Genomic DNA, 144,179 nt, shown 5'->3' on the forward strand with positions numbered 1-144,179 from the left:
GTTGTCTGCGATGGATTTTCTGAAGCTGCTGAACTTAATCCCTCATCTGGCTCGGGATTTGGATTATTGTCACCGTTGCCGATTAAGTCAGCACCCAGGTCTGACTCCATTCGGAACTCTAGCCTGCACCCTTCCAATGGGGGCAGGTCGTCCGCATCGTTGCTGCCGCCGGTTGCAGCTGCCAAGGTGGCTGCTGCTCCAGCCGTGAAGGCTCCCGATCCTGCAATCGAAAGGTGCGCCTACGCGCAATTTCGGAAAGATGTTTCCTTCCACTCTCGCCACTCTGTTGACGCTTGGCTCGAGCGCTCTCTGGATCTGGATGGAAACGGCAGCCTGCAACTGAGAATTATGGACCTTGAGATCATCAGCAATATTATGTGATGAAGCTGCCCCATGCCCCTAAGGATTTTTTGTTGAAAGATGGAATTCAACGGGGGGAGGATGTTGGGACTTGTGCCAGCATCAAAAATCATAATTATTTCTATTTCTATTCTCTCAGTGTAACTAGCCGCAGCGGTCCACTAATTGCCCGTTATCAGCTGCTCCATATTCTTTGTTTCTCGCAGATTCGCATGCGCTTTGTTGTTCTTTTGTAGCGCATGCAGTTTGGGAGCTTTGGTGGAGCTTCTGCGCAAGCTCTTAGGTTTTATAACTTGTAATTCGGCATTGTTTTGGACCGGCCGCGGAATTTGTTTTGGGGTTAAATTGACCCATAATAAATTGATTTGTAAAATTGAACCTGGTCTATTAATTCGGCCGCTATCAAAACGCTGATAGCTCAACATTGGTGACCCCGACGTGATAGCGCTCTAATTGATTTGTGATCATTAAAGTGCTTAAAGGAAACCTTGCAAAGGAAAACTTGTTGCTGTTGTTTCCATTGCATTGCACCTTGCACAAAAATAAATTGCATAATGGAGTTTGGAGATGTAGCTAGTGCCTCGGTTCCTGCAAGCAGGGAAAGGCTTTTGCGGCGAAGAGCAGAGGTGACCTACCAGGAGATGGAAGCCCTGCATAACAAGGTCAAGGCTGCAGTTCAGAAGGAAGATTTGACCATCATGGTACTGGAGCCGTTGGAAATTGCGTTGCGCAAGAAATTTACCACACTCCAGGATGAGTTAGAGCGATTGAGCTCTGTTGAAGTTGGGAGTGAATTATGCTGGAAGTTCTCCCAGCTTGCCGCTGATGTGCGCTTTGACATTCAGGTGGGAATGGCAAAGCACTCCATGAGGGTACCTGCACACTCCACTTGTCTCGACGGCCCCAATGGTCCCACTGCTTCGTCAATGGCAGAACCAACCATAGCGGTGGTGAAGGTGCAGGATGGTCTGTTGGAAAAGCGTCGCTCATGCAGTCAGGATTACCCGCTGGACTGCGACATCCAATCGGGTTCTCAGGTTTTTAAATTGGAGCGAAACCTGAACAAGGATCACGATATCCAGGACGTGTCCAATTGCGTCTCATCAGTGCCGCTGCTATCCACCGCTCCCCCCGTGGTCGCTATTTCAACGTCGCATCTGGCAGTTGTCTGCGATGGATTTTCTGAAGCTGCTGAACTTAATCCCTCATCTGGCTCGGGATTTGGATTATTGTCACCGTTGCCGATTAAGTCAGCACCCAGGTCTGACTCCATTCGGAACTCTAGCCTGCACCCTTCCAATGGGGGCAGGTCGTCCGCATCGTTGCTGCCGCCGGTTGCAGCTGCCAAGGTGGCTGCTGCTCCAGCCGTGAAGGCTCCCGATCCTGCAATCGAAAGGTGCGCCTACGCGCAATTTCGGAAAGATGTTTCCTTCCACTCTCGCCACTCTGTTGACGCTTGGCTCGAGCGCTCTCTGGATCTGGATGGAAACGGCAGCCTGCAACTGAGAATTATGGACCTTGAGATCATCAGCAATATTATGTGATGAAGCTGCCCCATGCCCCTAAGGATTTTTTGTTGAAAGATGGAATTCAACGGGGGGAGGATGTTGGGACTTGTGCCAGCATCAAAAATCATAATTATTTCTATTTCTATTCTCTCAGTGTAACTAGCCGCAGCGGTCCACTAATTGCCCGTTATCAGCTGCTCCATATTCTTTGTTTCTCGCAGATTCGCATGCGCTTTGTTGTTCTTTTGTAGCGCATGCAGTTTGGGAGCTTTGGTGGAGCTTCTGCGCAAGCTCTTAGGTTTTATAACTTGTAATTCGGCATTGTTTTGGACCGGCCGCGGAATTTGTTTTGGGGTTAAATTGACCCATAATAAATTGATTTGTAAAATTGAACCTGGTCTATTAATTCGGCCGCTATCAAAACGCTGATAGCTCAACAGTTGGTTTTTAAAGTTTTTAAAAGAAATTAAGTTTTTATAAGAAGTAAAGTTTTTTAAAGAAATGTTGCGGCACAAATGTATTGGCTCGACCGACCAATAAGTATTGACAAATTCTTTAGTAATTCGACTTTATTATATTTTATTAAGTACAAGTTGAAAAAAAATTTTAAAAAACTTTGTCGGTCGATAGTACCGCAATGCAAGGATAGATCAGTTGTGTGGCCATTTACCCATATAAGTCGAAACCCTTTTGCGTACTTCTATAAGTTTGGCAGACGGGTCCGTCATAAAGGAATTACCATTTATAATCTCAAGGCGGGGACTCGCATGCTTTTGGGGGCTGTTCAGCGCGCATATGGATGATTTCTGGACATTTCAGGTTGCCTCCTCCAGATCGCTGGATTCGTAATCCCCCTTTTTGGATTGCTTTGAGTAGACGGACGGCATAAAAACTCATTCTTGGATTACGATGGTCGTTATCTTCCGCCGCCCTCCTGCTCCATCTTGCAGAGAGGGGAGCTGACGTGGCCCTCATCCAAGAACCCTGGATCTACGGAGACAGGATTCTCGGTTTGGGGGCGTCGGACTTCAGGCTGTACACAGCCGATGTAACAGGTAAAAAGCGAGCTTGCATACTCGCAAAGAAAAGCCTTAATACCTTCTTGCTACCAAATTTCAGCAATAAAGATCACGTAGCCGCATCGATAGAGGGCCCAGACGGCCATCTAAGAATATGCTCGGCATATATGGATCACGACTACCTAGGACCTCCACCCCATTCGCTACTCAGGCGGCTTGTGGAATACAGCGAAAGGAAGGACATCGACCTAGTAATAGGATGCGATGCCAACGCTCATCACAGTCAGTGGGGAAGCACTGACACAAACGAGAGGGGTGAGTCAATCTTCGATTTTATCCTCAGCTCTAAGCTTTTAGTGGGTAACAGAGGTTCAGAACCCACTTTCGTAGTCAAGAACAGAAGGGAGGTTCTTGATGTCACATTATTCTCGCACTCCCTGGCTGATGCAATCTCCAGCTGGAGAGCCCTTGACAAACACTCATTTTCAGACCATCGCTATATTGAGATAGTAGTAAATTTTGAAAACTTCACCAAGCAAGCAGTTCGAAATCCTAGAAAGGCAAACTGGGAGCTCTATAAAAAGATACTAGATAGATCCTTAGGCGAACCGCCTTCAGAGACCATCGATACCTATGAGGGGATCAACGCCATGGTAGATACGCTTACTGCGACTAGCGCAAAAGCTTACCACAAGGCCTGCCCCAAGAAAAGAATAGGTAGCAACAGATCGAAGAAGCCTTCGTGGTGGACCTCGTCGTTAGCCCCCTACAAAAAAAATGCACGTAGGGCCTTCAACCACTCGCATGCTTTTGGGGGCTGTTCAGCGCGCATATGGATGATTTCTGGACATTTCAGGTTGCCTCCTCCAGATCGCTGGATTCGTAATCCCCCTTTTTGGATTGCTTTGAGTAGACGGACGGCATAAAAACTCATTCTTGGATTACGATGGTCGTTATCTCTTTTCGCGTCGCCCGCGGTGTCTCGGTCGCCCCGCAACACCGCGTTTACTTTACTTCTTCGGTCGGTCTTTAACCCGTCAAACTTTGAACAAATTTGTATCAACAAACAAAATCAACCAAATCCTCAACCAATCCAAAAAAAATTACGCTAATAAATACAAATCAAACCAAATAAATGTAAATTAAACCAGAAAACGCTCGGTAACTTAGCAATGTGTTTTCACTGAGAACATTTTTTTTTAGGAATTTGAAAACTACAATTTGTATTGATAAAAATGAGGGGGTCCGGCTGGTCCACGTATTGCCACTTGGGCGGTTGCTAACAGAACGGTGGGCTTATCTGTAAGCAGGGTTGTGGCTGAACGCACCGCTTGCTCCGGTCAGTCGGTCATTCGTGCCGCTGATATTACTGATTTCTGTTTCTGACGGCGTCTATTAGAGCAGGGTTATTAGCAGGGAGCAGGGTTACAGAACAGGAATATATCAAAAGCTTATTTTCAAAATACAAATTTTCATTGATTAATAATCAATGATTATGGATTTTGGGGATATTGGGAGTAGTGTTTTTTCCAGTGTAACTTTTTGGAATGACTTAGATGTTTTAACAAACATTTTCTTAATATTTAAAAAAAAAAATACGAAAAAGTTCCTCTACTTTAGAAAATTGGCAGTCAAATTTTCTCTTCACAGCTTACATCCCAAAATCGGTGAACTCACAACATTCATTCTATTTTATTCTCAGCCGCTGCAGATTGGCTTATTAACGCCTTTTGTCTTGATTACAAAGTCATGCTGTACAACTCCGTACTTAAACCATTCGGCTATGGCTTTCAGCTTTGGGAGAGTGCCAGAAACAGCGAAGTTGTCATAGTCCAAAGAACCCAGTCAAAAATACTGACAAAAATCAAAGTGGTACCGTAGTACGATCGAAACGAAAGCTGTAGTTCACATTACCCCATTCTAAGATATATACCGAGAGGAAACGCACAGTGGTCAATTTGAGGAAAAAATTCAAAAAATAATAATGTTGAAAGTTTTTTAAAGACGTTTGTCACGTAAAATAAGTAATCTGTGCTGTCCAATATGTAATATTACATTATTTTAATGATACATGCATATTTAATATAAGAGCTAAAAGACTTCAAAGTGTTTTGTAGTGTAATTTAATATTTCCAGATGCATATTATAATGTGCATATCATTTGTAACTAATTCTTTGTATATTGTCCATATTCTTTTATATACTAAGGCCATAATTCACCAAAAATATCCAAATTCGGTTCAGAGGCTATTGGAATATATTGCAATATACTAATCAAATGCTTAACCACTTTTTGTACTAGAACTTGTAGAGCTATAAAACTACCTAGAAGTACTTCCAAGGTATGGTATGTTTTTTTGGTTTATTATACTATTTTTAAAAAGATTCAGTATATTTGCAATTTCAGATTTTATGATTTTTTTATGTCAGTCTGATGACTTTGTAAAATTTTTAAATTTTTTTTTTTCATATATATGGAAATAACTCCATATTCAAGTATTTAATTTACATAAATTTGGTACCAAATGAAAATCAAATCAAAATAATCAGCGATCCCAAAAGCGCCCATGTATTAAATTTCAAGTAAATCCGATCACTTTTTCAAAAAATTGTCCGCCATATTGGACCCGCCATTTCGAATTGAAATCCGACTTCAGATTCGAGATCAGCGACCCCAAGAACCCCCGAGTGACAAGTTTTGTGTAAACCACTGTAAACCACTGTGGGCCTACATAATAGAACCTACGGAGACACTGGGATAGTAAAATTCTTAGACTACATCCGGACCACAGCACGGCTTGGAGAGGACCCTAGGGTCGAAGACAAAGGCTAGACCTTTCAGCTTGAAGGAAGAGGAAACCGCATTAAATACTATTTCAAGCCCGTGACGGTACGTATCTACAAGTCGGATGCCAAGAGCGTGATGAAAAGCAGGACATTCTGGAGTGATACATGTCAGAAGAGAGCGAATTGGCAAGGGCTCTGAGAGGGGTGGGTATAGAGAAAGACGGAGCATACGTTTCTGAGCTCCAAAGCGAAGGCGGCGGTTACAGTGATGGAGAATCTAAAGTATGATTCTGATATTTTTCAGATCAACCAGCACGCATATAGGAGAGGCCTCAATGACAAGGAATACGTGCTCACCGGTTTTCCCTACATCGAACATGGGAGATTTAGGTTAACAGGACTGTTCTGGTGATATAAGTAGAAGCGTTCGTTTAGAGATTCGTCAGTTGGCGCACTCCGCAAGGAGGTGTACTCTCTTTCCTTCTATGGAACAAGGTTGCTGAGTTTTGCGATTGCCATCACCGGGAAATTTCCACAAACACTATGCGACCGCATGACCGACAAGTAAGGATTGCTTCCAGCTTGGGCAAATAGAATTGGTTTGCGAGATGACCCATCTATGATTGAACTTTTCGTTTTTCCGGACAGTAGTTGGACATTTCGGTGCTGGCACCGTTAATTGTTCGCTCGACCTCCAGTCCTTTTTAAAGAAATTGCTTTAAAAAAATTGTACATACAAAAACTTTATGTCGCTTTTGGGACAATTTTTAATTTTATAATCCATCAAAATAAAACCTCTTGACGAGGTAAAATAATGATATCAATTTAAGGATGGAAAAAATGCTATATATGTTTACAAAATTACTCATAAATTTCTAATATTATTACCCGGCATGAGCTTATACGAGGGTGGTCCGATAAGTACTTGGCCTCCAAAAGAAAAACGAAAATTTTTGGAAAGTAACTATTATGGTATGAACAGTTTTAAATAGCAGTCGAATAAATAGACGCGTTTCAATTCAGATTTTCAATATTTTAGTTGGGTTCAATTTAACCCTAATCTATGCTGCTCCAATCAATGCGAAATTAAAACAAACGCATAACTAAGAGCTTGCGCAGGAGCTTTACCAATGTTCCCAAAAGCGCATACGCTACAAATAACAATAAAATGCATGCGAAACTGGGAGACGACAGACAAGAATACATGCTGATAAGAACAGATGCAGCTAAGCATATTATGATTATTTTATATGCATTTGTGTGTGGCTGCTTGTCCCAACATCCTCCCTCCATAGAAGGGTGGGCCTTCAATAACAATTTTGGAAGGGACAACAGTCACATCATTGCAGTGGTTATTCTGTGAGTTGTCCTCCCTAGGACAGAGCGCCGACACTTCCCGTGATAGTTCACCGCGTCCAGAAAACACCCAGCCAAATCGACCCCGTGACCTAACCGCCACAGAATATGTGACAAGGCGGGACTTCACGCACACATTAACAGATACTCCATCCGTTTCAAACCCAGCGCCGCCGCAACCGGCCACCATTGTAGCACATTTGGAGCAGCAAAGCTGAAGCAGCCGCGACGAGATGAGATGCACTTGTGAACCGGAATCCAATAAGACTCGGCAAGGCTGGAAGGCTCTAGATCGACCACGGACGAGTACATTGGCTGTTGGCAGGAGCACAAGCTCAGCATTGCGGTAGATCGGTTATTGGATGATCTACCTCGGCCCACTTGGATAGCTAGCGAATACGCCAAAAAAAAAGTCAACGCTTTCGAGAGTCCGGCACCTTTTCTTTAAGAATTGTGCTATGGACTCCCAAGATGGAAGGCTGTCGTAGTATGCAGCGAGTATGTCTTCCCACTTGGCCTTTGTGGCAGGATCCAAGTTATGGAGAATAATCTGGATAAGCAAGCATCCTTGGATCTCGGCAGCTGATCTGGAACCCGCAAAGTAGCCACAGACACTGGCTCGACCACACGAAGCTGCAGGATCTCATTGTTGTGAGACCGAAATATTAAACGCCGATTACTAAAACGATTGCGCAATGGGTCAAGGGTGACATCGTAGTTCGCGTAGTTCTAGAGCTCTCATGGGCTTCAACGCTGACTCACGCAAGCACGAAATGAGCCATAGGAGCTTTTCCATTTTCGTTAGGTAAGGAAGGGTGTCAATCGTGGTCTTAAAAAGGGCGCAGAAATCCGGCCACTCGGCCCGCCGCTGAAAGTTGGCATTGGCGATACACTGGTACCTTCGAGAAGTGTGGAGTGGGCAGCGATTTTCATGGAGCGCTTGTCAACCTCCACCTGGATGTCCACTTGCAAATCAGTCACCAGCTACGAGAATCTCCAATACACTCCCGATCTCGCTATAATGAAGCTCCTCCAACTCTTCTTGAAGCGCGGTGAGCCGCTCACGCAAACGCTTCTCCACTAATTCCAGCGCCATAATCGTGCAATTCTCATTCCGCGCCGTAGCTTTCATTTTATGATACAGCGCCTCCAACTCCTAACAGGTCACCTCTGCTCTTCTCCGCAGCATCCTTTCCGGGTTGCGGCACCAGCTCCAATAGTCTAAGCTCCACACTCCTTTATGCAATAGTGTAAGGTCCACACCTTATTATGCAATTAAAACGCAACTTTGTAACAACAACAACAACGACGTTTTCTTGGCACTTTTAATGGTCATCACAATAATCGACCGGGATGGTATCACGTCGGGGTCACCAAATGTTATGCCATTTATAGTTTTTAATAGAAGCCGAATAAATAGACGCGCTTCAATTTAGATTTTCAATATTTTATTTGGGTTCAATTTACCCCTAATCTATGCTGCTTCAATCAATGCCAAATCACAACAAACGCATAACCAAGTGTGTTGGCATCTAGTGCCAAGACCTACTACCCAGCATGTTGCAATTTACAAACCCACTAACCTATTAGCAATAAGCACAAAACAATATCCAACCTAATAACCCAGCACTAGTAAGCGGCGCCAGAAGCAGAAATCAGCATTATCAGCGGGAAAAATGACCGAATGACCAAAGCAAGCAAAAACCAGCTAGCTAAGCCAAAATGCATGTAAAAGCAGTACATGAACAAACAATCTGAGTCAGCGGACTCAGAGGTGGGTGACCCTGGCACTAACATTAGTTTCAGCATGTCCATAATATTGACCTTCCTCAGTGTCTGAACTACGGCACTTAAAATCAACCTACTTCGAGTGATCCTGTGTAAAACGGTTCACAAGTAGGACTCTCTGAAAGCTATCTGGCTCCAGTATAAACGGACCACCAGTAGAACTTTCATCATCGAACCTACTTCGAGTGGCTCTTGTGTAAACGGACCACAAGTAGAACCCGCGTTTCCCAACCTACTTCGAGTGTTGCTCCCTTGAAACGGACCACAAGTAGACCCCGCGTTGCCCAACCTACTTCGAGTGTTGCTCCCGTAAAACGGACCATAAGGAGAACCCGCGACATACCAGTCTACTTCGAGTGTTGGTCCCGTGAAACGGACCACAAATAGACCCCGCGTTACCCAACTTACTTCGAGTGTTGCTTCCGTGAAACGGACCACAAGTAGGACCGGCCGATAAGGAATCAGCCGAATCACCATACCATCTGTACTTGAGGAAAACCAGCCTTGAGGAACTTGAGGAAAACCGAAACCAGGACTTCAAGTACCCCACATCCACTCCAGCCTGATCACAGCAAGCACCTGGTCAACCCGATCAGTCCCTTGCAGAATCCAGGTAAATAAGTCAAATTTCATACATTCCTTGACTACGACTCCGGGGTCAACGGTTTCCCCGCGAGTTCGAATTCGACTTAGTGGCCGCATAACGCTCTACGCACGAACAAAGAGCTTGCGCAGAAGCTCTACCAAAGATCCCCTAAGCGCATGCGCTACAAATAACAATAAGGCGCATGCGAAAGTAGGTGACAAAACAGACAAGAATACATGCTGATAACAACAGCTTCAGCTGAACATATTATGATTATTTTACATGCATTTGTGTGTGGCTGCTTGTCCCAACATCCTCCCTCTATAGAAGGGTGGACTTTCAATAACAATTTGGGAAGGGGCAATAGTCACATAATTGCAGTGGTTATTCTGTGAGTTGTCTCCCTAGGACAGAGCGCCGACCTTCCCGTGATAGTCCACCGCGTCCCAATCGAGATAGCCAAATCGAGTATTCTGGGCCCATGACCTAACTGGATTTGGCCAGCCGACAACGGGTCTAAGAATAAGCTGACTCCAATCATCATGCCCACTCGCTGCGTTTTGTGGAAGTTGGGGTCTTACAGCCCAAAGCATATATTTGAAGGCTCAATTTCCACAGAATACGTGACAAGGCGAAACTTCACACGAGTACATTGGCTGTTGGCGGAAGCACTAGCATTGCGATCCTGGGTCACAAAAGTGTTGATTGAGCGGCATGGGTTCGCAACAGAAACTGCACCGATGGGACGTGAGACTCGTACGGGTGAAACCTGCCCGCGAAGGTGCAACAGGAAATGATAACGGTGATTGCACGTCGAGCAGAGGGAAGCTGAGCATCCAATGACCATATTAAACGCCGATAACTAAAACAATTGCGCAATAGGTCAAGGGCCACATCGTAGTTCGCTTCAGTAATTTCCAGAGCTCTCATGATTTCCAAGGCTGACTCACGCAAGCTACTCGGCATAGCCGCCGCTAAATGTTGGCATCGGCAACGGTGGCAAGGAGGCGGCTGGCTTGTATGGCATTGGCGATACTCTGGCACCGTCGAAAAGTGTGGAGTGGGCAGCGATTCTCATGGAGCGCTTAGCTACCTCAAAAGATCGGTTGACTATATCCTATAGCTGCCGTATAACTGATTGATCATAAATGCCATAACTTTGTTGTCAGAGTTAGAGGGTTTAAGTTAGAGGGTTAAAACTTTCCAAACGTTATATTTGGTCTAAATATATTATCTACAAAATTTCATAAGGATCGGCCGACTATATCCTATAGCTGTCATAGAACGATCGGAATTGGCATACCTTTGGTGTTTTTTAATTTAGAAAGATGGGATTTAGTACAGATACAGGATTTGGTATAGGCAAAATAATCCGATTTGGCAAATTTCATAAGGATCGGCCGACTATATCCTATAGCTGATCGATCGGAATTGGCATAACTTTGGTGTCGTTTAAGCTAAAATGATGGGACGCGTGAAGGGCAATTTCTGTGGATTGCCTTTTTTTGATGGTTATAAGTTTGATATTTGGGTTAAGATTGAATGATAGACTGATTGGTCTGAAGTATTTTGGGGTCTTGCCAGCTTTGGGTATGAACACAATCCGTGATCTGAGACACGTCGTTAATAAGTCAATGAAGGCTTTTAGTTTTTGCTATTTTCTCTTGACCTCGAAATGCCTGCGATAGTGAGTCTTCTATAAAAATCGACTTACAAGTTCTTTATTACGTTTGCTTGCAGGACCGTTGCGTTATTTAGTGATGACAATTCTGCGTAACGGTGAACGTGGCGTGCGCGCATTTCTGTTTGTTTACTTTTATTCGTCAATGGGATATTTATTTTTCTACCTTGGCAAGATGAAGGGCTATTTGAAGGGCATCTGGTGCGGCTGAGAAAGGCCGATAATAGCTGTGAGTTCCCTGTTTTGTGGGATGTTAGCTGTAAAGTGCGCATATGTGTGGTTGCCTTATTTTTATAGTTTAGAGGAATTGATTTATCCGGGTCAGGAAGCATTTATCGAAAAGTTGTAGGTATTGATTGGTATGCTGGAAGACTTCAAGAGCTATAAAACGAGAGAGTTGTTAGGTCATTGCCTGGTTGTGGTTCGGATTCGTCGTTTTTTTCTATGTCTCTGGAAAGTATCGAGGTTTAGAGAGTATCGAATGGAGTTAAAGAGCAGGTTGATGGCACAGTATGGAAGATCGGCAATAATTTTTGGTGTTATTTGGTCACATTCAGAGATTACTTGCATGGCTTAACAATACTTAACAAAGTTTCAACACTTTTCGGTTTAGTGCGAAGGCATTTTGTTGTTGGATTGGAAATAAAAAAAAACTATCGCACATATGTATTTGTGATTTTGTGCATCGATATTGGATTTTTCTCTGTCATAAGCAGTGCTTAACATAAAAACGAAACCTTAAACACACACTTGATACGCTTGACTTCTTTGCTTAATCAGTCAAAACACAAATTGCTTATTGAAATAGTGTTGTTTATTATGTTGCAATGTGCAATTTTTTAATCTTACGAAAACAATTATAGATTATAAATTGTAATATTCACATTTTTTTAAAGATTGGGGATCCCGACGGGCGATCGAATGCAAGATGCATTAAGTGTCGCATTAAGTGGCATTAATCTCCCTGTGATTGTTCTAAGTATATTTGACAGCGGTCTGTGGGCTAAGTCATTATTGGTGTTGCTGCCATTTCCCTACAGCTGGGAAACATAAGCCCAAATAGGAGTTGTACATCAGGAATTTGTATTTAAGACAATGGGCGTTCATAAGCCAATATGCTTTGAGTTTTGGCTGTGTTCGCATGGGTTTGATATAACTGCAGTATGAGAGTATTCTATCAAGATCTACTGAGGTATGTTTCTTAATAGATTTGAGCTTACACGTGTGTGCTCTTTGAGTTCGGCTTTTCAATGATTTATTTAATATTTAATTATGTTTAGCCTATTTATGCATAAGCTAAGGCCAAGTAGCCACGCTGCCGGTGCGCGGAGCGGCTGCATACATGTATACATCTGTCACATAAATATATCAGAGCAGAAATGTCATATGCGCACATATGTTTATGCTGCTAGCGGTCACCGTGGGAACGGTTTGGATTTTTTGAAAAATAACGCAACCGTGTGATGTTATTTTCTTTTATATAATTTCCTCCACCCAGCATGGTTTTGTCAAGCATCCTTCTACAACAACCAATCTGCTAGAATTCACTTCGATCGTCCACAAGGGTTATTTAAAACGAATGCAAACCGATGTAGTTTACACCGATTTTAGCAAATCTTTCGATTCTGTTAATCATCGTCTCCTTCTCCGGAAACTTTATCTTATGGGTTTTCCTTCTAATATCATACAGTAAATGATTTTATATCTATCGAATAGTACGCAGCGGGTTTTGTTCATCTCGTACTCACTTTGGAATTACTTTCTAGATCGTGTTTCCTTAATGAATGATCTTGGAGTTATTTTCGACCACAAGCTGTCGTTTAATGAACATATTTCTGTAACAGTTAATAAAGCCAGAGGAGTACTTGCTTTTATCAAGCGATTGATAATCCCTTCACCACTAAAACGTTGTATATCTCTTTTTTTCGACCGATCCTGGAATACTGTTCATGCGTCGTACTTGTGATGGGGTCATGCTCCTTCATAAAATCATTCTCGGTCAAGTAGACTCGAAACTCTTACAGGAAAAGATACTTTTTTTTTGTTCCGAACAGGTCAACCAGGTCCTTCCGGCCCCTTTCGTTACCAATTTGCAGATCTAATTTTACGGATCATGATCCTTTTCGCGTTATCTGTAAAAATTATAACCTATTTGATGTAATAAAATCTAAATTAATTGTTTTTCTATTCGAATTTTTAATTTAGCCTAACTCTTAATTATCTCTGAATTTATTAATTTTAAAAATTACAGTTCATTTTTAATTTTTAAATAATTGTTAAATAACAGTTAATTGTTAATTAACTAATTGTAATGTAACCTATTGTCACATATATTTTCGCCAGAATTATCCCTAGATGTAATAAAATCTAAATTGATTGTTTTTCTATTAGAATAATTTGCCTAATTCTTAATTATAATTAATTTTAATAATAATTGTTATAACAATAATAACAGTTAATTGTTATATTCAATAAATAAATAATTGTTACTTTCAATAAATATTGAAGAATTCCAGATTTTAAAATATGTATATATATTTATATATTATCATTATCTTTGTTTAATTACATTTTGAATGCATATTTTCTTAGAACATTTTTTAGGATACATAATTTTTTTTTGGTTTTTTTTTAATAGTTTAATTGTTATTATTTACTAGTCGAATTAGTGTCCCTTGAGTTGACTAAGGACAGCGCTAAGAAGAATAATTAAACAAATTTGTTATTTTAGCTGCTTTATTGATTGATTTATGATTCCATGGTTTGCATTGGATGAGAGAGGAATCACTCTTAATGCATATGCAAGGTTCTTATGAAAGTGTCAAATTAGCAACTTATATATTATACACAGGTGTATATGTTAGTTCTTGTGAAAGTATTCAGGTACAAGATGAAAGGTCCATGTCTTAATCGTTTGGGCGTTCTTTATTGAATAATTATAATATTTCCATATCTATAGGGATTTAATTATATATCTATCTGAGACGTCGCCGGCTACGCCAACGTCATCGTATATTTTACATGTAAAGGGCTAGTATATAAAAGTGCATTAATGTGTATGAGAGTTGACAGGTGTCATGCATACATATCGCTGTCGCGCATGCTAGATATGCCGACTAAGCATATCGTGATTTACACTGAAAATCTTGTGTTAAAATTGCTGCACATTTTATGACCTATTTATGTATACATATACATATGTATATGTAAGTGACATATCTGCAAATACCCTAGATAACGAAACCCCTATACAACCAGTATACCATGCTATACCTTTGAAATCATATATAAGGCAGGTTTAGAATTAACTATTCTAAATCAGTCAGATATATAAAATTGCTATTGCTTTAACTTTGAAAGTCCGAGCAGAGCTTTGGGAGCAAAATGACAGCAGCTCAAATGAAATTTCTCATGTGCTACTGCTTCTGTGTTTTTGTTGTTCTGTTTTAAGTTTCCTTATTCTGGTATTATACCAGGGTCTTGCAAAAATACGTTTTTGCCCTTTGCACCTTTGACATTTGTCACTTTTAACAATATATTCATAGTGTAAACCTGGCACCAACCAAGAAAACGTTCAATATCTAAAAATACTTTGTAGAGACGGATAACGACCACGTTAAATGTAAAAAAAAAAGATCGTGTTTTCAATATAAGGAAGCATTTCACATTGCATGAAACCCAAATCGAAGAGCAAAAAAATGGTTTTGGTTGCCTGCAGAAAAAGAAAAACGGCAACTAATCAAACCCTATTGACCTTATATGTTAAGGGTTTAAGGACAAAAATGGAAAAAACTTTACATTAAATGGAAATAAGTGCAAATCAGAATTAAAACATGTCGCAGCAAATGTAAGACTTTAAATAAAACAAGAGTGTAGTAATCGACTGGTCTCCTTGGAAATAGATAGCGTGGCTTGTTTTCAACATATTCGGCGTCAGTGCTAAATTTGTCAAGTCAAATGAAATTAAATTACGAATTCTGGGAATGACGTAACTCCAAGGGCCTGGGTCAAGTAAAGCGAAAAGTTTCGCAAGGAAATTATTTCTGGTTTAGAGAAATAGCACCTTAACCTAAGCCAAATTGTATCATTCACATCGTATTTATGGCAGCTGAAGGCCATAGCCTTTCGATCCCGGCCGGTGCGACATACATACTGTGTGTAAAAGAAAGAACAATGTATTGTTATTGTAATACCAAAATTATAATACCCTATGCAAGGGTATTAATATAAGCTGGAGCCGGCCGAAGCCGGCTTGGAGGGAGCCGAAGTCTATATACCTGTGGTGCCAGGATTGAGGCGAACGGTAGGTAAAAAAAAGGATTTGAGGATGATTTCAAAGACACTCGGGTTAGGTTTAATTCACTTTCCTTTCTTTATTATAAAAACGAATTTTAGCGGCAAGAGATAACTCCAAAAACTTAAGCTCATTCCAGAGATGGTAAAATTCTCAAGTGATGGCACAGTCGGTGGTTATCGATATACATATGTATGATATGTTAGTATATACTATGAATATGTACATATGTGATTATATATTGTGAATTATGAATTCAGCATGAACATCCCGGCCCCCTTGCAACGCAGTTGCAAATTTGGGCCTTTTGTCAATGGCCGCACGGGCCCGACAAAATCCATCCAAAGGCGGAATTTTGGGCGACAGGGGATCCTCGTTGACCAGCAATGAATCCCGAACGGATGATGTGAGGATACTTCGGCCCCTAATACCAAGAATATGGTACTCGGCCTAAACCAGCGTTCATCCGCCAGGGCGAGGTTTGCGAAGGCTTCGTATGCCGTCGGATCGATTTCCCGTGCAGGCGATCTCTGCTGTAGCTGGGAATCAACGTGGAAGATGACTTCCTCGTCCAACGGCCCCCTGATCGACTGGAGCCTCGCTGTGCACACACCATCGGTCCCGACTCTTGTGACGGAGAGGCCCAAGGACCTTGCCAAGGATGCACTGATCCGACTGGTAGGACAGCAAGGGTCGATCAAGGCCTTCAATTCGAACTTCTTGACTCCGGTGTTGATAACCACCTCAGCCGTAGGCAAGACACTCGTGGCCTTATGTTGCAGGAGGGTAGACAGCGTGGTGTAATAGGCGCCACGCTGATCCTCCTGAAGCGCAGCAGGAGAACTAGGCCTGGCGGAGCTCAACGGCTCAACCCCTAGGTCTGAATCCGACCGCCCCAGCGGACGGCGGTGAGGGGATCTGGATGGTGACCGCCTACGGGAGGAGCGGGAACGTTGAAGTGAGCGTCTTCGACGGCCCCCTTCATTGTGCAGATGCAGAAGCGTGTGGTGGTCCCTTTGGCAAAGTCGACACTTTCCCGCACTGCGGCAAGAGCGCCCGGAATGCTCATGGGCTAAGCAATTGCTGCAGTACTTATTGATAAGTACTGCTCGCAGGCGTTTCTCGGCCGTCAGCTTGAGGAATTGCTGGCACTTCCGCAGTGCATGAACTCCTCTGCACACTCGGCACCGATAGGAAGCGGTTCCTTGCGGCGGATAGTTTGGCTTCTGGGCCTTCGGACGCGGTGCCATTTTCTCTGTATGATAAGGAAAGAGAAGTAGAATTAGTGGTATCCAAAAACATATGACTAGACGTGAACATGGACAAACGAACATTGACGAAGCATAGCGTAGGGGTTACTTTAGGAGTGGAAGAAGTATTAATTTCGCGATCGGCCGACGTATTACGCCTCTTGACGTAAGAACATTCACCACTCGGACCTTGTCGTCTGCACCTGGGCAAACCTTCTGAATTCGGCCGAGGCGCCATTCGTTCGTGGGCAGGTTGTCTTCTTTTATGACAACCATGTCATCGACCTGGAGATTCGTAGTTGGTGACTGCCACTTATTCCGTTTGTGGAGCTCCTTTAGGTATTCTTCCTTCCATCGGACACAAAATTGTTGATGAAGGCCCTTTAAACGTTGCCAACGGTTGATGATGGATACTGCGTTAGCTTTAATTTCTGGTTCGGCCAGAGCTAGCAGTGGGCCACCGATCAAAAAATGCCCGGGAGTCAAGGCTAATAAGTCAGTAGGATCCTCTGACATTGGAGAAATGGGCCGTGAATTGAGACACGCATCGATTTTTATTAATAATGTCGAAAGTTCTTCAAACGTATATTTGACTGAGGAAGCAGACTTGTAGAAATGCGCCTTAAAGCTCTTCACTCCTGCTTCCCACAGTCCTCCCATATGTGGCGCACTTGGCGGATTGAAGTACCAGGATAGGTTTTGGTGGCTGTAGTGTGCAATGACCATCTCTCTCGTTGCTTGTAGGAAATCCCGCGTGATAATGGCTGAGGCACCCACAAATGTCTTACCGTTGTCTGAATATAATTTCTGTGGGCAGCCTCTTCTACCAGCCAAGCGCGCAAAAGCCGCCAGGAATTTCTCACTCGTCAAGTCTGACGTAGCTTCAAGGTGGATTGCCTTTGTGCTGAAGCAGACAAATACACACACGTAGCCCTTTGTGATAAGGCACGCACGGCCCGTATAATTTTTAATTTCAAAGGGACCGGCAAAATCTACGCCAGTGTGTGTAAACGGACATGAGAAAGTGGCCCGTTCCGCGGGCAGCTCCCCCATGAGTTGGGTCTGCAACCGCTTTCGGTAGATCAAGCACACCTTGCATGCACTAATAGTAGCTTTTAGCAAAGTTTTAAGCTTTGGAATCCAATACTTGGATCGAATGAGTCGCATTAGGAGCTGACTCTCACCATGCAAGGATATGCGGTGAGTAAATCGAACCAGTAGACGGGCCCATGGACTGAAATATGGTATTATAATCGGATGTCTCTCATCGTAGGAAAGCGTGTCAGACGCAACAAGCCTGCCCGATGCTCGCAGTACCCCTCTATGGTCTAAGAAGGGATTCAGGTTCTTGAGAGGGCTGGATGATGGGATCTGTTGCTTTTTTAACAAGCAACTGTATTCTTTTGGATACCCTTGCCGTTGGGTCAGAACATGAAGACACTCCTGTGCCTCTCGGATTTCGGCGGTACTGATTTCAGTTGGCAAGACCGTAGATGGTACCTTGCAACGCCTTAGGAACCGCAGGACATAAACGGTCACCCGGAGGGCACGACTTAGGTCTGAAAAACGATCTATGTAATCCTCCGATGGTGGCAACTTAGCCAAGTTGCATTTGATAGGACGCTGCTCAAGTTCTGTCTCTGGTACGGATTCTATTGGAGTAGGCCATTGCTCCTTAGGAAGCTGTAGCCATTGTGGGCCATTCCACCACAAGTTACTTGAGACGAGATCCTGTGGAGCCGCGCCTCTACTAGCCAAGTCAGCTGGATTGAATTCAGACCGCACGTGAGACCACTTCCCAGCATCTACGGACTGTGTAATCTTGGCAATTCTGTTTGCCACAAAACATGTCCAGGTACATGGCGGTTTGCTTAACCATGCTAGCACTATCGTGGAGTCCGTCCAGTAGAATGTGTCGAAGTCATCAGGAGGAAGTTGTGGAACAACCGATTGGAATAACTCAGCCAGAAGAACTGCACCGCATAATTCAAGGCGTGGTATGGACATGGTCTTTACTGGAGCCACGCGAGTTTTAGCGGTCAAAAGAGAAATAGAAACCTCCTGAGCGTGTTCAATTCGGACATAGATCGCGGCTCCATATGCTTGCTGCGATGCATCGCAGAAGCCGTGATATTGAACTTTGGATTGTGGACCAAATTTCACCCATCTTGGAATTCGGATTTGGTTTATAGTAGGATAGCTCATAAGAAATTCGTTCCATTTTCCCATGAGCTCAGCAGGGAGTGGATCGTCCCAACCCAGCTGTTGGAGCCAAATCTCCTGCATAAAGATTTTTGCTCGGATCACGAAAGGTGCCAGCCATCCTGCCGGGTCAAAAAGTCTTGCAATTTGTGACAGTACCTCCCGTTTACTGAGGACTGCCTTTGGAGTAATATCGGATGGGGCGAAGAAAAATTCATCTTTATTTGCCTGCCAACGAATCCCGAGAGTTTTGGCAGTGCTCTGATCATCTAGCTCTAAGAAACCCTCTCTTAGCAAGTGATCTTTAGGAATGTCCTTGAGAATGCACTTGGAGTTGGACGTCCACTTGCGCAACGGAAATCCTGCGCTCCTGAGCGCCGCACGTAGCTGTTCAATAGCTACACCAGCAGATTGCTTTGTGTGCGCCCCAGCCAGTACGTCATCTACGTACATAGAAGTAGAAATAATTTCACTTGCCAATGGAAAAGTCGTTCTCACATCTTTCGCCAACTGCTGCAATACTCTTATTGCAAGGAACGGAGCACAATTTACTCCAAATGTGACTGTTTTGAGTTCATAGTCACAGATTTGGTCATTTGCATCACAAAACAGGATTCTTTGGAATGGAGTGTGCTCTGGAGCAACGAGAATTTGCCGGTACATTTTCGTAATGTCGGCATTGAAAACGAAGCGAAAGAACCGCCAGCGTAAGACCTGCAAAGTCAAATCGGACTGTAACACAGGCCCTGGATGAAGGATATCATTCAGGCTCTTTCCATTGGAAGTAGGGCAGGAAGCATTGAATACTACACGAACCTTGGTAGTAGTGCTATCTGGCTTAAAAACGGCGTGATGAGGCAAGTAGAAATTCTTCCCACTGGAGTCTGGAACGATTGGAGACATATGCCGCTGGTCTAAGTAATCCCTGATTACTGCTTCATATTCTTCTTTAAGAGTTGGATTTTTTCTCAAACGGCTTTCGTTCTTTAGGAATTGAGCCAGTGCTATGGATCTTGAATGCCCTAGATCAATCCGATCACAACTTCGGAATGGTAGGGTGACGACATATCTCCCAGTGTCATCTCTCCTTGTTGTTTGCACAAAGTTCTTCTCACAGAAAGAATCGGACTCTTTTACCGGCTTCCCTGGAAGATCCTCCACCTCCCAAAACTTGGTGAGAAGTTTCTCGAGTTTAGCTTCAGAGCTTATCGAGACCTTTGTGGAAAAGTTCGAAATAGATTTTGGCACGGCCTTGGAGACTGGCCCACTCAGGATCCAGCCAAATACTGTTTCCTGACCTAACAGAGTGCCACAAATCTTTGTCCTCGAGCCACTCAGAAGAATAGACGGAAGAATATCCGCCCCAATCAGCAAATCAATTTGTGAGCTCTCGAAAAACGAAGGATCAGCCCATGTAAAACTGGGAAGGTCCTTTAACTGCTCCTTTGGTATGGAGTTTGAAGGCAACTTTCCGGATAGAAGTGGCACGACAAATGCTTCTGCCTCGATGTGTAGTCTAGGTTTTATTGGCGACCCAATTTGAAAATGGCACATCTTAGTTGATTGGGCAGCTACTGCTTGATTTCTCTCTACTCTAGCTTGTAAGGAAACTCTAGCTTGTACGGATTGGTACGGAAGCTTCAAAATCCTAAAGAGACGCTCCGAGATAAAAGTAGCCTCAGACCCGGAGTCAAGTAAGGCCCTTGCAGTATAAGTCACTCCTAAGTGACAGACATTTATCATTGCCGTACTTAACAGCACACCTTGTATGGCTGCCGCTAGATAACTTTGCACATTGGTAGGCGTAGTGGACTGTATAGTTGAAGTAGTAGGATTATTATTGGATTGAATTGTAGTCAACTGAGGAAGGTCAGCTCCGTGCAGGAGCGTATTGTGGCGCCCTTTACACGTGAAACAATTGTGCTTACTGGTACACTCTTTAAGTTGGTGTCCCCCAGCGAAACAGTTTAAGCACAATTTCTTTCTCCTTATATATGCGGATCGTTCACTGACGGGCATTTGGAGAAACCGAGGACATACCCGCACTGAGCGTGTTCAATTCGGACATAGATCGCGGCTCCATATGCTTGCTGCGATGCATCGCAGAAGCCGTGATATTGAACTTTGGATTTTGGACCAAATTTCACCCATCTTGGAATTCGGATTTGGTTTATAGTAGGATAGCTCATAAGAAATTCGTTCCATTTTCCCATGAGCTCAGCAGGGAGTGGATCGTCCCAACCCAGCTGTTGGAGCCAAATCTCCTGCATAAAGATTTTTGCTCGGATCACGAAAGGTGCCAGCCATCCTGCCGGGTCAAAAAGTCTTGCAATTTGTGACAGTACCTCCCGTTTACTGAGGACTGCCTTTGGAGTAATATCGGATGGGGCGAAGAAAAATTCATCTTTATTTGCCTGCCAACGAATCCCGAGAGTTTTGGCAGTGCTCTGATCATCTAGCTCTAAGAAACCCTCTCTTAGCAAGTGATCTTTAGGAATGTCCTTGAGAATGCACTTGGAGTTGGACGTCCACTTGCGCAACGGAAATCCTGCGCTCCTGAGCGCCGCACGTAGCTGTTCAATAGCTACACCAGCAGATTGCTTTGTGTGCGCCCCAGCCAGTACGTCATCTACGTACATAGAAGTAGAAATAATTTCACTTGCCAATGGAAAAGTCGTTCTCACATCTTTCGCCAACTGCTGCAATACTCTTATTGCAAGGAACGGAGCACAATTTACTCCAAATGTGACTGTTTTGAGTTCATAGTCACAGATTTGGTCATTTGCATCACAAAACAGGATTCTTTGGAATGGAGTGTGCTCTGGAGCAACGAGAATTTGCCGGTACATTTTCGTAATGTCGGCATTGAAAACGAAGCGAAAGAACCGCCAGCGTAAGACCTGCAAAGTCAAATCGGACTGTAACACAGGCCCTGGATGAAGGATATCATTCAGGCTCTTTCCATTGGAAGTAGGGCAGGAAGCATTGAATACTACACGAACCTTGGTAGTAGTGCTATCTGGCTTAAAAACGGCGTGATGAGGCAAGTAGAAATTCTTCCCACTGGAGTCTGGAACGATTGGAGACATATGCCGCTGGTCTAAGTAATCCCTGATTACTGCTTCATATTCTTCTTTAAGAGTTGGATTTTTTCTCAAACGGCTTTCGTTCTTTAGGAATTGAGCCAGTGCTATGGATCTTGAATGCCCTAGATCAATCCGATCACAACTTCGGAATGGTAGGGTGACGACATATCTCCCAGTGTCATCTCTCCTTGTTGTTTGCACAAAGTTCTTCTCACAGAAAGAATCGGACTCTTTTACCGGCTTCCCTGGAAGATCCTCCACCTCCCAAAACTTGGTGAGAAGTTTCTCGAGTTTAGCTTCAGAGCTTATCGAGACCTTTGTGGAAAAGTTCGAAATAGATTTTGGCACGGCCTTGGAGACTGGCCCACTCAGGATCCAGCCAAATACTGTTTCCTGACCTAACAGAGTGCCACAAATCTTTGTCCTCGAGCCACTCAGAAGAATAGACGGAAGAATATCCGCCCCAATCAGCAAATCAATTTGTGAGCTCTCGAAAAACGAAGGATCAGCCCATGTAAAACTGGGAAGGTCCTTTAACTGCTCCTTTGGTATGGAGTTTGAAGGCAACTTTCCGGATAGAAGTGGCACGACAAATGCTTCTGCCTCGATGTGTAGTCTAGGTTTTATTGGCGACCCAATTTGAAAATGGCACATCTTAGTTGATTGGGCAGCTACTGCTTGATTTCTCTCTACTCTAGCTTGTAAGGAAACTCTAGCTTGTACGGATTGGTACGGAAGCTTCAAAATCCTAAAGAGACGCTCCGAGATAAAAGTAGCCTCAGACCCGGAGTCAAGTAAGGCCCTTGCAGTATAAGTCACTCCTAAGTGACAGACATTTATCATTGCCGTACTTAACAGCACACCTTGTATGGCTGCCGCTAGATAACTTTGCACATTGGTAGGCGTAGTGGACTGTATAGTTGAAGTAGTAGGATTATTATTGGATTGAATTGTAGTCAACTGAGGAAGGTCAGCTCCGTGCAGGAGCGTATTGTGGCGCCCTTTACACGTGAAACAATTGTGCTTACTGGTACACTCTTTAAGTTGGTGTCCCCCAGCGAAACAGTTTAAGCACAATTTCTTTCTCCTTATATATGCGGATCGTTCACTGACGGGCATTTGGAGAAACCGAGGACATACCCGCACTGGGTGATTCTCTTTTGCGCAAAGGTCACAGTTTTTGGGTCCTTGCATCACGTTGGTCTCAAAGGAGTTGATCCTTTTTGAGCCTGTGTTTTTTGAAGGCGGTTGGGAGTTAACCATCTTAATGCTGGAGCTGGGTCCTCTGGCTGGGTAACATCCTCTATGGCTTCCAGGGTGCGATATCGTTCGCTGAGAAACGAGTTCATTTCATGCCATGCGGGTATCTCGCACTTATTGGACAAGGATTGTTCCCACAAAGAAAGGGTCAATTTCGGAAGCTTGGAGGAGCAGAGAAATACGAGAAGACAATCCCAATTATCGATTGAAATTTTGGAGTGTTCTAACGCCGTGAGACAGCCTTGGATGGTACTTTGCAGCTCCTTTAAAGCTGCACCGGACTCAACAACCACTACGGGAAGATTGAACAGGATTTTTAATTGGCTGTTGACAAGAAGACGCTTGTTTTCATAACGGTCACAAAGCGCGGTCCAAGCCGATTCAAAACCGTCATGCGTGAGTGGAGATTTTGCTACTATAGCCTTCGCTTCTCCCTCTGTTTTGGCATTTAAATGGAATAACTTTTCCACCGGCGTCAACCTCGGATTGTTGACATAGATAGCAGTGAAAAGGTCGCGGAACGTTGGCCACCGTAAGTAATCCCCCCTGAAAACTTCAGTGTCACAGGGCGGAAGTCGGCATCCGCTAGACATGGACAGTTGGGCAGTACTTGATGCCCTTGTAAGAGTTGGAACGGACATTCTTTCGATAACCTCTGTTAGCTGGGCTACACAGTGTTCATAAACGGAATAGCAGTAGTCATACTTCTATTGCCTGCCACTCACCACTGCTGGAGGCTTCCTGCTGGAGAACTTGGGAACATTTGTCGTACTCGCTCTCAATCGTCTCTCAAAGTTTCTTTACGTGGTCACGGCGGACCTCAAGGGCGTATTGAGTGGACTCAGAAGTCGATGGTTCATTGATCTTGGCCTCGAAATGGCTTAGTTTATCGCACACGGAAATGAACGTCGCAAGAGCCATCGTGGTTGCAGAAACTGTCTTCCGAGTGACGGATCGGGTTCCTATTGGGGTTCGTGAGATGCTCTGCGGATTTGGTAGCGTTGGCGTCAGGGACTCGCTCTTGGATCTGGTATTCGCAGATCTTGCTAACGGATGCGAAGGAGGAACTGGAGATGAGGATGTACTCCTTCTTATAATTTTGACGGGTGCAAAACCTTTTGGTTTTGTCTCTCGTCCAGAGGATATAATATGGGAGCCTTGGATAAGTTCAGAGGATACGAACCCCCCTGCAAACGCGATAGGAATTAATGGAATTTAATAGGAATTTTAACCAAATAATTTAATTTATTATTTTTTTTTTTTTTTTTATTTTCTTTCTCTTAACGCGTTAAATGGAGTAGTAATATATAGGATATATAGGAATAATATATAGGAATAATAGGAATAATATATAGGAGAACTTTTCTAGCAGCCCTCGGCAACAATTTGTATATATGCAGAAGATGAGGTGATAGAAGATGATGATATTTTTATATATATTTTTTGAAGATGATAGTAGGAATGAATAAATGTGGGTAAATATGTTTCGGTTGTTATATGTCTCAACCAAAAATAATTTAGCCACCTGAATAGTGAACTTGCCGTTTTGTGTCGGTGATATCCGGCTCGAAGGACCAATGTGGTGCCAGGATTGAGGCGAACGGTAGGTAAAAAAAAGGATTTGAGGATGATTTCAAAGACACTCGGGTTAGGTTTAATTCACTTTCCTTTCTTTATTATAAAAACGAATTTTAGCGGCAAGAGATAACTCCAAAAACTTAAGCTCATTCCAGAGATGGTAAAATTCTCAAGTGATGGCACAGTCGGTGGTTATCGATATACATATGTATGATATGTTAGTATATACTATGAATATGTACATATGTGATTATATATTGTGAATTATGAATTCAGCATGAACAATACCCTTGCAGTTAAGGTTGTGCCATTTCCGATCGTTCAGTTATATGGCGGCTATCGCCCACTTATATACGGCCTGCACTTATATACGGCCGCAAGGATGTGTGCAAAGTTTCAACTCAATAGCTCTAAAACTGAGACACTAGTTTGCGTAGAAACAGACAGACGGACCGACGGACATGCTCATATCGACTCAGGAGGTCAGGATCACCATCAAGAATATATATTCTTTATAGGGTCGGAGATGTCTCCTTCACTGCTTCATGCCTCCTTCCCTCACTTTGACTACAGCTATTGCTACAGTTTTTTCTCCGCGAAAACTCGGAGCAGAGCAGAGCACAAAATTGTTCATGAATCTGCTTCAGCTCTGGCCCGACTGTCAAAAAAGTGAGATCAATAGAAATTGAAAAATAAAATACTACGGGAGTAGCATAGCTTTTCAAACCCATATATTTTTTAATTTTTTTTATTTTTAAACGTTGCTTTTATTTCTTGAATCTTTTCTTTGCGAGACTAACAAGAGGTGTATCAAATCTTATATTTTTAACTTAAGAAACAGTCTGATTCAGTGTTAGAAGACCCTAAAAATCGATTGCTGGGTTGGAAGGTCGTTGCGTCCCAGGTGGAACCTGCTAGAAACCCGAGTCAATCCCCGAGCGAGGAGATTTGGGTGCGAAGACAGTTTTTCTTTATAGGACTCTTTTCGGATCCCGGTGGATGTTTTCGTTGCGAACATACCAGTGATAGTTCTCAAGATTTTTGATTGTACGCGCTGTATGATGTCTATGTTGCTGCTGCTCGCGTTCCCCCACAGCTGGGAGCCATACGTCCAGATTGGCTTTAGGACTGAATTGTAGAGTAGCTTGTATTCCAGGCACAGTGGCGATCGTGAGTTTATGATCCAGTGGAGGCTTCTGGCTTTCAGTTTTAGGTGCACCTTCTGGCATTCGATGTGCTTACGCCAGGTTAGTCGTCTATCAAGGTGAATGCCAAGGTACGTTACTTCGTTAGCTTGAGGGATCTTCATACCGTTTAGTGAAAGCGGAGGGCATGTTTGTCTATTAAAAGTAAACGTTACATATTTACACTTTTGTTCATTTATTTTAATGTGCCAATCGGACAGCCACCATTCCACTACTATGAGATGATTAACCAGTTGGTTTATTGCTTGCGTTGGGCATCTGGAGCGACTAAGGATAGCCGTATCTTTCGCAATATCCGCAGTCTACAAAACATATAGACACGGGTCTAGTGCGCTTCCTTGTGGAACTCCAGCTTCGATGATGTAGTCGCCCGAAGTAGCTGCGTTGCATCTCACTGATAATATCCTATTATAGAGGTATGATTCCAGTATCTTGGCAAATAATTTTTAATTTTGTTCATGAGTCCATTAAGTCAAAGTCGGTCGAAAGCTTGAGATACGTCGAGAAAAATAGCGCTACAGTATTTTCGCTGTTCGAAGGCTGAGCGTATTTCGGATGTTAATCTGTTCACTTGCTCGATGGTTCCGTGGTCTCTTCGGAAACCAAATTGGTGTGTCGGGATAATTTTGCAAGATTCCAGATGTGCTATTATGCGAGTTGGTTTTAGCCCTCTTATGACTTATCGCGGTGGTCGTTTCGATTGGGACACTAAGATTTGGGTTGGCCCTCCACAGGGGATACTTTGTGCTTGTTGGTGAAAGATTCTGGATGTACCTCAGTTGTGCATTTTGGTGAAGAGCCTGGTCGAGTGATCGGGTTGCTTCCTTAAGGCATTGCTTTGAAGCTGGTGTTCTACTGTTTTGCCAGTCACGACGCGTGCGCCCCTTTTCTCGCACGAACTGTTCGATTTTCTGATTGGATTTGTAGTATTTGTTTCGGTCTACTTCCCTTGAGAAGTAGCGATTTTAGCTGCCGCAAAGAGTACTTCTTCCAGGGCGCTCGTCGTGTAGTCGTTGTCGTGTGATGTTAAACTCCGGGGGAGTTCTATGTGGGCACTCACGTACTTTGATTTGTCTGATGATAGGTCCGAGACTACTTTGACACTTATTAGATTGCAAGGTATGTTTTTTTTCACCGCAAAATCAATAAGGTCTGGGAGCTTGCGTGGGTCGGTTGGCCAGTATGTGGGACTTCCAGGGGAAACATAGTCCAGTTTATTTCTCACATTTATTATTACTTTGCCTTCCTCTGGGAGTAATTAGACGTGATCCCCAGTGCGTATGTTTGGCGATGTAGTCTGCTGCGGCATTAAAACGATCACCAAGTGAATTGTAGAAGTCCATAAATTTTCTCTCCGAGATTGAGAAACGAGAAGGGCACTAAACGGCAGCGATTGAAAGACTTACGTTTCTTGACTGAATTATTATCGATGTGGCCTGCAAGAAGTTGTGAAAATGGTGTTTTAAGCGTTCTCTGATTACAACTCCAGTTCCGCCGTGGGCTGTCCTATCTGGATGATCTGTGCGATAGATTGTATATTTGAAAAGGCTCTTATTTGAAAGTTGTATTTGCTTGAAGAATTGTGACAACTCTAGTTTATATCGTGAGACACCATTGACGTTCCACATTCATATTCGTAGAGTCTGCATAGATTATTTAGATTAATGTGCTACGAGCAGCTGTATTACCATGTTCTGGTTTTGAAAAAGTGTTTGCATGGTCGTTTTCATGAATGACATAAGCTCCATCATACTTTGTTGGAGGGTAAGCATCATAGTTTCCGTTTTGCTATGTGGCTGTTCTGGGGCCTGTTGAGCGCTTTGTGAGTTAGGCTGAATTGGATTTTCCATTCCAGATCGTAGAGCATCGGCATAGGAGAAGCCGTTGGTGGTGTTTAGGGGACCGAATAAGGACCTCGCAGCTTTGGCGCAGAAGACGTCTGGCGTAGCTTTTGATGCAATATACACATTCTGTGGATTTTGGTTGCGCGTTGCGGTCGCTTGACGCATGCGACTCCTTGTAAACCATACATCGTCTCAAGTTTGCCGTATGGTTGCCTCCACAGTTTCCACATATCTTCACGGTACTGTCCTTGTTTGTAGTGCAGTGTGTGGAGTTGTGGGCATCCCCAAAAACTACACAGACATCCCGAAGTGTGCAGTATGACCTAGTGTGTCAATACTCTTGGCAGTTAGTGCACTGGACCGATGCGTTTATGTGGCTCTTCAACTGTGATTCTCCGATGCAAAAGATATTGAAGCTTTTAGATTGGGTGGACTTCGTTCTTCTTTAGCGACCTGCTTTCTGGCCTGAGCTCGACCTTGAAGAGGGGTTGTGGGTCTTTATCTTTATTTAGAATGTTAATAACGTTCTTGACAGCGAAGCCCTTTTCTTTAAGGGCGGTTTTTATTTCTGCGATGGTAACATCGGGTTCGATTCCCTTTACTACCACTTGTATGCCCTTGCTGCTTTTCAGCTGGTACGTGTAATAGTTTTTCCGAGCATTGTTCAAATATTTGGACACGATTCGGAAGTGATCTTCAGTCTTGGTTTGATATAGATTGGAGGGGGCTTGGGTTTTTTGCGGTGTCTGGAGCTGGTTAGTTTTCGTCAACCTCCGCCATGATTGCAATCTGTTACTACTTAATCTGCCTGGTTCTTCGTCGACCTTCTGGACGCGGTTAATTTTTGTTTTATTGCCTGCCGGACTACTCTGCGGGCTAAACTTGCGCTTAAATTGGATGTAGCGATCCATTTCAGTCTGTGTGGCCGGGACCGCTTTGGCACTTTCCGAAGTAGTTGTTTTTGTATTCGCTGTAATCGTTGATGTCGGGGTATTTTGAGTTGCAGTGGTTGTCGCTGTTGTTGCAGCAATTACAGCACTGCTTGTTGTTGGTGCGAAATTTGGTTCCGAGGGGGGTTTTACTCCATGACGCGGGAGTCGGAGTGAGCAGAGCGGATAAGCATGACCGTGTCCTTTGGCTTTCAGCGATCAGTAGAGCCGGGTTGCTCTTTATCGCCAATTTTTCCATTTCGATATCGCGGGTTGAAAAGTAAGAGTAGAAGCCGTTTCTTTGGTTCACTGAGCATCTACGCTCGTTCTTTTGATCGTTGCTCAATAAGCTCATTGCGTGGCACTTATTTATTTAAAATAATGCACTAGATTTTGTTTTAGCACATCACAACTGTTAGAAATAGCTTGTCTATTGCTTTTCATAAATTGTAGTTAAGCGTCTATTCGCTTATATTGGGTTACACCAGATTTTTTTATTGCAACAAGGTTAGACACAAACCTTTTCCCGTACCATTATCATTGAAATCCAGACAGAAACATAGACATTAACCTTTCACACACCTTTATCGATGACAGTAAATAAACGCCATAGTTATAAGAAATTTGTATTTGTAAAATCAGTTCTTAATTCGTTATCCATCCAAAAGGAAACTGCTGTAACTCATTCTTAATATATAATATAATATTAAAATAAAATTTTAAAATTTAAAATCTTATTTTAGTTTTTTTTTTTCGGGAATTACAACTAGTAATTTATATGTATAATTGTGCAGTACATATTCAATATGAATGAATGCTACATCTACCTTCTTTTGAAAAAAATCGTAATATAATATTATTAAGTTATTTTATTTAATATATGTATATTTATCAGGTTGTCCTCACCAGGCTTCGTACTATCTCTCTGGGATTGCCTTAGAAAAATTAACTCAGGTTAATGATCTTGGTGTCCTTTTAGACATAAAACTTAAATTTTCCGACCATATTTCTTCAATGGTTAATTAGGCTAAAGGTGTTGTCGGTTTTATTAAAAGATGGGCTAAAGAATTTAACGACCCTTATATTACTAAAAGCTTATTTATATCCTTGGTCCGCCCGATACTGGAGTACGGTTCATGTGTCTGGTGTCCCCAATACGGTGTTCATCAAGACCGCATCCGTACAAAAGAATCCGTACAAAAGAACTTTTTATTATTTGCTCTTAGGGGACTTAACTGGGACGCAAATCTTCACCTACCTTCGTATAATAGTAGACTCCTACTAATAAACTTACCCTCCTTAAAAAATCGTAGAACAATGCTGGGTATCGTTTTCCTACACAACCTTATTAATGGTGATGTAGATAGCCAGCACTTACTAACACGCTTACAGTTTACCGTTCCGAATAGAAGGACCAGAAACTTTAGTCCTTTATTCTTAAGCCATTGTAGATCGACATATGCACAGCATGATCCCCTTAGGATTTTATGTTCGAACTATAATGGTCTGCATAATATTATTTCTCTTTCTTCCCTGTCAAATTTAAAAACCTCCATTTTAAATTACCTACAATAGCATACTAATTCTTCCTCGTTTTCTTTATAATCCTTCTATTTAAACTTATATACTATACTCATTATACTAACTCGAATTTATTCCCGCGATTCGAGCCGTACGTTGTGCGGCAGGCACCCCTCGGTCGGTTGGGCGGGAGGTGGGCTGTACGTATGCAGTGGGAACCGCGCGAAAAAAAAAAAAAAAAAAAATGTATATTGTATTAAGATATATATTTTGGATATATAATTTTGTTTGAACTTAAGAAAAAGTGTGCAGCGCAGTGAAGTAGACATCTCCGACCCTATAAAGTATATATATTATTGATCAGGATCACCTCTGAGTCTATATATACGCAAACTAGTCTCTCGGTTTTAAAGCTATCGAGTTTTTTTGCAGGTAGTATATTAGTCGGAAGGGCCGGGATCGGTCGACTATTTCCTATATAACTTATTGATCGGAAATGCCATTACTTTGGAGTTTTTTAAGTTAGAGGTTTTTTTTTACCCTCTGCAAGGGTAAAAAAACTCATAAAATATATGGCATCTCGGTAGCCATTTTGCTGCCAAAGTCAAGAGCGGCTTCACATCAACACAATATGTGACCTATCACACTAGCCACCACAGTGCAGCTCCCGGCCAGACGCTTCTCCATGCGCTGCTCGAAGTGAGGACCGTGTCTGTAATAGTTCTCCTTCTTGCTGAGCTTCTTGCTCCTTCTTGCTCGGAAACACAACTACGATGAGACTCCACCTTCACCGGCTTTGTCTGAGGCTGGACATGCAACTTTTACTGCTCAGCTGCCATGAGGACCTTATAACTGTCAGGGCCGAGCCGATTTTTTTGGATTGTGGGCAAACCTGGAGACAGATGAATTTGCCCCACACAAAGCAGCTCATTAAATAATCCAGCCCCAATTAGCAAATCGACTGGCTTAGGCTGGTGAAAATTAGGATCCGGTAGCTTTACATTGGCGGGAAGTTTCTTCTAATGCTGACGTCTAATGCAAAATTGGGCTGAAGGTCACCAATGTTGGAGGCTACGATCGCAGTTAATCGCGCCGAGTAGTCAGAAAACCCATCCGTAGAGAACCCTGAACACCGGTAGAACTCCGGAGTGGTTCCTTACCAGAATATTGGCTGTGGCTAGCAGCACCACTTCACCAAAACTTCGAGAGAATTGACGGCGGCGGACGCTGAACGGTTCAACGGCCCTCAGATGCATTATCTCATTAACATAAGCTTTAAAAATAAGCCTGCGATTACTAAACATTTTGTTTAGCAGCTCCAATGCGACGTCATAATTTTTGACTGTGAGCTCCAACGATCGAACAGTCTCCAAGGCAGATTCACTAAGGCAGGAATCTGTTTTTTAATGTTTTAATTTATTTTATATTTTAAGTAGCGCAGCTCAAATTTGCAATGGAAAATAACACAGTGCAACAGTGATTCTGAACTTTTGAAGTGACATAGTAGGAATTGTTTATTGGGTCGAGTATATCACAAAACCATGTATGAAATATGTGTAACACCCTCAAAATCTTGATTTATGGTTAAAAACCCGTTTTTCGGGACTTTTTTGTGCTTAAAAATTCCTGAACGCGTTTTTTTCAGCCGATTTCAAAATTTTCGGTGTTTTTCAATATTTAAATGTTGTAGCTTTTGAAAAAAAATATATCTTAGATTTTTTTAAACAGAAAAAAAAATTTTTACTCCTGAAACTGAAATTTTCGCCTTTTATTCGTGTTTTTCGGATTTTGATGCCAGTTTTTCGGTACAACTTACAAAAATTCTGTCATTCATGCCACGTATCAATGTTGTCTCATTAATTCTGAATAAAACGAGACAAATTTCCTAAAAAAATTATGAAAATTGGTGAAGTTATAACGCTTTTCCCAAAAAAAGTCAATTCAACCGAGCGCTCTTTCTTCTGACAAAAATTCGGTCGTTTATGCCACACATCAATATTGTCTCATTAATACTGAATAAATCGGCCGATCCCGGCCGTCCCCACTTATATAATGCCTGAAACAAAAGAAGGATGTGTGCAAAGTTTCAACTCGATAGCTTAAAACTGAGACACTAGTTTGCCTAGAAACGGACGCGAGGTGATCCTGATCAAGAATATATATACTTTATAGGGTCGGAGATGTCTCATTCACTGCGTTGCACACTTTTGACCAAAATTATAATACCCTCTGCAATATATTGAAATCCTGTATTGAATACTGGTTATGAAATTACATTATGTTAGTTATTGAATACAATATTTTAATTACAAGAACCTTTAAAATATTTAAATTTGTAAGTTTCAAAGGGTGGGCATACATTTTTTTGTTAAATTTGTAAGTTTTAAGGTGTGGGCAATGGTGTAAAAAGATTTTTTTGTTAAATTTTTATGTTTTAAGGGCAAAGGATTGGCATCAATTTTTTTTTTTAATATGGCTGGTTTTTTATTTTTAAGACTTGGAGAATCCAGTATCTCGAAAAATAAATTTTATTTTAAAATTCTAAAAGATGGGCATTGGTGAAAAAAGGGCTTGTTTTCGATTTCAAAAAAAAAAAATTCAAAAACAAAAATTTTAATTTTTTGAAAAGTTTTAACTTTAAATAATTACAATACTTGAGGTGGGAATTTGAAAATATTGATAGGAATGGCTTTTGCTCTATTGGAAATCGATTTCAGTAATTTTTTTTGAAATATTTCTTTACCTGTCCAAAAAAAAGTATTGATTCTTGTGTGAGAAGACTTTGTCTATGTGACACATACGATGAACATCTCAGAATACAGGCGAATAATAGAAGAGACTCGGGCTATTTTGGGGCCCGTACCCCCACTAAAATAAACTCTTTTTTGAGAGGCCCGGCCCGGCCGAACACGTAACTTTTTCACCAAGGCCCGAGACCGGTAACCGGACCGCCAGACGCAGGGGACTTGGAAAAAATTAAGCTCTCAGAATCGCAACTCGTTAATTCAAATAATAGACAAATAGACATTAACACTAATGTTCAGAATCAGATAAATAAATTCTATAAATAAACCAAATTGTAAAAGTTTAAAAACAATTCTAAAATTGATACCAGCCACCTGTACGAGATTTTAGGTTAGGTTGGGTTAGACGGCTGTCCTCCTCCTAAGGAAGCGGCAACCATACTTAGACCGCATTCGGTCCCGGATCTGAAATTCCCTTTATTCGCGAAGAAGGACTTGTGGTCTAGCAGTTCCTCCGCTCTGAAGCTTTGGTGAATCTTTCTATCCTATTAGGATCTATTTAGCTCGATCGAATCGATAGCTTTGTTCCATAGCCATGTCTCCATAGGAGAGGGGAGAGGACTCCGCCTTGCGGTGTGCCTCTACTGACGGCCCTTGTTAAGGAAGAAGTGCCAAGTGAGGAGCTGCAGGTTAGCAGCTGGTCAATGAGTCCCACCAGGTGATCTACCCCATCTTCCCCAAGAGCCCTCGGGGTGGGGGTTATGGTGTTCGGGACTACCATGGAGTATTCCTTCTGAGAAAATTTGAAAATGAGCGCATGGAGGGCAGTCTCGGTGGATTAACCCTTTTTGTTAGCATGCTGTGCATCAGAGAATACGGTGGGTTTAAGAGTTAATCTTAGGTATAGGCCTATGACTCTTCCGAGCGTCTTAAGCAGGAAGGATGAGAGACTGATAGGTCTGGAATCTTTTGGCGTCATATGTGATGGTTTGAACGCTTTGGTTATAAAGACGATTCGCGATTTGAGCCACTGTTGTGGGATTCTGCCTAGGGAAAGGGATCTGTTAAAGATATTTAGAAGCCAGTTTGTGGCAATGTTTCCTGCTTGTTGGATTTGTGAAGGTATTATCTCGTCGGGACCTGCCGATTTATAAGGCTTGAATTGTGTATTACCCAGTATAGAGGTTTCTGATCAATATCCAGTTTCAAGTTTGTAGGAGGGGCATTTGTATTTGGCGGCGCATCCGCTTCCGGGGTGCAACCTGGAAAATGAGTTTCATGCGACTTACTTCCTGTGCTTTGAGTGGACGAAGGGATTATCATTTTCAACGATGGGACTTCCCGAGTACAAGGTGGTAATGGGTGAATTATCACTTGTATACACGGTAATCATCTGGTCAACTCTAATGATCGCGTCTTGGTAAACGATACCCCCTTTATAATTTATAATAATTCTCAAATTCCGGGAGTTGCGAATTCGCAATCACTAAACTATTCCTTTAGCCAAGAAATTACTGAAAGTAACCTGGTGACTATTAAACACATCGGAGAGGATATCAGCTTCGGCCGTTTCCTTAGAGTATCGTTGATCGCAATAACGGTATATTGCGCCCTAATTTGTATTGGCCTCACCTATCGACGTCTCACCTGGGCCAGAAGATACACGATTCAACAAAGGGAGGTGATTGCCAGCATTGGGTCGTCCGAGGGCGGCCTTGGCTTTAAGGCAAGGGTAGTGAACTAGAATAATCCTGTCTTGTTGACCGTGGTCTACCACTGGTAAAATTGCTTACACAGCATTTGCCCGGTTGCTCGTGCACAGACGACATACATTTCATATTTGGGTGACCGCTGTAAGTATCATATTCAGTTAGCCTTTAGTCAAAGAATTGTATAAACATTCAGTTCCATTTAAAATTTCCAACGTTTCACACGGTTTGTAGTTGAAAATAAAGAACTACTCGGTTTTTTTTTAAATATTAACAGTAGAGTACATTAAAAATAGTAATTTATATAAAGTTTATATAAAGAGTTTATCCGTAGGTCCGTTTGTCTGTCTTCAAATTTTGTACACAAATTCTGTCTACAAATTTTGTTTCCTTTTCACTCAGTATTTAATTCGGACGGGATAGGTCGACTATATCCTATAGCTGCCGTGTTTTTTAAGTTTAAGTTAAGTTAGATGTCTAGGACTTATTATATATTTATATTCTTGATCAGGATCACCTCCTGTGTCGATATGAGCATGTCCGTCTATCTATCTGTCTGTTTCTACGCAAACTAGTCTTTCAGTTTTAAAGCACATCCTTTTCTCTTTGCATTCACTATATAAATCGGAACTATAACTATGCTATATAACTAATTGTTCGGAAATGCCATAACTTTGTTGTAAGAGTTAGAGGGTTTAAGTAAGAGGGTTGGAACTTTCCACACATGTTACATTTGGCCTAAATATCTTATCAACAAAATTTCATAAGGATTGGGCGACTATATCTGTCATAGCTGTCATAGAACGATCGGAACTGGCATAAATTTGGTGTTTTTTAAGTTAGAAACATGGGATTTGGTACACATTTCATTTTGGGTAAGGTAATCCGATTTTATAATGATCTCTTTCAACATTTACACACAACCTTCTTACTTTTAAATGCAGTATATAAGTGGCAGAAGGTTTGCCAGGTGGCAGAAGATTTATTTAATATTCTATATAAATATATAAATGATATAAAACTATACACATATAATATACATTAATATAATTCTGTCAAAAAGTTACCTGAAAATTGTAAGAAGTTTTTAGAGTTGTTCAGTAACTTTCCTGGTATTTCGGGCAAATATTTTTAGTTCTTTATGTTTGAGAGTATTTTTAATCATAGAAAAATAGTAAGAGCTGGTAATCAAACAAATTTTTGATTTGTTTTTACGCAAATATGGTATCTGTACCTTTTCTGTACCTATTACTTTGTCTCCTTTCTTCCCTTGAATAATATCAATAAAAAGGGTTTTGTTTGTTTTTTGTATATCTTTATTGAATTTTAATTTTATAATATATGCACATTTTTCGCCAATTAGTAAATATATAGGAACTTCATAGTTATGTATTTATGTATATCTTTCATCTTTTTTTTAATATTTTCATTAACTCCAGTAGTACATCGTTTTACTTTACAATTAAGTTTAATTTATTTTTTTTATGAATGAACTGCTTTATATTCATTGGATGAGTACCTATACATACGCATGGAAAAGTATCAATGAAGATTTTAATACCGAAAACATTCACATACGATTAGGAAATGGTTAAGCTTTTTCACCTACAATGGGACAATGTTCTTTATGAGACATATAAACAGTTCATGAAATATTTTGTATACTGTTAAAATAAATAAGTTTAATTACAGACCAAAATATAAGAGTTTTTGTATAATTACCTTATACCGTGATATGTTATATACTCATTCATATGTAATTCTATGAATTGAGCAATGAAAAAAGTCTACCAATTACTTTGCGAGGTCTTGGTTTTTTATGTATAAGATTGCAAGTTATCAATTAATTACTAATATTTTAGTACGCGTAAGCTATTAATTGATAAACCATTCCTTTACATTCAATATAAGAAAAGAAATTGATCATTAATACATGAAAAGCATACATTTATCTCAAAATGAAAAAGAAATTTGGAATTTTCAATGAAAGGGACTGATTCGAAGTGAAGATCTTTACTGGGATATTAATGAAATTATAAATTATGTTAGCAAAAACTCTTCCACAAATTTAAAAAAATTAGCATTGTTCTGAAGAGTGTGAATATTATTTATAGAAACTTCTTATCTAATATATAGGAACATCATAGAAGTTTTTAATGTATCTCAACGCCTTAATTTATTATTATAACTCAGTTTTCTTGTAAACATTTTTTATGGGAAATAAATGTGTTTACACGAAAATTGTGTTATACAAATGTAGTTCAAAAAATCAGTCTAATGCAATATCGTTGAAAATGGTTGTTCCTTTTTACGAACTTTATATTTATTTTTAATAAAGATAACGGTACAATAAAAAGCTTAAAAGTCTCAATCATATAAGCTTTAAAAAATGTTAAAAAATTAGAAGAATGTAAATTTTGTATTAGATCATCCACAGAGCTAATAAATATTTAAGATTACAATTTTTGACATAGATCGTAACAAATTTTTAACGAGAAAACAATATGATAGGTTTAAACAAAACTCTTTGCTTCATTATGAACAAACTCACATTATTGGAATTCAAAATACATGTTAAACTTATTAAGATACAAATTTAATATAGATAAATAAGCTTTTTCATATTTTATGCAAAATAAATTATTGGCACATTTTTCCCATCAATGATGAAAGTTACTTAAAAATGTTCCTTTAATTCATAATTTTTTAAATTTTAACCGAAATTTCTTAAGATATTATGTTTTGGTAATAAGTGCCTTAAGTGTATTTTGTTAAGAGTTTGTTAGGACATTCGGCACGCCGAAACAGATCTTAGTATCTTTATGTATTTATTATACTCTTAAATAGGAAACAAAGGCATAAAGCAATAAAATGCTAGGAACTTAGTTTGCGTTTCATTAAACCTAATCATTCTATTATATAATTTTATCTTCTTTTTTTGACATTGCGACGTGATCAATGTTATTTTATTATTTTTATCAGGAAATATGACTCCAATTGTCTCATATAAAACGTAAACGTAGAAACGCTACATTTAAAATAGATAGGAACACTTCCGTATGTTTAAGAATTTCCTACTAAGTTAAGTTAGGTATTCGTAAGATTTATTTTAGAAATATCTTTATATACGTATGGTATCATGGAATGCCTATGATTTTATAATATATCGATAAAATAGGAACTATCAAGTTTACATAGTAGTATCTGCAGCTATTTATGCTCATCTTTTATACACATATGCATGTATTTCCTTGTTTGATTTGAGAGAGCGTTTTAGAGGCCTGAAAACAGATTCTATTTAGCTCCTTGGAGGTATTGAAAGTATAAAACATACCTGTGTTTTAATAATTATCCATTGTTACAAGGCGAAACTCACAATCCATTTCACTTTCCACCTATAACTAATAAAATAATAGTTACTATCTAATCCAACTGAAAAATACTGATTTTATTTTTTAAGAATATACTCTAGAAAAACAAATCAAGAAAACGCAGAAATAAAAATAATTTATTTTTAATGAAATAAATGTTTATTTTTTGTACAAATTTTCAGCATTTTAATATAAATCAATTGTATTAATTTGTATACATAAATTAAAATTAAGAATTTTTAATAAAATTATTTTTAGCACCAATTAGTCGAATTTATACCGGTAAATATTAAAGCATACTTTTTATGAATTAAGTGGAAGTGGTGCTTAGAATTTGAAAATAAACTCAAAGTACCATACTCGTTAGATATGATTTAACACTAAGTGTTTTTATATATGAATTTACTTTAGTTTGCATATTTGTTTTATATATCCTATCTCCTATGCAAAGTTCTTTACAATGCTTCTATGCTGCAAAATTTTAAAATTTTCCAATTGACGACTTTTTTTTTATAGATTTTAGTCTCGCAATCATCGCCTTTGTACTCAAAATGTGGGTTTCACCTATGATCATCGCACAATTTAAATGGGTCTTTATGAAAATAATATTTTTATACCCATTCATGGTGTGTTATTTTAACTGGATGTTTGTAATTATATAGATTATATATATTTATGATCAGAACGACGAGTTAATTAAAATAAAGCATGTCAGTATGCCCGTCTGTCTGCCTGTTTCAATTCATTTTACTCGGGGAGTATAAAAGCTATAGGGTTGACACAGATTTTACCCTGAATTGCTTGGTGGATCAACTCGCATTTCAAGTGTAACGGATGCTCAACACCTTAGCACAATTGACCACACAATGTTAACAAAGTGCTTAACGTGCATGATATTGCGCTTAACAAGTATTTTTATTAAAATTAACGAAGTTTATTGACTATACCTAAAATTTGTTTTAAACAAATTTTAATAATATTCTCGTATGTTGGTAGCTAGGATTTGAACCCTCTTGTACAGAGTTGGAAGTTACTCATTCAGCCACGCATGCTTCAGTAATCTTTCTAATATTTAAGAAAAACTGAGAGAATTAATAACTTCGGTGAATTTAGCTTAATAACAGTTAGCTTTTTTCTCTTTTAATATTCAATCTTTAAATTTTTGAATAGATATCTTTATGTAGGATACGGACACAACATGTGAATCGAACAGTGGCGTAGATAGCTCTTTGATATGGGGGGGATATGACTCAGAATAATATCCTGTATTTTTGTAAGTTTTATTTTACACTGCGATAATAATCCGCAATCTGCGATAATAATAATAATAATGCTGTACTGCACAGTCATCGCGTAAAAATGTGTTTCTTTTTCAATTTTGAGATTATATCATCATCATTCTCAGACCCAAGGGGGGGGATTGATCCCCCTGATCCCCCCCTATCTACGCTACTGGAATCGAACAAAATAAATATTGTTTTTAATCGTTAGTCAAAATTTTAAGCCCAACCGTTGTTTTTTTTTACATATCTCTAAAAAGGTGAAATAAAATGTCAAAGTGTTATTATTTTTCCATTATTAGTTAAAAATTTTTAAACATTTATAAGAAATATTTTGGGACGATACCGATCAAATAAATTTTTAGGATTTTAGTCATTTGAGAAAACAGTAATACGCCTTCTTAAAACTTACAACTGAAACAGTAAAAAAACCTTCAACCTATCCTATCAATCCTTCAATCCTATTTGAGATGTCGTCAACCATACTTCGTATACATATGCATATATGTACATATATGTATATACATATACATATACATATACATATACATATACATATACATATACATATACATATACATATACATATACATATACATATACATATACATATACATATACATATACATATACATATACATATACATATACATATACATATACATATACATATACATATACATATACATATACATATATATATATGTACATATTCATAACTATTTATTTAAAATTATAATTTTATTAATTATAATATAATTATAATATAATTTATTTAAAATTATAATTTTTTGTGATTAGGAGTTATTAGGAGACTAATATTTATAATAAAAATGCCTGCAATTGGAAAATTAAATTTTCTGTTGTTTTGTATAATTGCGAGGCATTAAATGTATGCGCATTTTATAAAAAGAATGAACGAATTAGTATATTGCGATTTATTTAACAAAAAAATAGGCACATTCATTGTAGAAGTTCTCTGTCTTATAGTGTCAGCGGGAAACTAAATGTTGTCATTTAAAAATACATTAGTTAAACTGAATTATAACAAAAAATAGACGAAAATAAAACTTAGGTATTTTTTTTACTTACACAAAAGTATAAGTTGATAAAAAAAAAGATAGGATCAAAAGTTTTGACCTAAGAAGTCAAATTCGCCGACACTCTTACCGGTAATATGATTTCGATTAAATAGCTGCTGAATAAGATCCTGGTTACCAGCGATGTTTGTTTCATTTTCAGACTCGACCTCGGCTGTAGAGCTCTTATTGCCGGTAGTAGTGTCACAATTTAAAATGATGTTGTCTTCATGCAGCCTGTTAGAATCTTGACCAGAGCCAGATGTATGGGACGAAGCAATGCTTGTTGCATTTGAAACAACATGCTGGAACAGAAAAGCCTTTGATAAATTGTAAAAGCGTTTTTCTCTATCAGAATCATTGTCATCGCTTCCGCTGCCATTGCTATGAGAGTAAAGCTCGGTGGTTTGTTTAAAAAGCTTTTTCATCTTGCAAATATGTTCTACGCTAAAAGCGTGTTTTTGAATGTTGACTTGGGTGACTTGGCACAACTGACAGTCTTGCAAAATTCTATCGGAATCCAGTTCCATAGAAACGTAGTTGCTTTTGAGGTCGTTGGCTACTTCCTTGCCACTTGAACCATCATAACTATTATCGTCTGATATATGTGCGTAATGACGCTGATTACGTGATTTTTTATCTTTGGCTCGAGAGTTTTGAAACCAGACCTAAAGATGAAAAAATCAAAAACATTTCTAACTTTGTAAACAAAGGACATTTGAAAAATTAAAAAATAAGTTACCTTTATAAATATAAACAATTTGAATCTTGAAAAATTGGGAACAAATAAAATCAGTCTGTTTCCAATAAAATTATTGATTGTAATATTTTCCATAACATTACAGTCCGTTATGGCATCTTCACTAAAATAAATTATAAAAGCAATAAAAATTATAAATAATTATTTTTGAACCTTAAAAAATAAAAAAATACGTATAATAATTATGTGCTTATAGATAATGTATATTAGAAAAATAAAGGCGTCAGTTTTGTCAATCGTATTACTTACAAACAGGTAAAAGATCTTTTTTAGCCCAATCAAATCAATGTTCACTTTTTAATAAAATATTATATTTTTAATCTGGAATAGAATCCTCAGCCCTATAAAATGTATATATTCCTGATATGCACAATGAGATAAAAATAAAAAAATTGTAACAATAAAAAAGTAACAAAAACAATAAAAAACAAATACATTTTCGTTTGATAGTTATTATGATTCGAACCCTATGAGAAATGCATATGACGGTCTATACGAACAATTGGGTATACCTATATTATGTTTACTAGTTTAAACTCTAAAGTTATTTATTAAAAAACAAGAAGGGAAACCTAACTTCGGGCGGAGCCCAAGTTGATATACCCCTATAGTTAAGGTTGTTCCATTTCCAATCGTATAGTTTTATGGCGTCTATAGGATATGGTCGGCCGATCCTTATGCAATTTAGCAGATCGGATTATGCCCAAAATAGAATCTGTACCAAGTCCCATCTTTTTAACACAAAACACCAAAGTTATGCTGTAGATAAGATATTTTGGGCAAAATTATGAAAGTTCGAACCATCTAAATTAAGAAACACCAAAGTTATGGCATTGCCGATCAATCAGATATATAGCAGCTATAGGATATAGTCGACCGATGATGACTCCACCACTGCGTTGCACCCTTTTGATCAAAATTATAATACCCTCTGCAAGGGTATAACAAGAAAGAAAAGCTGATTTCGAGTGAAGCCAAAGTTGATATACCCTTGGAATTAGGTAGCAGCTTATATTATTTATATATAGGATCGCATATAGTTGTCCGATCCTAATGAAAGTTTCACCATCTACTTAAACCATCTACTTTTACCATCTTCTGAAACAGCCCCAAGCATTTTTCTAACTTAAAAAACACCAAAGTTATGCCAATTCTCTAACTTAACTCAAAACTCTCCAAAGACCCAACTCTCTAACTTAAAAGCACCAAAATTATGACATTTCCGATCAATCCATTATATGGCAGCTATAGGATATAGTCGCCCGATCCCTCCCGTTCCGATTTATATACTGCCTGCAAACAAAATAAGGATGTGTGCAAAGTTTAAACTCAATAACTTTCTACTTGAGGGACTAGTTTGCGTAGAAACAGACAGACATGCTCATATCGATTCAAGAGGTGATCCTGATCAAGAATATATATATTTAATAGGGTCGGGGTTGTCTCCTTCAATGCGTTGCACACATTTGACCAAAATTATAATTCCTTCTGAAAGGGTATAACAAAATTATTTGTCGTTTGGCGTTACTATATTTAATATAATTTTAAGAATATATATATATGTATATATAAAACTTCCTCTCTTTATCTTAAAGCGGACGGACGTGTTTTTTTGTGCGTACTGCGTTTTTATTCAATTTGTATTAAGTTTTCCATAAACAATCGGTGTTTATTCCTTTACACAAATAAAATAAAATAAATAAAAAAACAAATTTCAGTTTTTCGATCCGTATCGCTTCGCGTGTGCAGTGATATATTTGGAGGTAAAATAATAATTTGATTATTCTTCCAAACAAAGCCCTGCTCTGCATCTTCATCTCTTACCGTGTTGCTTCTTATTCTATTGCTTCTACTCTCGCTCAATAGAGATTCTTATCTGTATTCTTTGCATCTTACTAACACGCACTAACTGCTCTCTTTAATCTCGCCCTTTCGTTTCCCTGGTACAGTGGTTCAAGGTTCCTTAATAATTAGAAAAATAACATTAAAAAATTAATTATTTAATTTTTAATAATCATTAATAAATTAATTATTTAATTTTTAATAATTATGGAATTTAAACTTGTCTGTGCCTTGTATGTAGACTTGTATTGTCTTATAATAAGACAATCTCCCCTTCTCAGCCTATCATCCACTGCTGGCTTTGTGAAAACGTTTTACACGCTAAGTGTGCCGTGTTCACGGCCTCAGTTTCGGATGCAATTTCACGTAGGTCTGGTCTCCACTTTTGCTGTGACGGTTGTCGTGCTGTTCAGGACGAAATGAGATCGTTCATGAGGCAGACAAAAAGCGGATTCAAGGAGTTGATTAGTGGTTTTCGAAAAATCAATGACCAACTCTGTGCGCTCGATACATAGTTAAGTAGTCTTCAACTAATTATTGAGTCTCCAAAGTGTAAGAAATCCTCTTTTAGTAATGTGCGACAACTATGCAGCCGCTTATATCTCTGGCCACCCCAAGGACCTGAGAAAAATTCGGCTTCCGCTTATTTTGGAATTAATGGGCAATTGTCCGATATGTCCTCTGTGGCATCGCTTCAAGTGATCCCAGACCCAATAATTAAATCCCCCTTAACAGTCACCAAACAGGGTAATCAACCGTCCGGACCTCCGGTACGTACGGTACATACTGATTACGGCGACACCAAAAATCTTGGAGGTGATCCCACCATCGAAACACATTTTTGTTTCCCGGCTTGCCCCTGATACTTCGGAGATTAATATCTCGGCTTACATCAAAGCCAAAACAAAAGTCGACATAAAGGTGGTGGATATTACAAAATTCAAATAATTATACACCAGGCACACGTCATCTTTCAAAATACGTGTGCCCTTGCAGATGTTCAAGACGATTTTTTCCCCCAGCTTTTGGCCAGAGAACATTTTCGTCCAAGAACATCAGCCAAGTACGGTGAAAAAAAAGATAATCAAACCTGTGGGTGTAAAACTCCCACATGTTTGGCCACTGATCAACCTTCCACCTCATCTTCCTCAGTTTCAAAAAACTAATGTCTTCATTAACACTAACCTATCAAAATACTAGAGGGTTACGTAGTAAACTATATTCTGATAGTTCTTTCTTTGCATCTTACATTATTGTATTTACAGAAACTTGGTTAAAGCCGGAGATCTTAAGCTCCGAAGTTTTTCCTAGTAGGTACACCACTTTTAGATGTGATAGAACTCTGCGAAGGGGAGGAGGAGTGTTTATTTCTGTAGACTCTAAATTCGCTTCTAAAGAGGTAAAATCACAAGAGTTTGGTGACATTAAATTTGACATTAAATTTAAAATACCACCTTCGTCCGAACCGCCAACATACTGGCAACATTTGTCCGCTATTCGTTTGGTTTTCGATCGTCTGTCTGGTGGTGACCCGCTGATAGCTCTGGGTGACTTTAATATCCCAGAACTTATGTGGTCAAATGTTGATAATTCACCGTTTTTACAGCTTAACTCCCACCACGACTTCCCTGCGGGCATGTTCGACATGTCACTCGGGCAAATTAATCACGTTAGAAATTCTTTAGGTCGGCTGTTGGACTTATGTTTATACCCTTGCAGAGGGTATTCTAATTTTGGTCAAAAGTGTGCAACGCAGTGAAAGAGACATCTCCGACCCTATAAAGTATATATATTCTTGATCAGGATTTCCTCCTGAGTCGATATAAGCATGTTCGACTGTCCGTCTGACCGTCTGTCCGTCTGTCTGTTTCTACGCAAACTAGTCTCTCAGTTTAGAGCTATCGAGTTGTTTGCACACATCCTTCTTTCCTTTGCAGGCAGTATATAAGTCGGAACGGCCGGGATCGATCGACTATATCCTATAGCTGCCCTATATCTGATTGATCGGAAATGCCATAACTTTGGTGTTTTTTAAGTTAGAGGGTTGGGACTTTCCACACATGTTATATTTGACCAAAATATCTTATGTACAAAATTTCGTAAGGATCGGCCGACTATATCCTATAGCTGTCATAGAACGATCGAAATGGGCATAACTTTGGTGTTTTTTAAGTTAGAAAGATGGGATTTGGTACAGATTCTATTTTGGGGAAAAAATCTGGTTTGTCGAATTTCATAAGGATCGGCTTACTATATCCTATAGCTACCATATAACTGATTGATCGGAAATGCTATAACTTCGTTGTTTTTCAAGTTAGACGGATGGGAGTTTTAATGGGGGTTCCTCTTTGGCAAAATAATTCGATATGCCAAATTTCATAAGGATCGGTGAAGTATATACGATCACCTAGCGGACTGCGACTCAAATGCAAGGGTATATAAACTTCGGCTCCGCCCAAAGTAAGCTTTCCTTTCTTGTTTGTCTCTGATCCTGATGGAATTACTCTATCCAGAACTTTTCCCCTTTCTATCCCAGAGGATCCATATCATCCCACTCTTGAGGTTTCAATCGAAATCAATTGTTTAATTGACCTTAAGTCTACAGTTAAATCTCAGAATGATCGTTTCTTTCGTAAGGCTGAGTTTATGAAATTAAATAAGTTAATTTCGGAATTTGATTGGTCTGATTAACTGGCATGCGAAGATATAAACATCGCATTACAAAAATTTTATTACACTTTGAACATATTTTTCGACGCTTGCGTGCCGTGGAAATATGCGTCCGCTTTAATGAATCCGCCTTGGTATACAAGGCACGTTATAAATTTAAGGAATAGTATGAGTAAACTTTTAATTAAACATAGAGTATCTGGCTGTACAGTTAGTTATTCAAGATACTTAGTAGCTCGGTCCAATTTCACCGTGCATAACGCAAAATGTTATAGGAGTTATATTCGCCGCTGCAGGATTCAGTTTTCTCAGGATCCGAAGCAGTTTTATAACTTTGTAAACACTAAGCGTAAACATGTATCTTTTCCTCCTCTGCTTACGTGTGAGAACTCATATGCAAACACTGATCAGGCAATGGCCGATCTCTTTGCACAGCTTTCAAACAACGTATTCACCTAGCAGCAGCTCAGCTCAGCCTTACACTTATAATATCCAATCAGCCAACCTTATATTTTGCCCATCTTTCGATCAAAGTGATGTTTTATCTTAAACTTTCTAATCTTTAAGTTTAAACTTTTTAATCTATCGCTGGAAACTTCGATCTTTCCCCTTATGTGGAAGGAATCTTTCATTATTCCACTGCATAAAAAAGGGAAAAAAGGGAAATCCGACGCTGCAATTATAAAGGCATCTCTAAATTGTCAGCAATTCCTAAGCTTTTTGAAAAACTTATCACTTCACATTTGCAATACCTATGTAGTTCAATAATAACTTCGTGTCAGCCTGGCTTCATGAAGCGCCGCTCCACCACTACCAACTTATTGGAGCTAACATCTTTTATCACGGATGGGTTCCGGAATGGCTTGCAAACAGATGTCATTTACACTGACTTCAGTAAAGCATTTGACTCTGTTAACCATTCGCTTCTTATAAGTAAACTCAGGCTTTTGGGATTCAAAACTGATCTTCCTATCGTTTCTTTTTACCGTTCTAGTCCTCACCAGGCTATGTTCTTTCTCTATGGGAACGCCTTAGAACGATTAACTCAGGTTAACGATCTAGGTGTCCTATTAGATATTTACCGACCATATATCCACCATGGTTAATAAAGCTATGGTTGTGCTTGGTTTTATTAAAAGATGGTCAAAAGAATTTAATGACCCGTACATAACTAAAACGTTATATACATCACTGGTCCGTCCGATTCTTGAGTATGGATCGTGTGTCTGGAGTCCTCAATATGGAGTACACCAAGATCACATTGAATCTGTACAAAAAAACTTCCTTACTTTTGCTCTTAGGGGACTTAATTGGGATGCAATTCTTTACCTCCCCTCTTAACGTAGTAGACTTTTACTAATCAGCTTACCATCATTAACAAACCGTAGAACGATGCTGGGTGTCATGTTTCTATATAATCTTATTTATGAAAATATAGACAGCCAGAATTTACTAACAGGCGTTAATTTTAACGTTTCTAGTAGAAGGACTAGAAACTTTCGTCCTCTACTCCTCTGCCATTGTAGTTCGAAATATGCCCAACATGATCCGTTCAGGGTATTATGTTCAGACAACAATGGTCTCTACCACATCTTGTCACTTTGCTCCACTAACAATCTTAAATCGCTTATATTAAACGCCTTATCTGTGCAACACTCTTCCTCGTGATATCTTTCTCCGACTCCTCGCTTAACTATCTCGGATCTATTCCCGCGATTCAAGCCGTACGTTACATGGTAGCGTCTCTCGGTCGGTTGGACGGGAGGTGGGCTGTAAGTATGCAATGGGAACCGCGCAAAAAAAAAAAAAAAAAGAAAAATATATATATATATAAAACTTCTAGACGCATTTTTCAAACTTAAATGCACTTAAAAACATACTTTAGTTAAAAAATCAAAAAATTTGCCCCATCGAAGATATTATACCCTTGCAGCTTTTTTTTACGTTTTTTTTGGTTAGGTTTTTTGGTTTTGGTAGGCATAACTTTGTTGTTTTTTAAGTTAGAAAGACTTGATGCAGATTCTATTTTGGACAAAATAATCTGAATTGCCGAATTTTATAGGGATCGGCCGACTATATAGCTACCATATAACTGAACGATCGGAATTGGCATAACTTTGGTGTCTTTTTAGCTAGAATGATGGGACTGCGGATTCCATTTTGAGAAATCTTATTTGTTCTGCCAAATTTCATCAGGATCGGCCGACTATATCCTATAGCCGCCATATGACTGAATGATCGGAAATGGCACAACCGTAACTGCAACGGAATATCAACTTCGGCGCCGCCCGAAGTTAGCTTTCCTTTCTTGTTTTTTTTTTTAAATTTTTGCAACAAAAAATGTATATATGTATATTGTTTAGCGCTGTGCTAACACCAATTGAATTTGGTAAGGTGTTAAGAAAGCGTCAACGATCCGGTAAAACTTTTTCAATCAATTTATGCATACTTGTATGTTGAAAAAAAAGTAAGTCCACCAATTCGTTCCTAAAAAATAGGGTTCTTATCAAACTTGATCTGCCTGGGAGCAGTTCAGAACTCTATGCAAAATTCATTACAAACATTTGAACAAAATTAATATACCTAGCAAGGGTATACAAAATTTGTTAAATATAGAAGATAAATAAAATAAATTAAAATATTACTATTATTAATTATCAAATAATCATATAATCAAATATATCAATATTAATATCAATAATATAAAAACACGATAAGTTTACATACTTGTACTACACGTTTCTTAAGGTTTACTTTTTTAGATATCTCCTCAAGCATTTTCCGGCTTGGGTTCGATTCTGATTGATAACATTCGTATAAGAAATTTAATTGTTCTGGAAGAATGGTAGTACGTAGGCGTTTGTTTTGTTTTGATGAAACATTAACAGGTGAACCTGGAGACCGTTTTTCAAGTTCATTAGTTTTCGGTGCTGAAGATATATTCTTTTCCTCCTTTGAACTTCCATTTTCATCATCCAAGAATGTTAAAGTCTGGGAGTTGTTTTCTATCAATGTTGCATCCAAAAACTCTTCAAGATTATTTAAATATTGGGGGTTAGCTTGCCTATTGTTATTACCTTCATTATAGGATTCTTTCGAGGTAACATTTACTGTATTTTCGATTAGTTCGATCTTGTCTTCTTTGATTCCATCAAATCGATCCGATGTAGTTAAAAAAATGGTATTAGTTTCTCCTTTTCCCTTATTCATGGATGTGTCTTTTTCAAACGGTTCCTCCTGAAGCTGTTGGTCCTTTTCAGATTCCTTCTCCAATATAGAGTTACCGATAATGGTTAAAGGCTCATCAACAGTCAATTTAGGTTGACTACCTGCTCCATCAGAAATTGCTCTTGGCGAGGCAACAAAGTGAAAAAACTTTTTTGATTCATTTAGCTTATAATATTGAAGCAAAAACTCAATAGAGGGTTTCTGGCTGGAACTAAAAGAATTTTGCTTCTGTTGAGGCTTGATTTTTGAATTTGATTCTTCCTGTTTTCGGTAGTACTCTAGCAAAAAATCATAATTGCTAACTTTTTTTAATTCCATTTTTTGATAGAAATTAGTAAGAAATTCTAATTGAAAGTCTAGTTCATTTCCTTGTTCTTGTTGCTGTAACTGACTTGGATGTTGAGATTGTTTTAAAAATTGCTGTTTGAGTTCTAAATTTGATTCATGCTGCATAAAATATTTATGAAGAAATTCGAAATTTTTGTTCCGGTTTTCACGATCATTCAAAAAAGAATTATCATCAACATTTGATGAGCTATCAGAGTATTTTCGTCTTTTTGTTGGTGGAGATTCAGGTTGTGTTTGATGTTTTACCGCTGCGTGTTGTAAACTTTGAAGTATACTACCGAATGGACCAAATTGAGATTCAATGCTCGAATTTGTAGATGCGAAAAGTGATACTGGGTTCATAAGATGCATTAATTGATGCTCTCTTAATTGCTCTATGAGGTTAAACTGCGATTCACATTTATCACATTCAAATTTGGCAGATCTGTTTGTGTGATCTAAACTATTGCTACGCTCCCGTTGAGGGGGTGTGGGAGTTGTAGAAGGACTAAAATCAGTAAGTGATGTGGACTTAGGAAATAAATTTTGAGGGGAAGGCGATGCACTAAATGACTGTGTTCCAGTTGTGGAAACACCGGTTGTAGCGGATGGGGCGATTACTGTTGATCCAGACGGAAAAATTCCAACGTGATGAACGTCCAAGGAAGAGTTTGAATCTTCTGAGCTTAAATTTTGAGCAATTTGAGCAGCAGCGATTTGTGCCTTGGCTGATTTTTTATTGTTCTCTTCTTTAAAACAATGGTTCTTCTGGTGACGTATTAGCTCATAATATCGTTGAAATACTAAGCTACACTTTTTGCAAGCATAATTAATATTTTGCTTTTTGGCCTCCTCGTTTTCGAATAATGAATTGTTTGGTTGATTTTCATAAATTTTTCGTTGCTTCTGGCGTGCATTTTGAAACCAAACTACTATAACTCGAGGAGATAACAATAAAAGTTTGCTTAAGTATTCAAGATCACTATCTTTTGGATATGAATTGTTTTCAAAAAATTCTTGCAAAACTTTAATTTGATAATCTGTGAAACGTGTTCGATTCGCTCTTTTACCCCCTGAAGATGATGAAGATGAGCTCGAGCTATTGTCGTACTGTTGGCATGAAGTGGAAGTCAAAACTGGCGGCGAAATTTTTTCAAATGTTTTTCCCGTAATTTGAAGTTTTTTCGGTGGTCCCATATTACTGCCCAAGGTATCTAATTGTTGATTAACTATTTCGCTCATGTTACCATATATATTACCCGCGACCGCACTATTAGGAGTAGGAGGACGTGACATTACATCGGAACTTCCGCTTTCTGACTTTGTTTCAAATGTCTGCTGTAGACTATGGCTGGTATGTGAATCCATTTCTGTACTTGGTATGGGCTTATCTGAATGATCAATTTGAGATTGTTGTTTTAACAAATTTGGTTTTTTCTGTTTATTATGAAATGTGAATTCATTTGAGCTGATACCACAATGTTGGTGTTGTCCTGTTTTTATTTGAATTTCCTCAGGGCATACTAAATCTTGGCATTTAACTCCCTGTTGTCCTAAGGTTAAATTATTGCTTAAATAATCAGATATATTTCCACTGGAGTTTGTAGATCCTGGGCGAGATGATGGGGTTACATTCTCTGTAAGAAGCACGGGCACTGTTACAGGAATGTTACCTAAACTATCTAATGAAGTTTTTTTTTCATTGGTTTTCGTAGTGTTTTGTTCAATGGACGTTGATGAAATCGTAAGTGGCTTTGTAATTAATGTAGGTGTTTCAATATCGCTAAGGTTTGTAACTTTAGCATGACCAGTACGTTCATATTCTTCTAAATTTAGAGTCGTTGACGGCGGATTATTAAAATTATAGGGCGAGTCTTTGTTACGTTGCCGTTCTTTAAATAATGTATTTCGAAACCAGTGTTTGACAACCTGAAAATATACGATTTTTTGTTTTTACTTTTGATTTTTATAAGAAAATAAAGCCTACCTTCATTGGTAGATTGGACTTTTGGGACATTTCCATTATGCTTTCCTCGCTCGGCGAATTGTTTATATCGAAATGTGCTCGTAAAATCTTTAACTGCTCATCTGTTATACGCGTTCGCGCCCGTTTTTGGTTGCTGCCCAGCTGAAAAAAGAGTATATAAGTGGAAAAATTTTAATTATTTGCTTTAAACACACCTAGTTGTTTATTTTTTATAAGTTTTATTATTTTTTAAATAACAATGGCCGACAATTTCCAATTTTTTTTCCTCCACGAAAAATTTCAACTGCTTCATAACCTATAGGGTCCCTTGAACCAAAGTCCAGAACAAAAATTGGCTCCATCACCCACAGTTTCCATGGTACACTTAAGAGTAGACATAAATCAAATTTTCCCATATATTGAATTATTTTAAAATCAATTCTTCTTTTGTGTTTTGACTCAAAAACAAACAATTTTGTCTCAACTTTGAAAGTTGAGATTTCAAATATATTCCCAAATAAAAAAACTTGGAGATAGCCCAGAGGTAATGTTTCCACCTAGGAAATAAAAGGGTAGTGTTTGAATCCAACTAAAATTTTTTTTTATTTTACTAATTGTTTTTTTTTATTGGGTCTATTTTAAAAATATATTTCGAAGTATTCGATATTTATATGACATCATATTGATAAAATAAAAAAGGAATTTAGTTATACTGATTCCTTATATAAAGTTCTCCCGCAAACCCACCAGGTTTAATTAAAAAAAAATCAAATTGATAAATATCCGAATGACTTTTATTTTTCAAACTCAGTCAAAGGGTCAGTAAATAACCTGATCAAATTTAAACAAAACAAGGAAGGAAAGCTATCTTCGGACGGAGCCGAAGTTGATATACCCTATTTCCGATCGTTCACTTATATGGCAGCTATTGGACATAGTTGGCCGATCCCTATTAAATTGTCAAATAAGAATATTTTGCCCAAAATGGAATCTGTACCAAGTCCCATCTTTCTAACTTAAAAAACACCAAAGTTATGCCAATTTCGATCGTTCTATGACAGCTATAGGATATATTCGGCCGATCCTTATAAAAATTTGTACATAAGATATTTTGGTCAAATATGGATTACCAGTCATACGCTCAAGCTGCTGCAGGAGTAAAAGTATCTCAAACACGTCCCTAGAAAGAATAGAACAGCTTCTGGAAGAACAATTTGAACTTACAAATAATTTACTCAATATGATAATGTTACTTGTAAACAAGCTATGCAAATAAACCTAAACTTAGGAATATGGAATGCAAATGAGCTTTCCAACCATGCAAATGAAATATCCTAATTTTTAAAAACGAATGAAATTGACGTCATGCTTATCTCAGAAACTCACTTCACTAGCAAATCTTATTTTAGAATTATTGGATACGACACAGTAAGAGCTGATCATCTGTCAGATGGAGCCCATGGGGGTGCTGCAATTATTGTCAAGCAGGGCCTTAAGTTTCAAATCATGGATAGTACTAGGGAAAACGCTATGCAGGCTGCCACAATTAAGATAAAATGTATGCCCGCGGATGTATCAAAAATATCAATTTACCTCCCTCCCATATTCACAAAAAAAGAGCTTGATTTTCAAATCTTTTTCCAAGGACTGGCCACAAAGTTTATTGTAGGAGGCGACTTCAATGCCAAACATCCATGGTGGGGTTCCAGACTGACTAACCCGAAGGGATCGGAGTTATACAAATGCATACGAAACAATACTTTCAGAAAGTAGAAAATAAAAGAAAACTGCATAACTGGTGGCAAGAAACTCACTACCCTCCTGACAAAAGATTATACAACAAGGCTGCATCTGAGCTTAGTCAACTTCTGTCGAACTTACGCAATGAATCTCTAGTTGCGTATCTGAGAAACTTAGATCCTAATTCCTGCAACAACGAACACAACCTATGGAGGGCGACTAAATACCTAAAGAGACCAGCTAAAAGAAACACAAATATTCGTAATAGCAATGGAAATTGGTGTAGGACTAATACCGAACAAGTGGAAGCATTTGCACAACATCTGCAATCTGTCTTCCAGACCAACGATTCCATAACAGAGACCGAAGTAGAAAAATTTCTTGAGTCACCCTGCCAAATGAGCGTATAGAAAGCATCAAATATGAAGAAGTCGTTACAGAAATCAAAGACTTCAACAATAAAAAAGCACCAGGTCCTGATAAAATAAACGGCATCACCCTGAAAAGCTTACCAACAAAATGCATATTCACCCTTATATTCACCCAAATCTTTATCAATCCAATACTTTATATTTAACGGAATTCTCAGACTAGACCACTTTCCAAGGCAATAGAAATGTGCAGAGATCATAATGATTCTAAAGCCAAACAAAGTGGAAACAGAATTAACATCATATCGTCCCATTAGTCTGCTGACAATATTCTCGAAAATGTTTAAAAAAATTCTCCTGAAGAGAATGTTGCCAATTTTGGACGAACATTCCATCATTCCTGAATACCAATTCGGATTCAGGAGAGGCCACGGGACCCCCGAGTGGTGCCACAGGGTCATTAATGATATAATTACTGCATTTACAACAAGCGTTTGATCGAGTCTGGCACAAAGGTTTATTGTACAAGTTACAAAAATTGCTACCTGCTCCGTATTACTTAATAATCAAATCATATCTTAATAAAAGGTGCTTTTACGTGCAGCAGAAAAACGATTCATCAACGTTACTTCTCATTAATGCAGGCGTCTCGCAAGGAAGCGTATTGGGACCAATCCTCTACACTTTATATACGGCGGATATGCCAGTCACAAACAACTGCACTGTTGCAACATAGGCTGATGATACAGCCGTTTTGGCCACAAGCTCATCTAGAAATGAAGATTCTGAACTTCAGCAGCGTGAGCTAAGCCTGATTGAAGACTGGTTCCTTGGATGGAAAATTAGAATTAGCTCCCTAAAATCTATACAAATAACCTTTTCATTGAGACCAGGTAATTGCCCAAATATTTTACTTAACGGCTCGTCAATTCCACAAAGTACCTCTGCCAAGTATCTGGGCTTGCATCTCGACCGCAGATTAACATGGAAAAATCACATAAAAGCCAAATGTCAGCAACTCAGACTTAAAACATTAAAAATTTCCTGGTTGATAAGTCGAAAATCGGAAAACAACATTCGCCTCTACAAAGCAAAGCCTGTTTGTACTTACGCTACACAGCTTTGGGGAACTGCTAGCAACTCAAATATTGAGATACTACAGCGCTACCAGTCAAAAACTTTGCGACAAATTGTCAATGCTCCTTTTTATGTAACTAATGCAAATATCCACAAGGAGCTCAATATCCCAACCATAAGAGAAGAAATAAATAAAATTGGTAAAAAATATATCGAAAGACTCCATAATCATGAAAATAATTTAGCCTTAAGTCTAGTAGATAACAGCTTAGCATTAAGAAGACTAAAAAGATGCCATATTCTAGATCTCCCCGATGGATAAATTTAATTAAGAGAAACGATGTTGTATATAAAGCGGGGTTCACTGGAAAACTGCTATTCCTGTTATTTAATATTAATTATAAAATTTACTTATTGTTTATAAAAATAGATTGTAAATAAATGAAGAGTTTTAAAAATAAAAATATTTTGGTCAAATATAACATGTGTGGAAAGTACCAACCCTCTAACTTAAAAAACACCAAAGTTATGGCATGTCCGCTCAATCAGTTATATGGCAGCTATAGGATATAGTCAACCGATCCCGGCCGTTCCGACTTATACTACTTACAAGGAAAAGATGGATGTGTGCACAGTTTCAACTCGATAGCTCTAAAACTGAGAGACTAGTTTGCATAGAAACCGACAGACAGATGGACAGACAGACTGACATGCTTATATCGACTCAGGAGGTGGTCCTGGTCATGAATATATATATTTTATAGGGTCGGAGATGGCTCCTTCACTGCATTGCACACTTTTGACCAAAATTATAATACCCTCTGCAAAAGTATAAATATCAGTTTTTCTCTGAGTGAGACCTTTTAAATGAAAAACCGAATCCAAAGGTTTTTTCCTGACATTTTGTTCAAAGGGTTCATAATTGAGACTTTTTTTTAACTGTTTAACTGGTGTTTTTCGAGTTAGAGGGTTGGGACTTTTTACACATGTTATATAAGATTGTCAAAAAAGTCTTGCTGAAGTTTTATTGAATTTTCAATTGTTCATAAAATTGGTTATAATAACGCGATTTAAGTCAACTATGCGCCGTTTTGTTCGATGAGGAGTTCCCAACGAATTGCCAACTTCATAATGCCCTTCTTATGGAAGCTCGCTTCCCTATTGGCAAAAAATTCGAAGAGCCAATTTTCACAGGACTCTCTTATGGCCAACTTCCGACTACCAAGCTCATTCGCCATGGACAAAAATAGGTGGTAATCACTTGGTGCGAGATCCGGACTATACGGTGGATGCAAAAGAACCTCCCATCCGAGCTCCCGGAGATTCTGGCGCTTAACCAAAAATGTGTGTGGCCTGGCGTTGTCCTGGTGGAAGACAATTCGGCCTCTGTTGATCAAAGATGGCCTCTTCTGCATGAGTGCTGCATTTAAGCGGTCCAGTTGTTGGCAGTACAGGTCCGAGTTGAGCGTTTGGCCATAGGGGAGCAGCTCATAGTGGATGATTCCCTACCAATCCCACCAAACCACAGAAGAACCTTCCTGGCCGTCAATCCAGGCTTGGCCACAGTCTGGAAAGTTTCACCGTTTTTCGACCACGACCATTTGCGCTTCACGTTGTCGTAAGTGATCACCTTTTCATTGCCAGTCACCATCCGTTCAGACGAAATGCACATGCATCCATACGGTCAAAAATGTTTTTTGGGTCAAGTCGTGTGGCACCCATACATCGAGCTTTTTTTTAATCCAAGCTTCTTCAAATGGTTTGGTTTGGCCAATATATCTTATCTTTAACATTTCATAGGGATCGGCCGACTATATCCTATAGCTGTCATAGAGAGATCGAAATTGGCATAAATTTGGTGTTTTCTAAGTTAGAAAGATAAGACTTGGTACAGATCCAATTTTGGGCAAAGTATTCCGATTTGAAAAATTTCATAAGGATCGGCCGACTATAGCCTATAGCTAGAATATAACTAAATGGTCAGAATTGGTTTAACTTTTTGGCTTTTGAAGCTAGAATGATAGGACTTTCTACGGATTTCATAACTTAATCCGATCTGCCAAATTTAATAAAGATTGGCCGACTATATCTTATAGCTGCCATATAACTGATCGATCGGAAATGGCACAACCTTGCTATTTTTAAAGATACTTGGTGTTTGTTTTAAACATTTTTATTACAAAATTGATTTGAGGGTGAAATTCTCATAAGGATCTGCCAACTATATAAGATCGGATATATATATTATTATATAAGCTGCTATTTAACTGCAAGGGTATTTCAACTTCGGCTCCACCTGAAGTTGGCTTTCCATTCTTGTTTTATTGTAGTTGGTTGGTACATACACATACATTTCAAAAATGTTATGTACAGAAAATAATGATGGTCGTCTCAATTCCACGGCCTACATAATTCAATATATGATAAAGTATGATTAAATTCGTTTCTTAGGTGTAGCGCTGAAACTGTGGGTGATGGAACCCATGTTTGTTCTGGGCTTTGTTTCAGGGGACCCTAAAGGATATGGAGCACGTGAAATTAAACGTGAAGATTTTTTGCTGTTGGCCTGTGTAGGAAAGGTATCTGGCTGAAACAAAAATTTTAGTAGCACATGTATTTTTAATATATTGGTAAATATTGGTAAAAAAAAGTTCATAGGTTACATTTTATTTAACAAGAAAGGAAATCCCGCGGCTACAGATGCTCACGGTGACAGTGGGTGAAATAAATTGGATGTCAAAACATATGAAGCAGTTCCTTCGGACGGTCGACTGAATCAGCGCTCGATTAAACCATGCGAGAAGATGGCGGGGCTCGAACAATCCGAGACTCAACTTTATCATGCCATAGGGATCCTCCCAGTGGGACATTGCGGATGTGACATAGAGGCTTTTCGATGCCAGTTAGGATACATGCGGCTGACAGAACCATACGCACTCCTAATTCTGGCAAGAAAACGGCAACGAAAGGCTCGACGATTCCATCGTGGAAGCTTAGTAGAAGTGGCGGCAAATCAGAAACGAGGACTTTAAATAAAGCAGAAGCTGCAACAGTAGTGTCAGTCAGCATAGATTGCTTGGATTCCGGACGTCGAATACGTCGATCAGGTGACGAACAATTGCCAGATATAGATCTATAAAAGCCAGAATCTAGGAGTGCTAATATAAGCTTTTCCAGCTCAGTATATTGTGGACGACCTCAAACTCAGTCCAGCAAACTCAAAGGCGGAGCACTCTCCATATGGGCTGCTGCATTCAAAACTTCTTGTAACTCCATTAGTAACAGAAGTTCCACAAAAAATTAATTTTCAAAAATGAAAATTTGAACAGATGTATATTTATCTATATTCTTTTCATGAACCATGTATTACGGACGCCAAACGCATCAGCAGGGTTGTATGAACCAGAGGAAAAAACAACCTCAACATTATTTATTAAGGAAACACGATCTAAGGGTGTTTCCAAAGCAAGTATGATACTATATTAGGCACACTGCGATTAAACGTCATACGTGCGAGACACCAAGTGAATTGATTAAAATCTATTAACAAAACTCGCTACGTGCGATTTGATGATAGGAAGTCATCCACTGTAATATTTTTGGAGCTCAGAAATCCCTCGAAAGTTTTCAGTAACTGCTTTGAAAACTGTCTTATGAAGCGAAATAATGCATTCCACCGCTTGGAAAGTTATGCAAGCATCTAAGTATAAATTCAATAGAATAGATCAGTGCCTAAGAATGCATATACAAGTGAATCTGGGAATCTGTCTAATCTGGGAGAACCAAAAAAAATGGAACTGCGGATAACGGGCAATTAGTGGATCGCTGCGCCTAGTTACACTGAGAGAACTAATTAGTTATAATTACAATATTTGATGCTGGCACAAGTCCCAACATCCTTCCCCGTTGAAAATTCAACTTTCAATAAAAATCCTTAGGGGCATGGGACTGCTTCATCACATAATATTGCTCGCAAGGTCTATAATTCTCGGTTCCAGGCTGCCGTGTCCATCCAGACCCAAAGAGCGCTTGAGCCAGGAGCCAATACAGTGGCGGGAAACGTCTTTACGGGAATGCGCGGAAGCGCTCTTGTCGATTGCTGCAGCAGACTCGTCGACTTCTGAAATATAATTATTGTAGTACGGTTAAGGACGATTACAGGATCGGGAGCCTTCACGGCTGGAACAGCAGCCACCTTGAGAGCTGCAGATGGTGGCAGTAGCGAAGCGGACGACCTCCCCCCATTGGAGGGGTGCAGGTTACAGTCCAGAATGGATTCAGTCCTGGGTGCTGATTTAGTCGCCAGCGGTGACAATAAACAATATCCCGGGTCCCCGGATGAGGGATTAGGAACAGCAGCTTCAGAAAATCCATCGCAGACAACTGCCAGACGCGACGTGGAAATAGCGACCACGGGGGGAGCGGTGGATAGGGGGGGCATTGATGAGATGCGATCGTTATTTAGGTTTCATTCCAGTTTCAAATCACGAGAACCCCATTCGATGTTGCGACGATCCATTTCCATTTTCCATTTCTCAGCTTTAAAACTGAGAGACTAGTTTGCGTAGAAATAGACAGACAGACAGACATGCTTATATCGACTCAGGAGGTAATCCTGATCAAAAATATATGTAGTCTTAGGGTCGGAAATGTCTCCTTTACTGCGTTGCACACTTTTGACCAAAATTATAATACCCTCTGACCGGATTCACATCCACATCCGGTATCTTATTACCAACAGATTTCTGTCACATCACAGATTGCTCAAAAGATCAATAACCATAATTGGCTGGGTAAACGAGCAATATTGGGAGTCGAGGATCTCAATGCGACCATTTAGAATTTTCTTCATGGAAAGTTGGTTTCTTTCAATTCAGTCGACACCCTTATAAACCAGGATGACGTAGAAAACTATAAAATTAATGTTAATCTCAAATTGTGGCAGTACAAAGTCTGCCGGGTCAGCTAGTTATCAATATATTTATGTATAATTTTTGGTTGAAATCATAATATTCAATGCAATGCTTTACATTAAAAAGATATTTAAGCTCTTTGGAAATCATTATTAAATAAGAAAATTTTTTTGCGAACCTGCGAGTTGACGTGTTGAGTTTGATTTTTGATTGGCACTGGGCTTATGTTAACAGAGTCTCCAATTAAAGAGTTGGCACTGATGGGATTTTGCAAGTCTGCCATTCCTACACTAGTTGGTATTATACTGGAAGTAATGTTACTGTTTTGAGCGGCTGTTGCAGTGGTACCGGCTGAGTTTTCCCCAAACACTAGTGGTGGAGCCAAGTTCATAAAATTTAGAGACATCAAATGATGAAATTGCATTAGATTGATCATATCCACTGGGTTAATAGGTAATCCCGAAGCGGTACCTACACCAACTTGGTGTTGCATATGCTGTAAATTGTGTATATTCTGGAATCCCTGAAGTTAAATGATTTTTTTATTCAAAAAATTCTGGTTATATTATATTTAAAACTACCTGCAAATTTTGAGAAAATTCTCCTTCTGCTATAGGTAATGCTTCTGGATGAACGCCAATAGAATCAGAGTCAATACACTGTTGCTGTTTAAGCAAGGATGTCAATGTAGCAAAGTGCTGATGGTGTGACTGTGTCCCAAGAGTACTTGGACTAGATGGTAAAGGGGCCGATTCCTTACTAATTTGTGACTCTAGCTGCGGCGGAGAAATAGAAGGTCCCGCCATATCTGCTGACTTAGATTCTGTAAGTAAAAAAGTACTTACTTTATTCTTATGCGTGCTTTTGTACAATGAATATTTTAATTTCACCTCTTCCCATATTAATGGCTTCTCCTGCAGAAAGTTTGTCTATTTCTTCTGTGTTGGGTGTCAGTGGGCGAGAACTACTATCAATGACATCCGCGGCGTGCGCTTGTTCCATGTGCTTCTGCAACGCCTGCGTACTACGAAAGTTCCTTTGACAAAGTGAACATTTTGTCGCATCTCGCATTGTATGGTATAGCATATGAGTAGTAAGCTTTTCCTGAGTCTTGAAAGCTAGCGAACATTGCTTGCAACGATATTTATAAACGTGCCGTTCTGAGATTACTAAACTTATATGCGAGTCTTGATAATGACTCATCATGGACGAAAGGATTCTAAACCTCATTTGGCAAGGACGGCTAATATGGTTCGCCGCAAGGCAAAAGTACTCTCCATTTTGCAAAGAAAAATGCTGGTTCTGTTGAGCATGCTGAAGCAGCTGTTCCTCATGTTTAAATGTGGCTTCGCAATGCTGGCAGGAAAGACATTTAATTCCTGTAGACTTACTAATGACTTTACTAATCATGGTTTCAGAATTGATTTTTGTATTTTCTACAACGTTGCTGTTATCTGAGGTCGTCAAACAAGTTATGCTTTTTACACCTTCTGACACTGTCTCATTGGACTTTGCCCACGCAGTTTGGTCTACGAAGAGTAAAAGTCGAGAAAGACCATCTTTGGTTACGCTGTGAACATTCGTCAAATGGCTTTCCAAGGAAGCTTTATCAGAAAAACGATTTTCCAAACATAGCGGACATTGAACCGCGATTTGGGTTTCCTGTGGAGGTGACGAATTTTGAACTGTGAAGCTTGTTGTTTGGCGAGTAAAATTATCTAAAGTCTTATCATTCTCTATGTTAGACACTTGATCCTCGTCCTCTTCAAATCGCTCACACTTAATATCTTCAGTACCTTTATTGCTATTATGTTCTTGGTCTGACACTGAAGGCCCTTGGTTAATTGAGTTGCACTGTTGCTGCACGACTGCTATAGCAGCTGCGGCTACAGCATTTTGGAAAGCTTGAAGTGCGGCCGTGTTTGTTGGTATACTTATAAAATCATCGTTATCTGCACTAGGGTGCACAGTTTCAATGTGAGCTGCCATGTCCATTTTTGATTGTACAAAATATTCGCATATATTGCATTTGAAAACTGTTGTCGGTATGCCTGCAGATAAATCTATTTCATAATCATAAGCATTTTGAAACTTAGGTAGACTAAATGATTTATCACCTGAAATAGGGGAGGACGGCCCGAAGAAGCTTCCATCTGCAGCGGTCGTTGGCGTTGTTTCAGATCCTGATGCCATGGAACTCACCTCTATTACTGTGTCGCTGGCTGCGGTTTTAGCAAAGTCTAATCCAACTTCAAAGTTAATATCTATAAGCGTTACAAATGAAAAAATAATAGTTATAAATGTAAATGTATAAATATATGTAGAATGGGTGGATCTCCCACCAATCAGTTTACTAATATAATAAGCCTAACTTTACAAGATCAGCAGTATAATAATATAATTAAAACTTCGTATTTAAAATAAATGAAAACAGCAGCAAAAAGTGTGTGTGGGCTGTAAGAAAAATCTCCAACACTACTAGTGTTACACTACCAATATATATTACACAAAAAAAAATAAAAGTGAATGAACTTTTGAAGTGACATAGATGTTTTGGAATTGTTTATTGGGTCGAGTATATCACAAAACCATGTATGAAATATTTGTAACACCCTTAAAATCTTGATTTATGGTTAAAAAAACCGTTTTTTCGGGACTTTTTGCGCTTAAAAATTCCTGAACGCGTTTTTTTTTAACCGATTTCAAAATTTCCGGTGTTTTTTAATAGTTTAAGGTTGTAGCTTCTGAAAAACAAATATATATTAAATTTTTATAACGAAAAGGACAAAATTTTTACTCCTGAAACTGAAATTTTCGCCTTTTATTCGTGTTTTTCGGATTTTGACGCCAGTTTTTCGGTACAACTTACAAAAACTCTGTCATTCATGCCACATATCAATGTTGTCGCAATAATTTTGAATAAAACGGGACAAATTTCATCCAAAAATTATGAAAATTGTTGAAGTTATAACGCTCTTCCCAAAAGAGGCAATTCAACCTAGCGAGCACTATAAGAATAAGAGCATATTCCATTCTTATATCATACACTGTTAATCCGGAGCGCTCGCTAGGTTGAATTGATTTTTTTTGGGAAAAGCGTTGAAAAAAAGCGTCCAGAAATTTTTAAGCGCAAAGAAGTCCCGAAAAACGGTTTTTTTAACCATAAATCAAGATTTTGAGGGTGTTACAAATATTTCAAACATTTTGAAATATTTTGTGATATACTCGACCCAATAAAAAATTCCTACTATATCACTTCAAAAGTTCATTCACTTTTGTTTTTTTTGTAACACTGTGTTATCAGAAAACAAGAAAGGAAAGCTAACTTCGGGCGGAGCCGAAGTTGATATACCCTTGCAGTTGTGCCATTTTCGATCGTCAAGTTATATGGCAGCTATTGGATATAGTTGGCCGATCCCTATGAAATTTTGGGCAAATCAGATTATTTTGCACAAAATAGAATCTGTGCCAAGTCCCATCTTTCTAACTTAAAAAACACCAAAGTTATGGCATTTCCAGTTCAATCAGTTATATGGCAGCTATAGGATATAGTCGACCGATCCCGGCCGTTCTGACTTATGTACTACCTGCAAGGAAAAGATGTGTGCAAAGTTTCAACTCGATAGCTCTAAAACTGAGAGACTAGTTTGCGTAGAAACAGACAGACGGACAGACGGACATGCTCATATCGACTCAGGAGGTGATCCTAATCAAGAATATATATACTTTATAGGGTCGGAGATGTCTCCTTCACTGCGTTGCACACTTTTGACCAAAATTATAATACCCTCTGCAAGGGTATAAAAAAGGGTTTTCTAGTTAAACAAATTTTGGAATGTATCACTTTATTTTGGGTGTGCGATATAAAATATTAAATATTAGAAAAGTATTGGAGCTTTGCCTAGTTTTTTTTTATAGCTTTTAATACATGATTTGGCCCAAAAACGGTTGTGGCTGTAATTTAAGTAATCGTTTTTTTAATTTTTTGACGTAAGCTTAAGGTATTACAAAAAGTTGTAGAACAATAGTTGCTCATATGATAGTAACAAACATTTTCCAATTTTTTTCAGGATTGTTAAGAAAAAAATAGTGCAAACCGACAAACCGACGCAAACTGGGTTCATTTTGAAGAAGAAGAAAAAATCGAATTTTTCGAATAACTTCTGTCGACGCGTATTTAGCTCTAGAATATATAAAATATATATATATATAAATATTTTGGGTCTGGGCACTAAAATGTGTCCATCAGCCCCACTTTAGTGATTAAAAATTATTTTACTTTCACCTTAATTTCTTCTAAACCAAATAACTTATGGAATATGTTTCGAAAAAAATTATGTAATTGAAACAATACCTTTCGATTGGTATATAATTCATTTACATCGGTTGCCTACAGGAAATTTTTAATTCTTCGGCTATATATAGAGTTTCCTCGCGCACGCCAAGGCATGCAGGTCGTCACCTCGTGGACTTCCGTCCACAGTGATTAAACTATCAATTCAAAAGTTCAGAATCACTGTTGCACTGTGTTATTGATCAGGCTTACCATCTAAGTCAATACAAGCAGGTCCGTCTGGCTATTTTTACGTAAACTAGTTCCTTTTTTTTAGAGATATCAACTTGAAACTGTGCAAATTTACTTCTTTCCTTTGCACACTGTGTATAAATAAACTGAACAGTCGAAAAGGAAATATTTTTAGTGTATTTTTGTTTGTCTACTATTACGACTTAAGTCTACTATTAAGACTTGAAATTGAAATATATATGTTCAGTTACCGAGCGTTTTCGGGAACTTAAATTAATGTTCCAAATCTAGGCTTAATTAAAATCAAGCTCAGTTAATTTCTATGTATGAAGACAATTTATTTTGATGACTTGATTTGCTTTCTGGTAGGGTCTGGGTAGGGTTGAAGACCGTATTTAGAAGTAAGAAACGCGGGAGCGCGGCTCAACGCTTGATGCTGCGGAGCGCCTGAGAGGTACCGCGAGAGAGCGAGAAAACGATAGCGCAAGAAGGCAGGTGCAGGTAACAAAGTTTTTTTAATTTTGCAACGTAAAGTTAAGGTGTATTAAAATTATTTTAGTAACAAACATCTCTAATTTTTTTCAGGATTGCCAAGAAAAAAATATTGCAAACAGACAACCAGAAAAACAGAGGGACAAAGTGCCTTCATTTGGAAAGAGCTGCGAATTTCTTGAATAACTTCTGAAAGAAATGTCGGATCGGTTGAGATACCAATCGACGCGTATTTAGGAGTAGAATGCTTATATATAAAAAAGAAAGACCCCTGATTCTATCTGGGGACTAAATTGTGTCCACCAGCCACACTTTAGTGATTCCCAATTTTTTTACTTTCGTCCTAATTTCTCCTTAACCAAATGACTTTTGGAAAATGTTTAGACAAAACTTATCTAATTAAAACAATACCGTTCGATTGGTGTATAATTCATTCAGATCGGATACCTACAGGAAGTTTTTAATTCTTCGCCTATGTATAGAGTCTCCTCGCGCACACCAAGTAACAAACATTTTCCAATTTTTTTCAGGATTGTTAAGAAAAAAATAGTGCAAACCGACAAACCGACGCAAACTGGGTTCATTTTGAAGAAGAAGAAAAAATCGAATTTTTCGAATAACTTCTGTCGACGCGTATTTAGCTCTAGAATATATAAAATATATATATATATAAATATTTTGGGTCTGGGCACTAAAATGTGTCCATCAGCCCCACTTTAGTGATTAAAAATTATTTTACTTTCACCTTAATTTCTTCTAAACCAAATAACTTATGGAATATGTTTCGAAAAAAATTATGTAATTGAAACAATACCTTTCGATTGGTATATAATTCATTTACATCGGTTGCCTACAGGAAATTTTTAATTCTTCGGCTATATATAGAGTTTCCTCGCGCACGCCAAGGCATGCAGGTCGTCACCTCGTGGACTTCCGTCCACAGTGATTAAACTATCAATTCAAAAGTTCAGAATCACTGTTGCACTGTGTTATTGATCAGGCTTACCATCTAAGTCAATACAAGCAGGTCCGTCTGGCTATTTTTACGTAAACTAGTTCCTTTTTTTTAGAGATATCAACTTGAAACTGTGCAAATTTACTTCTTTCCTTTGCACACTGTGTATAAATAAACTGAACAGTCGAAAAGGAAATATTTTTAGTGTATTTTTGTTTGTCTACTATTACGACTTAAGTCTACTATTAAGACTTGAAATTGAAATATATATGTTCAGTTACCGAGCGTTTTCGGGAACTTAAATTAATGTTCCAAATCTAGGCTTAATTAAAATCAAGCTCAGTTAATTTCTATGTATGAAGACAATTTATTTTGATGACTTGATTTGCTTTCTGGTAGGGTCTGGGTAGGGTTGAAGACCGTATTTAGAAGTAAGAAACGCGGGAGCGCGGCTCAACGCTTGATGCTGCGGAGCGCCTGAGAGGTACCGCGAGAGAGCGAGAAAACGATAGCGCAAGAAGGCAGGTGCAGGTAACAAAGTTTTTTTAATTTTGCAACGTAAAGTTAAGGTGTATTAAAATTATTTTAGTAACAAACATCTCTAATTTTTTTCAGGATTGCCAAGAAAAAAATATTGCAAACAGACAACCAGAAAAACAGAGGGACAAAGTGCCTTCATTTGGAAAGAGCTGTGAATTTCTTGAATAACTTCTGAAAGAAATGTCGGATCGGTTGAGATACCAATCGACGCGTATTTAGGAGTAGAATGCTTATATATAAAAAAGAAAGACCCCTGATTCTATCTGGGGACTAAATTGTGTCCACCAGCCACACTTTAGTGATTCCCAATTTTTTTACTTTCGTCCTAATTTCTCCTTAACCAAATGACTTTTGGAAAATGTTTAGACAAAACTTATCTAATTAAAACAATACCGTTCGATTGGTGTATAATTCATTCAGATCGGATACCTACAGGAAGTTTTTAATTCTTCGCCTATGTATAGAGTCTCCTCGCGCACACCAAGTTGGTCAAAAATTACACTATTTTTATACTTTGGTCGTTTGTTAATTCCAGAGATTTTTTTAGGAACGTTGAAATGTAAGCGTTAAAGTAAATTCTGGCTGACTAAATTTCCATAAATGAGGTTATGTAGGAAAACTATACTTATCATTTCACGATTTGTTAAGATCATTAATAAGTTATACTTTATAGAAATATGGTCGGCTAATTTAAGTTTTAAATTTAAAAGGGTTCCAAGATCGTTAACCATAACTAATTTTTATAGGGCATAGCTTTGCAGACTTGGCCCGCCCAGGACCTAAGTTCCTAATCGTACCATTAATATTCATGCTTACGTGAATACCTTTTAATCAGTCGCAGATAATGCGTTGAAGTGAGCAGGTCGATTTCACGTTGTGCCAAACGAACACTTTGAAAAATTACATTACAAATATTTTTTTACGAATCGCCATGAGAATCTCCTTGACTTATTTTTAAGGTATACAATTTTCTAAGGATTAAATTATATCCCAATAAAATGATTTAGATTCACGCGTGCAATTTTTTTTAGTAAGTTTTTTAGATTTAATTATGTTATAAAAAAATAAAAATGTTATTAAATAATTATATGTATGACCAAAATATTTTCATACGCACAGCACTCTTTGACCCAATCAGTGCATCACATCGATTTACTCACCACTCTCTCACTTCTTTTTTGCGCTCTTTGTGCACACCCCTGTTCTAAGACAATCCCATAGACCAGTGGTTCCCAAAGTGGTCCAGGTGGACCCCTAGGGGTCCACGGGAGACTGGACGGTGGTCTACGTTGGGTGTAACAAAAAATGGGGGTCTACACTTTGTAAGCGGATATGCATGAAAATTAATTTGGTTTCGATAGTGAAGAACTAAGATATTGGCTTGACTTCTCCTATCAATATAGGCAGATAATATTTTGAGAAGCTCAGCGACTGTTACTTGTAAAACCCTGTAAAATTGTAAAAATTTGTTCCATATTCAGTACAACGCGTCGAGACTTGTCGTCGACGCGCCGCTGCCGGCAACCGTCCCGTCCGCAATACTTGTTCAAACGTGTAAATGAATTCATAATCAATTTTAAAGCAGACGTCGCCTATTTGACAGATTTGTTTAAAAAATTTAATGACCTCAACTTACAATTACAAGGGGACAGCCTTAATTTAATAAAAACAAAGAGTGTAATTTCAGCTTTTATTGGTAAATTGAAGTTTATGAAGGGAAATATTGGTCGGCGCGAATTTTCACAGTTTTCAAACTTATCGCAGGTAGAATGCCTTGATGAAGATATTCAGACATACATTCAACATTTGATTGCCCTGCATGGTGATTTTAAAACTAGATTGGAAGACATTCTGTCGATGGAAATACCACCATGGATCATAAATCCATTTGATGAAACAGAAGTGGAGAATGTGATATTACAAGAGGAGCTACTCGAGCTCAGCACTAATGAGGAGCTGAAAGTGACATTTAAAAAAGGGTATCAAAAATTTTGGTTGCAGGCAGAAATACCTAAAAAACATCCTGGACTGTGGGCAATCACGCAAAAGCTTCTCATAGCGTTTCCCTCATCATATCTCGTCGAAAAAAGTTTTAGTGCCGTTAAAAACTTATTGACAAAAAAAAAGGAGCAGATTGAATATCACAGAACGGGGAGATTTGCGGTTATTTCTTACAAAACTCAAGCCAAATATTGATAATTTGCTAACCATACATCAAGCACATCCATCTCATTAAAATTATATATATTTTTCTTAATTACCATTGTAGAAGTTACATTACGTTATAAGTGTCCAATTTTGATAACATTACGACTGTTATAACAATAATAATTATTAGTGTAATAATTTTAATATTTGAATAAATATCTACAACACAAGGATATACCTACTTCTTTTTGAAACTTAGTTTTGACGTTTTTTAATTAAAATTTGTAAAAATTGATTGGTACTTGTGCTATGAGCTACTTTTTCGATTGGCTAACTCTTCTTTTTTGACATGCGTTCGCAGCACAATCAATTAAAATTTAAAATTTGTTCAGTCGACTTTATTATCAAATGATTAAAACCCTATCAAGCAATAAATTTTAACCTTTTTTTCCAAAACTGTTGATTCGTCGTTGATTACAAAAATTGATAGTTATTTAGCTGCAGGGGGTCCACCGGATCCAGCCAAGTTTTGAAAGTGGCCTATGAGAGAAAAGAGTTTGGGAACCACTGCCATGGAGTAACAAGAAAGGAAAGCTAACTTCGGGCGGAGCCGAAGTGGATATACCCTTGCAGTTGGGTCGCAGTCCGCTAGGTGGCGCCACGCATCTTAGATTATTAGATATATAGCGGATCGTATATAGTCGGCCGATACTTATGAAATTTGGCATATTGAATTATTTTGCCCAAAGAGTAATCTGTACCAAGTCCCATCTTTCTAACTTAAAAAACACTCCGATCGATTAATTCCGATCGGTCTATGACATAGGATATAGGATATATAGGACATATAGGATATAGTCAACCGATCCTTATGAAATTTTGTACATAAGAAATTTTCAAATATATACATGTGTGGAAAGTCCCAACCCTCTAACTTAAAAAACACCAAAGTTATGGCATTTCCGATCAATCAGTTATATGGTAGCTATAGGATATAGTCGACCAATCCCGGCTTTTCCGACTTATATACTACCTGCAAGGAAAAAAAGGATGTGTGGAAAGTTTCAACTCCATAGCTCCAAAACTGAGAGACTAGTTTGCGTAGAAACCGACAGACAAACAGACAGACAGACAGACAGACGGACATGCTCATATCGACTCAGGAGGTGATCCTGATTAAGAATATATATACTTTATAGGGAATATATATACTTTATAGCGGAGATGTCTCCCTCACTGCGTTGCTTTTTGACCAAAATTATAATACCCTCTGCAAGGGTATAAAAACGCAGCCTGATTAGGGCTGGAGCACTATTAATTTTTAAGACTTGGAGAATCAAGTACCTCAGAAGTAAATCAGAATATTTAATTTTTTGAAAAATTGCAACTTTAAATAATTTTAAAACGGGAGGGTGGCATTTGAAAATATTGGTGGGCATTGCCTTTTACACTATTGGAAAACGATTTCAGTAGTTTTTACTACTAGTTTGCTCACAAGCTAAAAAAAAAAATGTCCCATCAAATATACGCATCCATGTATGTGTACGTAACACCAAGCTTCACAGGTAGCTGCACAAAATTGGTAGCTGCACATATAGGACTATATCTTAAGTTAACGAATTTTTCCAGATAGTAACAAACATGTCTCATTTTTTTCAGGATTGCCAAGAAAAATATAGTGCAAACAGACAACCAGACAAACTGCCTTCATTTGGAAAAAGCTGTATAAATTTCTTAAATAACTTCTGAAAGAAATCGGATCGGGTATGTTGAGGTACCTATCGACGCGTGTTTAGGACGGTAGAAAGCCAATATAGAAAAATATTTTATGTGGGGACTAAAATGTCTCCACCAGCTCCAATTAAGTGATTCACATTTTTTTTACTTTCACCCTAATTTCTCCCAAACCAAACGACTTTTGTAAAATGTTTGGAAAAAAATTATCTAATTATTGGTGTATAATTCATTCAGATCGGGTGCCTACAGAAATTCGTCACCTCGAAAGGCAGATCGTCACCTCGTTGACTGCCGTTCACAGTGATATGACAGCTATAGGATATAGTCGGCCGATCCTTAGGAAATTTAACAGATCGGATTAAATTGGAATGAAGTCAGAATTGAAATGGAGCCCGGAATTGGAATGGAACCCAAAATGGAGTCGGTAGAAAGTTGCATCTATCTAGCTTAAAAAACAACCAAGTTATGCCAATTCCGATCATTCTATGAAAGCTATAATCCTTATGATTAATTAATTTGTACATAAGATATTTTGGCCAAATACATGTGTGGAACATGTGTGGAAAGTCCCAATCCTCTAACTTAAAAAACACCAAAGTTATGGCATTTCCGATCAATCAGTTATATGGCAGCTAAAAGATATAGTCGACCGATCACGGCCGTTCCGACTTATATACTACCTGCAAGGAAAAAAAGGATGTGTGCACAGTTTCAACTCGATAGCTCTAAAACTGAGAGACTTGTTTGCGTAGAAACCGACAGACAGACAGACAGACTGACATGCTTATATCGACTCAGGAGGTGATCCTGGTCATAAATATATATATTTTATAGGGTCGGAGATGCCTCCTTCACTTCTGACCAAAATTATAATACCCTCTGCAAAAGTATAAATATCAGTTTTTCTCTGAGTGAGACCTTTTAAATGAAAAACCGAATCCAAAGGTTTTTTCCCGACATTTTGTTCAAAGGGTTCATAATTGAGACTTATTTTTTAACTTTGGTGTTTTTTGAGTTAGAGGGTTGGGACTTTTTACACATGTTATATAAGATTGTCAAAAAAGTCTTGCTGAAGTTTTATTGAATTTTCAATTGTTCATAAAATTGGTTATAATAACGCGATTTAAATCAATTATGCGCCGTTTTGTTCGATGAGGAGTTCCCAACGAAATGCCTACTTCATAATGCCCTTCTTATAGAAGCTCGCTTCCCTATTGGCAAAAAACTCGGAGAGCCAATTTTCACAGGACTCTCTTATGGCCAACTTCCGACTACCAAGCTCATTCGCCATGGACAAAAATAGGTGGTAATCACTTGGTGCGAGATCCGGACTATACGGTGGATGCAAAAGAACCTCCCATCCGAGCTCCCGGAGATTCTGGCGCTTAACTAAAAATGTGTGTGGCCTGGCGTTGTCCTGGTGGAAGACAATTCGGCCTCTGTTGATCAAAGATGGCCTCTTCTGCATGAGTGCTGCATTTAAGCGGTCCAGTTGTTGGCAGTACAGGTCCGAATTGAGCGTTTGGCCATAGGGGAGCAGCTCATAGTGGATGATTCCCTACCAATCCCACCAAACCACAGAAGAACCTTCCTGGCCGTCAATCCAGGCTTGGCCACAGTCTGGACAGTTTCACCGTTTTTCGACCACGACCATTTGCGCTTCACGTTGTCGTAAGTGATCACCTTTTATTGCCAGTCACCATCCGTTCAGAAGAAATGCACATGCATCCATACGGTCAAAAATTTTTCAAAAAGTTTTTTTTTAATCAAAGCTTCTTCAAATGGTTTGGTTTGGCCAAGATATCTTATCTTTAACATTTCATAGGGATCGGCCGACTATATCCTATAGCTGTCATAGAGAGATTGAAATTGGTATAAATTTGGTGTTTTCTAAGTTAGAAAGATAAGACTTGGTACAGATCCAATTTTGGGCAAAGTATTCCGATTTGAATAATTTCATAAGGATCGGCCGACTATAGCCTATAGCTAGAATATAACTAAATGGTCAGAATTGGTTTAACTTTTTGGCTTTTGAAGCTAGAATGATAGGACTTTCTACGGATTTCATAACTTAATCCGATCTGCCAAATTTAATAAAGATTGGCCGACTATATATTATAGCTGCCATGTAACTGATCGATCGGAAATGGCACAACCTTGCTATTTTTAAAGATGCTTGGGATTGTTTTAAACATTTTTATTACGAAATTGATTTGAGGGTGAAATTCTCATAAGGATCTGCCAACTATATACGATCGGATATATATATTATTATATAAGCTGCTATATAACTGCAAGGGTATTTCAACTTCGGCTCCACCTGAAGTTGGCTTTCCATTCCATTCTTAACTCCCTAAAATCTGTCCAAATAACTTTTTCATTGAGACCAGGTAATTGCCCAAATGTGTCACTTAACGGCTCGCCAATGCCACAAAGTACCTGTGTCAAGTATCTGGGCTTGCATCTCGACCGCAGATTAACATGGAAAAATCACATTAAAGCCAAATGTTAGCAACTTAGACTTAAAACACTAAAAATGTCCTGGTTGATAAGTCGAAAATCGGAAACCTCATTGGAAAACAAAATTCGCCTCTACAAAGCTATATTAAATCCTGTTTGGACTTACGCTATACAGCTTTGGGGAACTGCTAGCAACTCAAATATTCAGATACTACAGCGCTACCAGTCAAAAACTTTGCGACAAATTGTCAATGCTCCTTTTTATGTAACTAATGCAAACATCCACAAGGATCTCAATATCCCAACCATAAGAGAAGAAATAAATAAAATTACTAAAAAATATATCGACAGACTCCATAATCATAAAAATAATTTAGCCTTAAGCCTAGTAGATAACAGCTTATCATTAAGAAGACTAAAAAGATACCACATATTAGATCTCCCAGATAGATAAATTCAACTAACAGAAACGATGTTGTATATAATAGCAGGGTTCACTGGAAAACTGCTATTCCTGTTATTTAATATTAATTGTAAAATTTACTTATTGTTTATAAAAACAGATTGTAAATAAATGAAGAGTTCAAAAAAAAAAAAAAAATTCCGATCAAACAGTTATTTTGCAGTTTTAGGATATAGTCGCCCGATCCCGACCGTTTCGACTTATATACCTTATGCTTTGCGAAGGATGTGTGCAAAATTTTAACTTGAAAGCTTTAAAATTGAGAGACTAGTTTGCGTAGAAACAGACAGACGGTCAGACGAACAGACGGACATAATTATATAGACTTAGGAGGTGATCCTATATATACCTATAACCTATATATCCTATATATAGGTGAGAATATATATACTTTAAAGGGTTTGAGATGCCTACTTCACTGCGTTGCACACTCTTCACAAAAATTATAATACCCTCGCCAAGGGTATAATAATATACAAATTTGAAACAAAATTTACCTGCGCATCATTAATAGTCTTTTTTGCCAAATCTTATAACTCTATCTCTCGAGATACTTATTATAATAGTCACTGAGATCCACGCATTTATACGGACAGATGAACATCGATTTAGCTGTTGATGCTGATCAAGAATATTCATAAATACATATATATATACATTCACACTCATACTATATCTTCACGACTATAATATTCTACGAGTACTGGGTATAAAAAGATGCTTTTAGCTCACATTTTTCAGCTAGAAATTTTAGCTCATTCAAATTTAAATCATTTAAAATTTTTTTTGTATAAGTTTCCTATGCAGTACCAGTTAACTTATGTTTTTTTTTAACTTATAAGTTTGCTTCTTTGCACCCACTTAAGCCATTTCAAGCGTTATTTACATAAAGCATTTATATATACATATGTACATATATCGATTCGGCCAAAATGAAAAAAAAAACACGGAAGGAAAGCTAACTTCGGGCAGAGCCGAAGTTGATATACCCTTGCTGTTAAGGTTGTGCCATTTCCGATCGTTCAGTTATATGGCGGCTATCGGATATATAGTCGGCCGATCGTTATGAAATTTTGCAAAACAGATTAAATTGCCCAAAATGGAATCCGTAGAAAGTCCCATCATTAGCTATCTTAAAAAACACCAAAGTTATGCCAATTCCGATCGTTTTATGAAAGCTTTAGGATATAGTCGGCCGATCCTTATGAAATTTTGTACATAAGATATTTTGAAATCATAATACAAGGATCCTAATGCAAGGATATAATTAATAATATTTAATTTAGAAATAGTGTAAGGATATTTTTAAGTGCCCTTGCATAACGACTCCAAAGACAGCTTACTTGGACCAATGAAAAGAATGCTTAAGAAATTCGAGAGGAAAAGACGACGGAGGAAAGAATATCTTTAGGCTCTCATTGTCTACCTTTGCAAGCATATCATGTTTTGCATATAAGTCCGAAACACCCTGAATATGTGGGGAGAAGCATACGCAATTATCAACATCTAAAGACGAGTGGGCGAGGGTATGAGTGGGGTGGGAGTTGTTGGGAGAATTGTATAAAGGAAAGGGTGATAAGGGTGTGCTGCAATCCGGTCTGGCTTCAGATTGATGTGGCGTTGGAATGAGCCAGTTTGGTTGGTGTGGTGCTGTATGAAACGGCGGCGGTGCGCTAACTGTTTGTTGTGTCTCTGCGCGTTTCTTGCCTGCTCGATGCTTTGTGGTTAGGTGCTATACCTGCGGTTCGGTCCGGCATGGTGCTTCGCATCTGATATGGGAATCTCAGACTGAAGTTTATAAGTTTCTTTCTCTGAATGTAAGCATCGAACCAAAGCAAAGAAAAGACTACCCAGAGTCTGCCCTCGGAACATCGCTTAAACTGGAGACTAAGGTTAAAGCTACCTTGAAGTAAAGTGTGCACGTCACTAATTGCAAATTCGATGGATACACATAATCGTTTTTGCATTCTTAAGTAATTTGTAATAATTTCCTTAAGGGTCAGCGTCAGCGTATAAATCGCACAACGCATTTAAGGTGCTGCAAAAACAGGATGAGGGAAAAGGAAAGAAAGAATTTACGTGAAGATGGGTTAAGGAAGACTCAGGGGCAAAGACGATTATTATCGAAAAGTGAAGCAATGAAATTGAACCGAAATCAGTGCTTAATGATGAGTTACGAAAGAACGAGCTATTTTTTATTTCGTGTGTGTTAGCTATATATTTATGTATATGTTATATATGCATATTGGTATATATATCATTAAAATAATCTCCTATCTTACATATGAAATTTATCAGAATCAGAACAGAAAACGTATTTTATTATGTGTTTTTATACCCTTGCAGAGGGTATTATAATTTTGGTCAAAAGTGTGCAAAGCAGTGAAGGCCCTATAAAGTATATATATTATTGATCAGGATCACCTGCTGAGTCGATATAAGCATGCCCGTATGTCTGTCGGTTTATACGCAAACTAGTCTCTCAGTTTTAGAGCTATCGAGTTAACACTTTGCACACATCCTTCTTTTCCTTGCAGGTAGTATATAAGTCAGAACGGACGAGATCGGTCGACTACATCTTATAGCTGCCTTATAACTGATTTATCGGAAATGCCATAACTTGTGTTTTTTTTGGCTGACTATATACTGTAGTTGTCATAGAACGATCGGAATTGGCCTAACTTTGGTGTATTTTACGTTAGAAAGATGGGACTTCTATTTTAGATTCTATTTCAGACAAAATAATCCGATTTGGCAAATTTCATAAGGATCGGCCGACTATATCCTATAGCTGCCATATAACTGAACGATCGGAATTGGCATAACTTTGACTTTTTTTTAAGTTAGAAAGATGGGACTTGGTAAAGATTCCATTTTGGGCAAAATAATCTGATTTGTCAAATTTTATAGGGATCGGCCAACTATATCCAATAGCCGCCATAAAACTGAACGATCGGAAATGGAAAAAACTTAACTGCAAGGGTATATTAACTTCGGCTCTGCCCCAAGTTAGCTATCCTTTCTTGTTTTATATAAATTTTTTAAGTCACATATTTTTTTTATTATACCCTTGCAGACGGTATTATTATTTTGGTGACAAGTGTGCAATGTAGTGAAGGAAACATATGTTCGACCCTATATAGTTTATATATTCTTGATCAGGATCACCCCCTGAGTCAATATAAGCATGTCTGTCTTTTCGTCTACCTGCATGTCTAATTCTACGCAAACTAGTCTCTCAGTTTAAGAGCTATCATCTCCAAGCTGTACACACATCCTTTTTTTTATTGCAGGCAGTACATAAGTCGGAACTGCCGGGATCGGTCGATTATATCCCATAGCTTACAAATAACTTATTGATCGGTAATGCCATAACATTGGTGATTTTTTAGCTAGATGGATGGGACTTTCTACGGATTCCATTTTGGGCAACCTTATCCGATCTGCCATCGGAAATTTCATAAGGATCGGCCAACCATATTCTATAGCTGCCATGTAACTGAACAATCGGAAATGGTCCAACCATGCGTTTTTTTAGAGATTCTTGGGGCTGTTCCAAAATTTTTTGTTAAAAAATAGATCTGATGGTGAAATTCTCATAAGGATCGGCCAAGTATATACGATCCGATATATATATAATAATACAAGCTGCTACCTAACTGCAAGGGAAATCAACTTCGGCTCCGCTCGAAGTAAGTTTTCGTTTCTTGTTTTTATACCCTTGCAGAGGGTATTATAATTTTGGTCAAAAGTGTGCAACGCAGTGAAGGAGACATCTCCGACCCTATAAAGTATATATATTCTTGATCAGGATCACCTCCTGAGTCGATATGAGCATGTCCGTCTGTCCGTCTGTCTGTCTGTCTGTCTGTCGGTTTCTACGCAAACTAGTCTCTCAGTTTTAGACCTATCGAGTTGAAACTTTGCACACATCCTTCTTTCCTTTGCAGGTAGTATATAAGTCGGAACGGCCGGGATCGGTCGACTATATCCTATAGCTGCCATATAACTGATTGATCGGAAATGCCATAACTTTGGTGTTTTTTAAGTTAGAGGGTTGGGACTTTCCACACATGTTATATTTGACCAAAATATCTTATGTACAAAATTTCATATGGATCGGCCGACTATATCCTATAGCTGTCATAGAACGATCGAAATTGGCATAACTTTGGTGTTTTTTATGTGAGAAAGATGGGATTTGGTACAGATTCTATTTTGGGAAAAACAATCTGATCTGCCAAATTTCATAAGCCGACAAATTTCATTTCATCGGCCGACTATATACGATCCACTATATATCTAATAATATAAGATGCGTGGCGCCACCTAGCGGACTGAGACTGAACTGCAAGGGTATATCAACTTCGGCTCCGCCCGAAGTTAGCTTTCCTTTCTTGTTTTTTTATACTTTTATCGCAAGCATAAGGAATATTAGAAAAAATTGTAGTCGATTTTGTATATTTTTTGTATATTTTTGAGAGAATTTGTATATTTTATCTGGTTTATGAAAATTATTCACTTTTACCATAATTTTTCCGAAACCAAACTACTCTCGAACAACGATTGGAAAAAACATTTAAAACAAAACCATTTTTTATATCATTTATTCAACTTTATCTATATATATAAGTGACTACTATATAGGAGAAGTTTTGTATCCTACCTTCAGTATTTCGAGGCCATTCCGTCACTTTAAATACTTCACTTAGTCCAGGTATTTCTTGGTTTTCACTACGTCGCTGCAAGCACATGAACTGTTCGACTTGCATATGCCTTATCCCTTTAACATGCTGCATCATCGCATGCAGATTCTTAGCTGAAAAATTGCAGAGCTGACAGAGAAGAAGTTTCTCAGTTCCTTGCAAAGGCGGATGATCTTCATCAGGACTGGGACATTGTTGAACATCTGCTCCAGGGTCAAAAGAATCTTTATGCATACGACTCTGTTGGGCTATGTAAAGAAGATGCTGAAATATCATTCGCATCGTTTCATGGCGCATTTGTTGGGTATGAAGAGATAATTTCTGAATGGAATTCGTATGGAAATCACAGCAGTTGCACTTAATTTGCACAACATTAGCTAAATGTTGCTGATACTGTAGTTTTATTTCATTCCTAGGCCCGCCTTCCCTTATATGGTTAATAAAATTTAGCTTTTGCAAGTGTTTATCTGTTTTACTGTGCAGTTGGAAATTGGCCTTTAGATTTGTTTTATAATTACAAAGACGACAGATATAGTTGTTGTTGTGAATAACCATTATATCAGAAGATGTGATAGAAGAATGACGAGATCTATCTACCAACAAATGCTGATTAAGATCGTCCAAATTATTAGTACTGAAACATTCGCATATTAAACAACTATAGAACGCCGAAGGCCACATATCAGGTTTTGTCAATGAACTAGAATCACTCGTCGAATCAATAGGTGCTTCACTTGCGTGGCTGGTCCCAATTGGTATTCCAAGGCCCATATTCATTGCAGTACCAAATCCATGACCCATTTTTATTACCTTCGGTGAAAGAGAAAATGGTTCTGGTGTACTAACAGGAGAAGATGTAGGGGATTGTTTAGTGTTGACAGGATGCTGATTCTGTTGCTGATGCAAAAACTGAATCATTAGTGCTTGATTATATGCCAAATCAGCTAATGCAACCTCAGGCAAGAAGCTACTTCCAGAATTCAAGACAGAAGCGTTACTACTGCTACTTTGTTGTTGCAAAAAGTTAAACGCTTGAATATGTTTGATGTTATTTTGGAGAACGGCCATGTTGTGTGTATGTTTTTCACTAGTCATATGTATGCGCAGGTTACGGGCAACTGATGTTTCATAGCTGCAGATGTCGCAACGAAATGATGGTTTTGGCTTAGAATTGCCACTGCTTCCTAAATTTCCTGTAGCATTGGTTAATCCTGGTCCAGCTACATTGGGGTTAATGGAAACGGTTCCTATGTTGCTACTGCCTCCACTTGAAACTGGACCACATTGTATGGTAGCACTACCCGACCCATTGGGACCAGAAGTGACAGGACCGGCTGATTGAGGCGTGGTGCTAGATAGCATCAATTTTCCAGTCGCAGCAGCCGCAGCTGCAGCAGCTACCATGTTTTGTGAACTGTTAAGTTCCTGCATATTGTTCAAATGCTTGTCCGACTGCATATGTATAGATAAATTTCCCTTTGTAGTCGTCGAGTAGTTGCAAATTTCACATCGGTATGGCTTATAGCCACAAGAATACGACTCCCCACGTGCGAGTCGGGGATGCTGCTGGCCTAAAATGAAAATATTGCAAAAAAAAATTAACTACAATTTTTAGAATAGTAAAAGCGAATAAAGACCTAATAAAATGTAAAAATAAAGTGAATAACGAAAGTGATAGTACTGTATATAATAATATTTAAACTGTTTTTTTTTCTTTACCTTTTGATAAGGTAAATTTCAACCCAAACTTTATATTGTATTTAGTCTTTCGGCTCAATTTTGATTTTTAGATCAAACACTGATGGATTTTACTGAGTCTAAAACACTGTTTGCAAATGGATATCAATCGCCACAAATGCGCCAAAGATTCCGCTATTGGTTGAATTATTTAATAAGTGCGTAGATTAAACAATATTTTAAAATTGGAAAAACAAAAACAAACAAAAAATTGAAGCTTTCATCACATTTTCTTATCAGTTAGGTAGCTGCTTATATTATTATATATATGTGGAATCTTATATAGTTGGCCGATCCTTATATAAACTTTACCATCAAATCAATTTTCTAATACAAATATTAACATGAAATCTGCAGAAACTCCCTTGTCTTAAATCTGCAGAAACTCCCCCTAATCTGCAGAAACTCTCTAGCTTAAAAAACAAAAAGGTTATGCACTCATTCAGTTATATCACGGCCAAAGGTAAGTCGATCCTTATGAAATTTAGATAAGATAGACAAGATATGTTGGGAAAAAATAACACAGGCCAACAGCAAAAAATCTCCACGCATAATTTTACCTGCTCCATAACCTTTAAGCTCCCCTAAATCAAAGTCCAGAACAAAAATAGGTTCTATCACCCACAGTTTCCGCGGTACACCTAAGGGGAGAAATCGATCAAATTTTACCATATATTGAATTATGTAGGCCGTGTAATGGCGATGACCATCATTGTTTCTAGTACATATCATTTTTGAAAAGTATGTGTACCAGCTAAAATTAAAAAATGGTATCTAGCAGTTACCATATCTTTGGAATACTCATCCAAAGTTGAAATCTCAGATTTTCTACATTAATTTTTGGTCTTCTATGATTTTTCCCCAAACATTTTTCTATGGAAGATTTTTATTTTCTTATTGAAATCATACCAGTGGATCATACCAGGTTTTAATTTTGGGTTTAAGGAAAAACTCGAAATATTTTTATTGAATTCGGCCTGTGTAATTGGTCTGTGGACCATCTGTCTCAAACCGATCAATCAAAATATGGCAGCTATCGAATATATTCGACCGACACCCTCTTTTCCCTCTGTTCTGAGATATTTCCTTCACTGCGTTGCACACTTTTGACCAAAATTAGAACATCTTCTGCAAGGGTTCCAGAAAAAATTTCTTGTTTTAAAATGGCTCATTTGACGTGGAGATAGCCCATTTGATGCTGCAACTTTTGATATTTTGCCAAATTAGTTAACTTAAGATAGAGTCCTATAAGTGGAGCTATCAATTTTGTGCAGCCACCTGAGAAACTTTGTGTTACGTACACATACATGGATGCGTATACTTGATGGGAAATTTTTTTTTTTGAGCTTGTGCATGTATGTGTGCAATAAATAAAATAAATATTGAAAATATGGAGTGAAAATATCCCCTCCTGAGTCGATATGAGCATGTCTGTCGTAAACTTGTCTCTCAGTTTTAAAGCTATCGACTTGAAACTTTGCACACATCCTTCTTTTGTTTGCAGACAGTATACGAGTCGGAATGGCCGGCATCGGTCGACTATATCCCACAGCTGCCCTATAACCGATTGATCGGAAATGCCATTACTTTGGTGATTTTTAGGATAAAAAGTTGGAACTTTTCGCACATTTGGCTAAAAAATCTTATCCGGATCGGAATTGGCATAACTTTGGTGTTTGTTAAGTTAGAAAAATAGGACTTAGTACAGATTCCATTTTGGGTTAAGTAATGCGATTTGCCAACGGCCGACTATATCCTATAGCTGCCATATAACTTAACGATCGGAATTGTCATAATTTTGGTGTCGTTTAAGCTAGAATGATAGGACTTTCTATGGTTTCAATTTTGACCAATCTAATCTGTTCTGCCAAATTATGCCATAAGGATCAGCCAACTATATCCTATAGCCATCATAAAACTGAAAGATCGGAAATGGCACAACCTTAACTGCAACGGTATATCAACTTCGGCTCCGCCCGATGTTATCTTTCCTTTCTTGTTTTTGTCTACTATTAAGACGTTTGGATAAATGTTTAAAAAACATTTTTAACAGTGTAAGGCGCGTTAAATAATTATAAAGTTAAGCATTTTTTAATTAAAAAAGTTTCTTTTTAAATTTTTAACGTAAACTTAAGATATTTTAAAAAGTTATAGAAAAAAAGTTACTTATATTTTATTAACAAACATCTCAAATTTTTTCAGGATTGCCAAGAATAAAATAATGGAAACAGACAAATAGAGGGGGAACTGCCTTCATTTGAAAATTGATGTAAAAATCGAATTTCTTGAATAACTGGGAATAACTCGGATCGGGTCGGTTGAGGTACCAATTCAGTCAACATAACTCAACATTTTTTTCCTTTCACCCGGATTTCTCCCAAACCAATCGACTTTTGACAAATTTTTGAAAAAAATATCTAATTCAAACGATACCTTTAGATTGCCATATAATTCATTTAGATCGGATGCATACAGAAAATTTTTAATTCTTCGGCTATATATAGAGCCTCCTCGCGCACGCCAAGGCATGCTGTTCGTCACCTCGTGGACTGCCGTCCACAGTGAATTGATGAGTGTTAAACATTTCCGGGATGAAGTTATGGTGCGTAATAATTGATTATCAAAGTTGGTCCACCCACTAACTGGTCGCATGATGCATGTGTGAGGGCGGTTCGGACGAAGATGATATATATATATATGATATATATATAAATATATAATAATTAACCTGCTACTCATCTTTTCCACCCAAACGTTATTTAACCTTTCAAAGTATAGATTCCACAAAAAAATGTTGTGTTGCATACTTTTTTATGTTTTGGATTTGGAACTGAAATAATTAAATCCAGTAGGGAAGCAGAATTAAAAATATAACTCCTCTCAAATGTTCCTATTTTTGTTGTAAATTTTTTTTGAAGTTATAATTTAGGCATTGGAATAGTTTGGCATCCAAAAAATATTTCTGAGTCCCTTTTTTTTCTACATCAAGATTATATTTTTTGGGGGCGAAAGGAGGCGTGGCCAAATTTCGACATAAGCTTGATTTGCGTGGGTATAGGAGTCCACGTGCCAAATCTGATAGCTCTATCTCATTAAGTCTCTGTGATACACGTCTTCAAAAATATAGCAAGCCAATATGGACGCCAAAATATAAATGTCTATAACTCTTCTAAAATTTGGTCGAGATATAAATGAGCTATAAATAAAACTACCATCAAGAGTTTTCCACAAAAGTTTCCTGAATATGTCACTTTTTAGGTCGAAAGGGGGCTTGAAACAAATATAAAACAGCTACTACTATATTATACGATATAACGTCTAGAAAACGAACTTTTTGGTTTATTTATCAACTTTGACTGTCAATTGCAAGAAAAAATGGAAATGATGGCCCTGGGGGTGTTTGAATGAGGAAATGAGAAGAAATCTATAGTGTTATAATATATAAATACTTTAGCATTAAGTAATGAATTGAGTACTAAAGTATTATTCATAATGTAATTTGATTATTTATATAGCAATGGAAATTTACTTAACCGTATTAAAATAATTACCTGCTAGACAATATCCGCAAGCGCTCTCCCCATCTGGATGTTTTTCTCTCATATGGATCTCTAATGTTTCCTGATATTTGTAGTGCCAATTACACTGAGGGCATTTAAGAGTCTTGCACGAATTACGAGTGGACATTTGTACGCTGCTGTTTAATCGAGCAGAGTTCAAGAGCATTTCACAGCTATAATAAAATAAGCATGAAAAATATATGTAAAACAAGAAAAGAAGGCTAACTTCGGGCAGAGCCGAAGTTGATATATCCTTGCAGTTAAGTAGCAGCTTGATATCATATAATCTTTATGAAAATTTTAATATGAAATCAATTCATAACAAAAAGGGAGAGCTAACTTCGGGCGGAGCCGAAGTTTGCATTTAGGTATAAGCTTAATTATTATGTATCCATATATAGCGGATCGTATTAAGTTTGGCCATCATTATGAGAATTTCACTATCAAATCTTTTTTCTAATACAAATTTTGGAAACAGCCCGAAAAATCTTAAAAAATAGCAAGGTTGTGGCATGTCGATCATTCCATTATATGGCAGCTATAGGACATTGTCGGTCGATCCCTATGAAATTTGGCAGATCGGATCGGAGTTGCCAAAATGGAATCCCTAGAAAGTCTCTAACTTAAACACCCAAGTTATGGCATTTCCGATCAATCAGTTATATGACAGCTATAGTATATAGTCGACCGATCCCGTCTGTTCCGAATTATATACTGCCTGAAAATAAAAAAAATATTTTTGCAAAGTTTCAAGTCGATAGCATTAAAACTAAGAGATTAGTTGGCCTAGAAAAAGAGAGGCAGACTGACGGACATGCTTATATCGACTCAGGAGGTGATATTGATTAGGGTCGGAGATGGCTCCATCACTGCGTTGCACTTTGTTCAACAAAATTATAATAAACAAGAAAGGAAAGCTAACTTCCGGCAGAGCCGAAGTTTATATACCCTTGCAGTTGAGTCGCAGTCCGCTAGGTGGCGCCACGTATCTTATATTATTAGATATATAGCGGATCGTATATAGTTGGCCGATCCTTATGAAATTTGGCATATCGAATTACCCAAAGAGGAATCCACTGAAACTCCCATCCTTCTAACTTGAAAAACAACAAAGTTATGGCATTTCCGATCAATCAGTTATATGGCAGCTATAGGATATAGTTGACCGATCCCGGCCGTTCCGACTTATATACTGCCTGCAACAGAAAGAAGGGTGTGTGCAAAGTTTCAACTCGATAGCTTTAAAACTGAGAGACTAGTTTGCGTAGAAACAGACAGACGGACATGCTCATATCGACTCAGGAGGTGATCCTGATCAAGAATATATATACTTTATAGGGTCGGAGATGTCTTCTTCACTGCGTTGCACACTTTTGACCAAAATTATAATACCCTCTGCAGGGGTATAAAAGTAAAATATTAAATTGCTCCAAAAATACTGCATTAAAAAAAGGTATTATAGTCTCCAAGTTGGAGCAATTCAAACATAATATCATCAATAATACAGTTTCTTTTCATTATTTTGATATCGGCATACAAATAAATGACATAAATACTAATGACAACAGTTGTGTGTGGGGCCCTCTTCCCTAAATGGATGACTGTCACTGAATGGAGGCGTCATCATCAAATTGTGGCAATTGAGAGCGGTCAGATTAGGGAAAAATTTATTAAAAGAAATCAAGGCAATTGGTTTCATTTTTGTTAGTTAAGCCAATTTTATATTCTTGTCCTCGAATACAAATCTCATATCAGTCTATTAACCAAAAAACCCGAAAGGTTTCCTAATTAAATTATAAACAAGAAAGGAAAGCTAACTTCGGGCGGAGCCGAAGTTGATATACCCTTGCAGTTGAGTCGTATGCAGATCGTATAAGTTTGCCCAAATTAGGATGCATATATAGTCCCATCCTTCTAACTTGAAAAACAACGAAGTTATGGCATTTCCGATCAATCAGTTATATGGCAGCTATAGGATATAGTCGACCGATCCCGGCCGTTCCGACTTATATACTGCCTGCAAAGAAAAGAAGGATGTGTGCAAAGTTTCAACTCGATAGCTTTAAAACTGAGAGACTAGTTTGCGTAGAAACTGACGGACAGACGGACATGCTTATATCGACTCAGAAGGTGATCCTGATCAAGAATATATATTCTTTATAGGGTCGGAGATGTCTCCTTCACTGCGTTGCACACTTTTGACCAAAATTATAATACCCTCTGCAAGGGTATGGCAAGAAAGGAAAGCTAACTTCGGGCAGGGCCGAAGTTGATATACCCTTGCAGTTAAGGTTGTTCCATTTCCGATCGTTCAGATATATGGCGTCTTTAGGGTATAGTCGTCCGATCCTTATAAAATTTGGCAGATCGGATTATATTGCCCAGAATGGAATCCGTAGAAAGTCCCATCATTCTAGCAAAAACACCAAAGTTATGCTAATTCCGATCGTTCAATTATATGGCAGCTATAGGATATAGACATACTTATGAAATTTGGCAAATCAGGTTATTTTGCTCAAAATAGAATCTGTACCAAATCCCATCTTTGTAACTTAAAAAACACCAAAGTTTTGCCAATTCCGATCGTAATATGACAGCTTTAGGATATAACCAGCCGATCCTTATGAAATTTTGTAGATAAGATATTTTTGCCAAATATAACATGTGTGGAAAGTCCAGAAAGACCCTCTAACTTCAAAAACACCAAAGTTATAGCTACCATATAATTGAACGATCGTAAATGACACAACTTTGGTGTTTTTGAAGGCAGAGGTTTGGGACTTATTGAGGCTAGATTTTTTCCTTAATTATAATAATTAATTAATTATTATTAATGCAACCTGCGCCTATTCGTTTTAGGATATTTGACGAATACTTTTATTATTTCAGAGTCATGCACTTAGTAGGAGGGAGATCAGAAACGAATGGATTCAAATCCCTTAGTTCATTTAGGTGTAAATGAACAAGCCTAAGTTCGAAAAGCCCAGGGCAAGTTTTACAGCTCTATGACAATTACTGCTTCTTGGCCTAATGACGTATTGTTAAACAGGAAGCACGCAGTACAAGTCAGAAGTTCAAAAAGCGACTATAATTACGCATATTAGGCTACTGAAGATAGGGTATATTTTCAACCCCTTCTGTCAGACCCCTTCTATAGTGCCTTCACTGTCATATGTAAGCAACCCTTTATTAATGAAGCGCTTACGGCTATGATGCTGCTTGACCAAAAACTAATTTTCCCCCACATCTACTTATTTTTTCGGAATCAATGTATCGAAAATTTCTTACCGGGCGCAGTCTACTCCTTGAGGCCGGCCATTTATGTGTTCGGAGCAAGCGCCGATCGTAAAGCAGGATGTAGTGCTTGACGTATTTCCCACGCTATTTGCTGATGAAGTACTGGGAGAAATAGGTAGACCTCCACTGTTGCTGCCAGGAGAACGTTGGGGTATTTGGGGTGGCTGAGATTGGACCGGATGTTGGGGCAAAAATTGAGCTACATGCTGATGCGAGGAGGGTGATGACATGGAAATCTGGTTAACTTCCAGAAGTTCGCAGCTTTTACAATCGATACCCTTTGAATCAGGATGATCAGGACATAGTCTAGTAGATACTAATGTTTGTTGCTGTTGTTGCAGCTGTTGTTGGAGAAATTCCGTAATTATTTTGACTTGGTTTCCATTAGATTCTTGTACAGCTAGAGCTGCCAAAGAAGAGTGAAAAGAACTGATTTGGGAAGGAAATATGCTACCAGTTGGTGCCCCCATTGTCTCATGTAAAAATTCTGAGCTGGTTGCATCTAATTCGTTTAAATGAGATGATGGACTTATAGATCCTTCGAGTATGGGGCATTTTATTTCGAGTCCTTTAGATGATGTTAGCTCCATTTCATGGGTATATATTGGTGACTTACTATTACTTATATTATCAGTACAGTGTAATGAGACCCCTTCGGTGGCTGATATTAATGGGGGTGCAGGTGAGTTTTTTAGGGATACTATCAATAGGTTAGTCTTAGCTGTTTCTGAATTTAAGGAACCAAGATTCATAGAAGATTTTCCTCTTACTTTAGGTGACGATACTGGCAGCTTTGCACTAGGTTCGCCCATGTATCTACTACTATCGTCAAGTTTTGGCTCATGTTCTGGTTCATGTAATTGGTCCATGTCTGAGTAAAGTCCAGACCCGGAATTTTTGTCTTTTTTATTACTCTGTTCTTCTTTTTTTTCTGGTTCCGATTCATTTGGGAACTCTAATTGTGGTGACAGCGACAGAATAGCCTTTCTGTCTTTATTGGATAATTGCAGTTTTTCGGTTTCATCACTGGAATTAATGTCCAGGGGCTGCAAAAAAGATATCTGTGGCTTTTCATCCATGTTACGTTGTATAATGGCACTAGAGTACTCGCGATTAAGCAGTTGCTGCTCTAGTTCCTCCAAATTAAGCCTGTGATCTGTGTTTGCATGCAAGCCAAAAGAGTTTACGTTACCAAAAGACAATTTGCAAATAAAGCACATTAAAATAGGTTTTTCGATTTTAAACGCTTGGGTTGGACAATTTGAATGAGCATCTTGCGCAGACACAACCCGAAAGGAATGTATTTTTGGGCTGGATCTATAGGTAGCGCCTGATCCTATTACTGAATTTCTACCCAGAACAGAAAAATCATCAATTTGATCAAGATCATGCTTAGTCTGTTTAAATAACTGAATATTCTGGTATCCTTTTTTCTTTTCCTGGCCGCTTGATGGAAGTTCAGTTACTGAAATCGAAGTTGAGGCTTCAATATTTTTAATACACTCCAATCCACTTCTATTTGCATGGTCTGCGTCAATAATATAAGCGCTGCCATCGAGATTGTACACTATTTTTCCTTCAAAAGTTTCCACATCAGATTTGGACATTGGAGAGCCGTCGTCATTACCATTATTAGAGCTGCAAATGATATATAAAGTGAAAACATGTTTAAATTTTCATTGAGTGGAAATGTTGAGGTTAAATGAGAATATAACAGTGAGAAACACCCCAAAGAGTATATTCTTAATTAGAATCTAAATTAACCTCCTGATATCAGGTCAGATCTAACTATATACTAACTATATTCAACAATTTAGCCAAATCTAGCAATTATAGATAGACTTATTTTTATACCCTTACAGAGAGTATTATAATGTTGGTCAAAAGTGTGCAACGCAGTGAAGGAGACATCTCCGACCCTATAAAGTTTATAAATTCTTGATCAGGATCACCTCCTGATTCGATATGAGCATTTCCATCTGTCTGTCGGTTTCTACGCAACCTAGTCTCTCAGTTTTAAAGTTATCGAGTTGAAACTTTGCACACATCCTTTTAAGTAAGAGGGTTGGGGCTCGACTCAGGAGGTGATCCTGATCAAGAATATATATACTTTATAGGGTCGGAGAAGTCTCCTTCTGCAACCTTCTGGGCTGCAACCTTTTGACTAAAATTATAATACCCTCTGCAAGGAGCTTATATTACACAGTGTTACAAAATAAACAAAAGTGAATGAACTTTTAAAGTGACATAGTAGGAATAGTTTATTGGGTCGAGTATATCACAAAACCATGTTTGAAATATTTGTAACACCCTCAAAATCTTGATTTATGGATTAAAAAAACGTTTTTTCGGGAGTTTTTTGAGCTTAAAAATTCCTGAACGCGTTTTTTTCAAACGATTTCAACATTTTCGGTGTTTTTCAATAGTTAAATGTTGTAGCTTTTGAAAAAAAATATATCTTCGATTTTGTTAAACAAAAAGGACAAAATTTTTACACCTGAAACTGAAGTTTTCGACTCTTATTTGTGTTTTTCGGATTTTGATGGCAGTTTTTCGGTACAACTTACAAAAATTCTGTCATTTTTACAACATATCAATGTTGTCTCATTAATTCTGAATAAAACGAGACAAATTCATCAAAAAATAATGAAAATTGTTGAAGTTACAACGCTTTTCCCAAAAAAAGGCAATTCAACCTTGCGTGCGCTCCGAAGTAACAATGTGTATAAGAATAAGAGTAAAGCAATAGGTGTACAAAATTGCATATAAAAATATTCTTATTCGGCAGGTGCCTGATTTTTTATTTGTTTTTCTTGCCTTTTATATCTTTCTTGATTATAAAGTTATGAATTTTTAAAGTAACAAAGTTTTTTTAATTTTTTGACGTAAGCTTAAAGTATTTAAAAAAGTTGTAGAACAATAGTTGCTCATGTGATAGTAACAAATATCTCCATTTTTTTCAGGATTGCCAAGAAAAAAAAGTGCAACCAGACAAACTGCCTGCATATTGGAAAGGCTGTAAAAATTGATTTTCTTGAATAACTTCTGAAATAAGTATTTAGGAGTAGAATGTGAATATATAAAAATATTCTAAATGTCTCCGCCAGCCCCAATATTTTTATTGAAATTTTTTTTACTTTCACCCAAATTTCACCCAAACAAAACGACTTTTGGACAATTTTTGGAAAACGAATTATCTAATTAAAACAATACCTTTCGATTTGTGTCTTATTCATTCAGATCGGATGCCTACAGGAAATTTTTAATTCTTCGGTCTTATATAGAGGTTCCTCGCGCATGCCAAGGCATGCCGGTCGCCCCCTCGTGGACTGCCTTCCACAGTGATATAAATCTAAATAGACTTCTAGGTAACTGCATATCCATTTCGGCTTTCTTTTTTTTTTTAATAGTTATTTAATCCAAATGGCATATGTGAGGATTGTTTATATTTATGATTTTAGTATCGTTATCAAATTTACGATTCATTTTATATGGACAGCCCTTACCAGTGTCAGACTGAACAAATTTCGCAACCATCAACAATAAAAGAATTCCTTCCCATCTTTAGTTAGGCTAGCAGGAAGACTTAAAAAGACCAAAAAAAATTTGTGAGTTGATGGTGGGGTCTGATATACCGCAAAATTTGCGAGTGGGAGTACTGACTATGTATACCCAACAAAAAACGCCTTGGTAAAACCAGTTACGAAATATGAAGATAAAACAAGAAAGAAAAGCTATCTTCGGGTGGGGACGAACTTGATATACCCTTTCAGCTTAATGGTTTTTAAACATATCGGATCTGACGCATATCGCAAATATCGAAATTTGTATTTTTGTTAATATGCATTTTTAAAAAAGTTTTATGGTTTTTAATCACCACAACTATAACATACTCAGTTTACACAGTACAGTCAGACAGACTAACAAATGGTCATTCTTATATCGACTTCATAGGGCCTTCACTGCGCTTATCCTTATAATACTTTATTATAATACCCTCTGCAAGGGTATTTAAACGACGGCTTTTAAACGACGGGGGTTAAAACGACGAAGAAATAAAGACACAACAAAAGCACGTGGAAGTAGACCATTCAAATGAAAGCAATGAGATTGGAATGGATAGTAGAGATTCCAGAATGGAACCTTGACTTTCTTTGTTTTGCGATTAAAAAAAGGGCAGTGAACTTTGTTATTTCTAACCACAACTTTGAAGTAGTGTGCCTTGAATTTCGTTTTTCTATCTTCCTTTTCACAACATTTTGCTTGAGAGCGCCTAACCAGCCCAATCAGAATAATATTTTGCGTAACTAGCAAATATTTTTCATAAAGAAAAAAAAAAGTTTATTGGCAATATTAAATTTTTTTTTTTCAAAAAGTTTAAAATAAATAAAAAAAGAAAGGAAAGCTAATATCTGATATCAATTTTGGTGACTAAAAACTACTATACATGTATACAAAATTACACACTTAAAATATTATTACCCGTTATTGCGAATAAAAATATTAATGTGAAATTTTTAATACATATAGGGTGTTTTTTCGTCACCAAAACTGAGAACAGATATTTTTAACTTGGCATGCGAGTTCGCATTGTTATTTTACCTCGTCAAGAGGTTTTTTTGTAGTTGATATAAGATATTTTGGGCTTTTTATGAAGGTTCGTCACCAATATTTTGCATCGTCAAGTGGTTTTTTATTTGATATCATTGTTTATTTGTACCCCCATAAAAAGTCGGCCATATATGTATGTTTGACATTATGTACATTAAAATCAAAGCCAATACTTATTAATTCTTATCTTAGCTGATTGCCGCCTGATTGACGCTATATTTTTTATGTGCAATTTTTTACCCATATAGAGCATATTTTCGTCACAAAAATTTATATCAGATATTTTTGGTTTCGCATGCAGGTCACCGGTATCTTCATCAAAAAAATTTTTAATAAAAATATTTGAAACAGCCCCAAGCATCTTTAAAAATAGCAAGGTTGTGCCATTTCCGATCGTTCAGTTATATGGCGTCGGAAACATAGGATTAGATTGCCCAAAACTGAAACCGTAGATAGTCCCATCATTCTAGCTTCAAAAACAACAAAGCTAAGCCAATTATCCTAATAAAATTTTGCAAATCGGATAAGATAGCCCAAAATGAAATCTGTACTAAGTCCCATCTTTCTAACTTAAAAAACATGCCACAGCATAAACATATGACAGCTATAAGATATAGTCGGCCGATCCTTATGAATTTTGCCCAAAAAATGTTTTGAACAAATATAAAATGTGTGGAAAGTCCCAACCCTCCAACTTAAAAAACATCAAAGTTATGGAACTTCCGATCAATCAGTTATATGGCAGCTATAGGATATAGTCGTCCGATAGACAAATAAAGTAAAAGTTGAAAGACTTTACTCTATATTTTCAAGTTTATTGTACACATACAAGCTCAAAAAATCCAGCAGTACCCAGCAGAACTGAAATTCCTGTCACCGCCTTTTCTGGCCGTAATGTAAAATTTTATTCGAAAAACAAAAACAATTCAATAAGGTTTGCCCTTCGAACGTCAAAACAAAGTAGGCGAAGTAATTCTGCGGCCCTCTGCTGCTCCTAGAGTTCGAAATTACGCATATTCGATATAAGTTATTAATCACTAATATTTTCTTGTCATTCTAAATATTTTTAACGGTATACCTTAACCCCATGGTTTAATGATTAAGGTATCTGCCTGTTAATCGTAAGGTCGTGGGTTCGATTCCAAGCAGGAAAATCTTTATTATGCGTTGATTTTTGTTTACTCTAATTTTTATACCCTTGCAGAGGGTATTATAATTTTGGTCAAAAGTGTGCAACGCAGTGAAGGAGCCATCTCCGACCCTATAAAGAATATATATTCTTGTCCAGGATCAGCTCCTGAGTCGATATAAACATGTCCGTCTGTCCGTCTGTCCGTCTGTCTGTCTGTCTGTCTGTCGGGTTCTACGCAAACTAGTCTCTCAGTTTTAGACCTATCGAGTTGAAACTTTGCACACATCCTTCTTTCCTTTGCAGGTAGTATATAAGTCGGAACGGCCGGGATCGGTCGACTATATCCTATAGCTGCCATATAACTGATTGATCGGAAATGCCATAACTTTGGTGTTTTTTAAGTTAGAGGGTTGGGACTTTCCACACATGTTATATTTGACCAAAATATCTTATGTACAAAATTTCATATGGATCGGCCGACTATATCCTATAGCTGTCATAGAACGATCGGAATTGGCATAACTTTGGTGTTTTTTAAGTTAGAAAGATGGGACTTGGTACAGATTCTATTTTGGACAAAATAATCTGATTTGCCAAATTTCATAAGGATCAGCCGACTATATACGATTCGCTATATATCTAATAATATAAGATGCGTGGCGCCACCTAGCGGACTGCGACTCAACTGCAAGGGTACATAAACTTCGGCTCCGCCCGAAGTTAGCTTTCCTTTCTTGTTATACCCTTGCAGAGGGTATTATAATTTTGGTCAAAAGTGTGCAACGCAGTGAAGGAGACATCTCCGACTCTATAAAGTATATATATTCTTGATCAGGATCACCTCCTGAGTCGATATGAGCATGTCCGTCTGTCTGTCGGTTTCTATGCAAACTAGTCTCTCGGTTTTAGAGCTATCGAGTTGAAACTTTGCACACATCCTTCTTTTCCTCGGAACGGCCGGGATCGGTCGACTATATCGTATAGCTGCCATATAACTGATTGATTGGAAATGCAATAACTTGGTTGTTTTTCAAGTTAGAATAATGGGAGTTTCAGTGGATTCCTCTTCGGGTAGCATAATTCGATATACCAAATTGCATAAGGATCGGCCAACTATATCCTATAGCTGCCATATAACTGGTTGATCGGAAATGCCATAACTTTGGTGTTTTTTAAGATAGAGGGTTGGGACTTTCCACACATGTTTTATTTGACCAAAATATCTTGTGTACACAATTTCATAAGGATCGGCCGACTATATCTTATAGCTGTCATAGAACGATCGAAATTGGCATAACTTTGGTGTTTTTAAAGTTAGAAAGATGGGACTTGGTACAGATTACTCTTTGGGCAAAATAATTCAATATGCCAAATTTCATAAGGATCGGCCGACTATATACGATCCGCTACATATCTAATAATATAAGATGCGTGGCGCCACCTAGCGGACTGCGACTCAACTGCAAGGGTATATAAACTTCGGCTCTGCCCGAAGTTAGCTTTCCTTTCGTGTTTTGTAATTATAATTGCAGAGGGTGTTGCAAGTGCTGCTACGATTACAACATAGTTTACCACAAAATATCCTAAAGATGATCGGAACATCTAAAAATAGTACAGAGATAAAGATGCTGACAATATAAGATTTAATTTTTTGGTTTTTTTTTTTTTGTTTGTGGATTAATCTAGCGTTTTTTTCCCAAAAAATTGTGGCAACACTGCCTCGAGCATTGCCTGTGTAAAAAGCCGAACTAACTGCCCGCGGGGGCTATGGCTGGACAGCTCTGGTATATTTACATACATGCATATCTCAGTACATACGTACAATGTAGGTATACTCAGGAACCACGATGGTTGTAGCCGCCAGATAACGTTTTTATCTTTGAATTTTAAATACTCTAAAAAGATCAACGTGAAAGTGTAGCCGTTTCCTGTTATTTTTAAGCCCACATTAGAATATATAAAAGAATATGGCTTAATTGTACACATTTACATAAACGTGTCTTTTGTCCAATTTCTGGACTTTGAACTTATGGGACCTTCGGAAAATCTTGCCCACACATACACATCATCGGTTTTTCGGCACATAATCCGATCTATTATTTTATGATTTTATGAGGATCCGATGACTATATCCTATTTTTTTTATTATTTATTTATTATACCCTTGCAGAGGGTATTATAATTTTGGTCAAAAGTGTGCAACGCAGTGAAGGAGACATCTCCGACCCTATAAAGTATATATTTTCTTGATCAGGATCACCTCCTGAGTCGATATAAGCATGTCCGTATAGCTGCCATATAACTGATTGATCGGAAATGCCATAACTTTGGTGTTTTTTATGTTAGAGGGTTGAGACTTTCCACACATGTTTTATTTGACCAAAATATCTTGTGTACGCAATTTCATAAGGATCGGCCGACTATATCCTATAGCTGTCATAGAACGATCGAAATTGGCATAACTTTGGTGTTTTTTAAGTTAGAAAGATGGGATTTGGTACAGATTACTCTTTTGGCAAAATAATTCGATATGCCAAATTTCATAAGGATCGGCCAACTATATACGATCCGCTACATATCTAATAATATAAGATGCGTGGCGCCACCTAGCGGACTGCGACTGAACTGCAAGGGTATATAAACTTCGGCTCCGCCCGAAGTTAGCTTTCCTTTCTTGTTTTTATATGCAATTTTGTACACCTATATAGCATATTTTCGTGCATTACTTAAAAAAATATAAGCTTTAAAAAAAAAGTCCAATTTAAGAGTGGCTCAAAGTAAGGTGATTAGGAAAATGTGTAACCCCAACGCCCTGGCAAAAAGATTGCTTCGTCGTCCCAGAATTAGAAGGCTAAAAAGATACCCGCACGACCTACCGTTGCGTTACATATAACAGTCGCTAATAATAATTATTAAATTAAAATCCAAATAATATCACCTGTAATATAACATAACACAAATTTCTAAATTCTCGTAAATCTCTCTCGATTCAATTATCTACCATAATTGTTAATTTTGTTATTTACAACCTGCTGAAGCTGCCACATAGGTAGCAGTATACTTGTTAATTTTGAATAAATATAAACGTTTTACAAAAAAAAAAAAAACAAAAAAAAAAAAGTCCAATGATTGGACTTTATGATGGTGGAGTAATATACATATACAAACATACACATGTAGGTATATGATGACAAGGGATGCGGAACCCTACAATAACCAAGTACAATACACATTCGGTATGCCTGTGATTGTGTTCAGGTTTTTTTTACTAGGAAATCGCCTTTTGTTCTCCGACATACAGCATAAAAAGTTGCGAATATAAAACAAAAGTGTCACTTGCCCAGGGACTGAGGATCCAGACGAAGTTCAGCTTGCATTGTTATTCTTCTTTGTTAGCTTGGTTTGTATTCGTATTAAAAGTATGTATTCATGTATGTGCATATAAATGTACATATTTCAGAATATGTGATCGTTTAATTTTTTACTTTTGGTTCTATCAAGGCCCCACAATCATTCATTTCGGTAAGATCAATGATTCGATACGATGTGCCTGGGGAGGTACAGAATTGGCACATGCAGGCGAAAGCTAAACGGTATAAGTTTTTGAGGTGGGATCGGCAAAACTCACTTGATGAACTGTTCTTAAAGCTTTCAAGAGTGGAAAAAAACCAATAAATGTAACGTTTCGACGGTTGTTGAAAATGTGCGGCACATGAATATGGTAATGAGTCATTTTTATACCATAGCAAATGGTAGTTCTTTTCTATACCCTTGCAGAGGGTATTATAATTTTGAACAAAAGTGTGCAACGCAGTGAACAAGACATATCCGACCCTATAAAGTATATTTATTCTTGATCAGGATCACCTCCTGTGACGATATGAGTATGTCCGTCTGACTGTTTCTGCGCGGAGAACACATTTTTCTTTTATTTGCAGGCAGTATATAAGTCAGAACAGACGGGATCGGTATTTTACCAAATATAATGTGTGGAAAGTCCCAACCCTCTTACTTAAAAAACACCAAAGTTATGGCATTTCCGACCGATTCCGGCCGTTCCGTCTTATATGCTGCGTGCAAAATATAAACATTTGCGCAAAGTTTGTAATGGATAGTTTTTAAATTGAGAGACTAGTTTGTGAAATCGCTTCTCTGTCTTTCATTTATGGAAAAAAGTGTGGGTTAAATTCGAATATGCAGACAGACATGGTAGATCAGGGCGATACACTTCAAAGGGTTGGAGATGTTTCATTGACATGCCCTTTAACCCTTTAACAATAGAACTTTAATATTCGTAAAATCGGCTTGGTTTAATTGTAACGAATAACTTACCAACTTAAGAGCTAACTGCATTTTTATTCACTGATAAGTTCTGAAAGTAAAAATAAGTATAATTAAATTTTCCGAATTTTTTAACGGCAATATTCAAACATATTAAAAAAACAAGAAAGGAAAGCTAACTTCGGGCGGAGCCGAAGTTGATATACCCTTGCAGCTGTGCCATTTCCGATCGTTCAGTTATATGACGGCTATTGGATATTGTTGGCTGATCCCTATAAAATTTGGCAAATCAGATATTATTTAATCTGTACCAAATCCCATCTTTCTAACTTAAAAAACACCAAAGTTATGCCAATTTCGATCGTTCTATGACAGCTATAGGATATAGTCGGCCGATCCTTATGAAATTCCGCAGATCGGATTAGGTTGCTCAAAATGGAATCCGTCGAAAGTCCCATCATTCTAGTTTAAAAAACAAGAAAGGAAAGCTAACTTCGGGCGGAGCCGAAGTTGATATACCCTTGCAGTTCAGTCGCAGTCCGATAGGTGGCGCCACGCATCTTATATTATTAAATATATAGCGGATCGTATATAGGCAGCCGATCCTTATGAAATTTGGAAAATCAGATTGTTTTTCCCAAAATAGAATCTGTACCAAGTCCCATCTTTCTAACTTAAAAAACACCAAAGTTATGCCAATTCCGATCGTTCTATGACAGCTATAGGATATAGTTGGCCGATCCTTATGAAATTTTGTACATAACATATTTTGGTCAAATATAACATGTGCATAAAGTCCCAACCTTCTAACTTAAAAAACACCAAAGTTATGGCATTTTCGATCAATCAGTTATATGGCAGCTATAGGATATAGTCGACCGATCCCGGCCGTTCCGACTTATATACTACCTGCAAAGGAAAGAAGGGTGTGTGCAAAGTTTCAACTCGATAGCTCCAAAACTGAGAGACTAGTTTGCGTAGAAACCGACAGACAGACAGACGGACAGACGGACATGCTCATATCAACTCAGGAGGTGATCCTGATCAAGAATATATATACTTTATAGGGTCGGAGATGTCTCCTTCACTGCGTTGCACACTTTTGACCAAAATTATAATACCCTCTGCAAGGGTATAACAACAAAGTTATGCCAGTTCCGATCGTTCAGTTATATGGCACCTATAGGATAGTCAACCGATTCTTATAAAATTCGGCAAATCAGATGACGTTGTATAAAATGGAATCTGTACCAAGTCCCATTTTAATACCCTTGCAGAGGGTATTATAATTTTGTTCAAAAGTGTGCATCGCAGTGAAGGAGACCTCTCCGACCCTATAAAGTATATATATTCTTGATCAGGATCACCTCCTGAGTCGATATGAGCATGTCCGTCCGTCTGTCCGTCTGTCTGTCTGTCTGTTTCTACGCAAACTAGTCTCTCAGTTTTAAAGCTATCGAGTTGAAACTTTGCACACATCCTTCTTTTTCTTGCAGGTAGTACATAAGTCGGAACGGGATCGGTCGACTATATCCTATAGCTGCCATATAACTGATTGATCGGAAATCGGAAACTTCGTTGTTTTTCAAGTTAGAAGGATGGGACTTTCTATGGATTGTAATTTGGGCAATCGTATACGATCTGCCAAATTTCATAAGCATCGGCCGTCTATATCCCATAGCTGCCATATAACTGATTGATTGGAAATGCAATAACTTGGTTGTTTTTCAAGTTAGAAGGATGGGAGTTTCAGTGGATTCCTCTTTGGGTAGCATAATTCGATATACCAAATTGCATAAGGATCGGCCAACTATATACGATCCGCTATATATCTAATAATATAAGATGCGTGGCGCCACCTAGCGGACTGCGGCTGAACTGCAAGGGTATATAAACTTCGGCTCCGCCCGAAGTTAGCTTTCCTTTATTGTTTATTGGTATTATATATATTTATTTTATTAGTATTTATTTTGTTTTAATGTTATTAAGAATCATGAAAGGAAAGCTAATTTCGGGCTGTGCCGAACTTGATATACCCTTACAGTTAATTAGTATTTGATATTATTAGATAAATATGGGATCAAATATAATGGGCCGATCTTTATTTTATGATCGAATTTTTGTTGGAATTGAAATTTAGGATTCATTTTGCATTCCAGTTTTTTAGCGGACACTAAATGAGCTTCAATTACGTAGTGTTTGGTTATTGGCAAAAAAAAATTTTATAAAATTTCTTTTATAAATGTTTTAGTATTTATAAACTTTATAAATATTAAAAAATAAAAAATAAATCAAATATAATAAATTTTCCTTATAAAAGTTGTGCAGAAGTAGAAACCATGGAAGGTTCAGTCTTTCTAACTTAAAAATGAAAGGACGGCTATAGTAGAGTTTCCCGACTATGTGATACCAGGTACTAGCATATAAATTAACAACAATCTAGACAATTATAAATTAGAATAGATAGACATTAAAACGCAGTGAAATTTTGAAAAAACAAGAATGGAAACCTAATTTCGGGCGGTGCCGAAGTTTATATATATATATATCTATATATACATATATATATATATATCTATATATACATATATATATATCGTTTATAGTTGGCCGATCCTTTTGAGAATTTCACCATCAACTTAATTTTTTAATAAAAATGTTGGAAACAGCCCCAAGCATCTTTAAAAATAACGAGGTGTAGCTATTGGATATAGTCGGCCATTCTTATGAAATTTGGCAAATTAGATTATTTTGCCTAAAATGGTATCTGTACCAAGTCCCATCTTAACTTAAACAAGAAAGGAAAGCTAACTTCGGGCGGAGCCGAAGTTGATATACCCTTGCAGTTCAGTCTCAGTCCGCTAGGTGGCGCCACGCATCCTATATTATTAGATATATAGAAGATCGTATATAGTCGGCCGATCCTTATGAAATTTGGCAAATCAGATTATTTTGTCCAAAATAGAATCTGTACCAAGTTCCATCTTTCTAACTTAAAAAACACCAAAGTTATGCCAATTCCGATCGTTCTATGACAGCTATAGGATATAGTCGGCCGATCCTTATGAAATTTTGTGCATAAGATATGTTGATCAAATATAACATGTGTGGAAAGTCCCGACCCTCTATCTTAAAAAACAACGAAGTTATGGCATTTCCGATCAATCAGTTATATGGCAGCTATAGGATATAGTCGACCGATCCCGGCCGTTCCGACTTATGTACTGCCTGCAACAGAAAGAAGGATGTGTGCAAAATTTCAACTCGATAGCTTTAAAACTGAGAGACTAGTTTGCGTAGAAACAGACAGACAGACAGACAGACAGACAGACAGACAGACGGACAGACGGACAGACGGACAGACGGACAGACGGACATGCTCATATCGACTCAGGAGGTGATCCTGATCAAGAATATATATACTTTATAGGGTCGGAGATGTCTCCTTCACTGCGTTGCACACTTTTGACCAAAATTATAATACCCTCTGCAAGGGTATAAAAACTTAAAAAAGACCAAAGATATGGCATTTCCTATTAATCAGATATATGGCAGCTATAGGATATAGTCAACCGATCCCGGCCATTCCGACTTATATGCTACCTACAAAAAAAGGATGTGTGCAAACTTTCAACTTGATAACTTTAAAACTGAGAGACTAGGTTGCGTAGAAACGGTCAGACGGACACAGTGGCGTAGATAGCTTTTTGATATGGGGGGGATATGACTCAGAATAATATCCTGTTTTTTTGTAAGTTTTATTTTACACTGCGATAATAATCCGCAATCTGCGATAATAATAATAATAAGGCTGTACTGCACAATTTTGAGATTATATCATCTTATAATTCTCTGACCCAAGGGGGGGATTGATCCCCCTGATCCCCCTGATCCCCCCCCCCCCCCCTCTATATTTTCTACTGAGCCTCTGCGATCCATGCCTTCATACAGAAAGATGGACGAACGGACAGACGGCTATATCGACTCGGCTGTTGGTGCTGATTGAGAACATATATACTTTGGAAAATGGTATATTATCCAATTACTCAAGACATCCAAGAAATGAAATTATTTTTTCTTAACTGGTATAAAAATGTAGAACCATAGACTCTTAGGGCTTAACAATCGCATTTAAGCATAATTTTCTCTACACTAAATACATACATACATAAGTGGAAAGGAAGATGATAATGATTCGCCAATTTAATAGCAATTTCTCTAATAATTACATAGCAACTGTAATTATGGGTACAATAAAATACGAAATTCGTTGAAAAATTTAATTCCAACAAATTAGGGCTTGTCTGGTCGGGTCTTTTCGACGGGTTGTCTTCCCATTATCATATTCGTTTCCGTTGACCAAAACACAGTTTCGCCCTTCAATTAAATTATGAAATTAAAAGCACTAGCAAGATTTTTTGTTCAGGTTGGTAAACATGCTTCACCAGCAATTATAAAAGCATCATAGGATAGATTTTTAACGTTTGGATGTACTTTGTACATATGATTAAATAAGTATAATAAGCCGCTGTAGCAACATGCCTTTAGTTTGGCAGTCATATAATGGATAACAAAGTTTTTATTGATCCTACCCCTAGTCGTACTTCCTATTGTAGTCGTGAAAGGTATTGTTTAATTTAAAGCTTTTTTATTCAGACATTTGCCAAAAATCATCGGATTTGGGAGAAAGTCAGATAAAAGAAAAACAAATTTTTTCACTAAGTTAGAGATATGGCGTACATTGGTTGTCACCATCCCGATCTGACATTTGGTTCAGAAGTTATTCAATAAAATCGATTTTCTCGTCTTCTTACCAAATGTGTGGTGTTCCATCGGTTTGACTGTCCTACTTTAATGAATAAGTAATTAAGTAATGCATTACTTGCAAAGGTTTTGCTATATCTATTTTAATTTATATTGCCCTATAAAAATAGCAAGGTTGTGCCATTTCCGATCATTGAGTGATATGGCAGCTATCTAACTTAAAAAACAACAAAGTTATGCCAATTTCGATCGTTCTATGACAGCTATAGAATTTAGTCGGCCGCTCCTTACGAAATTTTGAACATAAGATATTTTAGCCAAATGTAACATGTGTGGAAACTCCCAACCCTCTAACCAAAAAACACCGAAGTTATGGCACTTCCGATCATCCTATCTACGCCACTGAGAAAAATAGCAAGGTTGTGCCATTTCCGATTGTTGAGTTATATGGCAGCTATAGAATATAGTCGGCCGATCCTTATGAAATTTGTCAAATCAGATTATTTGGTTCAAAATAGAATCTGCAACAATTCCCATATTTCTAACTTAAAAACCCCAAAAGTTATGCCAATTCCTATCGTTCTATGACAGCTATAGGATATAGTCGGATATATAGGATAGGATATAGGCAATATGATCCGATCTGCCGAATTTCATAAGGATCGGCCGACTATGTCCTATAGACGCCATATATCTCAACGATCGGAAATGGAACAACCTTAACTGCAAGGGTGTATCAACTTCGGCTCCGCCCGAAGTTAGCTTTCCTTTCTTTTTAAAGATGCTTGGGGCTGTTTCCAACATTTTTATTCGAAAATTGATTATCGAATCAATGAAATTTTCATAAGGATCGGCCAACTATATACGATCCAATATTTATATAATAATTAAAGCTGCTACGGTATATAAACTTGGGCTCCGCCCGAAGTTAGCTTTCCTTTCTTGTTTTCCCGTAAAATATTGCCCTGTGCATTGTAAAATGAAAAAAATTATTTTTAGCTACATTTAATTTAGCCAATTTAAGGAACGCTAGCCCATTTAAAGGACTAAATATATTTATAATTGAAAATGATTATATTTATCTAAAGATTTTAGGATTAACTGAAGATTTTATTGTGACATTTGATGTTTTTCTTCAAATAATTCGCTACATTTTGTAGTTTTTTGCAATTTTCAAGCTGAAACCAAACAAGGCTACTATTTTTTGTACCGTTCACGAAGCATTGTTTTCTACCAATTGTTTCAAAACAAAATGTCCTCAAAACTTTCAATTTTAAATATAATTAGTACTGGTGAAATCTAATGATCGTGAAAAAAAAATTTCAAAAGAATTGTATTTTTTGCCATAATTTTTCCAGTTTATACCATGATACCATAGTGAATTTATATACATATGTAAATATTTATTCGGGGTCGGAAACTCTCCCTGTGCGATACAATAATGCGATACAATAAGCGAATAATAAATAATAATATATAGAGTAAAACAATAAAATAATTAACTAATTTTTTATCTTTTGAAGCTTTGGATCTTCAGCCGTTATTTAAGGAGTGATTGGGCATACATATGTATTTGTATTGAGATACTTCATTTAATATGTACAATGTTCGATGGGTTATACATACATACATATGTACCTATAAGTTTCTTCTCCGTCAAAAGAAAGCTTTTCTTGTTTGTTTTGTTTTTCATATTTTTCAAAATACCTAGATTTACGATGGCATTCAGTATTACATATGTGTAAAGATTACCCCTAAAAACCTCTAAAGCGACAACAAATGCTGACCAATTAAAATTCTCGTTTCACAGCTGTTAAATACATATGTATGTATGTATATTATTAAGTAAAGCATCTAATTAATGAAGCCACCTAGGACAGAGCAAGAAGGCATCATGTGATAAGGGGGAAAGGCGGGAGCACTCAGCACACACTTAAACGACCAATCAGAAGATGCTATGCGGTAGCGCAGACCGCATCAGTGTGCGAAATGCTTAGCTTACACAAACACACATGCACACTGCCACTGGGTGAGTGCGATTTATGTGCCACTAACTGTGTGAGCAAAAAGTTTGAATGGGTGGAAGTGTAGGTGGAGTGTATGTACCATATGTATGTATATATGTACCTTATTTATATTTGTGTATACTCAAATTGATGAAAGTTCGCATGTTCGTGTAGAGATGTGAACATATTTGCATATAAGAAACATAAGGCCAACATTCCACGAACGTGTAGGAAACTCTTGATATTTGTATACATATGAATGTATATATGTCCAAACTTGTAGACATGCGCTGAAAGTACTAATAACGGTTTGAAGATTTAAAAGATATTCAGATTTTTATTTGCCGGGTTTTGCTGTTTGAGCCGCAGTTAAACTGTGAGTCATGAAATCATTAGTATGGCTCGCCTATTTACACTTTTTTTCAGTCTGTGAGAATATTGACGCATAAAGCACATGGATGAACAAATTTTATTGAGATGAGAATAGTTTAAAAACTCTTAAAAGAAAAAAACGGAAAAGCAATAACCTAGTAGCTCCCAGCATCAGCTCTCGACCCCATCCAATCCCAACTCATTCCCAACCGACTCCAAAAACAATGAGAAGGAGTAAATCATTACCACCCATTCTCTCTTTCTCGCTTGCACTTGTAGCGTTACCATAACCATGTATATTTATGTATATACATATGTTCATTGTATGTAAGAGCAAGAAATACTCGCAAGCGACATTGAGAGCAGAGAGGTTGTGCAGTTAGAGAGAATCATGCCTTGGAGTGGAAAGAAAACGCAGAAGAGTAACTTCCTAATTTAATTAGTATTGACAAACAGGGAGAGCGTGACTGTGAGAGGAAAGAAACAGAACTTCATTATTGTGAACACGAGCACAAAACCCACCACCACCCCCCACACTACCATCAACAAAAATCATTTTTACCGTCTGAGAAATTCACGCTAACCAGCATAAAAATGAAAACAGGTTCTACGAACACCAAATCTCTCGGACCTTGGCAATTGTTTCGAATTCTGGTTAGGTTTGTCGTTGAGTTTGACTTAGCCTTCGAATATTCCTTGCTAATTTCCATTATTTTTCTTGAAGTCGGTTTTTTTTTTAATTTTTAATTTTTTCCTAATACGTGAGTGCGACTGTCTGTTGGCATTATACATAAATGTTTTCGATTTCTTGCAATATAAAAAACTAGAGTTAAAAAGCACTCAATCTTGAATGAGACCTGGTGGCGACTCGTTCGTTTCGATCCATTTATTGGAGAAGTAAACCGACATGTGTATGTATGTATGTACACCCAAACTCTTTCCACCAAGCAGTGCTCCAGCTCAAATAAATGTGAATGTAAATAAATAATTTACATATAACGCGCTGGCTGCGCTTCTCCTTCATATAAAAAACTTATCTGAATCTGCTATTGAAACCGACGTTGAATGTGTCTCTTTTCTGCATATTTTCAGACTTTTCTAACTGAGCCCGTCACTGACGTTGTTTTTATGTCGTTTTCGACGTCTCTTATGGCAACCCAGTAGAAAATGTATGCTAAGCGTGGTTCGAGGAAGAAAAAGAGATAGGAGTATAGTCGAGAAGTAGGGGGACAAATGCCCATATATAAAATTTTTGTATAATAACAACGGAAAGAATTTTATTTTGTACCAGGAATTAAATATTCATTCATTATTGATCATATCAGATCAGCTTATGTTATTATGCTTGTTATTTAATAAGCTCACATAACTTTAATAGCAAAATATTGATGATGTTCGATCATTTACAGATTTAATAATCTGAAAGCGTACATACAGAAGTGTAGTCCCACTAGAAGAAATTTTTTCTACTGATTATAAACTACTTCTACTACTGATTACAAAATTTTGGGTCTACATTTTTTAGAAAAATGGGACCCTAAAGGGGACCCTTTACCCTTGCAGTTAAGGTTGTTCCATTTCCGATCGTTCATATATATAGCGTCTATAGGATATTGTCGGCCGATCCTTACGAAATTTGGCAATATCGGATTATATTGTCCAAAATGGAATCCGTAGAAAGTCCCATCATTCTAGCAATGATGAAATTACATTAACATAAGTACATAAGATATTTTGGTCAAATATAACATGTGGGGAAAGTCCCAACCCTCTAACTTAAAAAAACACCAAAGTTATGCCATTTCCGATCAATCAGTTATATGGCAGCCATAGGATATAGTTGACCGATCCCGGCCGTTCCGACTTATATACTGCCTGCAAATAAAAGAAGGATGTGTGCAAAGTTTCAACTCGATAGCTCTAAAACTGACAGACGGACATGCTCATATCGACTCAGGAGATCATCCTGATCAAAAATATATATATTTTATAGGATCGGAGATGTCTCCTTCTCTGCGTTGCACACTTTTAACCAAAATCATAATACCCTCCGCAAGGGTATAAAAACCATGGTATATGTACCATAATAAAATTTTTGACTGCTAAATTGCAAATTAAAGAAGCAAAAAGATGATTTTTAAGCAAAATAAATAAACATTTTTGAATGTATTTGTTATATGTAAAATACCAGAAATATGTAAGTGTGTTATTTAAAATAGTGTAATTTAAAAGATTAAACTCGTATTTTTTGTGTCAAATTTTTTACAATATGGACATTATTAAATTTTTTATTAGACTGGTTATCTTTTGTTCATGTGCAGTTTAACGTATATAACAAGTAAATAAGTACATATTCCTAAAAGTTATAAACAACACAGGCCAACAGCCAAAACAAACAATATTTTCTTTAATTTAATAGGAGTTTTTAATCTCATATTTTAAAAATGTCATGGGTATCTACAATTTCTGTGAAGCTTTGCTACACCAGCTGAACCTGCAATAGATACGTTTTGAACATAGAAACAGTTTTAGATTGCCATGACTTTTTAAAAATATGCGAATAAAAACTCATATTGAATTGAAGAAAATCTTCTTTAACTAACAATAATAAATTCAATAAAATTATTTCGAGTTTTTCCATAAATCCAAAATTAAAACATGGTATGATCCACAGATTTTAATAAGAAAAATAATCTTCCATAGAAAAATGTTTGGGGAAAAATCATAGAAGCTCAAAAATAAATCAAAACAAGCAAGGAAAGCTAACTTCGGGCGGCGCCGAAGTTGATATGCCCTTGCAGTTAAGGTTGTACCATTTCTGATCGTTCATTTATATGGCGGCTATAGGGTACAGTTGGCCGATCCTTATGAAATTTGGTAGATCTGATTCGATAGTTCCGACTTATATACTGCCTGCAAACAAAAGAGGGATGTGTGCAAAGTTTCAACTCGATAGCTTTAAAACTGAGAGACTAGTTTGCGTAGAAACAGACAGACGGACAGGCGGACATGCTTATATCTACTCAGGAGGTGATCCTGATTAAGATAATATATACTTTATAGGGTCGGAAATGACTCCTTCACTGCTTTGCACTCTTTTGACCAAAATTATAAGACCCTCTGCAAGGGTTTAAAGTCATTTATCTTATTTTTGAGTTAGTAATTTTGACCATTAAAATAGAACATTTTCACTAAGTGCGCCGTAGTTAGTGTTTGTAAAAGTTTCAGACCGTCTAACTTCATACATAGTTATATATGTAATTATATTTTATGTAAATAAGTAAATATTCATACATTTATAAGTACATTTAACAAGTACATTTATGTATTTAAGGACATTTTGACAATCAGAATTTCTGGTTTCTTTATTTCTTTCCATTACCCTACTGTACCCATAACGTATTTTAGCTTATCTATACGGGTTTCCTCAAAATGTGACGTACCTTCAAATATAATGGAATGCATGAAAAAAATTTTAGGATGATGTTAAGATGGTGTGTTTTTACAGATAACCAAACCAACACAATTTGCGAAAGTATGTTAGTATGTAGTTAAGTTAAGCACATATTATTATCGGATATAGTTGATCAGTATTTATATGAATGTCATAAAATTAATTTTTTTCCAATCGTTCAGTTATATGTTATTAAGACGTAGTCGGCCGATCCTATTGAAATTTGCAAATTGAATCAGTTGACCAAAAATTATTAGTTATTTAAATTAATAATTAACTTTTCATCAAATAAGCTAAACCCTGTTCCTGTAACGTAACTAAAATGTAAGGGATGTGGAAGTTCATCTGACGATAGCAACGAATCCCGGATGCAGAGTCGCAGCCAGTACCAACATGTATAGTGTGTGATTGAAGTCAGCAATTATGGTAGTCTACAATCCCAACCACCCACGAAAGAAAGAATGTACATACTGCAAGTACAAAATGTACATCAAAGAGGATGGAGAGGTAGCAGGTGCGGCATAGTATCGGAGAAGAGGGGAGAACGAAGTAAAGAAAAATGAGATGAGGACTCCAACCAGTGAAACCGACCAATCAAGACGCGTTTTGGTGGTTGTCGTTCTCTAGTGCTTTGCTCTTCTGTTTCCGCTGTTTCAGCTTCTCGCTTTTGCGTCGCAACCGTCTGAGATTTATCAGAGAATGAGCGGGAAACTAGCTCTCTTCTTATGCCTCGTTACTATCATCATTGTTTTTAGCCCTGCTTAATTATTCGGTCGACTTCGGGTATCAGCTTAATGATTGCATTTTCTCAGGGTTCGGTTCATTTCGGAAAAGCTCGTTTTGTTCGTCGTTCTAACTTCCCCAACCAAAGAGGATAACCACACTACCACTTATTTAAACTGAAAACTCCGTCATTGGCTAATTAGACTCAGATTTTAATTAACTAGAGTCTAAAGGGTGATTCGCTACTGAATACCGAGACATTTAATTGGTGTATTTTGACTTTCCGCATCTTAAATAAACTCGACTCTGTCCAGTGGGGTAAAAGCATATTCATGTATAATAATATAAACATGTATATATGTATGTTCTAACATAAATATGTACGTATATATGTACATACATAAGTAGTTCATTGAGATGTAAACAATTTCATTGAGATGTACTACCCCATAAAATCGGAAGTCAGGAAGGAAATGTATTGCCAATTAAAAAATTTTTCATATTACTAATTTTTGTACTCACCTTAGATTTTTAGTAGCCATCAAATTGGACGTCAGCTGCTTAATATGTTGGTCCTTTTTACAATTTTAAGTTTGGTTAAGGTATCTTATTTTTTCCGTGGGAAATGATTTGCTTACTATTACTTAGCAATGATGGTTTTGTACTATTGTATGCTTTATCTTTATACTTAAATATTATAGGAACTTTTAAATCAAGCGATCGTAGTTGTGGGCGTGTTTTACATTATCCTGCAAAACCTAAATTTGTTTCCATTGAGAAAATAAGTAATAGGATCAAAGCAAGATAAAATAATTATAGTTTAATAAATGACGATTAAATGGAATAAAAAAAAGTTTTAACATAATAAGCTAAAATATGGTTCTATGGTGTATTAATGGTAATAGTGACATGTTGCTAATGACCACGTTGGCATATGTATTTTTTACAACATGTTAGTCACTACAAATGATTCTCCTAATATAATATTACGAGTTATTTGCTGTGAGTTATTTGCAATTTTAAAACCCTTACGTATTTTTTTTTTACATCTGAAATAGATACATAAATGGCCCTCGTAATATAAATACTTTTTGTGTACTTAGTATACACATTGAACACATCTGCATGTACATATGTATGTACCTTTGCCAGAAAAAAGCGAATCCGAAAGAGCGAGTTAGGTATGGTGCATATGTGTGGGTAGGTGAGTGTATACTCGCGTGATACGCCCAACGATTTAATTTGCCAACTTTTTCTGCGTTTTTGCATTTTTAATATCAACACTTTTTCCTATTTGACTGCATATATCGAAAGCGAGACAGTTGTCTCTTTTTTATACATACAATTGCACACACGCACATTAAGACATAAATGGTAACTCCGACTTTTAATGTCCCCCAATAAAAAGCGGCAAAGAGAGATGGGCTAGCGAGCACGAAAGAGACAGAAACAGATTCAAGAAAGAGAAAGACTTTTTTTTGCATACACTTCTCTCGTGGACCACAAACTCATTAAGTCGCGAATACGAATTAGAGAGAATTTATCTAGGCACCCTTTCATTGCGCGATCTTTTTTTAGATTGCTTTTTTGTTTCTTATTTCGCTCACCCTTTTGCACTTGGTGTGGTTTAATTCCGATGAGTTTTTTGGATTGTTTTGAGTAAAAGTTCTGATAAAGAACATTAAATTGTCCTTTATTTCATTGATTATTCTTAATATACATACGGATATAGTATATATATACATACATAGTTTCATTTCGTTTTGCTATGATATGATAATATGGTATGTATAAAGAGTTTATGCCCTAAATGCTAATGTTCCTGTTGCTAAGCAAAGTAAGGGGTAAGTTTACATTTTACTGTCACCACTAAAACACAATAATGTACATATGTGCATACAAGCACATATTTTTTTTACAATTTTATTTCGGAGAGTTTCAACTGATGAGTTTGGGAAGTCTGCTTTCTAGCTGAAAACATAGTTGGCGTGTATTATTATTGTGTTTTTTTCTCCGCTTTCATTCATCAGTAGTTACACTGTCCATTGTTCACCTCAGGTAGACGCGAGCACACAGATATAAAATGCGTAGCATTATCCGATGAATGAAATAGCACTATCCATACAATGAAATCCGTTTTTAACCGATTTACGTTACCGTACATTTACGTGTACCGGTAATTTTATGTGGGGCATCTATTTTATTATTCGGATACTGACGAGGGCTTATAAAAAAAACTTCGATACAGTGGCAAGATAGATCACAATAACAGACGCGACTAAATTATCATCAAAAAGATCCCCACATGGAAATCACTTTATATGAGAATTCAGAACTCACCATCCGACCCGCATCTGACTTATTCAACGGCTTTTTTCGACTGACTTGAGACACAGATACAGATATTTTTGCCAACCTTTACTCACATTTTACTCAATTTTTACAAGTGTTTCATAGTTCGTGCCTGTGCGCCGAACATACTCGGCCTGTCGAACAAGGTTCGTTGCAGTTGCGGCAGAGCGCGGATCTATTTACCTCTCGCTCGCACGCAACGAGAGATCTGAATTCCATCCCTGTCCCATCATACTGCATAATACGCAACATGTCGTGTCGAGCGACTATCGGGCGAGTCTTACATGTTTATTTAGCGCTAACGGTCATGTTACTCTCCATCTCCTTCTCTTTCTCTCTTTTCTGCGCTCTCGCCTTGTATTCCCCTTAAAACGAACGGCACAATAAAAGGGGGAAATCATACGTACATAGCGAGATTTTGGAGTCTGAGAGTCTTTGCGAGGTAATCGTAATGGGGTAATTATTTCCACGCAGAGTGGTAATTATGAAAGAGGGAGACGAAAACAGCTTTGAAAAACAATGTACCAATGTGCTTTACGCTCAGCCTGGGAGCCTCTCTTTTCCTCTCGTAACCCCTTAGAGTATATAATGTGTTCTTATGTGGGTGCAGCATGAAAATCATCGTTTATTACTTGGGTATCATTGCCGTCGGGTTTTGGAGAATCCCTATTGAAAGTACAGTTTTTTGGAGATAATAGTGTCAAAATATATTTATATATATTTTTAATTAAAGAAAAATATTATTCATTTTTACATGGTATATATTTGTTTACTATTCATTGTACAATTTTAAAATTTGATGGGAAAATATTAAGTAACAGAAAACTTGAAAGATAATCTTAATTTTATATTAGGAATATTTATACCTCCTTGCACACGATATTACAATTTTGGTCAAAAGTCTAAACTCACTGAAGGAGACATCTCAGACCCTATAAGTATAGAAATTCTTGATCAGCATCAAATTATTCTTTCCTTTGCATGCAGGTCTATATATATATAAGATATATAAGTAAAGAACGTTCGGGACTATCCTATTATTATCCTAGTATTTCATTCATCGGATAAGCGTCTCTCCTCAAAAATAATAATGTTGTATCATTTGCGATCTTCCAGTTATGTTTATTGCAGCCATAGTACATTGTCGGCTGATCTTTATTGAATTTATTAGATGGAAGATTTTTTTAAAAATAAGCATGCAGGTTCGTCACCGGTATTTGACCTCGTCAAGAGATTTTTTTATATGATATCAGTTGTTTTTTTTATATCAGTTGTACACATAATATATATAATATTTAAGTAACCTCTGGACAGTCGATTCACACAGTTAGCAAAACTTTAAATGTAAGGATAAACACCAAAACTCATGTTTTTACCCCATAGATTTTGACATTAAGAAAAGTGGAATAATTAATTAGGGGAAAACGCGAAATATTTTTTTTTGAATTTATTATTATATTATATATATTTATCATATTTTCAAAAAGTTTTCCCTTAAATCCCAAATTAAAACATGGTATGATCTACTGATTTCAATAAGAAAATATAAATCTACCAAAGGAAAATGTTTGGTGAAAAATCATAGAAGACCAAAAATTAATGTAGAAAATCTGAGATTTCAACTTTGGATGAGTATTCCAAAGAAATGTTAACTGCTAGAGATCATATTCTAATTTTAGTTGGTACACATACATTTCAAAAATGATATGTACTAAAAACAATGATGGTCATAGCCATTACACGGCCTACATAATTCAATATATGGTAAAATTTGATCAATTTCTTCTCTTTGGTGTACCGCGGAAACTGTGGGTGATAGAACCTATGTTTGTTCTGGACTTCGGTTCAGGGGAGCCTAAAGGTTATGGAGCAGGTAAAATTATTCGTGGAGGAAAAAAAAGTTGGAAATTGTCAGCCTGTGTTATAAAAAACAAAAAAAAAAAGTAAGTGGATATACCCTTGCAGTTTAGCACCAGGCTTTATTTTTATAATATGTATTGGATCGTATATAGTTGTCCGATCCTTATGGTATGGTAAAATTTGATCAATTTCTTCTCTTAGGTGTACCGCTGAAAATGTGGGTGATAGAACCTATGTTTGTTCTGGACGTTGGTTCAGGGGAGCATAAAGAATATGGAGCAGGGGAAATTGTGCGTGGAAATTTTTTGCGGTTGGCCTGTGTAATTTAAATGTAAGAATAAACAACAAAACAGTTTTTTTTACTCCAAAGATTTTGACATTAAAGAAAGTGGAATAATTAAAAACCTTTCCAAAGATGTAAAGAATGTTTCGATAGCTCAGTGATTCTGAAGTTATGCGTATTTTTAGTTTACAAATGTTTTGGAATTTGGTTAGTTTAAAAATTTTAATTAAAAATTTGCCCAAAATTTTATTAAAAATCCTAAATTGTTTCGTAGTTGCGGGAAACCAAATTGCTTAAACAAATAAACAGGTTCGAGGCCGATCCTTATGAGATAACTATATAATAAATTATCAAAAAAAAAAAAACAAGAAAGGAAGATGATATACCCTTGCAGCTTAGCAGCAGCCTTTATTATTATTATATATATCGGATTGTATATAGTTGTCCGATCCTTATGAGAATTTCACCATAAAATAAATTTTCTAATAAAAATATTGGAAACAGCCCCAAGCTCCTTTAAAAATAGCACGGTTGTGCCTTTTCCAATTGTTCAGTTATATGACATCTATAGGATTTAGTCGACAGATCGGATTAGATTGTCCAAAACGGAATCCGTAGAAAGTCCCATCATTCTAGCTTTAAAAACAAGAAAGTTAAGCCAATTTCGATTGTTAAGTTATTTGAGAGCTATAGGATATAGTCGGCCGATCCTAATAATTTTTTAAATCGGACAAGATTGCAATCTGTACCAAAATGCAATCTGTACTAAGTCCCATATTTGTAATTTAAAAAACACCAAAGTTATGGCATTTCCGATAAATTAGTTTTATGCAGCTGTAGGATATAGTCGACATATAGATAAACAAAGTAAAAGTTGAAAGAATTTATTCCATATTTTTAAGTTTATTGCACACAATATGCACAAGCTCAAAAAAATATTCCCCATCAAATATACACATCCATATATGTATGTCTACGTAACACCAAGCTTCACAGGTGGCTGTCCAGAATTTGTAGCTGCACTTATAGGACAATATCTTGAGTTAACGAATTTTGCCAGATATATGCGATATATTAAAAGTTGCGACATCGCTAGGGCTATATCCACGTGCAATATAAATAAGATCAAATGGGCCAATTTTGAAAAATATGTTGTTTAGACGTTTGGTCTTAAAGAAAGTTAAATATATATAATATTAACCTTTTCACCTAATAAACCTTGTGATATAACTCTCCGAAGGGGTGGAGGAGTGTTAATTTCTGTAGACTTCAAATTCGCTTCTGAAGAGGTAAAATCACAAGAGTTTGGTGACATTGAATTTCTTTGCATCAAAATCACTTTGTTCGATCATTCTTTGTATGTTACCTGTTCGTACATACCACCTTCGTCCGAACCGCCAACATACTGGCAACATTTGTCCGCTATTCGTTTGATGTTCGATCGTCTGTCTGATGGTGACCAGCTGATAGCTCTGGGTGACTTTAATATCCCAGAACTTATGTGGTCAAATGTTGAAAATTCATCGTCTTTGCAGCTTAACTCCCACCACAATTCCCACCCAAAACAATTGCTTAATTGACCTTAAGCCTACACTTAAATCTGATAAAGTTCGTTTTTTCCGTAAGGATGACTTTATGAAATGAAATAAATTAAATTTGGAATTTGATTGGTCTGATTTACTGGCATGCGTGGATATAGACATCGCATTACAAAAATTTTATTACACTTTGAATATATTTTTCGACGTTTGCGTGCCGTCCGCTTCAACGAATCCGCCTTGGTATACAAGGCACGTTATAAATTTAAGGAATAGTATGAGTAGACTTTTAATTAAACATAGAGTATCTGGCTGTACAGTTAGTTATTCGGTAGCTATGTAGCTTAGTAGCTCAGTCCAATTTCACCGTTATATGAGCTATATTGGCTGCTGCCGGGTTCAGTTTACTCAGGATCCGAAGCAGTTTTATTACTTTGCAAATACTATGCGTAAACATGTATCTTTTCCCCCACTGCTTACGTTTGAGAACTCGTATGCGAACAATGATCAGGCAATGGCCTATCTCTTTGCACAGTTTTTTCAAACTACGTATTCACCTAGCAGCAGTTCAGTTCAGCCTTACACTTATATTATCCAATCAGCCAACCTCATATTTTGTCCATCTTTCGATCAAAGTGGTGTGTAATCGGATCTTCTTAAAGTCAATCCCGTATATTCGCCAGGCCCTGATGGAGTACCAGGCTGTGTTCTGAAGAACTGCGCCGAATCTATCGCTGGAAACTTCGATCTTTCCCCTTATGTGGAAGGAATCTTTTATTATTCCGCTGCATGAAAATGGGAAAAAATACGACGCTGCAAATTAAAGAGGCATCTCTAAATTGTCAGCAATTCCAAAGCTTTTCGAAAAACTTATCACTCAACATTTGCAATACCTATGTAGTTCAATAATAACTCCGTGCCAACAGGGCATGCTTTTATGAAGCGCCAATCCCCCACAACCAACCTATTGGAGCTAACATCTTTTATCACGGATGGGTTCCGGAATGGCTTACAAACAGACGTCATTTACACTGACTTCAGTAAAGCATTTGACTCTCTTAACCATTCACTTCTTATAAGTAAACTCAGTCTTTTTGGATTCCCGACTTATCTTCTTATCTAGATTTCGAGCTACTTATCTGGTAGAAGCTAACGTGTCTTCTTTAAAGATGTTAAATCGTGTTTAGTCCGCGCAACATCTGGGGTGCCCCAAGGAAGCCATCTTGGACCCCTATTTTTTACTTTACGGTTTATTAACGACTTTCCCCTTACCTTAACTAATTCACTTGTACTATGTACGCTGATGACGTTAAGCTATGCCTTCAGCATAAATTCACTAGCGCCCAGTCTAGACTTCAATCCGATTTAGCAAATAACCTAAAGCTTAATGGATCGAAATGTAAACGCATGTCTTTTTACCGATCTAGCCCTTACCAGGCTATGTACTTTCTCTATGGGAACGCCTTAGAACGATTAACTCAGGTTAACGATCTAGGTGTCCTATTAGATTTGAGACTTAAATTTACCGACCATATATCTACAATGTTTAAAAAGCTATGGGTGTGCTTGGTTTTATTAAAAGATGGTCAAAAGAATTGAATGACCCGTAAATAACTAAAACGTCATTGGTCCGTCCGATTCTTGAGTAAGGATCGTGTGTCTGTAGTCCTCAATACGGAGTACACCAAGATCACATAGAATCTGTAAAAACAAACTTCCTGACTTTCGCTCTTAAGGGACTTAATTGGGATGCAAATTTTTACCCGCCCTCTTATCGTAGTAGACTTTTACTAATAAACTTACCATCATTAACAAACCGTAGAACGATGCTGGGTGTCATGTTTCTATATAATCTTACTTATGGAAATGTAGGCAGCCATCATTTACTAACACGCGTAAATTTTAACGTTCCTATTAGAAGGACTAGAAACTTTCCTGCTCTACTCCTCAGCCATTTTAGTTCGACATATGCCCAACACGATCCGTTCAGGGCATTATGTTCGGACTACAATGGTCTCTACCACATCTTGTCAGTTTGCTCAACTAACAATCTTAAATCTCTTATAATGACCGCCTTATCTGTGCAACACTCTTCCTCGTGATATCTTTCTCCTACTCCTCGTATAAACTATCTCGGATATATTCCCGCGATTCGAGCCGTACGTTACGTGGCAGCGTCCCTCGATCGGTTGGACTGGAGGTGGGCTGAACGTATGCAGTGGGAACCGCGCAAAAGTGATGCAATTGTGTGGGCGGTTCGGACGAAGGTGGTATATGTACATGTAATATGTATATGAATATATAAAAATTGAACAATATGATTTAAATGCAATGAAACTCTAACTCTCCAGAAACACTTCAGAAACTATTAAAGTCTAAATTGCAGTGGTAAGGATTCCTCTCGTCTTTGCACAAATCGATTACGAAGAAGAAAGAAGAAAAGGGGGCTATAGTCGTGTTTTCTGACTATATGAAACCCGGTACTAATTTTTTCCACCCAAACTTTATCTAACCTTTTTAAGTATAGATTCCACAAAAAAATGTTGTGAATTTTTTTATGTTTTGGAACATACAACTCAAACAATCAAGTCCAGTAGGGAAGCAGAAAAAATCTTTAACTCCTCTTTAAATGGTTGTTATAAATTTTGTTTTTCAAAAAACTTTTCTAAGTCACTTTTCTTTTCTACATCAAGATTCTATTTTGGGGGTGCAAAAGGAGGCCAAATTTCGAAATCTATGTGCCAAATCTGATAGGTCTATCTCATAAAGTCTCTGAGATACATGTCTTCAAAAATACAGCAAGACAATATGGAAATCAAAATATAACGGCCTCTTATATAACTAAATAAATATATAGCTCTTTTAAAATTGGCAGATTTGCTTTCCTATAACAAGAAAGGAAAGCTAACTTCGAGCGGAGCCGAAGTTGATATACCCTTGCAGTTAGGTAGGAGCTTAATCATTATATATACATATATAGCTGATCGTATAAAGTTGGCCGATCCTGGATGAGGATGTTATCATATTATAATTGGCCAAAATATCTTATCTATTTTATCTTATCTTATTTATTTTAAGTTAGAATGATGAGACTTTGTACAGATTTCATTTTGGGCAAAGTAATATGATTTCATAAGGATCGACCGACTATATCCTATAGCTTCCATTTAACTGAACGATCGAAAATGACACCTTTCTATTTTTAAAGATAATTGGGGCTGTTTTCAACAATTTATTAGAAAATTAATTCGATGGTGAAATTCTCATAAGGATTGGCTAACTATATTCGATCCGATATAGATATAATAATATTTTATAAGCTGCTACCTAACTGCAAGGGTGTATCAACTTCCGTTCCGCACGAAGTTAGCTTTTGTTTCTTGTTTCTTTAGTAGTTTTCTATTTTAAATAAAGTGAAATATACATCAAAAATAATTTTCAACGAATTAAAGCACGTTTATATAGCTTCATTGGTGATGAATTACACTGTGCGACAAAATTTAACAAAATCATTGTTTAAGTTATTTTTTTGATTGTTTTCGGTTAAGGGGCATTAATTATACACAAAACAAGAAAGGAAAGCTAACTTCGGGCGGAGCCGAAGTTTATATACCCTTGCAGTTGAGTCGCAGTCCGCTAGGTGGCGCCACGCATTTTTTATTATTAGATATATAGCGGATCGTATATAGTTGGCCGATCCTTATGAAATCCGATCCTTTCCTTTCTTGTTTTATTATGTGATTATAATGTGATAATGTGACCAGCCGCAATTTTGTGAATGAAATTTTTATACCCTTGCAGAGGGTATTATAATTTTGGTCAAAAATGTGCAACGCAGTGAAGGAACAGCTCTGACTCTATTAAGCATATACATATATTCTTGATCAGTATCACCTTCTGAGTCGATATAAGCTTGAATCGTCTGTTTCTATGCAAACTACTCTCTCAGTTTTATAGTTATAGATTTCAAACTTTTTACACATCCTTCTTTTGTTTGCAGGCAGTATACAAGTCGATGCGGCCATATAACTGAACGATCGTAAATGACATAAACTTTGTTTGAAAATAAAAGCTTTGGACTATTTCAATTTTTGTTGTTTAAATAATGGATTTAGTGAATTTGTTATAAAGATCGGACACTGTATCGATCCAATATATACATATCTGTTACGCTATTTGCAGCCGAGCGATTAAAAATGCGCAGTTAAACTTTCAATATTTATTCGAGGGGTCAGTTTATAATCCGAATTACGTAAAATCCGCAGCCACTCAATTTAATATTGAATACACAAGGCGTTGCTTAGCAAAGAAGTATTCCTCGGGCGAGAGGCAAGGTGGAGTAACACTCACAAAATGGAGAGTAGATCGGCTGGATTAAATCTTCAGCCATCAGCCTTGCTAGTAACTGACTCCAGCTGACTGATAGTAACTGATAGTTCCAGCTTCGGAATAGTTTGAGTCTTTATGGGCGCCACTCGAAACTTTGAGCATAACAGTCGACAAGCAGGCCCTGACAGACGTAAACGCCAACTCCAGCTTAGCAGAATTGGCTTAACGAGGAAACTTAATTCTTTCAAGTATGATTACTTGTCATAATAGGGCATTCCTACCAAAACCTCTTGGATGTTGGAGCACCACTTCCTTAATTAAAACCGAGCCTTGTTCAAAAGGCTCGATGTCTGGCCTATTATCGCAATAGCTTCAGTCTTCGTCGTGACACCAGATATGAGGCCATCTGCATAAAAAACCCGGAGGATAACTCGAAAGTCAAGTTGGTGCATTCAGCGAACGGATATGCTGGCTTTGTGCTATAAGTTATGGAATCGAGATTGAAAACCATTATTTCATCATGAATAGTATTTTCCAGAGGACATGGCAGCCGAACCATCGAACAAATCTCTCAGCTTAGTAATGGGCTGTCTTCCTTCAAGAAACAGTGATCGGGAAGGACATACTGGCACTTACTTCGCAAGTATTGCGGCACCAGACACATGTGATCCAAGATCCAAGTATTGTTTGATGAACGAAGCATATTGGGTCCATACATTCACATGATCCAGCTTACGCTTAAGCGAATGAAACCAACCCAAAGCCTGTGCAAAGGATTCTCCCAGAATTGGCGAAGAATATATATAGTCAAGACTATGTGTAGAGTCAGCAGGAATCTCCTTGCATAAAGCGACAATTATGTTTAGATCTGGTTGACGTTTTGTGATGTGAGACGCAAAAACTGCCTCAAAGTATTCAGAATGCGTGGATAAAATACCAGCACCACTGGTATCAACCAGAAACGTAAAGTCTCATGGAGCGCTTGGAAACCTCCACTTGGACGTGCTCGTCCGTGGCCAGCTGAGAGAACCAATACAAATAACTCCCAATTTCGCTGTAATTTATCTCCTCCAATTTCTCCTGCAGCGAGGACCATCTTCGGTCCTCGTCGCAGCAACAACAACCAAACCGGGGTGCGATCACGTTGGGGTCACTCTATTAATAGTTTAAATATGCGGCCTAATTAATAAAAAGTCCCATATTTATTTTCAATATTTATTCAAAGGTTCAATTTAATCCTTAAAACAGCAGTCACTTAAATCAATGTCGAATACCCAATTGATTGAAATTTAGCAAGGAAAGTTTCGACCAATGCAGTTTTCTATCATTCCACGGGCAAGAGGTAAGGTGTTAGCAACAGCTACTTATAGCGAATTGTGTGTTTGTGTGCAATGTATGCATGTGTGCATGTATGTGTGCAAAAAACTTGAAAATATGGAATAAATTTGTTCAACTTTTACTTTATTTGTCTATCGGTCAACTATGTATGTCCTATAGCAGCCATATAACTTATTGATCGGAAATGCAATAACTTTGGTGCTTTTTAAGTTGGAGGGTTGGGACTTTCCACACATGTTATATTTGGTCAAAACATCTTATGGGCAAAATTCATAAAATTTGCAAATATACTTTATATAGCTCTCATATAACTAAACAATCAGAATTGGCTTAACTTTGTTGTTTTTAAAGCTAGAATGATGGGACTTTCTACGGATTCCGTTTTGGATAATCTAATCCGATCTTTCATAAGGATCGGCCGACTAAATCCTTAATGGATCGAAATGTAAACTTATGTCTTTTTACCGATCTAGTCCTCACCAGGCTATGTACTTTCTCTATGGGAACGCCTTAGAACGATTAACTCAGGTTAACGATCTAGGTGTCCTATTAGATTTGAAACTTAAATTTACCGACCATGTAGCTACCATGGTTAATAAAGCTATGGGTGTGCTTGGTTTTATTAAAAGATGGTCAAAAGAATTTAATGACCCGTACATAACTAAAACGTTATATACATCACTGGTCCGTCCGATTCTTGAGTATGGATCGTGTGTCTGGAGTCCTCAATATGGAGTCCACCAAGATCACATTAAATCTGTACAAAAAAACTTCCTTACTTTTGCGCTTAGGGGACTTAATTGGGATGCAAATCTTTACCTCCCCTCTTATCATAGTAGACTTTTACTAATCAACTTACCATCATTAACAAATCGTAGAACGATGCTGGGTGTCATGTTTGTCATGACATGTTTGTCGATGTCTGGGTGTCATCTTATTTATGGAAATATAGACAGCCAGCATTTACTAACACGCTTAAATTTTAACATTCCTAGTAGAAGGACCAGAAACTTTCGTCCTCTGCTCCTCAGCCATTGTAGTTCGACATATGCCCAACACAATCCGTTCAGGGTATTATGTTCGGACTACAATGGTCTCTACCACATCTTGTCACTTTGCCCTACTAACAATCTTAAATCGCTTATATTAACCGCCTTATCTGTGCAACACTCTTCCTCGTAATATCTTTCTCCTAATCCTCGCTTATCTATCTCGGATCTATTCCCGCGATTCGAGCCGTACGTTACGCGGCAGCGTCCCTCGGTCGGTTGGACGGGAGGTGGGCTGTACGTATGCAGTGGGAACCGCGCAAAAAATCCTACTGCTGTCATATAACTGAACAATTGGAAAAGGCACAACCGTGCAATTTTTAAATGAGCTTTGGGCTTTTTCCAATATTTTTATTAGAAAATTTATTTGATGGTGAAATTCTCATAAGGATCGGACAACTATATACAATCCGATATATATAATAATAATAAAGGCTGCTGCTAAGCTGCAAGGGTATATCATCTTCCTTTCTTGTTTTTTTTTTTTGATAATTTATTATATAGTTATCTCATAAGGATCGGCCTCGAACCTGTTTATTTGTTTAAGCAATTTGGTTTCCCGCAACTACGAAACAATTTAGGATTTTTAATAAAATTTTGGGCAAATTTTTAATTAAAATTTTTAATCTAACCAAATTCCAAAACATTTGTAAACTAAAAATACGCATAACTTCAGAATCACTGAGCTATCGAAACATTCTTTACATCTTTGGAAAGGTTTTTAATTATTCCACTTTCTTTAATGTCAAAATCTTTGGAGTAAAAAAAACTGTTTTGTTGTTTATTCTTACATTTAAATTACACAGGCCAACCGAAAAAAATCTCCACGCACAATTTCCCCTGCTCCATATTCTTTATGCTCCCCTGAACCAACGTCCAGAACAAACATAGGTTCTATCACCCACATTTTCAGCGGTACACCTAAGAGAAGAAATTGATCAAATTTTACCATATATTGAATTATGTAGGCTATGTAATTGCGTTGACCATCATTGTTTTTAGTGCATATCAATTTGAAATGTATGTGTACCAACTAAAATTAAAAAATGGTATCTAGCAGTTACCATATCTTTGGAATACTCATCCAAAGTTCAAATCTCCGATTTTCTACATTAATTTTTGGTCTTCTATGATTTTTTCCCAAACAATTTTCTATGGCAATTTTCTGATTTATTTTCTTATTGAAATCAGTAGATCATACCATGTTTTAATTTTTGATTTAAGGAAAAACTCGAAATAATTTTATTGAATTTATTATAGGCGGTTAAACAATATTTTCGTCAATTAAATTGGAGTTTTTATCTCATATTTTCATATTTCAAGTCATCTAAAACTATGTTCAAAACGTATCTATTGCAGGTTCAGCTAGTTTAGTAAAGCTTTACAGAAATTGTACATCGGTTTAGTATGCAGGTTCGTCACCGGTACTTTACCTCGTTTTTTTATATAATCTACAAAATATCATAAGGATCTACCGACTATATCTTATTGCTATTATGTAACTGCACGATCAGAAATGGAACATCCTTGTATTTTTAATGATGATCCTTGGGGCTGTTTCCAAAATTTTTATTAGAAAATTAATTTAATAGCGGAATTCCCATAAAGATCGGCCCACTATATTCGATCCGATATACATATATATAATAATTATAATATAAAATGATATTTAACTGTAAGGGTATATCAACCCCGACTCCGCCCGAAGTCAGCTTTCATTTCTTGTTTTTTATAAGTTTAAACCTGCAAGTTTCACTTTTTAAATAGTTAAAGTAATGCCTTAGAGCAGAAATTTCTTTATTTACAGACAAGTAGTCTGACACTGACCAACTTAAATGAACCCGTCATCAGTCAGTTCTGAGACTCAGTAAGTGACAAAATCAAGTAAATTCGTGTCAAAATGGGTCTTTTTTTATGTTGCCCAAAATATTTTTTAAAGTCCAAGCGTTAGTGATGGATGCAGGGCTACATAATAAAAGGGACAGGGATTTAAGGCTACATACATAAAATATTATGTATTTGTACAGTTTGTTCAGTTATATGGCAGCTATAGGATATAGTCGCCCGATCCTTATGAAATTTTGCACATAAGATATTTTGACAAATATAACTGTCATATCATATAGCTGCCATATAACTGAACGATCGGAAATGGCACAAACTTGCTATTTTTGAAGATGCTTGGGGCTGTTTCCAACATTTTTATTAGTAAATTGATTAGATGGCGAAATTCTCATAAGGATCGGCCAACTATATACGATCCGATATGTATATATTAATATAAACTGCTACCTAACTACAAGGCTATATCAACTTCGGCTCCGCCCGAAGTTAGCTTTCCTTTCTTGTTTTTTTTTTATATTTTTTGGAATATTGATAGAATAGTAAAATTCTCATAAGGAATGGCCTAATATATTTAGCCTAATATATATGTATTAAAATAAGTGGTTACTTAAATGGAAGGGTGTATAAACTTCGGGTCTGCCCGAAGTAAGCTTTCCTTTCTTCACCAAAATTGATATCAAATATTTTGGGAGTGGCATGCGCGCTCGTCACTGATATTTAACCTAGCCAAGAGATTTTTTTATTTGTTTAACAAATAACGAATAAAGGTCTAAAACAGATGGATTCCAGGTGTGGGTGATCACTCGCACATGATATTTGAAGAGTGATCAGACACTGAATAGGTTATCAGTTGAATATTTGTTTGTTGTTAGGGTAACCGAAAATTTCGTGCTTATCAAATATTTATGTACAATTACAGTATGTGTGCTTACAAATAAACAGTTATATGCAGAATGCGAGAGTTTTTGTGATAGATAATTTAAATAAATACAGGTGATCAAACAATTAAAAAAAATACTTGCAACATATTAGTAGAATATGCAAATGGTAATTTTTAGTTTTAAGACACTAATGAAAACGGAAAGCTTATAATAGCTTTGGGTTGAGCCAAAGCGAATATGATTTTGCAATTATATAATGGTATCTACAAAGATTGGTGCTATACACTAGTCCGCATAAGTACTTTAACGAAAGATTCTTCTATCTATTGATCTTACCAGCTTTTTACAAAAATTACAAAAGTGATTCGAAAAGCAAAGATTATAATATATTTACCTACGAAATATTACATAGCCTAAATCTTAAAGCGGACGGACGTGTTTTTTTGTGCGCACTACGTTTTTGTAAAATTTGCAAGCTTTCTATAAACAATCGGTGTTTATTTCTTTACCGATATAAAAACAAATTGCAATTCTTTAGATCCGTATCGCTTCGCGTGTGCAGTGATATATTTGGAGGTAAAATAATAATTTATTTAACTTACTTTCCAAACATAGCCCTGCTCTGCTTCTTCATCTCCTACGGTGTTGTTGCTATTCTTTTGCTTCTACTCTCGCTCAATAGAGATTCTTATCTCTATTTCTTTAAATCTTACTAACTTGCACTAACTGCTCTCTTTAATCTCCCCTTCTCTTTTCCTTGGTACAGTGGTTCAAGGTTCCTCATTAATAAAATCAAATAATATTTTTAAATTAATTATTAATTTTTTTAATAATTTTTAATAAATTAATTATTTAATTTTTAATAATTTTTAATAAATTAATTATTTAAATTTTTAATAATTATGGATTTTAAATTGGTCTGTGCATTAAAGTCTTGCAATAAGACAATCTCGTCTTCCCAGCCTACCATCCATTGCTGGCTCTGTGAAAACGTTTTACACGCTAAGTGTGCCGGGTTCACGGCCTCAGTGTCGGATGCAATCTCGCGTAGGTCTGGACTCCACTTTTGCTGTGACGGTTGTCGTGCTGTTCAGGACGAAATGAGGTCGTTCATGAGGCAGACTAAAAGCGGTTTCAAGGAGTTGATTAGTGGTTTTCGAAAAATCAATGACCAACTCTGTGCGCTTGATACACAGTTTAGTAGTCTTCAACTACTAAATGAGTCTCCAAAGCGTAAGAAATCCGCTTTTAGTGATGTGCTCGGGTCGAATAATCTTCAGCCTGCTCAGCCGACAACTATGCAGCCGCTTATATCTCTGGCCACCCCAAGGGCCGGACCTGAGAAAAATTCGGCTTCCGAATGTCTCGGACTCAATGAGCAATTGTCCGATATGTCCTCTGTGGCATCGCTTCAAGTGATCCCAGACCCAATAATTCAAACTCCTGTAACAGTCACCAAGCAGGGTAATAAACCGTCCGGACCCCCGGTACGCACTGATGCCGCAGTATTAGTTACGGCGGCACCAAAACCCTTGCAGGTGATCCCACCATCAAAACACATTTTTGTTTCCCGGCTTGCCCCTGATACTTCGGAGATTGATATCTCGGCTTACATCAAAGCCAAAGCAAAAGCCGACATAAAGGTGGTGGATATTACAAAATTCAAATATTCTTACACCAGGCACACGTCATCTTTCAAAATACGTGTGCCCTTGCAGATGTTCAAGACGATCTGTTCCGCCAGCTTTTGGCCAGAGAACATTTTAGTCCAAGAACATCAGCCAAGTACGGTGAAAAAAAAGATAACCAAACCTGTGGGTGTAAAACTCCCACATGTTAAGGCCACTGATCAACCTTCCACCTCATCTTCCTCAATTTCAAAAAACTAATGTCTTCATTAACACTTACCTATCAGAATACAAGAGGGTTACGTAGTAAACTTCCCAAACTGTATTCTGATAGTTCTTCTTTTGCATCCCACATTATTGTATTTACAGAAACTTGGTTAAAGCCGGAGATCTTAAGCTCCGAAGTTTTTCCTAGTAGGTACACCACTTTTAGATGTGATAGAACTTTGCGAAGGGGAGGAGGAGTGCTAATTTCTGTAGACTCCAAATTCGCTTCTGAAGAAGTAAAATCACAAGAGTTTGGTGACATTGAATTTCTTTGCATCAAAATCACTTTGTCCGATCAATCTTTGTATGTTACCTGTTCGTACATACCACCTTCGTCCAAACCGCCAACATACTGGCAACATTTGTCCGCTATTCGTTTGGTTTTCGATCGTCTGTCTGATGGTGACCAGCTGATAGCTCTGGGTGACTTTAATATCCCAGAACTTATGTGGTCAAATGTTGATAATTCACCGTCTTTACAGCTTAACTCCCACCATGACTTCCCTGAGGGCATGTTCGACATGACACTCGGGCAAATTAACCACTTTAGAAATTCTTTAGGTCGGCTGTTGGACTTATGTTTCGTTTCTGATCCTGATGGAATTACTCTTTCCAGAACTTTGCCACTTTCTAACCCTGAGGATCCATATCATCCCACTCTTGAGGTTTCAATCGAAAATAATTACTTTTTTGACCTTAAGTCTACAGTTAAATCTCAGAAAGTTCGTTTCTTTCGTAAGGCTGACTTTATGAAATTAAACAAGTTAATTTTGGAATTTGATTGGTCTGATTTACTGGCATGCGAGGATATAAACATCGCATTACAAAAATTTTATTACACTTTGAACATATTTTTCGACGCTTGCGTGCCGTGGAAATATCCGTCCGCTTCAACGAATCCGCCTTGGTATTCAAGGCACCTTATAAATTTAAAGAATAGTATGAGTAGACTTTTAAACAAACATAGATTATCTGGCTGTACAGTTAGTTATTCAAGATACTTAGTAGCTCGGTCCAATTTCACCGTGCATAACGCAGAATGTTATAGGAGTTATATTCGCCGCTGCAGGATTCAGTTTACTCAGGATCCGAAGCAGTTTTATAACTTTGTAAACACTAAGCGTAAACATGTATCTTTTCCCCCACTGCTTACGTTTGAGAACTCTTATGCGAACACCGATCAGGCAATGGCCGATCTCTTTGCACAGTTTTTTCAAACTACCTATTCACCTAGCAGCAGTTTAGCTCAGCCTTACACTTATAATATCCAATCAGCCAACCTTATATTTTGCCCATCTTTCGATCAAAGTGGTGTGTTATCGGATCTTCTTAAGGTTAAGCCCGTGTATTCGCCAGGCCCTGATGGAGTACCAGGCTGTGTTCTGAAGTACTGCGCCGAGGCACTGTGCAAACCGCTTGTTAAACTCTTTAATCTATCGCTGGAAACTTCGATCTTTCCCTTTATGTGGAAGGAATCCTTCATTATTCCGCTGCATAAAAAAGGGAAAAAATCCGACGCTGCTAATTATAGAGGCATCTCTAAATTGTCAGCAATTCCAAAGCTTTTTGAAAAACTTATCACTCCACATTTGCAACACCTATGTAGTTCAATAATAACCCCGTGCCAGCATGGCTTCATGAAGCGCCGCTCCACCACTACCAACTTATTGGAGCTAACATCTTTTATCACGGATGGCTTCCGGAATGGCTTACAAACAGACGTCATATACACTGACTTCAGTAAAGCATTTGACTCTGTTAACCATTCGCTTCTTATAAGTAAACTCAGTCTTTTGGGATTCCCAACTGATCTTCTTATGTGGATTTCGAGCTACTTATCAGGGAGAACGCAACGTGTTTTCTTTAAAGATGTTACCTCGCGTGTAGTCCGCGCCACATCGGGGGTGCCCCAAGGAAGCCATCTTGGACCCCTACTTTTTACTCTGTTTATTAACGACTTGCCCCTTGCCTTAACTAATTCACTTGTACTTATGTACGCTGATGACGTTAAGCTATGCCTTCAGTATAAATTCACTAGCGCCCAGTCTAGACTTCAATCCGATTTGGATAAACTTCAAAATTGGTGTTTAGCAAATAACCTAAAGCTTAATGGATCGAAATGTAAACTTATGTCTTTTTACCGATCTAGTCCCCACCAGGCTATGTACTTTCTCTATGGGAACGCCTTAGAACGATTAACTCAGGTTAACGATCTAGGTGTCCTATTAGATTTGAAACTTAAATTTACCGACCATGTATCTACCATGGTTAATAAAGCTATGGGTGTGCTTGGTTTTATTAAAAGATGGTCAAAAGAATTTAATGACCCGTACATAACTAAAACGTTATATACATCACTGGTCCGTCCGATTCTTGAGTATGGATCGTGTGTCTGGAGTCCTCAATATGGAGTACACCAAGATCACATTGAATCTGTACAAAAAAATTTCCTTACTTTTGCTCTTAGGGGACTTAATTGGGATGCAAATCTTTACCTCCCCTCTTATCATAATAGACTTTTACTAATCAACTTACCAACATTAACAAATCGTAGAACGATGCTGGGTGTCATGTTTCTATATAATCTTATTTATGGAAATATAGACAGCCAGCATTTACTAACACGTTTAAACTTTAACATTCCTAGTAGAAGGACCAGAAACTTTCGTCCTCTACTCCTCAGCCATTGTAGTTCGACATATGCCCAACACGATCCGTTCAGGGTATTATGTTCGGACTACAATGGTCTCTACCACATCTTATCACTTTGCTCTACTAACAATCTTAAATCGCTTATATTAACCGCCTTATCTATGCAACACTCTTCCTCGTAATATCTTTCTCCTAATCCTCGCTTATCTATCTCGGATCTATTCCCGCGATTCGAGCCGTACGTTACGCGGCAGCGTCCCTCGGTCGGTTGGACGGGAGGTGGGCTGTACGTATGCAGTGGGAACCGCGCAAAAAAAAAAAAATAAATTTCCCAGGTTTTTGTCAATAATCATTTTTGACAAAAAAATTTTTCTCAATGGGGATAATTGTAATAATCCCCATTAGCCAAGAATTTTCTCACTTTTGAACAGGTAATCAACAAAAAAATTTTAATTTACTTTGACTAATTTTAAAAAAATAAGCCGAAGGGTTATATACCCTATATAAGTTAGAGGGTTGGGACTTTCTAAGGATTACATTTTGGGCAACCTAATCTTATTTCATAAGGATCGGCTCACTATATTATATAGCTTCCATTTAACTGAACGATCGTAAATGGCACAACCTTGACATTTTGAAAGATCCTTGGGGCTGTTTTCAACATTTTTATTAGAAAATTGATTTAATGGTTAAATTCACATAGGGATTGGCCAACTATATACGATCCCATATATGGGCATTTCCAGGATCGTAAACGTTACATTCAAAAAAAAAAATGTTGAATTTTTTTTTGGCTCGATCATTTTATTTTCTACTACAATTTTTATTGTAAAAAGCAAGCATTGAGGCCTACTTGTTTAGAAATGATTTGTAGAAAACATTGCATCGCGAACGGTACGAAAAATTGAATTCTATCGAGTAACTTTAAAGAAAAAATGTTTAGGATATAATAAAATAAAGTAATTTCCGATGTCTAGAGATAGTTTCAATTAAAAATATTAGTTTAAGTATTTATAAGCTTTTTGTCCTATTTGTAACGGTACATCGCGAACGCTAAAAGATTTCCATGGAGTCGGAGATGGGTCGGAGATGTCTTCTTCACTGCGTTGCACACTCTTCACCGAAATTATAATAACTAATGTTTAAAGACTTTTAATTTTAGCATCGTGGTAGACCTTTTGCCCATATACTATAAGCTGCAATCTAACTGAAAGGGTTTATCAACTTCGGCTCCCGAAGTTAGCTTCCCTTTCTTGTTTAACAAACATTTGATTAATCCGGTTGGCCAATGAATTTGAAAATTGTTGCAGAGTTGTATCATCAATTTGATCCCATTCCTGGATTCATGGCTTTGAGGTTATTTGCCGTGTTAGTCTGGCAGTTATTATTTTGCATTTTATTGGATAAAATTCCCCATACTTCTTTACTTCTTTAATACTTCAGATGACATCTTGGTGTGCACTACCCGAACGAGGTTGTGTGATCTAGAATACGTTTTGAGAACTCTTCCCATAGGTCAACTCATTACCGACATATTGTCTTTCTTTATAAGGACTAGCGATCCCTCTTTAATATTTGGAGATGCATGTTTCCATTTCTGCAGATTCTGGAGCTCTTGCAGGTACTCACACGACCATTGCTTCCGAAAGGCGTTCTTCAGTCGGGATACCATCTTTTTATTAAGGGTTTGCCGCACAGGATAGTGTTGGTATATGGTGGAACAGTTAATGATTCTCCAATTAGGAAGTGTCCTAGCGTTAAAACTGATTAGTCAGTGGGGTCTGAGGGGGGAATGAATTTGAAGGCTATTTCTCTTTTGTTGCAATGTTGATGAAAACTATGATGTCCTTGGCATTGGTTGAGAAAATTGTGGTTTCGAGCTCCTTCAATTAATTGTTGGCTCCAACAAAATTCATTGCATTATCGCAAAGAATGGTCTGGCACTTTCCTCGACGTCCCAGAGTTAAAGAACGGGCGAGTTTGCGTGACTCCCTCGTCTGGTACAATGATTCTCGCCATTGTTTTGTCATTGATGATCCAATATTGTTGCCGAGCACTGGCTTGGGCACCGCAATGCATGTTGGTCTCATGAAATTCTCTTAGGATCATTTTTATAATTGTTTCATTGTAGAGGAGCAATTCGATTTAATTCGATTTGCTGAATCGTGCGCATAATGATGCGAGACTGCCTTACTTCACCTACACATAGTGCCTTGGTTGGCGCTCTGTTAGCCTTATAACAGAACCACAGCATTTGCGCAACAATCCGTTGAAATTTTTAAAAGGAATTTTGCCTGCAGTTGTATATCTCTCCTCCAAATGTGTCCTTCGACGAATTTAATTTTTATACCCTTGCAGAGGGTATTATAATTTTGGTCAAAAAAGTGCAACGCAGTGAAGGAGACATCTCCGACCCTATAAAGTATATATATTCTTGATCAGGATCACCTCCTGAGTCGATATAAGCATGTCCGTCTGTCCGTCTGTCTGTTTCTACGCAAACTAGTCTCTCAGTTTTAAAGCTATTTTTTCACACATCCTTCTTTCATTTACAGGCAGTATATAAGTCGGAACGGCCGGGATCGGTCGACTATAACCTATAGCTGCCATATAACTGATTGATCGGAAATGCCATAACTTTGATGTTTTTTTAAGTTAGAGGGTTTGGACTTTCTACACATGTTATATTTGACCAAAATATGTTATGTACAAAATTTCATAAGGATCGGCCGACTATATCCTATAGCTGTCATAGAACGATCGAAATGGGCATAACTTTGGTTTTTTAAGTTAGAAAGATGGGAACAGATTCTATTTTGGGAAAAACAATCTGATTTGGCGAATTTCATAAGGATCGGCGGACTATATCCTATAGCTGCTATATAACTGATTGATCGGAAATGCTTCGTTGTTTTTCCAGTTAGAAGGATGGGAGTTTCAATGCGGGTTCCTATTTGGGCAAAATAATTCGATATGCCAAATTTCATAAGGATCGGTTAACTATATACGATCCGCTATATATCTAATAATATAAGATGCGTGGCGCCACCTAGCGGACTGCGACTCAACTGCAAGGGTATATCAACTTCGGCTCCGCCCAAAGTTAGCTTTCCTTTCTTGTTTTTTCTCAAATTTCTCACAGAAATAATGAACGGAAGTAGCTTCGTAATCTATAAATTAAAAAAAAATGAAGAAAATAAAACAAAATTCGTGCACTCCGCTGTACTTTTTAATTCGATCAATATTCAATAATAAACTTAAGCCTAGCTTATCTAATGCGGCGAAGCGCGGCTTATTCACAAGGGAGTGCAACTGAGTTCTTCTTTTCTCCCGCTCCGCCCTATGCTAACTTATACTAGACTTCCAAATAACTTCATTTGATTTTTCATTTTCCATTAATCTATCTTTTTCTGATCTATTAACGCTAAACCAGCCACGGGACGATGTACTCCCGGGACCATCGCTGCCAAAACATTTGCTTGATTGACGAGACAACCCGCTATCGCCGCAAGCACGTTAGACCCTGCTGGTCCGGGGTCCGCGGTGCCCGGTAGTCAACGCCTCGCCATCGCTTGGGAATTCATGACGGCCTCGACTCCGATGGACCTGTAAACCATATCGATTCCACCGTCTCCTTTACGTCTCCACCTCTTGACACAATATCTGCCGGATTCTGTTTAGTTGGTACATGTCGCCACGTGCTATTCTCTGACCACTATTGAATTGCAGCAACTCTATTTGATACGAACGTTGACAACGACGATGAATAGGAACGAATTCAATGAAGACAAACTTCTGAATCTGACCAATATATACTTCGTTCGATCGGTACTTTAATAAGAGGCTGGATTTTGAAGCAGAGATCTGCGAGAAGGTGAGCGGTAAATAACTCAAGACGGGAGAGCGCCTTTCTCTTAAGCGGTGCTACTTTGGATTTTGCAGTCAACAACGAGACCTTAATATATCATACGCTCTCATAGATGCGTCAGAAAAGGCATGAATTTGAATTGGTGACATCGGCTCACTCATCACAAATCTCGGTATTGAGATATCTTATAACTGCGACAAGGAAAGCTGAATTTTGTTCCATGCTGACTCTAAATTCACTGGAATCGACTCATCCGAATCTAGCTTAATAAGCCACAGTTCCTGAAACAGGATCTTTCCTTTAATAAAGATTGGGCTTAATAAGCTAAGGGGGTCGAATAGCTTTGATGTCACTGAAAGAATGTTCCGCTTAGTCACCCTTTGCCCCATGACTGAAGTATCAATTTTAAATTTAAATACGTCATCTTTGGGAACCCAAGCGATTAACGGTGCTCTCGGATGCAGTAATTTCAGGCGAGTTTAAAAACCACTTACTCAATTCAAACCCAGCGTTTTGAAGAACCTAAGTTACTTCACACTTGATTGTCTTTAGCTCCTCCACGCAACCAGCACCCGTTAACATGTCGTCGACGTAAAAGTCAGACCCAATAACTTTAGCAGCTAGTTGGAATGTATTTTTTGTGGATTGACTCAACCTCTTCAAACACCTTATGACCAGGAATAAGGCTGGGGCAGTGTCATATGTAACGGTGCACAATTTCAAGGACTCAGATGGGTCTTTTCTTCACATTATCAAATGGTATCGCCTATCTGCTTCATTCACCATTACTTGGCGATACATCTTTTTTATGTCGGCTATCAGAGCGAATTTGTTTAGCCAAAACCGAAGAATAGTTGACACAGCTCTGCCTGAATTGTTGGACCCACCATCAACAAATCATTTAAACATTTCTGTGTAGAGGTCTTACAGGACGCATCAAAAACGACTCGTGGTTTGGTCGTTGTCCTTTCGGCCGTAAGACACACTGGTGGGGTATTACTTAGCGTGAAGTAGCAAACACATCATTGCTTGCAGGGGACATATGACCCAGGGATGCGTATTCATCCATAAATTCTAAATGCATTTTCTTTAAGTTCGGATCTCGAGATAATTAAAAAGAAAATGGCGTTTGGCTATCTCTAATGAGGTGCCCAAACGCTTGGATACAACTTAAATGGAAGGCTGACTTCAAATCGACCTGAAGGCAGTATTCTAGTAGTCTTTTGATAATGTTCCTCACACAACTCCTGTTCTGGCGACAAAATCTTTTTAGAAGATGGAACGACCAGAATTTTGTTAAATTGTAGTCTATTGATTCTAATAGTTTTTCTTGGAGATTCAGGCTAGAGACCGACTGTTGAGGAGTTGAGCAATTTGCCATATATTTCCCGATATGTCGATAAACATCCAAGGAGCGTTTTTTGAAGTATGGGATGGATAACCAACGGACAAAAGTTCGAAACATGACTCAGCTCCAATTAACATATCTATCCGCTGAGGTTTATAAAAATACTAATGGAAAGTTCTTTGGTAGGGTCCTATTTTTCACGTTCACTGACTGGTCAGGGTGATAGCCTGAAATTGTATTTAAAATCCAAAAGTCGAACGGAAACTCACTACCATTGATTCTTGATTTCACTACGGTGTGTATCTTTTTCTTTACTTGTGAATTAGATTGGTCAATTCCAAGCAAGTTGATGCACGATTCCTCCCTACGGATCTTTTAGCGTTGAGCAAGATCTTCAATAATGAAATTCATTTGTGACCCTGAGTCGAGTATTGCTCGGACCAATATGTGCTCGCCATTTTTAGTTCGAAAGCTTACGATCGACGTTGCTAAAAAAACCCTTTATAGATATGACGCATGCAAAGCATCTGAAGTAGAAGGGCTATCATCCGTTAACGCTGGAGGAGGATTTTCTGTTGGTGGTGGTAACGCTAAGTTATTTTCAGTCACTGTAAATCGGTGCAGAAGTTTATAGAGCTATATTGCACAGATTTGACATCTAGTCGATTTGCACTTCGCTACGGTGTGACCTCTTCGCAGACAATTTAAACAGAGAGATGCTGACTTAAAAAACTCAATCCTTTGCATTACAAGGCAAACGAACGGTCTGCATTGAGCCAAAAATGGTCTTAAGCGTTACAATAACTGGAAGCTGGTTTGTTGTTGGCAGTGGACTTCTATTAAGTTGCTTGCTAAACCAAGTTTTCTCCTGTCTTCAGCGAATAGGTGCTGGTACTTACGATTTAATATTTAACGAAATCGGACCTCAGCGGCAATTCCTCATAATTCGTCCTCATTAACGATCTCTATGGGCATTGAGAGCTATGATCATTGTCTGAAGATTGTACAATGTCCAACCTTTCGATTCAGTTGTACTCAGTTGATTCAGTTTCAGTTGTACTGCCTTGTGCATTTGTAGAGCTAAAGAACATCAGACAAGATCTGGTCGGGTGGTAAATGATTCCGAATTTAGTCGAGTTGGTCTCGTAGCTGGTAGGTGATATTGACATTGGGCTGATTGTTCTATGACGAACATAAGTTAGTTTATTGGTACTCTGCATTCGCTTAAACCATTTGCAAATAGATTCATTAGTGTTTTGTGTGTGACAGTTTTGGTCATATCCTTTGCGTACGTGGAATTGAGTACACCGAATAATGAATGGATCCAACAATATTAAACGGTGATCAGCGTTGCCGAGAGTGATGCATTATGTTATTTCCGGCATTAAGCTCTGCATTCAGATGTTTAAAATGGTCCAGAATGGAACTGCATGCTTTGGTGTTTTGCTTTTGTTTGCGTTCGTCCGCAAAGTTGGTCTTTGTTGGGCATCCATATGAATCATCAGAAAAAAAATTGGATTTTTGGTTTAAAAAAAATTCAAATTTCGAAGAAAATTTCTCAACATTTTTTTTTAAATAGTTGTAATTAAAAAAAATCCTTCGGCTCATAATAATAATATTACCTCGAAGACCTGGGTAATATTTCATTAGGATCGGTTAAGTAGTTTGCGAGATCTTAACAAACGACTTTGAAAAAATAGTTTCGAAAAACCGCGTTTAAAGGTTTGGGCTCTGCCTATACCTAACCTCGAGCGTTCTCCGCTTTAAGGCTCGGATCAACATGAAAATTTGGGCCAATTTTCTAGAGATAACATATTGTAGAATTCAATAAAGCAAAAAAAAAAACAATACAACAATTTTTTTTTGGTTTTTTGGAACCGCGAAACCCATGTAACCTCTTCAGAGGGAAGAACGAGAGACTTATAGTCCTTGGCGGTGCAATGGGGAGGTTTCCCTGCCTTAGGTATGAAAACAACCTTTGTTCGCTGCCACGCCTCCTGGCTTGACGTAGTCCACCGCGCATGGGGAGTCTTAATTAGGCGAATTATCTTTATTAATTATCTTTATTAGGCGAGAGGCCTTTGATATTCCCTGGATATTGCCTCAAAGGATTCCTGGCTTAACGTAGTCCACCGCGCATGCGGAGTCTTAATTAGGCGAATTATCTTTATTAACTATCTTTATTAGGCGAGAGACCTTTGATATTCCCTGGATATTGGCGCAGAAACTAGCCGAGGCAGCTCTTCTTATATGTCTCCCATGTCATTTCAGTATTGGTACCATAGGCGTGGTTGAAGGCCCTACGTGCATTCTTCTTGAAGGGTGCTAGCCCCGAAGTCCACCCTCATAAGTCTCAAAAATCCCTGTAGGTGGTTTCCCTAAGGATCTATCTAGAATGTTTTTATACAACTCTCAGTTATCCTTCCTAGGATTGCGTACTGCTAGTAAAGTTTTCGAAGTTAACCGCTAGCTCTACGTAGCGGTGGTCTGAAAAGGAGTGCTTATCAAGGACTCTCCAGATGGTGACTGTATCAACTAAGGTGTACGAGTATAGGGTTACGTCAAAGACTTCTCTCCGTTTCTTGACAATAAAGGTGGGCTCTGAGCCTCTGTAGGAGTTTAGTAGTCACTAGGAGTTTAGAGCTTATGATAAGTCGAAGATTGACTCACCCTCTCGCTTGTGTCAGTGCTTCCCCAATGATGGTGACGGGCGTTGGTTGGATACAGTCACCATCTTGAGAGTCCTTGATAAGCACTCCTTTCCAGACCACCGCTACGTCGAGCTAGCGGTTAACTTCGAAAATTCCACTAAGCTAACAGTACGCAATCCTAGGAAGTCTAACTAAGAGTTGTATAAAAACATTCTAGATAGATCCTTAGGGGAACCACCTACAGGGATTTTTGAGACTTATGAGGGTGGACCTCGAGGCTAGCACCCTTCAAGAAGAACGCACGTAGGGCCTTCAACCACGCCTATGGTACCAATACTGAAATGACATGGGAGACATATAATGCTGAACTCAGCAGTACAACAAGGAACTGCGAAAGGTAAAAAGAGCTGCCTCGGCTAGTTTCTGCACCAATATCCAGGGAATATCAAAGGCCTCTCGCCTAATAAAGATAGTTAATAAAGATAATTCGCCTAATTAAGACTCCGAATGCGCGGTGGGCTACGTCAAGCCAGGAATCCCTTGAGGCTCTTCATGCGCTTGTAGAGGCTTACTGACCTCGCATCTTTGCACGTTATCACCTTGATACCAACCTGCGTTTTCGCAATCGGGTAGAGGTGCTCTGCACTTGAGCATTTGAAACGCCCATGTAGCTCGTTTGCCATTCTCCGCCAAAGCTCCCTGGCGATCAGGCCATCTTTGGAGCCATTATCAATAACCCTAATGATGGTCCTACCCTTAGCAACTTCAGCGAAAGATCTATTTGCCGGTTGTGTCTGCACCTTTTCTTTCTTCGCTAGGGGCGCTCCACCTTCAGTCTACCTCTGCATTGTCGCACTTTGTACGATCTCCTTGGCACCTACTCCTTTTGGCTTTTTGGGATACAGACTAATACCCGCTTTTATCTTCGATTATCTTGGCCAGGTCCGGGTTGAATTCCGCCCAAGTCCGAGTCCGCGACAAGTCTGCCCTCATAAGGATAAAGGCTCTCCTCCTATCCTTGTAGGAGCCCTTCCGCTGCAAGAAGTGGTTTGCAGCCGGACCGAAGCTTTCCTTGAGGACACCGCCGGCTCGTGAAAGGCACGATCCTGGGATCTTGTCCCATAGTGGGCCCCATTTTGGAAGTCTACGCCTTGGGATCCCCCCCTATACCGACACATCCCGCTTCCAAATGTTGTCCCTCTGTGTACCGTTCTCCACGGTTTTTTTCCACGGCGGGGAAGGGTTTGTCCATCATAACATATACAGCTTATCATGATAAGCCTAGTTGAAACATGGGGTCGACCGGTCCCCCAGAGTTAGCATATTAACGTCCGTGCACCCACCGGACATGCATCTCTCGGCATATGCCGTTCTTCTTTGGATTGGGGTGATTTGAGAAAGGAAGTATTCTTCTCCCCGATCGACTACAATTCCCCACCATCTTAAAAGTTAGAAATTGAACAAAAATTCTATGCCCATCCCTTAAAACTTAAAAATTTAACATAAAAATGTATGCCCAAATCGCCCATTCCTCAAAACTTAAAAAATTGACAAAAACTCTATGCCCATCATTGCCCACATCTTAAAACTTAAATCTTTAACAAAAAAATCTATGACCACCATATGCCCACCCCATGCGCCGGGATGGGCAATGTCCCTTAAAACTTAAAAATTTAACAAGAAAATTAAAACTTGAAAATTTTACAAAAAAAATTGATTCGCTTCATTGCCCACATCTTAAAGCTTAAAAATTTAACAAAAAATTGATGTTCCATTATTGCCCATCCCTTAAAACTTGAAAATTTAACAACAAATGTATGCCCATGTTCATATGTTCTTGCATATGTTCTTGGAATTTTAATATTGTATTTGTTGAGCTATCAGCGTTTTGATAGCGGCCGAATTAACAAGACGAGGTTAAATTTGTATATTAAATTTATTATGGGTCCATTTAACCCCAAAACAAATTCCGCGGCCGATCCAAACCAATGCCGAATAACAAGTGCATAAAACCTAAGAGCTTGCGCAGAAGCTCCACCAAAGCTCCCAAAGTGCATGCGCTACAAAAGAACAACAAAGCGCACGCGAATCTGGGAGAATATAATAAAGAATATGGAACAGCTGATAACGGGCAATTAGTGGACCTCTGCGGCTAGTTACACTGAGAGAATTAAATATAAATAATTATGATATTTGATGCTGGCACAAGTCCCAACATCCTCCCCCCGTTGAATTCCATCTTTCAACCAAAAAATCCTTAGGGGTATGGGACAGCTTCATCACATAATATTGCTGATGATCTCAAGGTCCATAATTCTCAGTTGCAGGTTGTCGTGTCCATCCAGACCCAAAGAGCGCTCGAGCCAGGCGCCAAGAGAGTGGCGAGAGTAGAGGGAAACTTCTTTCCGAAATTGCGCGCAGGCGCACCTTTTGATTGCAGGATCGGGAGGCTTAACGGCAGGAGCAGCAGAAAACTTGGCAGTTGCAGACGGCGGCAGCAGCGATGCGGACGACCTCCCCCATTTGAAGGGGGCAGGCTAGAATCCAGAATGGAGTCAGACCTGGGCGCTGACTTAGTCGGCAACGGTGATAATAAACCAAATCCCGGGCCAGGGATGAGGGATTAAGACAACGGGGGGAGCGGTGGATAGCAGGGGCACTGATGAGACGCAATTGCCCACGTCCTGGCTATCGTGTTTGTTGTTCAAGGTTCGTTCCAACTTCAAATTCCGAGAACCCGATTGGATGTCGCGGTCCAGCGGGTAATCCTGACTGCATGAGCGACGATTTTCCAACAGACTATCTTGCACCTTCACAGCCGCTATGGTTGGTTCTGCCATTGACGGAGCAGTGCGGATTGGTGCGGTCGAGACGAATGGAGTGTGCAGGTACCCTCATGGAGTACTTTGCCATTCCCACCTGAATGTCAAAGCGCACATCAGCGGCAAGCTGCCAGAACTTCCCAGCTTCACTCCCAACTTCAACAGAGCTCAATCGCTCTAACTCATCCTGGAGTGTGGTAAATTTCTTGCGCAACAAAATTTCCAACTGCTCCAGTACCATGATAGTCAAATGTTCCTTCTGAACTGCAGCCTTCACCTTATTATGCACGGCTTCCATCTCCTGGTAGGTCACCTCAGCTCTTCGCCGCAAAAGCCTTTCCCTTCTTGCAGGAACCGAGACACTAACTACGTCTCTAGACTCCATTATGTAAGTTTTCGTGCAAGGTGCAATGTAATGGAAACAACAGCAACAAATTTTCCTTTACAAGGTTTTCTTTATGCACTTTAATGATCACAAATCAAACCAGGCGCGATCACGTCGGGGTCACCAAATGTTGAGCTATCAGCGTTTTGATAGCGGCCGAATTAACAAGGCGAGGTTCAATTTTTATATTAAATTTATTATGGGTCAATTTAACCCCAAAACAAATTCCGCGGCCGATCCAAACCAATGCCGAATAACAAGTGCATAAAACATAAGATCTTGCGCAGATGCTCCACCAAAACTCCCAAAGTGCATGCGCTACAAAAGAACAACAAAGCGCATGCGAATCTGGGAGAAACAAAGAATATGGAACAGCTGATAACGGGCGGTTAGTGGACCGCTGCGTCTAATTACACTGAAAGAATTAAATAGAAATAATTATGATATTTGATGCTGGCACAAGTCCCAACAGTATTTAATACATTATTATATAATATATTATTTTAATACTCGTATTATTTAATAAAGGTTTATGATAAGCAGAGTACAGTGTTGGTCATTGATATTTTTCAATGCCGTCCCAAAAAATATCACACAAGTTATATTTAAAAAGTTTTAATTTTACACAAGATCCAATTTATGATGCATACGAAGAACGCGCTTAGAACATATTCTGAGGCTGAGCATAGGCAAAACTGGGCGATAGGCAGAACATAGGAAAAACTGAGCGAAAGCTCGCTTACTTAATAGCGAGTCTTAAATACTCCTCCTTCCATAAGGCTTTCCATACGGTTGAAATTCAGCTTTGTGACATCAGGGTCGATGAAACTGACTAAACGGCCAGTCAAAAAAATAAGCTGCCGTTAGAACATCAAGTCAAACTCGATGGACTCCTCCGCACAAAATTCTACCAGCGCTTGTCACTTATGAAGAGTTGGAGCAGCTCTTTTAGCTCATTTTTAGCTCCAACAAAATTATATGCGTTGTCAGACCAAATGTGCTGCGGCTTTCGGCGGGTGCATATAAAGCGTTTTAAAGCTTGTAAGAAAGCAGATGTGGATAGATCCTTCGCAAGCTCCAGGTTGACGGCTTTGGTCACAAAACAAATAAAAACATTCACGTTACATTATGCGGCAGCCTTATGTCTTCGTCACGGGTTCCTCTCCTCGATTGGCCAGTGGGATCGAATAGTAGCAAGCAGAGTACGAGGCCCCGTATGCTGATTCCGCTCATGGAAATCAACAATTTTAGACAATATGACCTCTAGGATGGCTTCTAAGCATTATAATTTAAGACGGCTATCAAAATCCAACGAAAAATTGTGTAATCGACTGTCCACAACGTAGTCTGTTTCCCTTGTCACTTGTAATCTTGTCCAAAAACGGAAAGGATATGACAAGTATACTGGATAACGAAATCTCCCTTCCATTCTGAAGCGCCTTTATATCATCCCAAAAATGCACCGGCTGCACTATTTGCAATAATAGTTGGGTTCCAGATTTGATGTTACTAGCAGTGATACCCTTGTGGCGAACTCGCTTTGAGATTTTGTGCACAATTGTGCTGGGATCGAATTAGCCTACTTGGAATCATCTGTCACGTCAAGGTACGGAGATTGGATTAGCAAAACCCTTGCCCTCAGCGCCAGAGTGCGTCTTTCAAATGGAACCGCTGCTGGCCACTGATCTTAAGGTCCAAGAAGAAACGGAGAAACATGACACCACATAATATCATCAATTAGCTCCTTGGGAAGAGTACTACGAGACAGGATGTCTGCCGGGTTTAAAGACGTAAAAATATATCGCCATTCCATCGTTCCAGTCAACTTGTGGATTGTCGAAACCTGACACCGCTATGATGAAGCTGCAAAAAATCAACTTCCAATCCGAGTGAAGAGTTTGAGGAAGACTTTCATCCCAGGATAGCCTCTGGAGAAATAGCATCTGAAGAAATGTCTTTATCTTTGTAATAACAGGTCCAAAATGTCCTATCGGTTCATACAGCTGGCCGATTAAAGAAAGGAGTATGCGTCTAGTGGGCTGATTAAAGCCCTTGGAGCTGACTAAAGCCCTTGAATCGAAAATAACAAGCGATTAGTCGCAGGATCCGAAGCAAGGCCCAAAGTCTTCGTAAAATTACTGTCATCATCCAACGAGGGAACGATTCCCGATCTTCCTCCGGCACGCCAGACAGTACTTCAGAAAAGTTGGAGCACCACTTTCTCAGCCGAAACTGACCCTTGGCGGGGATCCCCGATGTTTTCTGCTTGTTCAGCATGTTTTCTGCATCCAGCCTTTTGGAAACATAGACCACTCATCCTCTGCCAACTGATGCATTGCATAAACTGATAAAAACGAGGCCGACTTTGTTCCATAAGTGACACTATCTAGTTTGAAAATGAATGGCTCATTAAGACACAGGACGTTCACGAAAAAACCGCCTCCCACCTAGCTTTGATTCATCTGTGTAGATGTGAAGGGAACCCCCCTGATCCCCCTGCGTATCCAGCTCCTCCCTAGAGTTGTAGTTTATGGTAGGTTGATCGACGGGAATACAGTAGTCTGTACATCCCTCTACAGTGTTGAGCTTCCAGTCCAGTTTTCTGTCTAAAGTTATGCCTAGGTATTTCGCACTACAACTTATGGTCAGAGATTCCCCTAGGAGCTTCAGAAGCTTAAGACTTGGTATTTTGTACTTTCTAGTAAATAGAACGAGCGCTGTCTTGGACGGTCTTGTCATAAGGTCGCACAGCGTTTGCGGGAATTTCCCTATAAAGGCGATAGCATGAGATGTCTTTTGGGCTTATGGTGAGGTGAATATGGAGGTTTAAGGGCCTCTCCATTGTCTTAAGAAGGAAGGGCGAGAGACTTATAGGTCTATAGTCTTAGGGGGTGCAGTGGGACGGTTTCCCTGCCTTGCAGACTGAAGACTGTGCTGAAGATCTTTTTAATTTATCGCCCTAGATTTGCCCCGGACATAAATAGCTGAGCCGGTAAAATGCCGTCCGGGCCCGGAGATTTGAAGGGTTTAAAACTATTGAGATTCCTATTACTAGTAAACCAAGGGCCCGTGCATGGCTATCAGAGAAGCCGGCGGACCCCAAACTCCCCACGGCGGACTAGAGGGTCGCTAGAGGGCCCTTTTTAGAATATGCTCGGCTTATATGGGCCACGACCACGTTGGACCTCCCCCACACACGCTGCTCAGACAGCTTGTACATGACAGCAAAAGGAGAAAGATCGACCTTCTAATATGATTCGATGCCTACGCCCATCACCTTCAATGGGGAAGCACTAGCTCAAACGAGAGGGGTGAGTCAATCTTCGATTTCATCCTAAACTCTTAACTCCTAGTGGGTAACAGACGCTCAAAGCCCGCCTACACTCGTACTTTCTAGATGACGCAGTCACCAGCTGGAGGATACTGGAAGCACCCTTAGCACTCCTTTTCGGACCATCGCTACGTCGAGATAGCGGTAAATTTCGAAAACTTCACTAAGCTAGTAAGCAATCCGAGGAAGGCTAACTGGGAGCTGTAAAAAAGGATCTAGATAGATTCCTAGGGTAACCACCTTCAGGGATTATTGAGACTTATGAGGAAATTAACGCCATGATAGAGACGCTTACAGTGGCATGTACCAAGGCGTACCATCAGGCCTGTCCCATAAAGAGAATGGGCAGCAGTAGATCGAAAAAGCCAATTTGGTGGATTTCGGCTCAGCACCCTTCAAGAAGAATGCACCAAGGGCAACCCAAGAAATACGTAGCCAAGGATTACTCGGGGACCTTGTCCCAGTTTACCGCCTCCAATCTGGCTCCTGGGTAAACCCATCCCAGCGACGCAATTATGCGCTTGAAGAGGCTTACTGACCTCGCATCTTGGCACGCTATTACCACCTTGATACCACCCTGCGTCTTCGCAATCGGGTATAGGTCATTGTCAATGACCTGGTTCGGGTTGGATTCCGCCGACGGATCCGCCCTCATAAGAATGAATACCGCTCTCCTCCTATCCTTGTAGGAGACCTTCCTCCCATACACCGGCACATCCCGCTTCAAATTGTTGTCCGTCTGTGGGGAACTTCGCCATCCCAGCGGCCTCTCTCTGCCTTGGAGATTGCCCACGATTAGGCTCGGAGGGGTTCGTCCATCATGACATAGTCCGCTTACGATAAGCATAATTGAAACTAGGGAGTCGGCCGGTCGCCCAGAGTGCGCATTCGGACTTGTATCTCTCGGCATATCTGCTCCACCTTGTATTGGGGTGATTTGAAGAAGGGAGTATTCTTCTCCCCGCCCGACTAAAATTAGCCAGCATCCTCGGGACCTGTTACCACCCGCCCTCACCCGCCCCGCCACGTGACTCGTTAGAACCCTGTAGTACCCGTTGGCTCCCGGCCTTCTGAAGGCAGTAGAATGGACAATAACTCGCTGTGAACGGTGGGGCCCTTATTTAGCATGTCGTTCTAGGATTTTCCGTTTGATGTTTTGCATGAAGCCTCGAACACCACTCGTAATTTGGTGCTGCTGTCGTCAGCTTTAAGAGTACAGTGATGTGGTATGAAATAGTTGTTTTTGGGCACATGTGATACTGGAAAAAACTTCATATGTCCCGAGGGCTCATATTCTTTCATGAAGTCGGATTAGCTCTAGTGCTAAGAACCTTTTGATGCCAATATCTTTCGACTCCCTCAGGGCTGAAGGGTGTTCAGCGAAAGGCAGTTTCACAATAAATCTTCCGTCTTCTGCTCTTTGCAGATTTATTCTCACAATGTTTTTCTCAAAATGTATCTCTGACGAAGATTAATGTTTCTTTTGGTTGTCCAAATTGTCTAGCTTTCAAAACCTTTCAATCAATGCGTCAGTTTCTTCATCGATACCGACACTACATGCTATTGCTAATGTTTTGTAGCATAGTACAATCTCTTCCGACTTTCTGCTGACTTGGAGGAAGCCGCGAGTAATAGTGCTCGATGCAGATTAGTAGATCTATCCTTCCAGGCTTATCAAACTGGGGATCTGCTAATGGACACTTATTGGGCATTTGCAATGCCCAAGGTGCTCTCCTCATTCTTGGTTGTCCTCCTATGCCTTTGATCCGAAGCTTCGTATCGATATGTTTTAATGACAAGATTGATGCTAGGCGCTCAGGGTTGAAATTGATCTGTGACCTTGAGCCTAGCAGAGCTCAAAATTAAGCTACTTCTCCATTATCTGCCTGGACCGCTACCTTTGCTGTCTCAAGAAGGTTGTAATTCTTGTTAGCCGCTGCACCGACAGCTGGGGGATGTTGACTTTTGGATTCCTGGTGCAACAAGGTGTGATGCTTTTTGTCGCACATGAAACAATTTCTTTCTTTGCATTTGCTTTATGGTCGGGCTTGAAACAGTTGACGCACATTTTTGTTCCTTAATGGTGTTACTCCAATGAGTCCTGTTTCAAAACTGTTTTTATTTTATACACTTCCCTTACAAGAAAGATACATGAAAATCTTAAATCTATTTAAAACTACTTATCAACGGACTGCACGCTGACATGCTATGTGACCCTTTCTTAAGTGCTTCAAGTGCACCACATAAATATTTGGTTAGACTGCAGGAGATCGTCTTTCAAACCATGGTCCGATCTCCTACATTCTATGTTGAAATTCTTATCGTATTCAAGGCTTGAACACTCTGCAAAGGGCCACAAAAAAAGGTGTACATTTTATATATTTTTTAGATTCATTATATTGTCCTTTGATAACACTAGATAGCGGACTGTATATGTATATTGTATTGCATATTATAT

At 38.1% G+C, this 144,179-nt stretch overlaps 1 protein-coding gene and 1 long non-coding RNA gene across 16 annotated transcripts; one reads left to right on the plus strand and one right to left on the minus strand.

Annotated features, from left to right (window-relative positions):
- The first annotated feature begins 35,569 nt into the window (after positions 1-35,569).
- LOC123257743 lies at positions 35,570-38,803 on the plus strand. The gene is made up of 2 exons (XR_006507858.1): positions 35,570-35,783; positions 38,595-38,803. It is a non-coding gene; the product is annotated as an uncharacterized LOC123257743 (long non-coding RNA).
- Positions 36,004-109,756, minus strand: LOC6501786 (zinc finger protein 2). Of its 15 annotated transcripts, none has more exons than XR_004311342.2 (14): positions 109,635-109,756; positions 107,817-108,052; positions 85,943-87,589; positions 82,646-82,827; positions 77,318-78,928; positions 61,449-61,595; positions 60,222-61,394; positions 59,913-60,154; positions 59,510-59,854; positions 51,252-51,392; positions 48,437-51,193; positions 40,529-41,105; positions 38,042-38,102; positions 36,004-37,988 (listed from the first exon to the last, which is right to left on the minus strand). XR_004311342.2 is itself a non-coding variant. In XM_032455857.2 (13 exons), exons 2-13 carry the CDS (start codon positions 107,834-107,836, stop codon positions 40,485-40,487), a joined length of 8,457 nt encoding a protein of 2,818 aa, XP_032311748.1. In that variant the 5' UTR covers positions 107,837-108,052; positions 109,635-109,756; the 3' UTR covers positions 38,226-40,484. The 15 variants fall into 15 exon arrangements, 11 of the variants coding, with proteins under 11 accessions (XP_032311748.1, XP_032311747.1, XP_032311744.1 ...); XR_004311341.2 differs by having other exon boundaries at positions 38,042-38,108; XM_032455857.2 differs by lacking the exons at positions 36,004-37,988; positions 38,042-38,102 and having other exon boundaries at positions 38,226-41,105; positions 85,943-86,292; positions 86,722-87,589.
- Between the last annotated feature and the right edge of the window lie 34,423 nt (positions 109,757-144,179).

Source organism: Drosophila ananassae (assembly GCF_017639315.1).
Source record: "Drosophila ananassae strain 14024-0371.13 chromosome 4 unlocalized genomic scaffold, ASM1763931v2 tig00000054, whole genome shotgun sequence".
NCBI classification, from domain to species: domain Eukaryota; kingdom Metazoa; phylum Arthropoda; class Insecta; order Diptera; family Drosophilidae; genus Drosophila; species Drosophila ananassae.

Coding starts and splice junctions, on each gene's coding strand:
- LOC6501786 (XM_032455848.2), bottom strand. CDS start 107,836: ATGGCTACTAAAAATCTAAG. Junction 78,929..82,645: donor TTGCGGATATTGTCTAGCAG/GTAATTATTTTA, acceptor TTTTCATTTTAG/GCCAGCAGCATCCCCGACTC. Junction 51,393..59,509: donor CTCAACACGTCAACTCGCAG/GTTCGCAAAAAA, acceptor CTCTTTTTTCAG/CTGGGCAGCAACCAAAAACG.